Below are 142,420 nucleotides of genomic sequence, written 5' to 3'. Positions count from 1 at the left end.
ATCTTTTACCTTCTTTCAGCTGCCATCTTTAATCAGGGCAAGTGTCTCCTGTGACACATGGACATCTGGGGTGGGCCACCTCCCCTGGCTGTCACAGTCACTGAATGCTCTGAAAGTCAGTAGACCTTTTGCCCAGTGTGTCAGCACAGCTATCAACTAGCTGCTATCAACTTGCCATAGTTATGCAAAGTATCTTAAGCTATGTCATTCACTTCCTCCATCCCCCAACCGTGGGCCCTGGGGAATATTTTCAGGGGCCCCCACTTTGTACCCAGTTTCAATTTGGTATTTGTATATATTGTGGAATGATCACAACAATAAATCTAGTTAATATCTGTGACCTTACATACTTACAAAATATTTTTGCTTGTGATCAGAACTTTTAAGATCTATTCTCTTAGCAACTTATTTTTTTTAAGGTTTTTTGTTTGTTTTGTTTTTCTTAGAGAGAGGGGAAGGGAGGGAGAAAGAGAGAGAGAGAAACATTGATCAGTTGCCTCAGGGACCTGGCCCACAACCCAGGCATGTGCCCTGACTGGATATCATGCTGGCGGCCTTCTGGTTCACAGGCCGGTGCTCAATCCACTGTGCAACACCAGCCAGGACATGCAACTTTGAAATATGCCATGGGATATTATTAGACAGGTGGGGAACACGTGGCCATCCTGTACGTTACCACCCCATCACTTATTTGTTGTACAACTGAAGGGCATTCTTTTTTCTTTTTTTTTTAATCCTCACCCGAGGACATTTTTTCATCGCTTTTAGAGAGAGAGGAAAGGTGAGAGAGAAACAATGGTGTGAGAAACATTGATTGGTTGCCTCCCGCACACAGACCAGGATGGTTCGTGCCTGGACCAGGACTGAACCTGCAACCTAGGTATGTGCCCTGACCAGGAATCAACCTGCAACCTTTTGGTTACGGGATAATGCTCTAACCAACAGCCACACCTGCCAGGGCTGAAGGGCATTCTTGACACTTCCTTTCTTATTCTCATAAACAATCTCTAAGTCCTGTTATTTCTGCTTTCAAAATACATCTTATTTTTTTTTAAGTGAGGGGAAGTGAGGGAGAAAAGGAGAGAAACATCGATGTGTGACAGAGACATCGATTGGTTGCCTCCCAGGAGCAGGCAACCAATCGAAATTCATAAGGAAGAGCTGAGCAATTGGGATGCCAGCTGGGTCGGTGCACATCGTCTGAGGAAGGCAGCGAGAGTCCTTACCATTGGCCTGTTTTGTCCCCAGTGTGGCTAGGCCAACAGGAGGTGCTGTGGTTTACAGATATTGTGTTGTACGTTACTGGGAGCTCCTGGGAGTTTCCAGCACCTTCACAGACTTCCTGCCTCCATGTGTGGTGTCTCTGTGGCCCGGGTCTTTCATGAGCTGTCCACACTCATTTCCTGCTCACTCCATCCCCTGGCCTCGGTCTGGTCCTGTTTTAATGGCCCCGCCTCCAGCCCTGTGCATCCACTCCTGTGTCTGTCCCCTTTGCCCACATTCACCTTCTGTTTTCCCCTCCATTTTAGCAGAGTTTAACATACATTTTAAGTGTCACCTCCTCTGAGATACCTTCCCTGGAGAATCCAACCTATGTGATCTCTTTCTCTTTTAATTCCTTTCTTATTCATTCATTCATAGTAAAATCAAGAACTTCTCTTGTACCATATCTTGAATACTCTGTATTCCCTAAGAACAAAGCTATGTCTCATATAGCCACATTAAAGTGATCTAGTTAGGAAGTGTACAGTTAGTATAGTATATGCTCTTTTACTTGGCTCTTTTCATTTAATATGTTGTGGAAAATTCCCTATCACTTCCCTGCTGTCTTCCCTCTTCTTGTTTTGCAATTACGTAATGCTGCTGTGCCGTGCCCCATGCCTGCGACACATATATTCAGCCAACATCCTGTGTTTGAACATGTAAGCAGTTTCCAGTCTTTTGCAATTACAAATAATGAGGCAACAAATACCCTTTTGTGTGCATGTTCATTTTGGTCAGGGCAAATTCCAGAAAGTGGGATTGCTGCGTCAGAAGACAAATACATACATGGTTTTGTTAAATACCATCAAGTTCTGCCCTCTCTCCAAGAGTTGGGCCATATTGGCTTCCTGTCTGCAATGCATGAGCAGTCTCTCCAACAACATGTAAGCTTTTGAGGTTTTTGCCAAGATGATGAATGAGAAAAGTTATCTCGGTGAGTTTTAATGTACATTTCTGTTCCTATAAATAAAATGGAACATCTTGTCATATATTTAAGGGTCATTTTTTGGTTAATTATATTTTTATAGTTCTGCTGATTTTCCATAGCATTTACAAAATTTTTTTAAAGATTTTATTTATTTATTTTTTAGAGAGGGAAGGGAGGGAGAAAAAGAGAGAGAGAGAAACGTCAATGTGCAGTTGCTGGGGGCCGTGGCCTGCAACCCAGGCATGTGCCTTGACTGGGAATCGAACCTGCGACACTTTGGTTCACAGCCCGCGCTCAATCCACTGAGCTACGCCAGCCAGGGCACAAAATGTTTTGTACTCAAAATTTCAAAGCTTTTTATATATGAGGGATATTAGTACTTTTTGTGGTATTTGCTGCAGTTTTTTTCTTGTCACTTGTCTTTGATTTGCTTATGATGATTTTTTTAATTTACCATTCAAAAGTTTTTTTATTATGTCAGATTTATTGATCTTTTTTTATTTCATCTGGGTTTTTGGATCATAGAAAGTTTTCCTTATACCACAGTTAATAAAGAGTAATTCATCCATGCTTTCTTCCAGTACTTGTGTGTTTTCATTTATTACATTTAGATCACTATAAATTTGGAGTTTATTTATTCTTGATTATGGTGTGAGAAATAGATCTAGTTTTATCTTGTACTAAATGACTGTCCAGGTGGTCCAGCACCATTAATTTAAAAGTTCATATTTGCCCCATTGATTTGAGATAACACATTTTACATTGCACATGTATATATATAAAGTTGTGTGTATGTATAACTTATACACATATATTTATATATATTTATTTCTGTATGATTGTAGAAGATAGGGACAGAATCTGTATATTTCTAGACTTGAAGAAAGGTAGGACATAAATCATGCAAATATGTGAGGGAAAAGCATTGCAGATAGAGAAAACAGCATGTGCGAAGGCCCTGAGGCAGGGACAGACTAGATGTGTTTGAGGAGAGGGAGACACAAGGGTCACTGGAGCTGGGACTGGGAGAGGAAGTGTATCACCAGGTGAAGCGTGCCAGAGCCCGGTCACATAGGGCCTTGCAGGCTGTGATAAGGTTTTGGATTTCATTTTAGGAGTGATAGAAAATCATTTAGGCAGGAAAGTAATGGCATCTGATTTACATTTTGAAGAGATAAGTCAGACTTCTGTGTCTAGAATATACTGACCAAGGGAAGAGAAAAGCAGGAAGGTGAGTTTCCATGCTCTTAGCTCTACATGAAACTGATAACTGGACTTCTAATAAGGTCTTGCCATATAATGACTCTTTTGTGACACAGTTCTTATAGCTGGACATTGGCCCTTTCTCCTCCCATAACTATCCATAGATGCTGCTCATCCATTCAGTTTCCCAGTCTTTCTGCATCGAGCTTGCGGGCCTCCCATTGGGTAATGGAAGCGTTGGCCTGACTTTCCACTTTTGTTACTATGGACTGGCTGCTCTCCCTAAGATACTTCGAACGTTCACTGCCTGATGTTTGCGAGCATGGCCTGGTCCAAGGTTCCTTATCACTCTGTTCCCACTTACTGATACCTTCTGTAATCTCAGCTGTCTCTGTGATATCAGCAGTTTCTTCCGGCCATGACATCTTCCGCCACACACCAGTCTCTGCTCAGTGTCTTCACCCATTTGATGGCCTTGGTCTTTTCTCCCTCATCTTCCATGTTCCGGCCCTGCGGTGGACACATCCAGTCTACTTTAGCTCCATCTGTACACCTGTTGAACATGAACTGAATGCGACAGCCAGTGCTAGATACTCTGGTATCTAGACTCATGATTCCTGTCCCGAGTCCAGTGGGAGTTACAAACAAACAAAGAAATGTATTTAATGAGAGGAGTACTGAACATAATAAGGAAGTTGAAAAGGATTCCAAGAGGAGGTGGTATTTACCTAAAACCTGAAAGATGAAAATGCTATGATCAGGGAAGAAACATAGAGGCAAGACTGAGGTAGAGTTTAGAATAGACTCAATAGTATGAGGAAACCATCGAGTGTTCGAGGAACTTAGAAAAATCAGTCTGGAGGGTGGGAAGTCTGAGGGGTGGAATGATAAAATATTTCCACGACTTTTTACATTGTGGTCACCTTTTTTTCACTGGATAAATGAATACCCAAAATGCTCTTCATTTTTACCTTCTGTCACTTGGGTTTCATCTGTGGAACTGCCAGAGCCCTTGGCGTGGCTGAAACCATGGGGCACAGAGCAGGTATCTACCCTACCATCTTTCTCGTCAAGACCTACATCAACATTGTTCCCTGGGAAGGGGAAGCCTTTGTTCTCTCTCACTAGGAAAAACCTCACAAACCTCAAGGATGTTTATTTATTTTTTTGGTCCAACTCTCTGCCTGGACACACGGGACCTAAGTTAGGGTCCCTAGAGGCTGGGCCGGACACAGGTGGGGGTGGTTTCTGGCCAGCAGTATAGGAGCAACTTGCTCTAGTAGATCCAAGCATGGAACCGAAATCAAAAGCCAGAAAGACAGTGTAAGGACTCAACCTCAAAGAGCAAGGCAGAGGGGCAGAACCCACCAGTTCATCTAGGGATGAGGTGTTGGCATGGGGACAAGTGAGCACTAGAGTAGAACAAGGGATTTGGATGAGAGAGTGAGAGTAGACCCTGGGCATTCTCCACGAAATGCTGGAGCAGCCCCAGGGACATTTTTACAGGGCACATATGGTCTCAGCTGTGAGTGAGGAAGGAGCCTCTAAGGGCTAAGCTGGTCCTTGAGGTATCAGTCTTCTTGGTGTAAACATGTGAGAACAAAAATATTACAATGCTATCTGAGAAGTTCTATGGTCAAGTCGTGTGCCAAGTGGGAGCAAGCTTTAGGGTTTGAATGAAGACTTCCTAGGAGTGACATTTGAAAGACTGGGAGGTGTTAGATGATTGGACAGAAGGAAAACCTAAGAAGAGCAAACCACGTGGACCAGAATTGATATAAAAGAGCATCATGTTGTATTCAAGGGTTGGTGGCTAGAATGTAGAGCCATAACTTACGTGGAGTATGCAGAAAGTATGTTCCAACCTCTTAGATACAAACTGGTAAAGCAGTCAGCCTGGAACAGGCAGGGCTAGGACAGAGAGAATTCACCACACCTGTGGCTTCAGAAGATCATTTTGTGCCATGTGGGTTAGCACTGAAGTAGTAGTAGCTACGGAATCAGACCTGTGGGGCAGAACCCAGCAGTGGCGGTCTCAAGATGGTGATAACAATGTCTCGTGTAGGTTATTATCTAAGATGCATTAGCTCTCCAGCCATCAGTAAGATTTTTAGGGCTTTAGCATTTGCTCTGGGTTTACAGGATTCTGTAGACCCACCCAAGCAGGCTGACCTTCTGGACAAGGCTGGAGTCCTGGTGGTAGAAGTGAAGGAGAAATAGGAAATTCAAGCCTAATACACTAACACGAAGAAGACAAATATTGGGAGGTCATGGAGAAGGCTGACTCTTGGTGGGCCTGTAGGTGCAGAGGGTTAAACCAAGCTAGGGTGGCAAAACCAGCTCCAGACCCCAAGGGTCTAATCATCCCAAAAGGTGTAATGGGCTCACACAGGATCATCTCCAGACTTGAGCAGCACTGAGACTCGGAAGTGAAAATTCTTTAGAGCCTAAGGCTGAATAGGCTGTGCTTATATTAATCGCAGGGCTTGCCATGTTATCATGAGACACCTAGGCTTTGTTCTTTGGGTAATTTTTGAAAAATTTTGAGAAGCAACCAAACATGGGATTTATTTTTGGAACATGACTCTGGTGGTGACACGGAGGGTCTGGAAACTTGGAATCCCGTCGGGAGGCATTTTACCTTTCTATAAGCTACATATTAATGGTTTGGATGGAGTCAATGACAGTGGGCAGGGGCATGGATATAGGGAATACCGATTTACTCCTTTATGAATTGTTTGTTCTGAAAAAGATGTGATTTCAGACTTTTTGAAAAGGCATTTGCATTCCATGTGCTCTGTCACAATTGAGCTTCCTCTGCAAATGGAGAGATGGATTCTCTGTATGTGTACTCATCTTCCTCCTAAACCCTATTAAAATCCTTCTATTTGTTGGGTAATCCCCTTGACTATCATTAGGGTCTTCCCCCCCCCCTTTTGAATGTAAAACTTAGCTCTGTTGCCTCCTGTTAGGATATTGAGCGTCGAGCTCTCCATCATCTTTTCCTCAGCGTGAATAAAATCAGGTAATACATTTGGAATGAGAGATAAGGTGGATGGGACCAATAAAGACCCTGGTCCTGTAGGTGGAGCAAAGGAACTACTTATGCCCCAGTTAGGGAGACTAAGGTGACTAAGAATAAAGATGTTGGACTACTTCAAAGTCTTGGCCAGGTGATGCAATAAGGAAAGAAAAACCTTTCACCAAGAATGAAGTTGGAGCAGATTGGGTTTCACAAGATGATTCGGAAAGTTTGCCACAGGTGCACATGTGGAGAGTCCAACAGCAAGTGCAGATGGCTGCCCATTTCACATGCGTTGTGTTTATACTTGATAATTCACACAAGAGAGGGAAGTGAGCTAAGCCCAGGGTTCACGTCAAGCTGCCTCCCTTTACATTTAAAGGAAACCCATGCTGCTTTATGTAATTATCAAATTTGACTGAACTTGGCCTATTTCTTTCATTGGCATCCACCTCAAATGTTAGGTAGCTTCATCTAAACTAAGGCAAATGCTCCCTCCCTCCCTCCCTTCCTTCCAATATTATGGCTCCAACTTGTGTGCTAGTGAATGCAGGGCAGCATTGGTGAGTATGTCACACACATGCTGTGGGTATACCTCATTAAATTAAAGGGTGTTGGCTATTCTGTTTCCAACCTACATTGTAGGCAAGTTTTGCATTCCCTAGTTCCACCAAGAATTAGACATTTTAATATACTCTTCATTCACAAAATGAGACAAATATTCTATTTACTTTCAAAGGTGAAGTATTAGTCTAAAGTATATCTACAGGGAACCTCTGACTCAAACATTCCCAACAAAATCTATTTTGTTACCCATACAAAACCAGAAAATAAACATATCTCCAGGGGTGGGTGAATCATCCCAATGATACTAAAATAATTGCAAAGATTAATTAATTTTGAAGCAGCTGTGATGCTTTGAGGGACACCTAAGGACTTTTATGTTCCATTTCAGGATGCTCAACCAAAAGCAAAAAGCATTTTAAGGGTGTCTGGGGATGCAAAACGTTAATCCTTGTCATGACTTACCTAGTACAGGGTCCCGGCAACCCCCAAACTTTGGAACACCGCGTCTGCACTTGTACAGTTCCCTACAGGGCAAATCCTACTTTCATAGAAGAGCCTCTTCCTGCTGGGAACTGACATTTAATATGATTTCGAGAGATCAGATGCACCCAAGGAAGACTTTGGTTGGGAATTGGATTCTGCAGAGCACACCAGTGGCTGCGATGCCTCCCTTTCCCCAGCCGGGCTATGGTGGAGCCATTCATGGCAGTTCCCTGCATCTCCAGCTCCCTCATTCTGGCAGAACTATCCACTTCCCAGGTGGGCCAGTTAGAAGTGTGAGTCTGGGAGTCACTCCTGGAACTCAGCCTAAAGTCTGTTTCTTTGGCCTCTCGATGATTCTGTGAGCCACCCAAATCTGATAATAAAACCCTTTCTTCTTAAAGTAAGTAGAATGGATTCTGTTATACAACTAAGCATATTAGCGTATCTGATAATTGCTCTTGTAGGGTTGACAACACAGGCCACCGGTTTCAGCTGGGACCCAACCAAATTGCATAATAACAAGAACATAGGCATGAAGGAAAATGTTCATAAGAGAGAGGGTGTGTGTGTGGGGGAGAGAGAGAGAGAGAGAGAGAGAGAGAGAGAGAGAGAGGGGAAGAGGGAGATATCTAACTCTTTTGACTGCATGTATTTAATCTTGTATGACCGACAGTATGATTTGGGCATCTGAAGGATTATCTCTTCTATTTATCTCTTGTAAAATAAAGCCCCTAATGTGATTTAGACTACTTATCTTGAAAATATTTTACCCTAGACATATTCTGATAGCAGTCTAGTATCTTGATGGTGGTGTCTTATTTTGTAAAAGCATATAGTAAGCTCTGACATTGCTTCTCTGTCATCTTGAATAGTGCCCAAGATAATAAACATTTGTGTAGAGAATAAAACATTTTTCAGGCATAGAAAAAAAAACAACAACTGCCTACTTAAGTGCCTGTGAATCTGAAATTCTGGGACTAATGAAGGCCCAGGACCATGAGTTTTTAACAAAGTTTCAAATTCACCCTTAAATGTAGTAAGCACTAGGACCATTGTTTTAGAATACTGAGTAAATGTTAATTTTAGAGAACTCAAATAAATTTATTTTAAGCTTCTTAAAATTTGTCAACAAATGTACCACCTGGTTTTCCGTTCAGTAACGTTCACTCTGCAGGTTAAGCCCTGCACCTCAAAAAGACGCTCCTCTCCCAGAGATGAAATTCTAATCATCTTTCCAACTATCTGTTAAAATTCATGGCTAATAGTTTAAATATTCAAAACAAATAAAAAATTCAACTTTTACCCAGTCATCTTTTCCCAATCACATTTTGGAGCCTTTTTCAAGTCAGTATAACAGGAAAAATCAACTTGAGAAATCTGGAGAAATTTACAATCCTCTTCCATTTAATTGAACATTTATCGAATGCTTAGTGTATACTAGTCCTTCTGCGAGGCTCCAGACATGAGATGAAATAAAATAAATAAAATAAAATAAAGGAGGAGGCTGGCCTCCAGGAGGAGAGGTGGGCACCTAGACAGACAGATTTGACACAATGTGCCACCGGCTGTGACAAGGGTTGGCACATGTGGTGTTTAGGAGCATAAACCAGTGATTGTCATGTTTGGCCACACGCTGGAATCACTTGAAATGTTTTAAAAGAATACAGATGCCTGGCTCCTGCTTGGAGAATTTCTAACGTATTGCTCGGAGATGTGTGGCCTGGGATTTCTAAAAGCCCACTTGCTGATTCTGAAATGCAGCAACACTGAGAGTCCAGGTTCACAGTTGGCTCTTGGAGCAGGTGCTTCCTTGAGACAAGGCTTGAAGTAGATAAAGCAGATGTCACCATTGAGCAGGATTAATCAGTCAATCTACATCACAGCCTAACAAGCCACTTGTTCAATTTACGGTTTTCCAAATTAACAAAGCTAATTCAAATGCAGAATACAGACACAAGAAAGTTGTCCCCTCTAGTATTTTAGAGTGTACAAAGCCATTTCACATGTGTGATCTCCTTTGACTTTCTCAACAACTCTGTGGGGAGTGAAAGAAAATTGGAGGGGCTGTTTGCAAAACTGTGATGGTGAAGTCGAGGTGCGAGTGAAGGAGCTCTGCTACCTAGATTTCCCTGTGCAAGAGTGGGCTTTTTGCCAGCAGCTGTTCTTATTCTTGGGATAAGTCAAGAAAATTCAAGTTAAAAAACTTTGGACTTGGGTCAAAAAAAAAAAAGTGGAGACATCTGGAGAAAAGAATGATATAAGGCCTTATACTTGAATGGAGGTCAAACGCAAGGCAAGGGATTTGGTGGCCAAAAAGCAAGTGAAAGGGGCTGATGGGCCATGCTACCATGACTCCGCAGTAACAGTGAACACTAGGGAAAATCAGCAGGTCGTGCTGAAAACAACACATTCTGAGAAACGATGACAGATCCATTTATTTGCAACTTGGATTAAATTCATGAAAGTGAGTTTAATCCAAAAAAGGAAGCTGCTGAAAGAAATCGTGCTACAGGAAGAACCCGCAGAAAATGCAAACTCAGACTTATCAAAGAGTGTGCTCTTGGTTTAAAGATAAATACAAAATCTAAAATCCAGGTGGCAGTTCATGCCCTTTGCACAAGTACTGTAACCTTTTTGTTTATGGGTAAGAAATATCTTTTTTGTTAGGGTGTGGGTTAGCTTTGCTTGCTATAACTTATTTGAGTCATAAAATAATCAGGCTCCTTTAAAAAATATTAGGCCACAGAATCATGCTAAGTCATCTATCCAGGGAGAGCCTGAATTACCTAATTTGAAACAAATGGTGTAAGGGTGGTGCTGTTAATACACATTAGCTGCACACCCTTTTAGATTCATATGGAGATGAATGGAATATTAAATTTGAGACAAACCTATATGTCAAGAAAACAAAATAATTTAGGGTAGAACATAATTGAGAGAGGAAAATTGAAGCTACAATTTCCTTCCTTCTTTTTTTATCTTGACAATCATTCATCTCAGATGAATTGCTGCTCTGACATTTCTTCCCTGACCCTCACCTGCCCTCCCTCCACTCACCCATCTCTCCAGTCTCCGCCCCCTTAGCCCTTATGCTTAATACTCTTGGTGCTTAACTCTCTCAGTTGTGCTTGTGTTTACATTTCCTCAGTAGTTGAGCTTACTCTTTATAACTTATAACAAATATAATTTAATAATTAATTGTTCAATTAAAAGCTTAGACTTTGCTCCTTTTACAAGAAAGCTTAATATAATTCCTGGGGGCACAGAGATGTTTGTCTAGTTCACCATATAGCCCTATACCTGGTCTGATCCTGTACGTAATAGACACTTAAAACAAGTCTGGTGGATAGAAGAATGAAGGAAGGAACAAACAAACAAACAAGATGAGCTTTGGGGGGGATGTATTTCTCTCTAGTCCCAGCATTTAATGGTCTCCCTGGTCAGGAGCCAAGAAGCTAATGCTTTCAAAGACCAGGCAGGTGACATAAATGTGCGAAGCTGCCCCAGTCTGCAGGCCAGACTTCCCTCTGGGCCTGGTCTTGATGAAGGATGAAATCCTTTCGTAGGATTTTACTAAATATTGGTTGAAAAATTAAATGTCTTGGTAATTCCTATTTGTATTCTTTGCTCAAACTGTTCTTTCTCTATGCAATACTCTTTCTCCTTAACCTTCATTATTCCTCTTGATCACTTTTGGTGTATGCCTGTTCTACATATTATTGCTGAAATCTACCAGAAATGCTGCCATGCCTATCAAAGCTTTCTTCTTTCAAAGAAAGTAGCATGAAATAAGAGTTTAGAGCATGGGCTGGGAAGGGCATGGAAGGGCATGGCCAGCTGTCTACTTCCAGTATCCGTCAGCTATGGAGGATTTGGGGAAGTAACTCAATCTTTCTGCACTTCAGTTTACCCTTCTGAAATGGGGTAATGATAGTTTCTGTCTCATAGCATCATTATTAGAATTAGATGAGTATGTTTTTATAAAGCATATAGAACAGTGCCTGGCATGTATGGAGAGAAATATAGATATTTGTTAAATAAGTTTTTATAAAATAAAATGAACTAGCAGTGAGCTCATCTTCTGTTTTCTTTTATGCCTGACTCCTGTGACAGTGTTTCTTATGGACCCTTCAGTATGTGTTGGTCACCTTACTCCCAAAGTGCAATGGGACAAAAACAATTCAGTGGGGCAGGAGTAAAAAGAATGCAAACGGGCGTCAGGAAGAATAATTCTACTTGGCCTTTCTCTTTAGCATTTTTTTATTACCTGGTGGTATATGCAGGAATGGGCAAATACTGTACGTTTCTCCTTGTTCATATGGAGAAAGACAGGCAGGTTATGATCATTACAACAGGTTTTTTAAAAAATATTTTTATTGATTATGCTATTAGAGTTGTCCCATTTCCCCCCTTCACTCCCCTGCACCCTGAACACCCTCTCCCACCCACATTCCCCCCGTTTAGTTCATGTCCATGTGTCATAAGTTCTTTACCTTCTACATTTCCCATACTATTCTTGCCCTCCCCCTGTCTATTTTCTACCTACCATCTATGCTACTTATTCTCCGTACCTTTTCCCCCTCTCTCCTCCTCCCACTCCCCTGTTGCTAACCCTCTACGTGATCTCCATTTCTATGATTCTGTTCCTGTTCTAGTTGTTTACTTAGTTTCTTTTTGTGTTTGTTTTAGGTATGGCTGTTAATAATTGTGAGTTTGCTGTCATTTTACTATACATGTTTTTTTATCTTCTTTTTCTTAGATAAGTCCCTTTAACATTTCATAAAATAAGGGCTTGGTGATGATGAAGTCCTTTAACTTGACCTTATCTGAGAAGCATTTTGTCTGCCCTTCCATTCTAAATGAAAGCTTTGCTGGGTAGAGTAATCTGGGATGTAGGTCCTTGCCTTTCCTGACTTGGAATACTTCTTTCCAGCCCCTTCTTGCCTGTAATGTCTCTTTTGAGAAATCAGCTTGTTACAGAACAGCAAGGTGGGGCCTGGGATGATATACTGTTACTGAAAGGAAGCTCCCAGGTTCGTTATGTCCACCGCCAGAGGAAAGAGGTCTCTCAATGCCAGAGATTCATGAAAAGGAAAGGAAATGTTTATTTAATGCTATACAAATTTAAAGTAGTGACCTAATGTCTTCATCAAAATCCCAAAGTTCCTTAAAACACCCACAACCACACACAGTCCTTCCATCCCCCCTTTGCCCAGTCTGGGGTACTGTATCTCAGGAAAAGAAATAGCAGTCCGTGGCTCAGGCAGCCCCTGGTTCTTCCCAGTACCTCATCTCGGCTGGTAGGCCTCCCTCGGTTCCCGGCACCATCAGCGGTGTCTCTGGGAACTCTGCTAAAGTTGGGTGGTGGTTCCTCCTTCTAAAGCTGTGGGGGTCCCCACTCTGGCAAAGCTGTGTGGTCCTCTCTCCCAGGGCCACAGGAGTCCCCATTCAGCCAAAACCGCATGGTTCTCCATCCTCAATGGAGGGGGGTGGTTACCATTCTGCCAAAGCCGAGTGCCGGTTCTCTGCTAAAGCCGCATGGTGATTCTCTTACATGTCCACAGCTGCGTGGTCCTCTCACATGTCCAATGTCTGCTATGTCTGGGTTTAAATCCCCGTGCCAATCTTCCTCTGCAGCCCCATTTCCGACTCCTCCTACAATCAGTTACACCTGCCAGCACTCATATTCTTTCAGTTTTACTTGGCTGCCATCGTGAGTCTTGGCAGGCGTAGCCCCATGTCATGGAGCCAATCTTTTCCAAGCTTCCACACAGGCACTGTAACTTGAGGGACCTGCCCCCCCAGTTACATCTTGGTGGGGAAGTTACTTTCATTCCCCTGGCTCAGAGCATGGCCACAGCTATTCAACATATCTATGAAACCAGTTAAAGGTTATAGATATGTTAAATGACCACACCAGAGGTTAGCTGCAAAGCTGTTGCTATGCAAAACAGCTCTCAGTGGTCCTGCTCCATGTGTCCCTTCCCCCAACCCACACCTGTGGTTGGGGATGGGGGTGAGAACATCCTAATATTTCCTGGACACCTTGAGTTCTGGACCCCTATTTGGGTCTCCCCCTCTTGGCTGCATCTTGTTGCAAGCTGACAGTCTTATGGGAACTCCTTTGTAGGTTACTGTCTCCTTATCTCTTGTTGTTTCTAGGATTCTCTCCTTCATTTTAATCTTGGCTAATGTAATTATGATGTGCCTTGGCATGTTCCTCCTTGGATCCAACTTCTTTGGGACTCTCTGAGCTTCCTGGACTTCCTGGAAGTCTATTTCCTTTACCAGATTGGGGAAGTTCTCCTTTATTATTTGTTCAAATAACTTTTCCACTTGTTGCTCTTCCTCTTATCCTTCTGGTACCCCTATAATTTGGATGTTGGATCGTTTAAAGATATTCTGGAGGTTCCTAAGCCTCTCGTCATTTTGTTGAATTCTTATTTCTTCATTCTCCTTTGGTTGTATGTTTTTTTCTTCCTTCTGGTCCACTCCGTTGATGTGAGACCCAGCTTTCATTCTATCACTATTGGTTCCCTGTGCATTTTTCTTCATTTCACTTATTATAGCCTTCATTTTTTCATCTAATTTGTGGCCAAATTCAACCAATTCTATGAGCATCTTGATCACCAGGGCTTTGAACTGTGCATCTGATAGGTTGGCTATCTTTGAGTCACTTAAAAGTACTGGCGCTGGGGCTTTCATATGTTCTTCTGTTTGAGCCATCTTTTTTTTTTCCCTTTGGTCTGTTTGTGCCTGTTACGTATGAGGGGTGGAACCTTAGGTGTTCACCAGGGTGGGGCACCCCAGTTGCTGGGTTGTGACATTGTATGTGGGGGCGGGGTTCGGGAGGGAACAATGGCGCCTGCTCCACTCTTCCTCAGACCTCAGTCCCTTCCGCCACTTCCCCTGAGCAAACTGGGCCCCTTTGGTGCCAACTCCCATGTGGGTGGGCTTGCGCACCTGGTGGGACTTTCCAAGGACCTCTCCTGTGAGGCTGGAAGTCTCCCTCTGTGCCTCAACCCCCACAGATGTTTTCAATCAGTGTCCTGAGGCTCTATTTCCCAGTGCTGGGATCCTGGGTTGTGCGCAGCGCCCTGCTTCACAATCGCTGCCTGATTGGGTCTGCCAGTTGCCACCCCTCAGCCGGGGTCTTCCAACTGTTGCTTGTGCGCTCAGTGTCCGCCCACTGCGGTCTTGTGCACCCCAGATGCCTTACACACCCAGTCCCAATGTTGTCTGATCTTCGAACTGGGCTGCCCAACTCCTCCCCTCCTACCAGTCTGGATGAACATGTCTATTTTAATTTCTTGGTTGTCCAACTTCCATTCAGATCAGTTTTCTGTCAGTTTTGGTTATTATTCTGTTTCTAAATTGTTGTTGTCCCTATCCTGGTTGTGCGAGGAGGCACCATGTATCTACCTATGCCTCCCTCTTGGCTGGAAGTTACAACAGCATTTTTAACTCAAGAGAATGTCACAGTGCAACTGTAAGCCTTCTTTTGTCCACCCCTGAATTTATTTCATTGTTTTCTCTCAAACTCACCCCCTAGAATATGAGCTCCATGAAGACAAGCAGTTTGTTTTGTTCACTGTCATATCATCACTGCTCTATTGAGTGCTTGTCAAGTATTTCTTGAGTGAAAAAATGAATGAAAAAGGCAGCCATTGGCTGGCTGGTGTAGCTCAGTGGATTGAGCGCAGGCTGTGAACCAAAGGGTCACTGGTTCAATTCCCAGTCAGGGCACATGCCTGGGTTGCAGGCCAGGTCCCCAGTAGGGTCCACATAAGAGGCAACCACACATTGATGTTTCTCTCCCTCTGTTTCTCCCTCCCTTGCCCTCTCTCTAAAAATAAATAAATAAATAAATTTTTAAAAGGCAGCCATTGTATCCTGAGCTGAGTTTTCATGGATTCGGGGTAGCTTTGAGTTTGAGGTTATCTCCTTGGATTAATATATGGACTAGAGCTCCTCTTCTCTGTTCTTATAATGTAATTACTATTTTTAACAGCACCACTCAAGTATAATAAAAACCCAATAAACCAAAGAGGCTACAAGGGTATAATTTTATAGGGTTTGAGATTTGTGTACACCTATGAAATTATCACTGCACACAAGATAGCAAATAGAACATGTCCGTTTCCCCCAGATGTTCCTGACCCTCCTCCTAAATGAACTGAAAGGGTCGATGCAGATTGCCAAGTATGGTCAGGAATAGCTTAGGTCCTGAGTGCGCAGAGACTAGATGCTACAAATATTCAAGCATTCTTTAGTTTTAACTGGGAAAAAGTATTTTTCCCAGGCTTTTTACTGAACACGTACTGTGAGGTGAGTTTTTAAAGACTGAACTTCTCTTACCCACATAGCCCAACCCCTGAATTGACCAATTCACCACATAGGCCTTGGCAGCAGAAACAGGCGTCACATAGAAGGCCTGGTGACTTAACCTACTTCATCGTCTCCCCGGCCTAACAGAGGGGTCCTTTTAGCTCATGGGCCCCTTTTCCACCTGTAGGTTTATTGACAGTTTGTGTGTTCATGCTCATTAAGTAACTTCTAGCAACCTCGGCTAAATAAATTGGTAAAAGGCTGAATTCAGAGTCAGCATTGTTTCATAACACACACATGCAGAGCTCATAATATATGGGACAGTTGACTCACTTAAATCACCCAGTTAATTTTTTGTAGTCTTGTATAAATATAATAAAGTAGCTATAGAAATGAAAGATGTTTTCAAGTGGAATTTGACTCCACTGAACTCATAGAATCAGAGTGAACTTATGTTTCATTTTAGGTGCTTTTACAGAAAGTTGTTTTGAAGGCAAAAATATTTTTAAAAGATTGAAGTTGTTTCTGCCCCCATTTTTCTTAATTGCTTTCTTGAAAAGCCTACTGATTTTATAATCTATTAATTTGCAAAGGAAAAACTGTGCCCTTTTGTTGGTGTACAAAGTTTACTGTACCAGTAACGTACATATATGCACATAATTCAACCTCGTCTTAAATATATTTGGTTTCAAATCACATTATACTGGCATTTTAGTTATTTCTTGGCTTTTCCCACCCGCAGAATACTTCAGTACCTTAAGTGGTGCATTCAAACTGGAGTGCAATAGAGCTGTGAGAACATTTGACAAGGAGTTAACTTAGATAAGTACTCATTGTTGGTATTTGTGTCTCTTCCTGTCACCAGAGACATTGACCTTGCCGAACCAAGTCAGACCCTGTCAGGAGAGAGAAGTAACAGGGGTCCCACGAATGGCAGCCAGGTGGGCAAATCAAACTGAGCTCTTCTCTGTTAAGAGGGATTTGTTTTTTTGAGAGGAGTAAAATGAGAATATAGAGAGAGTTAATGGGGAGGTGTTAATTTCAGCTATCACATACCAGTTGAATTATTCTGGTAAAAATGCTAGTGTTTTCCACGTGACTTAAAGAGCCACGAGAACTAGATGCACAAAACATAAGTCTGTACAAAGAGAGGGAGAAGTTTCATAAGAATGACCTAGGGATATCCATTTTGGAATAAACACCAAGAACTCCTCATTCTGACAGTTTCTCTCATTGTTCCCTCAGAGGTTGCAGATACTGTTGGTTGGACTTGTCGTAGGATAAGTGTATCTCTCCTAATGTGTGCGCCTAAGTATGTAGACAGTGAAGCAGGAACAGGTAGGGAGTGGATGTGCGAAAGTGCTGCAAGAACCTTCCTTCCATTCTTCTCCCTTACAAAACGGTCTCTGCGGGGAGTGTGCCCGCCTAGACATTACTTCACTCAGGTTTAGACTCTGTTTACGCAAATAAACAGAATAACAGATTGATTGTTCTTTGTCAAGTGTCAGCAGCCAAATTAACCAATCTAACAGGAGGGATAGAAGCAAGCATTGTTGATAAAATTATATGAAAATTATATGTTGATAAAATTATATGTAAAAAAAGAGGCATACCATTGTCCACCTGGTGTGTGTCACGGTGCGACTGGTACCGACCCTCACGTGTGATGTGGTCTATTCAGAACTCAATTCTCTACAGCAGCAAAGGAGGAAACTGAGTCTCTGAGTTCTGCATTCTTTTCATCACGTGCCACTGATAACCCAGTGACCAGGTAATCAAAATGTGCCTCCTTCTCTCAGTTTAAAATTTTTTTCTCGCTCAAAAAACCTATTTTTAAAAATTACTGTTTAGTAATTGATGTTAAATAAAAGTTATGTGTTCTTAGCTGATCATGACATTGAAGGGAAAATTCTATTTTGTTCTCATTTGGCCTCCTCTTGCTGAGTTCTTGCGATAGGTGGTGAAAGCGACAGCTCAGTGGTTCAGAAGTGAGGCATGAAAACGGATACAGTCAGGACTGAGTAGGAAAATTTTACACATTTCTGCATGTTTTGCCGTCATGGGGAGTTAGGTGCTCTAGAAGACGTGTCTGAAAGTATGAAATCAGAGAGTAGAATGTTGTCCAAGCCATTTCTCTCACTTAACGCTCTAATCTAAATTACTGCTAAGCAAAAACAGAATTCTTTTTTGCATGGATGTTGTTCTGTGATCACTCTTTAACCATAACCACAGAAAAGCACTAGATATAATACTATATAATCTAATTAAGAAGATACATAGCCAAACACATAGAAAGGGAATCGCAATCTAACTGTGGGAAAATAAAAGAAGCACGAAAAGACCAAATTATTCCCCAAAGTGAAGAATACCAGAAAGCGATGCTACTGTTACCAATACCATTGACATTACTTGCTCTTAACAATTGGGCTTAATGATAAATCAATACTTAAAGATCAGATTTCTAATGAATCATAATGAACAATATTTGAAAAAGTGCAAATGGTCACTGAGAAAAACATCGTAAAATGAGAGAGAGAGTACAACACAGAATACAACAGAGCCCATGATGAGCTTTGTTTAGCTAATTATAAAATCGATGGCATTGTTTACAGAGGATAAATAAAACAGTTTGAATGATATTACAATATTTAACTTTGGCAATGGTAAGACCATCATAAAGATCTGGTGCGCATTATTCTTTCTCCTCCGTGTACCATATTTTTCACTTATTACCCGCTTGCTTACTGTTTATTTTATCATACACACCACCCTCCTTAGTAACAAAACTGCCTAAAGTGCAATTTGGACTTTTTTCTCATTGAACTGTGCTTCCTTACACACACACTTCATCCTGCATGAATGAAAACTGACAATGCCATAAATTACTCTTAGTTCTGCAAAGAACTAGAATCGAATGTTGTCTGTTACATGTATGGAATGCTGTACTGAAGAACATGAGATTTGGGGTCAGAAGCCTGGCATCCTAGCTCCACCACTTACTAGCTCTGTGTTTCTAAGAAAGAAAAAAGAAATCTGAGAACCATTGTTTCTGATCTGTAAAACAGGACACATACGTCACGGGATTGTAATGAAAATCTAGGCAGACAATACACATGAGAGTCACCTCTGAACTGTCAGGTTCTCTGACGTACTCTTGCTGTTACCCAGATGTCTGACAGACTTAGTGGGCTTTCACCTGCATGCTTACTGAGTGAAGACACAGCGTTTTATTTTCACCCACTCTAACAGCCGAAGGGGTGCGGGAGTCCTGTGACTGGGACTGCTCCCCTGACTTCATTCTGTGATTCCCAGGATGATTTAAGGGAAAAAGCCAGAAACAGATTAATACACTGCCTGGGAGACACACTACACACACAAAACAAAACCAGGCTTATGTGAGAGCAGGTGATGGAAAAGTTAGAAGACATTAGGCCGGAAAAGTCTGCGATCCCAGATGGTCCCCATCTAAGGAGCACTGTGCACAGGGTGATAAGTGACGTGGGGAGGCCTGTGGCCGGCATGTGCGAGGCATCTCTGCGAACCGAGGACACACAGCTGGCAGGTTCTAGGAGGAACGCTACACCCGCCTTCTCAATAACACTTGCAGCTCCGCTCCGTCTTTCATCGGGGCTTCTTGATAAGCTCTGCAGACATTCCACTGAGGCTTCTAGAGGAGATGCTAACCCCATTTTGGGGAGAGAAATCTTAGAATCTTGTGATAAAGTAAATGGTTGAGGGTCTCAAAGTGGATTGGAATAGCACAAAGACATTCTGGGAGCCCTCTTTAAGTGAATATGGTATGTGGTTTGTTTTTTTATTTTTATTAAAACCAATCCCTGTTTAAATTTGACTTAGAAATTAAACATTTAAAGCGCTTACTATGTGTGGGACAGTGTGCAAGGCGTGAGGATGATGTAGAAATGAGTACAGACTAGTTCTGCATAAAAGGAATGTGTACTTAAGGGATAGAAAGCCATCCATTCAGAAATTGCAAAAATTTAAGCATTGGTATAAGTAAACATTCAGTGAGGAGAGGAGTTAATTTTGGCAGAATAATTGTGGGAGGCCTCATGGGAGAAATGGCAATAGAATAGTTCACTGGATTTTCATAGAAGCACAAGGAATACAGACAGAAGGAATAGCTTAAGGGAATGCACATGTATGTGAAAGTTTATGACAAATTTATAAGTTAGCAAATCATTTGGATCAGCAAGTAGTCTGGAGCGACTAGATTAAAGAGCCTTTGCGTGTGGTTGCATGGGTGAGTGTGAAGACTAAGAGACCAGAGTGACTGTGGGAGGTTGGAAGATTAGCCTAGGGGACGGGTTATGAAGACCTTGGAACTAAAAAAGTACATTTGTTGCCTTGGCTGGTATGGCTCAGTGGATGGAGTGCTGGTGACCAAAGGGTCTCCAGTTTGATTTCCAGTCAGAGCACATGCCCGGGTTGCAGGCTGGGTCCCCAGTTGGGGGTGTGTGAGGGGCAACTACATACTGATGTTTCTCTCCCTCTCTTTCTACCTCCTTTCCCCTCTCTCTAAAAAATAAATAAAATATTTTTCAAAAAAAAGTACATTTGTTTTCTAGTCTATAGAAAATAGGGCAGGGATGGGGGTCAGGTGGTAAATGTGAACACTGTAATTCTGGTGAAAATGTGGTCAGAGGTTGAAGGATGGGGGGACAGACGGAGAGAGCAGTCAAATGACAGTCATAGTGAATCACCTGAATGATGAGGCCTGAAAGAAGGTGAAATTGAATATTTCATGCATAGGCTCTCCCGTACCTCTGATTAAATCCTGAGGGTCACAGAAGAAAGCTGACAATGATGCCAAGACCTTCGGCTGGTGGCTGATGGGTGAGGATGCGATTAAATAAGAAAGGACACAAACTTGGACAGGTGGGTACAAGATGAGAAGGAAGATAGTAACTTAGCTTTTGATGTTTGAAGCTGGATGTGCACCATTAAAAAGGAGGATGAAGTCAGTATGAAGGCAGAAACAGACCTTAGAAAAGACTCTGGTCTTCTCCTAAGGTTTGTAGGCCCTTGGGTAAGAGTGAAAGTGGAGGACCACATACCATCTGTTCAATATTTCAAAGTAATAAATCAAGCCTCAGACTGTTAAATAAAATACAGTCTAACTCCTATTGTGACAGTATTGCCCACCTCGAAGGCCAGGTTTGAATTAGAATTCTGTGCTAACATGTGCTGGCAGTAGCTTAGGAAGGGTCCCCCATGCCCATTTCCTCCCACCAGCCCTGTCCATGCAGGGCACGGCCCCAGGTGCGCTTCTGGGAGACCCCAGCGTGCAGACCCCAGCCCTGTGCACACCCCCACTGCCTGCAGGCCCATTTCTCACAAACAACCAGTCCTTGGCCACCTCTGGGACCTGAGGTCCATTGTGCACATCAGGAGTATGGTCCCAAAGTCAAGAAGAAGACACTTGGGCCCTGGAAGCAGACTCACCAAGATTCAGATAAGAAATTCTGAGGTCCCGGGTGCCCCGAGTGTGGTTTGGATGGAAAGGTGCAGGCTCCAGGGGAGTGCATGCTGTTGGGACTGCCAACTACTCACCCTGCATGGGGCAGAGCAGGTGTCTCAAGTCTGGAGTCCAGAAGAGGGTTCCTCTTCCCCTGGTCTAAAGGCGGCGATGAGGAGGGAGTGAACGACACAGTGTGAGTAAAATAACATGGAGCCTGAAGATAGAATGGGAGCGGAGACCAAGGTAGAATGTGCAGCGTACACTTCTAAGAAGTTTATCAGAAGAAAGGGGCAGCTGGAGGAAGAGCTTATGGTGGAAAAAGAATAAAGTTCTTAATTGTATTTAAAAATTAAAAATGCTTTTATTAGAGGGCAGCTGTTGTTGAAGTGTGCTGTTCCAATTGTATAAGGTCACCAAAACAAGTTCAAGGTCTGAAAACAGAGTGACACTTAGAACAAGGAGTGTAACTGATGTAGTCTAGATTGATAAACACAAATAAAGGGAAAAATATAAGCAAGGCCAGAAATATATAATTATTTTGTGAAAAACTCTATATTGACTACCATTTATGCCAACTTTCATGAATAAAGTTTGGATATAGCAGAGCGCTTCTGTGCAGGATAGAGGTTATGGCATTTCTGTCAATACCCTACTGTTGATCTTTCCGGTGTTGTTTTGCCTAATTTTATGTATGAATCGGGAGTGTCGGTGCTTCTGGGACGGGGACTTAGGGCAAGTGTATTCGCTGAACCTGGCGCCGGGCTAAGAGAAGGACAGAAGAGTGTAAAGTACACCTTTGCATGGGGCATCCACAGCCTCGCTCAGGGCGTTAGACAGACGAGAGTCAAATGTGTAGTAACAGAAGACGCCAGAGAATCATCCACAGGAAATTGTGTTCTAGCGACAAAGAAAACAGATCAGTGTAGCTGGGCCACGAGTCCAAAGATCCCAGAATTTTAGTTTAGTTTTCCCCCCTCTACTGTTTGAGAACTGGGAACAGATATTCTACTCACAACCTTAATTTCTTCCTTTATCTATGTTGGACTGTGGGGCTGCCCTCCCTCAAAGCTCTGGAATCGATCGCTCCTGCAATTTCTTTCTTGGAAAGGTAAAATAATTAAAATGATGAAATCGGTGCTGGAGGAAAGGGGAGGGCGGGCCCTGGGACTCCGCTGCCCACTCACACTTCCCATCCGTTTCTGATTCTTTCAAAAGGCTCCGAAGTGTCTCTGGGTTGCAGAGTTGGAAAATATTGGAACTAGATAATCTCCAAGATCCATTCCAAGTATAAAACCCAGTGACTCCACTGAGTCAGGTACAGCTTTGCAGATGAGGTCGGGCTGGAGTGGGCCCTTGAAGCTAGGCCGTATATTAGTGGGTAGGAAGAGGGAAGATATTTCAAACAGGAGGAGGAGCAGGATAAAAGGAACAGTGAGAGGGATAACACTGGTTTCCTTGGCAGAGGATGTGTGGAGTAATAAAGAGACCTTTCTAACTAAACTGCAGGGATTGTGAGGTAGAGCAGTAGGAAATGAAATTTAAGTACTTGCTTTCCAAAGAAGGGAAATGTTATTCCTAGAGACTTTGTCTAACTTAAAACTCAAATAATTCAAAACAAATTTTCCCAAAGAAAGAATGCATTTTTGGAACATATACATGGGTCACTATTTTAGTGTATATTTGTGTTGAAGTTACTTTTTACATTCTTTTCCCCGTATTTTTCTGAGAGCCCCTTCCCAAGTTCATGGTGGTGGTTGTTTGGTCTCCGTAGTGCTGTGTCCCATCTCATGCCTATTCCAGTTATTGATTTGGGGCTTGTTTTGAACACTAACGTTAAGCAGTGCCATTTAATGAATTTGGACAACATCGTGAACACATTAAAAAATGAGATTTGAAATGATAATCAGTGCTTGCTCAGATCTTAAAACCAAAAGTCACTTTCAGAAATCCTGCTGCAAGGGATCAAGAGAGCTTCTCACACTCCTGACAAAGGAGGGCTTGTGTTTCTCCTCACTGTGTCATGGGTGTGGCAATCCCATAAACAGTGGGCAATTAAGTCTGTTTTCAAATGATGCCATTCTGCAAAAATTAAAGAAAGTGGATTTCCCATCAGTTGAGAGTTGACACAAACATTTCATTAATGCCACCATTTCAAGCTCGTCATCATTTAGAATTTCAGACGTGTGTAAGTACTGGGAAGCTTCCCTGAAACACCAGGGGATGCTTGCTGTTTCTCTTGTAACTCCTGAGGGATCTCAGCGCTGTGCCCTCAAGAAATAGACTCAAGTCCACGCTGGCTGAAAGAAACTGTTCCGTGTGGGTCACGCTGGGAGGAGGCGAGATTAGTGGAAACCTATAACTCAGCAGCTCAGGACCTGGTTGCATGCTGAACATAGAGGAAACGCTTGGTCACTGCTTATTGGCTGCTGCGTTAGGCGGTGGGCAGTACTAAATGCACCTGTTCTACCCCTTGCCATCTCCTATAAAGCTACAAAGGAGCCATTAGACTCCCAGTGACTTGTGACCGAGCAGGAGTCGAAGAATATGTGTGTCTTGAACCGGGAGCAGAGCGAGGCTCGGTGCTCAGTTACGCTGGAGTGGCGTGGCGGGAATTACATGCAGAGGCCGGGCTGAGCGTAGCCAAGAAGAAAGGTGAAGCAGAGTGTGGTGCGAAGCACGCAGCTGGGAGCAAGGCGCGGACCGGAGCCCTAGCGGCAGAGCTCTGTGGAGCCCGTGCCAGAAGCCCAGGTGAAGATTGGAAAACTCCAGTCAATCACGGGGATGAGTCAGAACATCCAGATGTGGGTTGTCATCAGGGCCGTCCCCAGGGGTTATGTGGGGGGGCTCCCCTGAAATACTTGGAAAGTATTTCATTCGTGGAAAGCGCACCGAAGTAGAAACAAGCCGCAGAAGACCTCTGCATGTTCAGCCTCTGAGGACCCTTCACAGAGGCCGGGAGTAGTTCCGCTCTTCACCTGAGCAGGCCTGACGGCAGGTTCAGGGCTCCCACCTGCAGGCGCTTAGTGACAGAATTGTATATTAGAAATGATTGGATGGTTAATTTTTTAAAAGTTATTATAGATAACTTTTTTTTTAAAGATTTTATGTATTTATTTTTAGAGAGGTAAGGGAGGCAGGGAGGGGGAGAGAGAGAGAGAAAGAGAGAGAGAGAAACATCAATGTGCGGTTGCTGGGGGTTATGGCCTGCAACCCAGGAATGTATCCTGGCTGGGAATCGAACCTGGGACACTTTGGTTCCCAGCCCGCATTCAATCCACTGAGCTATGCCAGCCAGGGCTGGCTGGTTAATTTTTTAAAATAAATTTTATTTAGTTCCTAGACAACTAAATTGTGTCCTATCAAGTACTTAATGGCAGCAGAAATATAGGAAAGCAGCAATATATGAATGATAGAATACTTCAGCACAGGCCTAAACATAGAAGCTTAAAAATATATTTAGAGATCACACTGAGGGCAAAACAAAAGTGCCGTTAGAAATGAGGCCGCAGTTTTGTGTGTGTGTGTGTGTGTGTTGCTTTTTTTTTACAGGATCTCTGTGACAAATGTAATTTCTTCCTAAGGCCAAAAGCTATGACTTACAAGACCCTTATAGTGCATAACAGAATGCTTTGTTTGGCCTAAATATAATTTTGAATTCAGTAGAAATGGGAAACACCTGTGATCTTTTGGTTTGGCCACGAGGACTCTAGTAATCATAATTTATTGCCGGGTCAGACCTTAGGTTCCCAAGCCAAACTATCAAGCCAATAGTTCAATTGGGAATATGGAGTTAGGTTTTTAGACAGGGTTCAGAGACCCTTGAAGTGATCTTAAAGTGAAACAGATACAGAAAGCAGAAGATGACATTAAGGACGTTGACATTAAGGACGTTGACATTGGGGACTCTTCGGGCCAGCAGTGCATTAGAGCCCCGTTGATGTCCACAGGGACTTGGGCCTGTCACCTTCAGAAAGGGGGCGCTAGGGAGCACTTGGTATTCTTGATTTCCAGTAGTGGGTAAACCTCCCATTACTATTCATATTGTCTCGTGGGAACAAAAAGCTTAACTCCAGTTTTTCTCTCTTGAGAAAAATAAACAACAACTACCAAAAGTGAACAGATAAGTGATTTGTCTCATTTTTATAAATCCCCTGAACAACGATCAAGGAGAGCAAGGGGATGGTGATGGGGCATGTTTCCAGAAAAGTCACCATTGAATTAGGAAAAGGCAGTTGAGCACATTAGTATGTATTGTTCATACTAATTGCATACTAAAACACTAGTATGTTTTCTAGAACCTCCTTGCTGGCCAAGGCCAATCTGACTCTCCAGATATATGAGGCATTTCAAGACACAGCAGGACAGAAAGATATCACTTCAACAAAACACTATTTTGCATTGAATTAGGGTTGGGAGGAAGGGGTCATCACTAGCTTTGGTCTTGTAAGTTTAAGCATAGGATTGGCAGCTAGTACTTTTTCTTTAATATTAAAAAATTGAGATACAATTCACATAACATAAAATTTACCCTTTAAAAGTATATATTTCAGTGGTTTTTAGCATATTCACAAGGTTGTATACCCATCACCACTATTTAATTCCAGAACATTTTTAATTCCCCCCTACCCCCCCCAAAAAAAAAAAACTGTGTACCTGTTAGCAGTCATGCTTCATCATCTTCTTCCCTCAGTCCCTGGCAACTACTAACCTGCTTTCTGTCTCTGTGGATTTACCTGTTCTGGACATTTCATGTAAATTAGCATACAGTATGTGGTCTTCTGTGTATGATTTCTTTCACTTAACCATGTTTTCAAATCCATCCATGTTGTCGGTGTATTAACACCTCAGTTCTTTTTTAGGGACTTTATTCCTTTGTATGGGCATACCGTATTTTGTTTGTCCATTCATCAGCTGGTGGACATTTGGGTTGTTTCCACTTTTTGGCACTATAACAATGCTGCTGTGAAAATTTGCTTGCAAGTTTTTGTTGGGCATACGTTTTTACTGCTCCCGGGCGTATACCTAGGGGTGGAATTGCTGGGGCCTATGGACTTAACTTTTTAAGCTACTGCCAAATGGTTTCCCAAGCAGCTGTAACATTTATATTTCCACTAACGAGGTAGGAATGTTGAAATTTCTCCACATCCTTCTCAACATACGCTATTGTATATCTCTGATTATAGCCTTCCTTGAAGTGACATCACATTGTAGTTTTGATTTGCATTTCTTTTTGAATGACTAACGATGGTGAGTGTCTTTTGAAGTGCTTATTGCCATTTGTGTATCTTCTTTGGAGAAATGTCTATTCAAATCCTTTGGCCATTTTTGAGGTAAGTTAATTGTCTTTCTATTGTTGAGTTGTAAGATTTCTTTATATATTTGCATACAAGGCTCTTAGGAGACATGTGATTTGAAATGTGTTGCCCCATTCTGTGGGCACAGCTATATATTTTGATGAGTAATGAGGACAGGAGATCTTTGTGGTCTGTCAGAATCTTAGTAATCAGTTCTGAATGTGGATACGTTCATTCTTAGCCTTATTTGTCCACTTTGTATCAGATGGACATACCTCTTGTGCTTGTACCTCTGGCCACTGGAGATGAGATTTATGAAATCCTAATTATGTATATCCTATTATTAACCTTGTCCTGGTCACAAGTCTGAAGAAGCTTTGGGAGCCACCGAATTTAAATAAGAATGGTGGCATCAATCAGTAGAAGTGAAGTGTCACACAGAGGAGCCAAGGAGGAGGGAGGGCCTGGGAAAGGGAGGAAGAAGCACCTAGAAAAACAAACACATTTCCCTCATGATTTTATTTAGGATCGGTTTTGACAGTTCTTTGACAGTAAATGGGATGCACTATTCACCACTTTGTATGCAAGATACCACACTTACAATACGCGATAGTGTGATCATGCTAGACCTGTGTGTTTTTTAGAGAGAGAGAGCTACAAGGTGTAATAATTCACTTAGCTCGTTGGGAAAAGTGTTTCCTATATATTCAGAGAGAGCCATCTCTGCGTTGTTTTCTTGCTTCAGATCAACAAAAGGGGGTGTGTATATCCAAAGTACAGGAAACTGTTACATACAAAATCAAGCTTATGGAGAGCAGTTGTTGGGTTCCGTAAGACAACTGTGTCTAAAGTATCATCGTTGGATACAAAACAATGAAAATGGAAACACTGACACTGGTGGATTATCTCTAAAGGTTGTGTCACTGTAAAAGTGACTCTGACACTGTGCACTCCAGTTTCATCTGTGTCCCTCTTTGTCAAACAAATAATCCCCTCAGTCTACAGAATACGACAGTCTAACTGGTAGATAGCTTTGTGCAAATAATACAACTTCTGCTTGACTGAATACTATGATTTTTTGTAACCAAATAGTTCTTAAGAGATAGTTGTGTCCATAATAGGTACTCAGGAAAAATAAGGACTGTTGCTAGTAGGTAAAAACACTACCTTAAGGAACTCGTACTCTTGAAGGAAAGAAGCTGCCAATAATTAGAACTTCCTTACTTTTAAGGATAATAACAAGACTATAAAGAAAGAAATCGGGGTGAAAAATGAAGGGTTCACAGTCTTGGCTCAGCCCAAGAGGGATCAAGAAGGTTGCCCTGAACTCTGTTTGATAATGTCCCATAGAAACGTGTTGTACACTTATCCAAAATGAACTAATAATTAGCCAAATTTTTTTCAACAGTGAACTTGGTGAAGTTCATGGGGAAGGGAGGCTCTCATCCTGTGGCTGGGTCCAGTGGCCCAGCTCAGCATGGGAAAGTGTCTTCTTTCAGATTGTCGGCCGTCCAGCTTCAAAGCTGGGTTGCGGGGTTTTCCAGGACAAGAAGTCAGAAATCAAAATGATTGGAACAGAAGAACTAACACAATTAAGGAAAATTTGTGGAGCTAAAAAATGTTTACTGATGAAATTCAAAAGCCTCAACCCATTCTTGAGAAAATTAATAAAGGAAAAGAAGTTGTATGTTATTTGGGTAAGAATATAAGCGTGAAGATAGCATGAAGAAACCAAAAATCAGCCTGGCTTTTAAGTTTTCTGACAAATCTACAATTTTGGAGGAGGAAATTTTGTGATAGAAATATTTCACTCACAGCCAATTAGTAGTTCACATATGAAAACAATAGAAAAACATCATTAGACATGTAAAGGTTCAGAAAATATATTGTTCACGAACATTTTGACAGTTTTCCTGAAGCTATAGAGCTCATGTGAACTACGCTATGAGTGGAAGAAGATGCTGGAACCAGGGAGAGTAACATTATAAAAGGACTCAGATCAACCTACAAGACTGTTGCCAGCCATAATATACCCTCATCACAGGAGTTATAATAATAGTTTGTGTCTCAGCATCACACACCGACTGAGCTGACCACAAAAAAGAAACTGTAAGGAAGTTACAGTGTGGCAACGCCTTTCATTTTGTACCTGGAGAAAGATTAAACTGAAGCAATTTCCCTGATTGTTCCTTGACTTCTTATGGAAACAAACAGGTAACTGGACACATTTACCCCTGGTGTGACAGGAACCCCTCTCAGGCAGAATGTAACTACAGATTAATTGTTTCAGTGAAATACTATTACAACTAGTTTTTAAATGTACCATGGGACTGAGTGATCTCTGGGCTATGGGATTATGAGATTTGATCCTTCCCTCCTTCGGTTTACTTGTATTTTCTGACTTTCCCACACTGATCAGGAACTGCTTTTGCAATTAAAAATGATTTCAATTTAAAAATGTAGCTTAAATGGTCTAAAACCATAACCATATCATTTTGGAAGGAGGCACCAAGGGGAACTTACATGTGAGAGATTAAAGAGTGGGTGAGGCAAAGATGGTTCACAGATTTTGATGATTCTTCGAGAAATATGAAATAATACCAGAAATATTTAGTGGAAATAACAGGATGGGCATCACAAAGCCACACCTGGGAATAACTTACTTAAACACTAAAATGTGGAGTGCTTTCTACAGTTCTGGAGTATAATTTTACTCTTTTATCTTTCTTAAATGAAAATAACAGGAACAACTAGGGCCAGGTTGCAATTTTCTACCAAGAAGCTAAAGGCACTTTTTTTAAAACAGTGACATTTTAACAGTTATTTCCTGATAACTCATGCTCATCAAAAGAAAAACCCCAAGTATTTATATATTTTATCATTCTGAGAAATAATTTGGAACCTGTATGTCCACAAAATAATGCATAATGCATAGTGATTATCCATTTTCACAATTATTCCTATAAAAACTATGTGAATTATAGAAAATTTTGTAATATAAACCATCCACATTTTTACTGTCCTGGGAAAATTTCTACTAATGTATTAGTGATTATATTTTTGGTCATTTTCATCCTTATGTACATTTTTTAAATATTTGAATATAGTAAACATAGTGTTTCAGAAACTAATTTTCATTTAATATATGATCAAAACATTCTGCATCGGAAAAGCCTTAGAAAACAAAAATGGTGTTTTCTGCCCTGGCAGCTGTAGGTCAGTGGATTGAGTGCAGGCTGCGAACCAAAGAGCTGCCGGTTCGATTCCCAGTCAGGGCACATGCCTGGGTTGCAGGGCAAGTCCTCAGCAGGGGCCACATAAGAGGCAACCACACATTGATTTTTCTCTCCCTCTCTTTCTCCCTCCCTTCCCCTCTCTCTAAAAATAAATAATTTTTAAGTGATATTTTCTAATAATCTTTTATTAAATAATTTTTAGGCTGTTGTGTAGTATTTTATTTTAAAAGTTTACCATCATAAATAATACTGAGGGGGTATTATGTACCTACATGAAACTATGAGCATCTCTTTCATTATTTTCTTAGGATAAATTCTAGAATTAGAATGATAAAATGCTGAGTCAGGGTCACCTAAAAATGCTGAGTCATGGCTACCAAAATGCTGAGCCATGGTTTTTGAAAATGCTGAGCCATGGTTATCAAAATGCTGTTGTTGCGGCTAGAAAATGCTGAGACATCGTTTTTCAAAAACACTGAGCAGTGGTGCCATAAAATGTTGAGTCACGGTTACCGAAAATGCTGAGTCATCGCTTTTCTAAACATGCTATTATGGCACCATAAATTGCCGAGTCATGGTTACTGGAAAATGTCCATCATGGTTGGCTAAAATGCTGAGTCATGACCATCATTTGTAGCTGACCATGGCTCAGCAATTTTTGAGGCGTCATGGCTCAGCAATTTATGTCACCATGACTCAGCATTTTTGATAACCATGACTTAGCAATTTATGTTGCTATGACTCAGCATTTTTAGAAAGCCATGACTCAGTAATTCACGCCTCCAATCAGGGGCCTGCCCCGCAACCCAGGCATGTACCCCAACCAATAACCCCCTAGGTTTGCTGGGTGATAGCTAGCCAACTGAGCTACACCAGTCAGGGTTCAAATGACATCTTAAATCAGTTCACTTCTTTCAGCTCTATAGCCAGTCAGTGCCCTTTTCCAAGAACTTCTTGCCAGGATACCACAGTAGGCTCCTGATCTCCCCATTGCTATTTTTGCTTCTCTTCTATACAATCTGTGCACAGCTGCTAGAGGATGACCTTTGTTTGAATATAAATTAGAGGATGCCACTCCCCCACTTAAAACCTTCCCATGTCTTCCATTGTACCCACAATTAAGTTCAAACTCCTCATCACCCTCAAGTCCCTTCCTCTACGCCCTGTGATACAGCTCTGCCTCTTAGCCTCCCATCCACTCTTTCCATTTACACCACACTCGGCTTCCAGGCCTTCCAGAGTGTCCTCTGTTTTCCTGGAATCCCTTCCTCCCACCCACCTTTGTCCGGCTAATGTATAATTCCCCAGGTGCTGGCTTAGCTCTAACTTCCTCAGAGATGACTTACTTCTATTACCACCCCTTTTTTGAATAGCTTACCTAGGTTAGTTAATTATTGCTTTTTTTAAAAAATCACTATTTGCCACCTTAATGTTTATTTAGGTCTTTCTTCCCCACTAGACTTAATTCTGTGAAAGCAGAGACCTGTTTTGCTACCAAAGGTATGCTTTGGGTGGTGCCATGCCTGGCACATACCCAAGTACGTATTTATGGGGCAATGAGTGATCTGAAGCCTAGAGGTGCTAATGGTGAAAAGCTTGGAGCTGAATGGCCTCCAAAGAAGTGTTCTTGTGTGGAACAGAATAGAGGTGGTTGCTATGTGAGACCTTCAGTCCTTGCTCTGCAACTTACAAGTGACAGGGCCTTGGAGAAGTCATTCTCTTTGAACATTTTTCTTCAACTGGAAAATCAGGCTAAAGTGAAAAGGCTTGGATTGGCTCACAGGTTAGGTCAGAGGAACAAATTAACGTGAACTTGCTGAGACTGAGCCAAGGCTGGCTAACCCACTGCCGAGGAAGAGTTGGTGCTGATGCCCCCTTAAGGTCTGGCTCAGCGGGAAAGAGGCCGGGCCTCGCCAGTCTCCACAATACCAGCCCATGGACCTACCTCAGCACCAGTGATGGCTAGCCGAGTGCTGGGACTTGTGAGTGGTCAGGATGGAGGGCTGCTTATGGGCCTGGACTCTCACAGTGAGCTGGGCAAATAGACACAGCCTTGGATATGGCTGATGTCACCTGGAATTTTACCTAGGTGCCAGGTCTCTGTCCCTAGTAGTTGTATTGTCCTGGTCTATATAGTCCATGTCCTTTCCATTCCCTCTTTCTGTCCTCTCTTCTCTCACCTGAAAGGTTTTTCATTTTCAGTTTATTGATCTATGTCTCCCCTGTGGTGGGATTCCTAATGGGAAAAGGGGGGGGTGGTGAAGTAGCTACAGCCTAAGGGTGATTGGCAGAAGCCGTGGAGCTGGATGCCTGGGTTCCTTCCCTTTATTTTAGCGGGAGCCACAGTCTAGCATTCTTGACGGCTGGTGGGCTAGGGCTGGGGTGAAGAGGCAGCCCCCAGCTCCAGGCTGCAGAGTCGCTGGGCCCAGTCGAGGGGTGGAAAGTGCTGGGGCAGGGCTGGTTGGGAGTGAGTCATGCAGGGTTTTTTTATCCCCTGTCTCTCTTTTTCTCAGAGGCTGAGGGAAGGAAAAAAGCTGACTGCCCACCCCTCTCTTTGTTTGTCTTGTCTAATTTAACTTATGTTATTTATCAAGTAGACAGGTTATTTGGAAACCAGATGGACCCAGGCAAAAAATCATCTGGGTTTTCCAAATGTGAAAAATTAGGTTCTGGGGGCCTAGGAGGAAAGGCGTTGTGTGTGTGTGTGTGTGTGTGTGTGCACGCGTGTGCATGTTTGGGAGGGGGTGAGGAGTGTTGAGTGTACTTTATGCCTCTGTAGTCAGACCCAGAAATTGCTCCATGATATCCAAGCTTCCCCCCTCCTTCTTTTTCCTTCAAGTTCTTTATGATTAGAATCTAAATGAGAAAACGAAAAGCTTTATGTTGGTGGCTGGGAGTGCTGAAAGGTTTAATTGGCCAGAATAAGAGCATGTCAGGGCTATAACAGAACAGCAGCTGACAGCTTTCTCTGTCTCTCCCTCTCGCCTCCTACAGAACCGGTGGGTTAGCAAGGCAGAGAGAGGTTTCTGGAGCAGAAACCGCCACCTCTGTCCCCTCAGCGTTAGATCTCAAACGATTGCAGCAGTTATGGAAGTTAGACGTTAGGGGAAGAACTTACCATTTTATAATCTTCTGATGATCAGATGGCTGAAGAACACAGAGGATTAAGGGTTGTCTCCCCCTTAAATATCCAGGGGAGGGGCTAGCTGTGTGGTTACAGCCAGGAATGTTTCAAGCCTGCGGTTCTGTGAACTCTGGGCAGCAACGTTATTAGGAAGGAATTAAAGCAGGAAGCTATGGAGTACGGCTCTGGGCTGCAGTAAAGGAAATGTTCTGACTGAGAGCAGAGGCCCACCTCTCTGCACACGCACATGCACACACGGAACAGAGCCAAGGCCCTGTCTGGCCCGAGGAATCTGGCAGCAGCCATCGCACTTGTCCCATTGTAATTGTCATTTTTTTTCAAGTGCCATTGGACTGTGAAAGCCACTTAATAACTTGATCTCATCTGAATAATCTGAGTTAATACTAGCTCCACAGTGGTGAGGATTAAGTAAAAAAGAATTGTAAAGTGTCTGCCTCCAGGCCTAGCACATAGTGAACCTCATTGAGTGTTTGTTGAATAAATGACCATTTCCAAAGGTCGGTGTGTAACAGCTTGAATAACTGAGACTTATGGGCTGTCTCACTGGACCTGGTGCCTGAGCCACGATCTTGCCCTGCCCTTCATTTAACACATGCTAAATGAGTATCGGTGGTGTGTGGGGTAGACCCCGTGAGGACCCCCCCTCCCCCTTCAAGGAAGGCCTTGTTGGCCCAGCTACTGGCTGGGAGCCCTGTCTGCAGACCGCCTTCGGCAGTCAGCCCTTTGGGGACTGCCTCAGCTGCAGAGAACACCTTGCCCAAGGTCGTGCCCCTCTGCAGCACAGCCCACATCCAATGACAACACGGGTATAAACGCCTGGCCATCTCAGCTCATTTCGAGACAATCCCGATGGGCCATTCTAGCTTCAGAGCTCCCCTAGGAGTTGACTGAGGCTGTCATGGGCTTGTCCCCTCCCATCCACAGATGTTGATCCAAAGGGCACTTCTTACTAAACATCCTGCGTGCTAAGCTGTCTGAGTCTGCTTCCTGGGGAATCCAGCCTGCAAGTGTGCTAGTCCTGGTGGCCAAGGCTTTTGGGCAGGAAAGGACAGAGATCCCTTTGCAGTTTCCAGCATTTGTTTCCAGCACAGGAGGTGTGGGTGCTGTCTTTTTATGTCCACCAGGGGGCAGCAGTATCAAAGCAACCTGCCCTTTTGAGGTTCCCCAGAGTGGTCTGGGGCCTTTTCCTGTCCCTTCTCATTTCCCACCACCAGTATCAGTATTAGGCAGGCTGACCTCCCTTAGTGTTGTCCACCTTCCTAAGGGAAGAAGACTTTCCAAAATTGTCTAGGCCTTAGTTTTGTCAGCCTTGACCCCCGCCACCCGCAGCACTGAAGGCCAATCTGTCTTCCTATAGCAGCCCCTCCCTGCCGACCCCCCCCCCCCGCTGGGCAAACTCCTTACCCAGAATCTCCCAGCTCACCACACTTGCCACCCACAATAGATTTGTTTTCTGTGTGACAAGGTAATTATGAGCTTGGGGCCAGGAGGCCCAGGGGCCAGTCTGAGGATGGTCACTTCAATCTGGTTCTCCCTGTTCTACTAACATTATTGATTTTTAGTTTTATTTATTATGATTATTTTCTGTGTGATCTGGCCCTGGTGACATGAGGTATGGAGGCAAGAGGGCCAAACACATTTATTCTTGTCACAATTTAGCTTCTTGAAACCACCTACCCACCCGACGTTTTTCTTTCAATCTTCAGGTCTTAGTACCTTTGCTTACCTGTCTTCATTCTCTCCCCTAGTCCCAAAGTTCTCCCAAAGATTCTTCCGGAAGTGGGAGCCAGATGTGGCTAAGGGGTGGGGCCTGAGGTGAGGTATGAGGACAGCAGACTCGCTACGTTTTGTTAGTGGCCGTTGACCCACCTAGCAGGCCTTTACAGCATTCCAGTTACCTGCCAGTTATTTCCAGGCTAAGTTCCCCAACTCTCTGCTTCTTTCTCATTCCTTCTCCCAGGTAGTCCTGAGACAGGCCAAGCATTCCCTTTCTTTTTTTTCTTTCTCTCTTTTCTCCCATATCAGTTTCCCTGGCTGTGAAATGGATGAGAGAAAAACCTGATCAGGAAGCTTTCAGAAGGAGAGGGATTGACATGGGATGGACCCAATTCGAAGTTGGCCTGCCTGACCTCCAGGCTACCAAGGCCTCCCATAATGTACTCCGCTTCCTTATGGGGAAGAGGAAAGGCAGGCTTTAGGCAATAAATTACAAGTAGGAGGGCGCGCTCTTCACTGGGATATTTGCCATGGGAATCAGCTGAGGCCAAGGGCAATTTGTGGGGCCACGTTCCCCCAGCCTGTGTTCTCTGTGTGTGCCAGGAGAATGAATAAATCATTGTTCAGGGGCGGGATGCAGCTGCTGGGCTCCTCCCCTCGGCACATGCCCAGACTCCAGCTCCTCCATTGAGAGCTGCTGGAGCAAAGCGGTTTATACACCCAGCTCCCCAAATCCTATTGAGGCCTCCCCTTCTGCACGAGCCACCGGCTCCAAGCCCATTCAGGCAGGCCCTTTGTGCTGGAGGTTAAGTGGTTACGTGTGGGGGGCACCCAGAAAGGGCCTGTCAGACCCTGAAAGGCTGTGCTGATACCGAGCCCTCCTACTGATGAATGGGGTTGGTGGAGGAGAGGTGGGCGGCCAGAGGATGGGGTGGGGGAGAGGCCATGGGGATTATGGAGCCCACAGAGGCAGCTGCTAGGAAGGGGGTGGAACAGGCACCCCTTCTTTCATTTCCCCTTCAGATCCGATTTTCTGTCTAGCTCACTCACTTTGCTGTGGGCTCTGGGGTGCTCACACAGCCTTGGGACCTGGGCTCTGGCTTTCCTGGTCCAGTGGAAGGGAGGTTTGGGGAGCACCATTTACCACTTGGGTGCCTTGGGGAGAAAGAGTCCATTTCATTCTTCCAGGAGTTCCAAAACACCCCTCAGTGTCCCCTTTTTCCCTTCAGGAGTGGGAGGGAAAGGTTGGGGCAGGACTCCTTTCCTAGGATCAGGTGGTACAGTGGGTTTGCCACTGTGTCCCACTAAGCTTTAAAAACTTCCTGGGAGCCCCCTCAGAAGCCATTTGGGGTGGAGGACTTGGAGATCTCAAACTGGGTATATTGGAAATATTTGCCTGAAAATAAAAGATTCCAAGCCTCTAAAACAATGTTTTTTAACTTCAGATTTGATGTGTGCCCCACTCATTTTATAGCTGAGGAAACGGCCACACTGGTGGTGGAGGCTGGACGTGTCTCACCTAAGGTGATCACACAGCAATTTCTTGATAGACTAGAGTGGCACTTTACCGTTAAGAGGCAGAGGAGAACTGGATGGACAAAACAACCAGGTCTCCAGCTTTGTAGGCCTGTCTTTCCCAAGATGAGCTCATAATTCTGGGGAATGATTTTCCTTCTGATCTGCCTTCAGGGCTCTCTGGTCCATCAAAGGTCCTGCAGGGCTGTGCCTGGTCCTGGGAGCCCAACTAAGGCTGTTCACCGTGTAATGCTCTTTAACAATGTTCAAGGCATATTGTCTTTACTTAACCTAAAAAGGTTTAAATGATTTGAAGAATAAAGCAGGTAGCAATGTGGCTGGTACTGCAGAATTGGGAGCCTGTGCTTTGTTCTCATGTGGAACATTTAGGGGACCCCTGTTCTTTCCCTGCTACCCCCAGCTCCTGGGCATGGTAATCAGTACCTTTCACCTCTGGGTCCACTTTATCCTTAAGCTTCATCTCCTGCCTCTGTGCCCCCCCCCCCATACCAGTCACACTGGCCTTGCCTGCATTGTCTCGACACACACACCACACACAGTCTCCTCGGCCCTCTGCTTTCCCTTACTCATCCTTTGAAGCCGGGCTCAAATACCACCTCTGTACAGCCTTCCCCACCTTATTTTGTGTTCATTACTTTTCTTTCCGGCCCTGTTGCAGGGCCTGTCACATTGTCTAGTCCACTCTTTTTCTGTTTCCCTATTTACACAGGGAGCTTCCCAAGGCCACCACCAGTTCTGATTCCGCCCTGAATCCCCAGCACAGGACCTGGCACAGAGTAAGCACGCCATAGCTGTGTGCTGGATGTGAATGAATGGATGGGAAGGGGCAGGTCCTTGGTGTTGAAACACCTTGATGGTACCTACGACTTTCTTCCCAGGAATAGTGACATTGAAAAATTATCCGCCTATGGAGGAACTCATGCCTGTCCTATTTACTGGAGTAGAAGTCCCTTTCATCTTCCCTTGTCTCGTTGCCCGACACCCCAGGCCCCCAGGGCCCGGAGCTGGCTACTCACTGCCAGCCTCCCCTGGCTTTGGCATCTGCTTGCTTGACAGGGTATCTACTCACTGCCCACTGCTGGACCTTCATGATGGGCTGGCCTGCTGCAGAGCCTTGTTCAGGTGGATATTGACCATCTCTGGTGACTTCAGTGTCCCTGCCAATTAAATCCCTTCAATCTAGTAGCTACAGGTACCCCTTCACCCAGGGTGACTGATTCCCTGCTATCCTGACTGAGAATGCTTCTGGCAAAGGAATAAGAGACATCTATACATTTGCTTTTCTGTGGTCATATAAACACGGATGCCTCTGCTTTCCTGGGCTTTTTTGTTCTCCAGGTTCCCAGCTCCCTGAATATTATGGAGTGGGCGGGAATCATTATTTGAGTATTTACTGCATTAATTATACAGTGCTAAAGTATCCCAGACAACATTGCCCTTGACTAAGAAAAGAGGCTGGGGCTAGCCCTAGCCAGGTGGCTCAGTTGGTTGGAGCATCGTCCCGTACACCAAAGGTTGCAGGTTCGATTCCCAGTCAGAGCACATACCTAGGTTGTGGGTTTGATCCCTGGTCAGGTCAGGGCATGCGCAGAAGGTAACCAATCGATGTTTCTCTCTCTCACATCGATGTTTCTCTTTCTCCCTCAAATTAATAAACATATTCTTTAAAGTGAATAGACAATGAAAAAGAAAAGAGAGGCTGCAGCCTGGTGCCCTTGGAATTCACTGGACTGAACGGGTATCATGTTATTTATCTTATTTTTTTATCCTCACCCAAAAATACTTTTTTCATTGCTTTTGGAGAGTGGGAGAGAGAAATAGAGAGGAAGAGAAAAGTCAGCTGGTTGCCTTCTCATGCACACTCTGACATTCTAGGTTCTGCAGCTCAGGGGGTTTTGGCATCTAGGGAAAAATGTTTCCAACCAGGGAACACGAGGATGGTTCCACTACATTGATGCAGGCTGGACTGATAGTGGCCATCAAGGGGAAATGGAGTCGCTACTATTGAATGAGGACTGAGAGGTGCATGAGTGGGACCCAGGGGTGCTTTGTTAATCATGGTTCTTTTGATGGTCAGTGAAAGAAATTCCACTCAAGTTAGGCTTGGCAAAACGAGGGCCTTCTTGGAAGGTTTACAAAGGCCTCAGGAAACAGGGACTGGAACCTCACCAGGACCCTGTTTTCTGTCTCTGCTTCTGTGTGTCGGCATCATTTTCTCCTACTGCAAACCGCCTTCTACTCGCCAAGAAATGTGATTGCTATAGCCCTGGGCTTGTGGCTTCCCTGCTTTGTCTTCCTTTAATTTTGTTTCAGAAAGCCCCAGAGAAGAACTCTGACTGACTCACCTGGAGCGGGCTGTCTTATCCTTGGACTCAGCAGGCTCCCGTTTAATCCCCGCGGTGTGAGCTGGGGGAGACAGAGCTGAAGGAACGGTGGGGAGGAGCTGTTCTGGGCCCACCAAACAATCGGATGGCATTATGGCTGAATGGCATGGGAAGATCTGCATAACTCCAGGCCACCAAAGCTCAGAGCCTTTAGAAGTGAGGATTTGGGTCACCTCATAAGTAAGAAAACTCTGTGGTGTCGGCAACTTGCAGTAGATAAAGGGAAAGGGAAGAGTAATTTAGCCCTGGACCTGATGTACAACAGAATTGGGGCTGAGGTCTCCACCTGTATATTCCAAGCTGGGAGAGTATCCCAAGTTTGAATTACTTTTGCCTTCTCCCTTTATTTCCTTTTCCCTCTTAAAATAGGAGTTGTCATAATCATAAAATGGCATTTTTCCTCTTCCAGTTCCCTTATTTTTGTATGTAGGATTGGTTGGTGTGATTTAATTTGTATTTAGTCTCTAGGTTGCAGAATGGTAAATTGGAACTGAGTTGAAACTGAAAGAGGATGCCCCAGCATGGCCATCACAGACTTAAATTCTTCCTCATTAAACAAACAAACAACAATAACAAAAAGCAGCAGAAAGAAAGAAGGAGCCCCTACCCTTTGCAACAGCATGGATGGAACCAGGAGAGGATTATGCTAAGTGAAATAAGCCAGGTGGTGAAAGACAAATACCATGTGATCTCACATTTAACTGGAACCTAATGAACAAAACAAACAAGCAAGCAAAATAGAATCAGAGACATTGAAATTAAGAGCAAACAGACAGTAACCAGAGGAGAGATGGGTAGGGGCGGTTAATGGGGGGAAAGGGTGACAGGTGTCAGGAACAACTATAAAGGACACATGGACAAAACCAAGGGCGGGTGGAATCAGGGGAGGGAATTTATATATATATAAATTTTACAAATATTTACTTTAAAAAAAGCAAGCAGCCCTGGCTGGTGTGGGTCAGTGGATTGAGTGCTGGCCCGTGAACTGAAAGGTTGCTGGTTCGATTCCCAATTGGGGCCATGCCTGGGTTGTGGGCCAGGTTCCTGGTTGGAGGTGTGACATTTCTCTCTCAAATTGATTGTTTCCCTCCCTTCCTTTCTCCCTCCATTCCCCTCTCCCTGAAAATAAATCAATAAAATCTTTTTTTAAAAAAGCAAAAGGAAAGGATGAGGGAAAGGCAAGGTATTTTAAATGTATTATGATTCAAATGTATGATTCAAATGTATTATGATTATGAATCCTGCCTAGTGTGGCTCAGTGGATTGAGTGCCAGCCTGCAACCCGAAAGGTCTCCAGTTCAGTTCCCAGTCAGGGCACAGGCCTGGGTTGCGGGCCAGGTCCTCAGCTGGGGGCTTGTCAGAGGCAACCGATTCATGTATCTCTCACACATAGATGTTTCTCTCCCTCCCTTTCTCCCTCCTTTCCCCTCGCTCTAAAAAGAAGTACATAAGATATTTTTTTAAATGTATTAGGATTCAATGATGAATTCATGTTATTTTAGTTTTGAAAAGGGGGGGGTACATGAGAAAGGCGTAACCAGTTGAATAGCTTGCTCAGTAGAACGGGGGTATGGAAGAGACCTCGTGGAAACTCATGTGCCCTGAGGGTGAAATTTGTCCTAGTCTTTCTGGGTAACTTATTTTAAGAAGCTTTAATGTAATACCAGTCAGTGCTTCTTTGTTTTATCATTAAATTCGGCAATTTCTCTGTTTTCTTTGATAGGAGAACCCTAACCCTATGCTTCCCCCATGGAGGGAGCAAGGGGGTCAGGCTTCAGTAAGTAAAAACAGAAGAGTTCCCTGTGCTGGCACCATGAGGTGTTCTCTGCCCTGTGGGAAGCCACCTGGTCCTGGCAGTAGCTCCATGCCTGTCCCAGAGCAGATTTTCTTTCTTCTCTTAAAAGCCTAGCCTCCCTAAGTGACTTTAATAAATAAATGCAAAATGAATACATAATGTCGGCCTGACCTTCAAGTAGTTCAGTTGGTTAGAGCTCTGTCATCCCAATAAGCTAATGTCCTGGTTTTGATGTCTGGTCAGGGCACGTATAAGAAACAACCAATGAGCTCTGCCTGGCTCCCTGATGTGGTTCAGTGGATTGCCCGCTGGCCTGAGAACCAACGAGTCACTGGTTCGATTTCCAGTTAGGGCACATGCCTGGGTTGTAGGCCAGGTCCCCAGTAGGGGACACGTGACAGGCAACCACACATTGATGCTTCGCCCCTTCTCTCCCTTCCTTCCCACCCCCTCTAAAAATAAATAAGCTCTTCTACAAAGAAAAAGCATGTTTCTCTTAAAACAAACAAACAAACAAACAGTGATAGATGCTATGAAGAAAGTGTCCAGGGATAATATGAAGCGGGGAAGAGACTGTTAGGCAGAGGGAACAGTGTGTGCAAAAGCAGCGTGGCCGCCAGGAGCGCCAGGCTGGAGCGCCAAGGCAGCGGGAGAGCTAAGGGCAGGGTGCTCGGAGCCCTGAGGCTGCAGCCTCAAGGATACACAGCAGTGGGGAAGCCATGGAGGGTTTAGGCAGGAGAGTGGCGACATGATCAGATTTTCATTTTGAAAATGTCACCGGAGCTGCAAGGCCGCCGTCAAGGCTGCGGAAGGCCGGAAAGCGACTGCAGAAAGGCCGCCCGGCGCCGGGCCGGCGCGCCGCTCCGCAGAAAACCCGACTGGCCCACGTGGGCCAGGCCGCCACGCCCCGCGCGCAGACGCCGCCGGCTCCGCAGTCGGTGCCCCGGGCTGGGCGAGCAGCTCCGTGCGTCCCACACCCGGGCCCACGCGGAACCCCAGGCCAAGAGACCCCTCACCCAGCCCCGAGGGCCCAGATTCCGCCGTGGGGCCGGTGGAGCCAAAGCCGCGCCGGGGCGGGCGCCTCCAGGCGGTGAGTCGGACCCTAGCGGGAGGGTTTGCGCTCGGACGCAAGGGTTTTGGGGGCCGAGAGGGGAAAGCGCAGCCTCCGCACGGCTGCCTCCATTGGGGAGGTCAGGGAGGCCTGGTGTCTATCCTGTCTTCGGGGTAGCCTCCTTCTTCCCGCAAGGCTAGGCAGGAAGGGAGGCAGATGCCCCCCACCCCCGAGCCCCGGCAAATTGCGGATTCGTTTCGAGAGAAACCTGATCCTGGTGTGTCTGGGTTCCCATTTTACCGTCTCTGAGAACCCCGTGATTCGTACCACCACCCCTGCCGCATCCCGGCTTCCTTCACGGCCCCGCCCCAGTTTAGGAAAAAGGAAACATTTGCAGGGGGAAGGTCGCCAGGCACCTTGCGTACTGGGGAGTTTGTAGCTTGTAAAGGGACTGTGCAGACAACATCCCTGACCCAGCTCGGAGGCCTGCCCACTACTGCATGTGGGGAGGGCCCCTGGCGTCCCTCAGTCTTACCCGAATTTTCTAATTCTAGTACTAATGTAGTCATTTGAAACCTCTTGTCAGTTGAACCCCTAATTTTGGTAGAAGCCGGTTGTTGAGGAGGAAAGAATAGTATTGTATACCCTCCCTCCAGGGCATCAAGATGGAGCAGGTAGGGGCAGGACACAAGATAGTATAATAGTATGGAGGGAAGGGGGTACGGTCCAACAGACTTGTCAGGAGGCGGGTAGGGGCCTCCCTGGGCAGAGGAAGGAACTGAACCCAGCTCTTCCAGCCCTGGGCAGTCAGCGGTAGCCTCCTGCTCTTCCTGAGCGCGGGTGGCCCACTGCAGCCTCCTCCCTCTCCCCCACTCACTCACCGCCCAGCAGGTGTGGACTGACACCTGCCCGGTGACCAGCTCCATGCTGGCCCCTGGGAATGGGATAGGGGACATACAGAGAAGTTCCACATCTAGTTAGGGAGCCAGAGGTATAAGCTGCTGTTACAAGAGAGGGTTGTTTTTTAATTGAATAGACATGTACTGACCATCAATTATGTGCCAGGAACAAGAAACAAACATGAATTAGGCAGTGTGTGCCCAGGGCAGTGTGGGCCCAGAGAAAACAGCATTAACTGTGTTTGCTTGTGTGTATTGGGGCAAGGAGGAGAATATCAGGAAGGCTTTAGAGAGGTGGGGGATATTAAAGCTGTTTTCAAGTATAACAAAAGAATTTGATAGGTGGAGAAGGGAGCACCTCGGAGGAGAGGAGAGGAGGGCTGTTGTAGGCCCAGGGAACTGTGTGAGGAGGATAGTGGTGCATCTCTGAGATCTCAGTGGTTTGGTGTGGCGGCCGGCGGGGGAGTGGGGGCCGGGGCGGGGGGAAGCAGAGTGTCAAGAGGCAAGTCTGGAAGCGTGAGCAGGGGCCAGATGAAGCCCAGCCTTGTAGGCCACGTGGCAGTTTAGCAGCAGGTTAGGGAGCTGTGATGAATTAAATTTGAATTTGTAACTGGAGGCAGAGAGATGAATGAAAAGGCTGTGGCAGTCAGTAATCCAGGTAAGAAATGTCCTGTATATTCATACACACACAGAGGTTTTTAAGAGGGAGAATTGTCAGAATTCGGTGGCCAATGAGATGGGGGAAGGAAGCAGAGTGGGTGGTCCAGGGGCTCTCAGGTTTCTGACTGGAGTGACTGAATGGAGAGTGGGGCCATTTCGCTGAGGCCAGCGCGGAGGGAGAGCTGATTTGGACTTGAGGAGCCTGTGGTCGGCCACAGGGTTAGATGGCTGTTGGGTCTGGCTGCAGGCAGATCTGAGAGTCACCAACACATGATGTTCCTTGAAGCTACAGCAGAGGATGATGAGGTCATCTAGGCACAAGTGCATGGAATGAGAAGACAGCTTGCCTCAAGGGGCTGAGGGGAAACCTGCGTGGGAGACTGAGGAGGGAGGAGGAAAACCATGAAGGGAGGTGTTACCAGAATGCAGGGAAAGGGGCTGAGCAGGAGCAGCCAGGCTGGTGCTTGCCGCCTTGTGCCTGCAGCTAGGTTGCCTCGACTCTGTCCCGGCACCCCACCCTGTCCCACTCTGACTCATCCTTCTGCTTCCCCATTACAGACCAGATGTTCGCCATCCAACCGAGGGTGGCTGAGGGGGGCCAGTTCCTGGGGGGCCAGCCTCCTGGAGTATGTCAGCCTGAGTTCCAAGCCGACAGCAACTCCAACTTCATGGCAAGAGCCAAGGATGCCAATGAGAACTGGCGTGGGATGCCAGACCAAGTAGAGCCCATCCCGATGAGGAGCTCCGCCCAGTTGCCCTCTGACAACCAGGCTTTCCAGGCCCCTGGACTCCCAGAAGGAGAGGTCCGCAGCCCGCCAGAGGGGGCAGAGATCCCCAGAGCTGAGCCTGAGAAAATGGGTAGTGCTGGCATAGTCTGCTCCCCTCTAGAGGACAATGGCTATGCCAGCAGCTCCCTAAGCATTGACAGCCCCAGCAGCAGCCCTGAGCCTGCTTGTGGGACCCCTCAAGGCCCTGGCCCTGTAGATTCCCTTCTGCCCTCAGTGGCCCAGGCTGTGCAAAAGCTGCAGGCTCAAGAGCGCTACAAAGAGCAGGAGAAGGAGAAGCACCATGTGCACTTGGTGATGTACCGCCGCCTGGCCCTGCTCCAGTGGATCCGAGGCCTGCAGCACCAGTTAGTTGACCAGCAGGCCCGCCTGCAGGAGAGCTTTGACACCATCCTAGATAATCGAAAGGAGCTCATCCGCTGCTTCCAACAGAGGGCAGCACCATGCACGCCCCAGGACCAGCGCTAAGAGTGTGCCTCCACTGGGGTGCAAGGGTCTGTATGTATATATTTGCAGGCATGTGTGTGGTTGAACACAAGTACATGATTATTAACTGGTATGAGTGCAGGTAAGCATAAATGAGCATGCATATGCTAACGTGCCAGGCATGTGTGAATTAGCACCTGTGCATCAGTTTACATGTGCTGTGTACACACACAGTCTAACTTATATGCAGGCTCATATCAGGCATGTCCATCTGTGTGTATCTATGTGTGTTACATACATACCTCTTGCATATGACATGCATGCAAGAGGGAGTGAATTTGTACATGTGTGCATGAACAGGGCCCCATAAGTGGTGTGTGCATATGTGCATGAGTGAGGGGCTATAGTTGGCCCTTGAACAACACAGATTGAAACTGCACAGGTCCACTTATATGTGGGGTTTTTTTTTTCGATAAATATATACAGTTCTGCAGATGTATTTTCTAAGATTTTCTTAATAACATTTTCTTTAGCTTTATTGTAAGAATACAGTATATAATACATATAACATACAAAATAAATGTTAGTCAACTGTTCATGTTATCAAAAAGCCTTCTAGTCAGCTGCAGGCTATTAGCAGTTAAGTTTTTGGAGAGTCAAAAGTTATACCTAAAGCTTTGACTATTTCAGGGGTTGTCACCACTAACCCCTGCATTGTTCAAGTGTCAACTGCACCTGCAAAAGATGTGTGTGCGCCTCTGAGTGAGTTTGAATGTGCAGGCTTATGGCAGGTGTGTGAGAGTGAGCTCTTATGTGTGGGGGCCTATAGGCAGGGGTGCGTGTGTGCAGCTGCAGGCATGGGGAATGTATGTTAGGAACATGTGTATTTGCAGGCACGTGTGTGCGAATATATATTCCATTCCCCCTGTGGGACCTCCATCCACACCCTGTGTTACCCATGGCCTGCTGTAGCCTTTTGTCCACAGGGTCTCACTGCTTGCTGGAAAGAGGGATGCCTGCTGTCATTTACCCGAGGAAATCAGTGTCAGGGAGGGGAGCTGAGGGTGGTGATGGACACTTGAACTCTGCCCCCAGGCACATGGGAGATGGGGAAGGGAGATGAGGATGGCAGGACCTTGTGAAGAACAGGAGTTTGGGAATTCTGCAACACCAGTTCCTCACAAACCACTGATCATCTCCTCTTCTCCGCAAAGGAGCTCTTGCAGACCACGTCGATGTAAGCTTCTGATGAAAAGGAATGTGTGCTTCTAAGTTTGCTGTTGGGTAAAATCTCACTTCCCTCTCTTTGCTTCTACTTGCTATGCCTCTCTGCCTTAGCAGCCCTGGATGTTGACTTTGGTTCATTTCCCTGGAATCAGACTGCCTGCACCAGGAGGAGCCACAGCCCTGCTTTCAAGGGTGGGCAGGGGGCAGTGTCATCCTGCCTCTGTAAACTTAGGATGCTGAGTCACACCCCCTCCCATCCCCATCACTGAATGGCCCTTTAAATGTTGACAGGCTGTAGCAGAAGCTCAGTGAACTAGAGAACTGGCGAGTTCTGGGGACAGCCAAGGACTAAGGTGGCCCAGCTCTCTGTTTGGCTTCTGGGAGCCTTTAGGTTGCAAGATCCTGATGGGTTGAACAAAACCCTGATGGATTCCTGGGTGACCTCCAGGAACGCCCTGGAGGCCACTGACACTGCCTCTGGCCCTCAGTCTTCTGACCTGCAAAATGCAGAGGCTCTTTCTGATTGTCCCTAAAGAGTTCTGTCCCTAATGATGGATGGGTGAGGGCAGTGGGGAGGGAGGCTGAAGCAGTGACCCTGGGGACTTTGTGTCTAGCTCTTGCATATTGAGCATGAACCAAGTTGAATAAACTGGGGCCCAGAAATGCTTGAGTTTGTGTTTCTATCACACAGGCCATATGGTGGCCTCTTGGCCGGACGGTCTTAGCCCCTTTTTTGAGCAGGGCTCTGAGCTGAGGTGGGGGTGTGGGGAACCCCTGGGGAGGAGGAATCCAGCCTGCTGTGGTTGACCATCTCACAGTAGGGTAGAGAGGTCTCTTCTCAGGGGCCTCCCAGGTTGATGAGGGAGGCTTGGCCTCTGCGAGAGTGTCCTTGTCTTGAGGCACTTTGGGGCCTGCAAAGGGGGGCATCGATTGTGAGGGACCCTCCCCCTACACACATGCAAACACATTCTCAACCTTGCTCCAGAACCACCGCTTCCCAGAAAGGCAGCCTGACAGCAAAAGACTGGGCGTCCTTAAATGGTTCTGACTCAGGTGTCATAATACTGTTCGTGAGGGGTCTCCAGCCCCCTGGCCTGGTCTGTGGCCTTTTAGAAACAGTAGGGGGGACATGGGAGGGGGGGGTGCCTGCACGGCAGGAGTTCAGCGGTGGGCAAGTGAATGAAGCTTCATCCTGCTGCTCTCCATCTTTCGCATTACTGCCTGAGGTCTATGCTCCACCCCCTTCCATGGAAAAAGAAAAAACTGTCTTCCACTAAACTGGTCCCTGGTGCCAACAAGGCCGGGGACCACTGCAGTACATGACTTCAGATATTTGTTGATGCCAATCAAATTAGCTCTTCTATTTTATATTAGTTTGCATGACAATTTACTGGTGTCTCAAAAATTCATTACTTTTACAAAGAAAGTATATTAGTTGGCTATTTCTGCATAAAAAATTACCCTAAAACTTAGTGACTTAAAACAACATACATTTGTCATCTCACCATTTCTGTAGGTCAGGAATCTCTCTCCAGGCTCGGTCAAGGCTGCTGAGTCAGTCCAGGGTCCAGGGTCTCACCTGTTGGGAGCATTCAGTTCTTCAAAGGCTGTTTGTTGGCTGGAGATCACAGTTTCTTGCCACGTGGGCCCTTCCGACATGGCAGCTCAGTTCATCAAAGCATGCGAGCCGAGAAAGTGCTAGAGCACTAACACAACTTCTGCAACCTAAGCATAGAGATGTCCTCCCCACCATGTTGTGATAGATACTCTGTTGGTTAGAAGTAAGTTACTCAAGCCCTGGCTGGTATAGCTCAGTGGATTGAGCGTGGGCTGCAAACCAAAGCATCGCAGGTTCGATTCCTAATCAGGGCACATGCCTGGGTTGCAGACCACAGCCCCCAGCAACCACACATTGATGTTTCTTTCTCTCACTCTCTCTCTTTCTCCCTCCCTTCCCTCCCTACAATAAATAAATAAAAATAAAATTAAAAAAGCAACTAAACATGCTAATTATGATAACATTAAAAAAAAAAGAAGTAAGTTACTCAAAGGGAGGATATTACCCAGGGGTCTATGTACCAGGAGGCAGGGGCATCAGGGGCATCTTAGAGGCTGCCTACCACAGAAGGCACATTTTGATTAATTATATCAATCGAGTATTCTATTGATTATTTTTAAATTACACAAATAAAAATAATATTCTACTTACAAAAATTGAAGCATTTTAGTTATTTAGTTTAGGGAAGGGAAGGGAGAAAGAGTGAGAGAGAAGCATTCATTTGTTGTCACACATTCATTGGTTGATTCTTGTATGTGCCCCGACCAGGGACTGAACCCACAACCTTGGCATATAGGGACACCATTCTAACCAACCAAGCTATCCAGCCAGGGCAACATTGAGACATTTTAGAAAAATCTAATGTCTTAAAAAAAAAAAGGAAAAATCTAATGTCCTCTTTTACAGTGCCCCCCAACAAGGTATATATATTGCAAACCTCACAAAGCATCCCTCACTGAAATAGTGACCCAAGATATTCATAATTCTTGTCATCTTTACATTTGACATTTAGACAGAAACAGTATTGAACCAGTTCTGACAAATTCCACTTATTAAGAGATGTTGTTCTAACAAAGGGCTGTAGCTAGATTTGAATAACTTTGACCATGGAAATTTCTAACAAGGAGATAACATCAAGCCCTCAGACCACCAGAGCGGGGATTTTCAGAGGGGTCCCCTTTCCAGAATGTGCAGGCTCTCCTGAGCACCACCAGCTGTTAACGGCACAGACGGTGAAGCCAGACCCCTGCATTTGGATGCTAGCACCATCGCTCTCTGGCTCTGTGACCTTGGGCAAGTTAATTAACTTCTCTGTACCTCAACTTCCTCATCTTCACATGGAGACAATAGTAGTAACTACTTCACAGCATTGTCTCAAGGATTAAATGAATATATAATATGCAAAATACTTATAGCTATACCGGGTACATAGTAAACTACATTAATGAGAGTTATGAATATTATTATAAATAGTGCTTTTGTAATAATGCACACTTTTTCATAGAAAAAGATCAAATGTGGTCTTAAGAAATGTGAATCTAAAATGAAACACTTCTTTTTAAAAAAGCTTTTTAAAGGTAAAGTTGACTAATATTCCTTTCCGTAGAAGAGACTTCTGAGCTGAGAAAAAGATGAAAGCCAGACCAACCATCCCACGTGGTGAATGGTTTGCAGATAGGACCCCTGCCAGTCATCCAGGGTCTAGGGACAGGCCCAGCCACTGGTGTGATAGTGGGTGAGGGGAAGTGGGTGAGGGAAGGAGCCGAGCAAGAGCAGGGAGTCAGAGCCACAGCTAGGCCAGCCATTTGGGACAGGGAAACTGAGGGAGGACCCCAGTGGATGAACCAATCCAGCCAAGAATTGCCATTTCCCATCAGGTACACTGGCCATCGGGCTTGACTGTAGAAAGGGCCGAGGCTACTGCTGTGTGAGGCAGACCTGTTCCAGGACTGTCTAGACTGCCTCTACCTGTGGTAACTCTATGGTTTGAATGAGAACATAGACCTGGAGATGCATTGTATGCATTAAAACAGATTGGGCCCCTCCACTCAAGGCCCTGTAGAGCCTGCCCTTGAGTGGGTCTGGTCTGCAGTGGTAGATGAAACTTCTATCTAAAAGATTATTACACAGGTCGCTCCGAGCCTAGGAGAGGGGGAGCTGGTCCTAGCCCTCTGTGCAGATCTCTGCCTGAGACTTGGTAACTTGGGAAGTTGTTTTAAGGTTATTGGGTGGGGATCTTTCAGTCCCTGGGACAGCAAGGGGAGTAGGGAAGGTTCCTGTGCTAAACAGGGGATTAGTTAGGACAAGGGTTAGCTACCCTCCCTTCCCACCAGAATGAAATCCCATGACCAGGAGTAGGGAAGTCTGACTCAGGTGTCTGGGGCTACCTGAGGTGTCTTGCTTGGTAGAAGGAATGAGATTAGGTATGAGAATCAGACACCCACAGGGGCAGGGCACACAGCAGGGCCTCAACGTGCAGGGCTGGGCCCTCCTGGGAGAGAAAGGGCTGGGTCCTTGGAAAACTTTCTCTCCAGAGACCCCACATAGGTTGGTTCCATCAAGCATGGTCAGAAGGGATGGCTCAAAGTCTGGGATGCAGGGTGTGAACTGGGAACTGAGGAAGAAAGGAGAGAGTTAGGGGGATACAGAGGCTTCAGAGTGTGGGCAGCGGGCTCCCCAGGCTGGGGCCTGGACCATCAGGGTTCTGTGTAGATTGAATGCCCCCTGGTGGCAGCCTGTGGCCTGTCTACCAGCCTGTTTCCTACAGGCCTCACCCAAAACCCAGTCTTGGTGTCTTCTAATCACAGCCTGAACAGGTGATAGGCAGAGGAGGCAACGAGATCACCTGATCAAGGAAGGCTTCCTGGAGGAATAGGAGCCTAGAGAATGAGTTGAAGTTGAGGCAATAGAGGATAATGATTTCTTGTGCAGACTGGACCCAAATGTCATGGGGGCAGTTGGTACTTCTCCCATAGGATTATGTGAGAGTTTGCTCATATAGAGAGGCTTAGCCCTCAGCCTGGCACATAGAAAGTAGTCCATAAATGTTATTATCCTACTAGGAGAGGAGGGGGAGGCCATCAGAGGTAGGAGATGCCCTTGGGCAGTTGCGCTGTATGTTAAAAGTCGTTGCTAAAGGGCCTTGAGTCCCAGGCCCATGAGTTTAATGGAAGCTGGTGGTGAGAAGAGGAGCATGAGTCGGAGGTGCTCTCGGGTCTGAGCCAGGGTCAAAGCCTCACTCATGTGCATGCCCACACCCACCAGACACCCACAGACAGGGGCGCCGGACACCACACCTATGCCTGTGTGCACGTGCACACACAAGCTCTCACGCGCACAGGTACATACTCCTCTCCCTCACCCCTTTGGGAAATACGACCTAGCCTGGGGAGGTTTTCACATCCCAGCAGCCCCTTGAGATTCTCCCAGCCCCAGCACGGGACAGCCAGAAAAGTATCTGCTTCTCTTCTCCACGCCTGAGGGCTCCTGGTCCCGGCTCCGCTCCTCTCCTCAAACCCCTCGTCTGGAAACCCGACCGTTCTCTCATCGCTCCATTCTGAGGGCGGTGGCGGCGGTCAGGGACGGGGGAGGGGCTAGGACCCCCAAAGGCCTGCATCCCCCACCCACCAGGGATGGAAGAGGTCTCGGGCTGCGGGGCCGGAGCAGTCGAGGGGCTCCGGGCGGGAGGCCGTGACCCTGACCTCATACGGGAGCGCAAGGTGGAGCTGCGACGCTCCACGCCGGCTAAGGAGAGGGCTCGAGGCCGGCGCTCAGCTGGTGTCCAGCGGTCTCCGGGCGGGGCTCGGCCCCCGGAGAGGCGCAGACAAAGGGCCGGCCTCCTCGGAGCCTTGCGGACCCGGGCTCCTCACACAGCGGGGGGCCAGGCGGGGCCGAGCCCGCCCCACGCGCCGACGCGCCCCGGACTGCTGATCCGCACGATTGGCAGCGACGTTTCCTGCGCCTAATCCCAACAAGCATGAAAACGGCCCGGGGCGTCCCGCCAGCAGGCCCTTTGTCCTGGCCTCTCGCGGGACAGCTGCAGCCGGGATCCCTCCCCCCTTTTGTGTTTTCACCCCCGAGCCCCTTGCCGCCCTCCCCACCTCAGCTGCTGGGAAGGCCGGCAGCCTTCCAGGGCTTTCGCCTCGGGGCCCTTGGGCACACAAAGGGGGGCAGCGCCCCTAATCTGGGGGCGGAGGGCAGGGGGAAGATTAACACTAGGGTTTGCAGGGAGGGGTGGAGCCACAGAGGGAAGAACAAGAGAGGGCTGCGGGGTGCGCCCTCCGCTGCGAGGGTAGGGGTGTGCAGGGGTGCGCAGGTGATGTGGGCCTGCAAGTGAGAACGTAGATGTGGGACGGGAACTGTGGGTGCGCACGCCTGAGTGGGAGCGAGTTAGCGCGCCCGAGGGGACTCCGTGGTTCCCCATCTTCTTGGACTCCTCTCAGCAGCCCCCGACTTCCAGTGCCCAGACAGCTCTCCCTAGACCTCGATGCTCCTCAGGGACCTCTGGGACCTCTTCTCTCCACCCTCCTCCTGGGATCGCCTCCTCTCTGTGCCTTCAGTAACCTCTCCCCGCCCCCATACTCGGGAGTCCCAAACCTCTGTCCCCAGCAGGGTCTCTGCCTCCGGCCCCCACTGCATGTCCACCCAGATGACCCACAGCAACTCAAACTTCCAGGTCGGACACTGAGCTCATCTCTCCACCCACAAACAAGGTCATTTCACTCAGTCATGTGGCGTGAGTTGCAGCCCTCCCAGTCACAACACATGGCACTCAGTCACTGAGTCCATCCCTTCCAACTCCCAAGAACTTCTTCAGCCCGTGCCTTCCTCTCTCTTTCAACTTCTCCCACCTTGGTGCAGGCCACCACCACCTCTCACCTGGACAACTCACCCAGGAAGGGCTCCTGGTCTGGCCCCCACTCCTCCAACTTAACAGCGGCCTTTCCAAGACTTTCCAGAGGCTCAATGTGCTGAGCTTGGCCTGCAAGGCCTTCTCAGGCTGGTTCCTGCATACCCCCCCAGCCTGATCTTTCCCCAGGGTCTAGTGCTCCACAAAGTTCTGTCTAGTTCACAAAGACCTTCCTCAAGGCCTCTCATAGAGATTGTTTCCTTTCTGGAAAGGAAATCACTGTCTGGCCTTGTTCCTCACAGAACCATCCTTCAGAACCCCAAGGTCCAGGGAGCTACAGGGCAGTGGATGATTCAGGGAAGCTGGACCCGCCAAAGATGGAGGGCACTGGCCCAGCCCTGACCCCAACATTCCAGCCACATGCAGGGGGTCGGGGGTCCTCCCACACTGATGAGGTCCTGCCCTTCCTTGGGCTCCTTCAGGCCATTGTGGCTACAGAGACCACTCCACTTTCCTCTGTCCTCAGGGATGCCAGGCACCCTTGTCTCTGTCCCAAATCCCTCAGGATGGGCCACCTCCCCAGAGGTCCCAGAACCACACAGTCTGCAAGTATGTCTGTGTCGCTCTCTTCCTGTCACCATCATCACCAGACACCTCCTCCCACCAGGCACTGCCAGGAACCTGTCACCAAGGTGCTCTTTACATCCTCATCTTGGTCACAGACAGGACTATTTGTTTTTGCATCCAGCAAGTGTTTATTATTGTCCACCACGTGCCAGGCCCTCTGCTAGACACTGAGGGCCCAGGTGAGTCAAACACAGCTCCAGCCTTAGGGACTTCACAGTCTGTCCAGGAAGGTGGACCCAGACATGGGAAGTGAGAGCGTGCCAAGGGCTAATGGCAGTCTGTACACGGCTACGGAAGCACTTTCCAAAGCATGTTTCAATAGGCGGGAAGTACAAGATTTCCGTGATCAGAGAGGCTTGGGAAGCATGGGTTTTCAGGATGTTAACTGGCCCTGGGGACTGCAGGACTCGTCTGGGCTTTTCCTGTGCTGCCTGTGTCGGGAATTCCTGAGAGGAGGCAGGGCGTGAAGAGGGCTTCTCACACTCGTCTGAGCGCGTAACCCTTTTCTGAGTGTTCCAGGGTTGCATTTGGGAAATGCATTGCTGTGGGAACCTAGAGAATGGGGAGACTATTTCTGTGTTTGGGGAGGGACAGGAATGGTGTCGACCTGGAGAGTGAGTAAAAATAGGTGAATAAAAGCACATCTCTACCATGGCCGAGTAGCTCAGTTGGTTAGAATACCATCCTGGAACAACAAATTAATGTTTCCCTTCCCTTCCCTTCCCTTCCCTTCCCTTCCCTTCCCTCCCCTCCCCTCCCCTCCCCTCCCCTCCCCTCCCCTCCCCTCCCTTCCCTTCTCTCTCTCTCTCTCTCTCTCTCTCTCTCTCTCTTCTTCTCTCTCTCCTTCCCCTCCCCAAGATCAATAAAAAGAGCATTCTAGGAAAAGTGAAGGGCACTTGCCCCGGGGAGGCTGGAACCAGTTCCAAAGCAGGGTGCTGTCCCAGAGACAGTCTCTCTTGACAGCAACTGCACTGCGGAGAGGGGCTTTATCTATACAACCATTGTTAATACTCTCCCTCAGGAGCATGGCCTGAGACATCACGTCACTTCCTGGGATTCGGGCAGTATACTAAGGTCAGTGAAACATCTCACTTGCCTGTGAACCAGACAAACCTCTGTCTTCAGGTTCACCCCGCACCCGCTAGGAGCCAGTCTTCTGAAGAGAGGGCTTCCGTACCAGGGCTTCATCGTGGGAACCAACAAGTCTCCCTCAAAAGACCTCTCTTGCTTTATGTCAGCTGAATTTTGTTCTGCAGGAGCTATCAACCTGCAGATGTGTACACGTGTGTGTGTGTGTGTGTGTGTGTGTGCGTGCACACACAAACGCATGCGTGCAGACTCCTGTGAAGAAGTCCAAAGCTTCTCTTCTCTGGTGGGTTTCAACACCACGCTCACTCCCATTTGTATTCCTATCCGCTTAGCCATCCTCTTCCTATCCTGAATATCACCTTCCCCAACTCACGTCTCTGTCTCCGTTGTGGCCCTTACCATCTCCCTAACACTGCCAGAGGAGAAGGAGAAAGAGGAGGGCAGAGGCAGAGGGGGACTGGGAGGAGAAGAGCTCGCCCACAGAGTGCTGACTGTGCGCCAGGCAGGCCCTGTTCCTGGTGCTCAACATGTGTCCCCTCGGGGAAGGGCAGGAGCTACCGATTCTGCCTCCTGTGCCTGGAGCACCCGAAGTCTGCATACAGTCCCCTAGGCCTCACCAACTGCCTGCCCTGCCCTGCCCTTGGAATTCATTCCTACTCCCAGGCTCACCCAGACAGAAGCAGCCCCTCCCGAGTGATTGCCCGCCCCCCCCCCCCCCCCCCCGCACTGCCCCATCTTGTCTCAGGTACAATCACCACCCTGCTCTCTGTAATGAAATTTGTTTCATATGAGATAGTTAGAAATTCCCCTAATTCTAATGAGATCTGGTTTGAGTGTGCACAAGTGTGCTTGCCTCTTCATAATACGGTTACATAACGTTTTCCAAATCACTTCCAGTTCTGTTATTTGGCTATAGAACAGGGGCGATCAACCCCATTTTCAGTGGAGAGACTATAGTCGCAGTCAAGCAGCGTTGACTGTGGAAGCTGATTGTGTGACTAGGAGCCCCTCACCCAGTGAGGCAGGGATGGTTAGGGTCTCCATGGCCCTATAAACCTCACCCAGAGAAGAATAATTTTAGAAGTCCCTTAATACATTGCTTTGCTTCCCATTATAATATCAAAGTGTGTGCTCACACTTTCCCTCTATTTTCCATTGCTTTCTCTGATCACACTGGGAAGTAGGCCCAGGTATGCCTTTTTATGGGGGAGGAAGTGGGGCTCAGAGAGGTTAAATGACCGGTGCTTGTGATGGAGCAAGAACCCTGCTCACAGACTAACCACATACTAAACCGCAGGTCTCACCTGAGTCCTATTGAACTCCATGGCTGCAGTGTGGCTGTGGGACTTAAAGATTGGCACATACCTACAGGGAGGGTTGCTGGCTCAATGGGAGTGCCTTTGGCATTTGGGTAATTCTTTGAGTGGGGCTGTTCTAGGCAATGCAGGACCCCAGTGTAGCATCCCTCTCCCCTAGACATGAACTACTCATAGCCCTGCCTACCCAATTATGGAGACAACCAAAAGAGTTCTCTCATATTTTTTAAAAAGCCCCCTATAGGGGTGGCATCTTCTCACCTTCACTTCTCCCCACTGCCACTTAGAACCATAGGACCAGGGTCTCAGCTTTGGACACTGGTCTCCTTTCTATTATCCCAGCTTCAGGACTTCTCTCTCTTGGGTTCCCTCAGCAAGAAAGTGTCAGGAGTTATTGAGCCTTGAACCCCAACCTATCTCTGAAGCCTGAAGAGGCTGTTCCTTTAAGGAGGCTGGTTCCTAGGACTGGGGGAGGGTGATGGGGAGGAGGAAGGTAGGATAGGGTGGTGGAAGGAAAGCAAGGAAAGGACCCCATATCTGCCCCTTGCAAGTCTCACCTAGTCGCCATACTCTGCATTACCACCCGCCTAACGTGGCGGCGTGCTTTTAAACAAAACATGCAAAGATTTCCCTCTCAAATTATCTCCCCAGGCGAGCTAGCTGGACCCGAGCTCCTTAATGCAAATAGGGCCTCCCACCTCTCTCCCCCAGCCCTTAGGCTATGGACCGCTAATGCGATTTCTTTCTTTTTGGGAATTTCTCTGTTTCCATTGAAACCACTTTTTACGGGGGCAGAGGTGGGTGCGTTTTCCAAGTGTCATCCAAAGGGACGGGCTTAGGAAGGAAACAGCTCAGGTAGAAGTTTGAAAAAAGTCATTTTGTTGTGGAGCCCGCCCCTTTCTGAGCCTCGTTTTCCTCCCTTGAGTTCTCAGTTAGTGCTTCCCTGGGCTGCTGAGTGGCTGCGTGCAGGGCAAGGCTTGGAGACCAGCCCTGGGTGGCACAGGTTTTCAGTTTACACCGGCCGTGCTTGGCGGATACAGAGATGGAGAAAACGGATATGGCTTCTGCCCTCCTGAGGCTCACAGTCTAGCAGGAAAACAAAACAAAACAAAACAGAAAATTTTAAAAGTTTAAAGCAATTAAAGGACACCTTAATCAGCAAGTAAAATAGATGTCATCATAGTGGGACAAACGGGCTCATCTACTTCCTGATGGGAAGCCCTGAGGACACCCCGCCCCGCCACAGGGGCCGCAGGAACCAGGAACCAGCAGGAAACCGCCAGGTAACCCTGAATTCAGGGTCAGGCCAAGAAGCAGCGGCAGGAGCCCTTTAGAAATACCAATGTCGTGAAAGAAGAACGAACCCTTCCAGACTAAAGGAGCTAAAGGGTCAAGACAAGATGCAATGCCTGATTCTGAATCAGATGCTGGATTGACAAATAATTTCTGTAAAGGACAGCATTGGGACATTTGGCAAAATGTGACTACGGATTGTTTTATAGGTATTTTATTGCATCTCTCTTAAATTTCCTGAATATGATCAGCATATTATGGTTACATAGAAAAACCTCCTTGTTTGGGGGAAACTTAGGTGGAAATGCTTAGGGCTAAAAGATCATAATGTTTGCAGTGTAGCCTCTGAGGGCTCAGAGAACAAATGTAGCAAATAACAACCCGTGAATTAGGTGAGAAATTTAGGGTTGTTGACTGAATTCTTTTTGCAACTTTTCTATGGGGTTAAAAAAAAAGTTGGAAAAAGAAAAACACTGGTTGGCTTTGTAAAGCATGATAATGCTATTGTAACTATGATTTGTAAATTTTTTAAATGTTGTATTTCAGAAGAGCAATTACAAGAAATGTAATGAGTGTGGGAGAGAAGTACAGGTCCAGCAGGGAAACACAATCCCGCTGAACGGTTTGGGGCAGGCTTCCGAGGAGGAGAGAGGAGTGTTTCAGCAGAGACTTAGAAAGGGGCCAGAGTGGGGTAAGTAGGGGAAGGTAGGAATGTGCTCTCCAGGCCCATAGTCCTACAGGTACAAGAGTGAGATAGCATGGTGAGGTTCACGGTACCTGAATGCAAAGTGGTGAGAGGCCTGGTGGAGAATGGAAAGAGATGGAGCTAGAGAAGACTTCATGCCACAGATGGGCCTGGGGAATTTGTCCTGAGGGCAACAGAGAGCTTTAAGCAGCGAAGTGACAGAATCAGATTTGCATTTGAGAAAGATCATTCAGGTGCTTTGGAGGATAATGGGAAGGTGCAAGGCTGAGGACAGTTAGATACTTTAGTCCTGTGAGTTGAATTTGAATTGCTCCCCTCTCCGGAGGCTTCCCGACTGCCCACTCTCCCTCCCAACTTAGGGGTGGAGCTTGAGTGCCTGATTTCAAACATGTGACCCACCCACCTCACCCCCAGCCCCCTTTTCCTCCATCATCAGAGGGAAGCAAAACGGCTGGCGGTTAGGTTTCAGACTCTGGAGCCAGGCTGCCTGCATTTAGTTTTCAATTCTGCTCCTTAGGAGCTGATGCCCTTGAGCAAGTTTCTTTTTTTGTTTTACAGTTTACATTATTCTTTTCAATATTATTTTGTATTAGTTTCAGGTATACAGCATAGTGGTTAGACAATTGTATACTTTACCAAGTGTTCCCCCTGACACCATGCATAGTTATTAGAATATTAATTTTTTAATTATTTATTTACTTTTAGAGAGAGGGGAAGGGAGGGAGAGAAAGAGAGAAACATCAATGTGTGGTTGCCTCTCGTGTATCCCCCACCTGGGACCTGGCCTGCAACCCAGGCATGTGCACTGACTAGGAATCAAACTGGTAACTCCTTGGTTCACAGGCTGGTGCTCAATGCACTGAGCCACACCAGCCAGGGCTAGAATAGTAGCTTTTAAATATTTACTTATTTAATTTTTAGGGAGAGGGGAAGAGAGGGAGAAAGAGAGGGAGAGAAAAACATCAATCCATTGCCCCTTGCTCATGCCCCAACAGGGGACCAAACCTGTAACCCAGGCATTTGCCCGAAGTAAGGTTGAAGCGATGACCTTTTGGTTCATGAGCTGACAACCAACTGAGGCCTGCTAGCAGCATATCATTGATTATATTCCCTATGCTGTACTTTACATCCCCATGACTATTCTGTAAGTACCCATTTGTACTTTTCAATGTCTTCGCCTCTTTCCCCCAGTCCTCTAATCCCCCACCCCTTTAGCAACCACCAGTTTGACAATTTTTTTACTTCAGCTTTCTATAAAATAGGGATAATCATCATCATCATCATAATTACATCACAGGGAAGTTGTGAGGATTAAATACCCACAACCGATAAGCACCACGTGGTTAGAAGAAAGCCTGGCCCATTAGGGCTTAATAAGTCTACTCCGTACCAAGTACTATTCTGGAAGGGCAGAGGTGGATGGGGGGAGGAGAGGACAAGTTCTTCCTCCTCAAAGATGCCAGCCTCACTGGACAGGTGGAGCACAGAGTCAATAAGAGCAATATCGAAGCACTGTATTATTGCCTCATTTACAGTATCAAATACAGCTGGAAACAACCGAGTGTCCATCAACAGGGGAGTGGCTAAGGAAATTGTTACATCCAGGGACGTTTAGAAAGAGATTTGGGAAATTCCCATTTTATCATATTAGGTGAAAAGACCAGAAGCAAAATTGCAAACCTTGTACAACTTCAATCATATTTTTTTAAAAGAATAAAGAGAAAAAAATTCAAAGGAAATGCACTGAAATATTTATAGTGGTTACCTCTAGATGGTGCTATTTGGGTGTGGTTTAAATATTTTTTTAAAAATCTGTTCACAAAATATCTCATGATGAGCATGAATTACTTTTTATTGGGCATATTTCAACCTTACTTCATTTGCTTTTGGTTACGAATGACTGATGGGTGGACATCACTGGCCCTCAGGAACACACAAATCAAACCGCAGTGAGATGCCGCGCCACACCTGCAAGGACGGCTGTAACCAAACAACACACAGTAAGTGTTGGTGAGGATGTGGGGGAGCTGGAATCCTCATGACCTGCTGGTGGGAATGTAAAATAATGCAGCTGCTTGGGCAAACAATCTGGCAGTTTCTCAAAAGGTTAAACATAAAGTTAGCATAAACGTAAAGTTAACAACAGCAATTTCAGTTCTAGTACATATATACCCAAGCGAACTGAAAACATACACTCACACAAAGGCTTGGGCATGAGGGTTCATAGCAGCCAAAAGTGGAAACAACCCAAATGTCTATCAAAGGATAAATGGATAAACAAAATGTGGTGCAATCATATAATGAAATATTACTTAAAATAAAGAGAAATTAAGTACTGATGCATTTTAATTTATTATAATTATATTACATATCAGGGCATACTATAAAAATAGCAAGGAGACCAACTACAGTAGCCAAAAGATGGAAGCAAGCCAAGAGCCCATCAGTGATGAATGGATAAGCAAAATGTGGCATATATTCAGACTTAAAGCAGAAGGAAATTCTGACACCTGCTACAACATGGAGGAATCTGGAGGACATTGTGCCCAGTGCAATAAGCCAGTCACAAAAGGACAAATATTGTGTGATTTCACTTATACGAGGTACCTAGAACAGTCGAATTCAGAAAGATGGAAAGTAGAATGGTGTTTGCCAGGGGCTGGGGGAAGGGAGGAATGAGGAATTATTGTTTAATGGGTACAGAGCTCCAGTTTTGCAAGGTGAAAAGAGAGTTGGAGATGATTATGCAACAACATGAATGTACTTAATGCCATGGAAACGCACAATTAAAACTCATAAATTTTATGTTACTTGTAGTTTACCACACACACACACACACACACAGAGCAAACAGGAAAAGTGATTGCCACAAGCCCTGCATTTGTCACTGACTTGCCTGCACCAAAGAGATCCAAATGACTTCATGTAATCCACACTCAACAGCATCGTTAGCAAGTAGCCCATAAGTGACACCGGCCATCAGAGCTTTAGGAGCTAAACTAACTTCTTAGGTGATGTGGTATTTTACAAGTTGTAATTAAAAAATGAATTACTTGTGGTTGGTGACTACTAAAATCATTAGCTTATACCCACTGCAAAAAAAAATTGTTTGCAAGTAACAAGCACAGATAGCTTGAATCAGGTGTTGCAAAATAACTCCAGTTCTGATTTTGGAATGATTCACCCTCTTTGAATTGATAAATTTGTGCCCTTGGGAAAAAGAGAACATGAAGTCACGTCAGTGGGTTTGACAGCCGTGGTGACTGGATAGAGAGACAAAGATGGTTATATTATCGTGACAGTTTTTGTGAGTGGTGCCCTAGAGATGCACTGTCTATAACCTGCACAACCACACTGAGCTCCCTGAGTGGCAAGCAGTGAGTTAGAGGGACATGCAAATGCCTCCCAGGAGCCTCAGAAATACATGGGAGAGAGGATGGACTTCTGTGGTCACCCAGGACTACTGTTATTAGAATAGAGCCTCAAAGACACATTAGAGTCTCCAGTTTCTGTGTGGGCAGATGTGTGTTTACTGGACCCAAAGGCCACCCCATCTTAAGCAGGGGAGCACAGAGGGAAGGGCTTTCTTCCTAGTGCCTGGAGCTGAGTGTGATGCCAAAATGGCATTAGTATAACTGCCACATTGTGAATTATTGTGGGCTGTAAGAGCTGAAATTGGGTCCTGAGGTGCTGGCCTTAGGGACAACCCAGCCCCTCGTGGCTCAGAGGTTCAGCTCCCCCCTGCCCCCATTGTCCCAATCCTAGAGTCAGGGAAGAGGACCCAGCACAGGAGTTAAGGGCTGGGGGCTTAGTGAGTGTCCTGTGACCCTAGTGTGTTGGAGTGGGGGCAGGGGGCACTGAGGAACCCTCCCAGACCGCAGTTAGGCCACTTCTGAGGGGTTGAGCTGGGGCTCTGAAGTTCTGGGGTTCTGGCCAAGTGCCTGCTCCAAAGCTGGGCACCAGTTCAGCCTCCCAGCCTGTTCTTGGTCTCCAATTCTATCCTACCCCACCCCTAGCTCACCAAAGACATGGCCCGCTGGATCTCAGCCCAGGCAGGTGCATAGACAGTGGCAACGCCCAAGGGAGAAAGTGATCCCATTCTTTCCCCAGGACCCTCTTTGCCCCTGTTTACCACCCCTTCCTCAGGGGTTCCTTTGTGGAAATGGAGTGGGAGCCAGAACAGCATAACCCTCAGCTCTTAATTAAAGGTGTGTGTGTGGCCCTGGCCAGTGTGGCCCAGTTGGTTGGAGCATGTCCAAAAGATGAAACGTTGCAGCTTTGATTCCCGATGAGGGCACATGCCTGGTTGCAGGTTCAGTTCCCAGGTCAGGGCAAATACAAGAGGCTACTGATAGGTGTTACTCGCCCTCTCTTTCCCCCTCCCTTCCTCTCTAAAATCCGTGAGCACGTTCTCTGGTGAAGATAAAATTAATAATAATAATAATAATAATAATATAAAGGGGTGTGTGTGTGGAGAGAGAAAGAGAGAGAGAGAGGGAGAAAGTGTGCTGAAAAATGAACATGTCTCTTTTCCAATTTTCCCACAGCTCCAACTCCCGCCCAGCTCCTCTGTGCAGGTGGACCTGGGGCTTGTCATTAAGTCTCCATCGTGGACACCTCTGCAGCTTTCATGCCTGGGGCACCTCTGCATCTCCCTCTGCTGCCCCTCCCCCTCTCAGCTTCAGCTGCATTCTGCCACCCAGCATCCCTGAAGCTACTGCCTCCCACCCCAGTGCCAGCCCTCAGAACCAGCTCTTCTCAAAACAACCCCCAGCCCCTCTCCAAGCAGAAGACTGGGGGAGGAGACAGAGAAAAGAAAAAGAGGAGTAAAGAGAACATGCTAAGTATAGCAAGATCATGTTTAGGGAGGGGAGAGTCTGCCAGGCTGCTATTTTATGCTCATCTCTTTACTTAGCCGGTCTGCCCATGGCCTGTCTCTCTCCCTCACTTCTCTCTCTGCATTTTCCTTTGACCTATTATTTATCATTCTTTCATTCATGTATTCTTTATTTGTTGAGCAAGTCCCAGTCAAATAGAACTATTGTACAAAATAATTTACATATAAGAAAAAAATTTCAAGCTCCACTTTTGGAAACTTTTACCCAATACCCCTTGCCCAGGGATGGTTCGTACCTACCCCCCAAAAAACTTCACTTCACCCAGGCGCACTTGTGGCAGCTGTACCTTCTCACTAGCACCCAAATCCCCTCACCCTGGGCTTCCTACAACACTAATCCGACTGACACCTACTTCAGGCTGGATTGTGGGAGGGATTCCCATGGCCTTTCTTGCCCAGAGGTCACTCAGTGATGCTCCCTCTGCTTTGCCCACACCACCGCATATGCTTGGGCCTCCCCCACTCCCCTTCCCCGAGACCCTATCTGTACTGCTTCCCCTTATCCCCTCAACCAAGGCCGAACTCCTGACTCCACCTAGACATGGATGTGAAACCCCTCAATTTGCCTCCTGACTCTAACTCAAATGGTGTTGGGATCTGAGTCTTGGGACTGGCCTTTTAAACTTGGTGCCAGGATGCAAGTTGAGAATACAGGCTGGAACTGTGCTCCCTGCAAAAAGCTGGAGTCAGGAAAGGGCTGTTCTGATGTTCATTTGGATTTACAAAACTCTCTACCTGCCCATTGTCTGGGGGATGTACATCAGAGGTGGAAATGGACCATTTGGTCCAGGATGAGAGAGATATTAATGTCGGTCCTGAGAAATCTGAACCTCTTGCCTAAGCAATTGGTGATTCGAGGGCTACAAGCCTAAATCACCTCCTTGATTTGGAAACCCCAACCTCAAAGTAGCCTGAACCCAAGATAAAAATTGACCCAGAGTCAATGAACCACGTTGGTCAGAAACAATCCACAATCTACTGCATAAACCAGGATATTTCTAGAATCCTATGGAAGAAAATTTCCCAGAAGATATGTTCACAAGTAAAAAATAGAAGACAAGTAAGGAGATCAAATATCATAAGGTATAGTCTGCAAAGCATAGATAATGATTGAATACGATTTTACCTGTTCAGAGAGAGAGAGAAAATAAAATACATGAGACATAAATAAGACCTTGGAAAAATTAACAGATGAATTTGAAACACATTCTAAAAATAAGTTTTAGTCTTGTTTTTTTTAATGATTTTTTAAAGATTTTATTTATTTTTAGAGAGGGAAGGGAGGGAGATAGAGAGAGAGAGAGAGAGAAACATCAATGTGTGGTTGCTGGGGGTTCTGGCCTGCAACCCAGGAATGTACCCTGGCTGGGAATCGAACCTGGGACACTTTGGATCCCAGCCTGCGCTCAATCCACTGAGCTACGCCAGCCAGGGATATAAGTTTTAGTCTTTAAAAAGAATTCAATGAATGAGTTAAACATTGACTAGACATAACTGAAGAGAGAATTATTGAATTCTAATATATTGATCAGTGGAAAGAACCCAGGATATAGCACAAGATAAAGATGCAGGGGAAAAAGTGAAGAGATTCAGGTAATAGGGTGGTATGCTTCAAAATGTACCTAAAAGGAATTCCAGAAGGAGAGAAGGAGAGAAAGAAAGTTTAAGAGAGATAATAGCTTATAATTCTCTGGAGCTGGTAAATGGCATGAATTCTCAGATTGAAAACAAACATGGTGTCCCATGCTGAATAAGTCAATGGAGAGAAACACTTAGTACATCACAGTAAAACTGCAAAACATTAAGGAAAAATAGAAAATCTTAAAAGCTGCCAACAAGAGAAGATAAATTACATGAAAAGGAATAGTAGCCAGACCAACAGTAGACTTCTCAACAGCAGCAATAGCTACTGGAGGGCAATGGAATAATATCATCAAAGTGTGAGAGAAAATAACTACCTGCTTAGAGTTCTATATCTGGCTAAACTAGCACAGGAAGATGAGGACAACATAAAGTTATTTCAGTCACATAAAAACAAAGGCAGATCTTGTTAAAAGAATTATTAAAGGATGGATTTCAGCAACAAAGACATTAAATCCAGAAATAAGTTGTGGAATGCAAAAATCAGCAATGTTAAAAATGTTTTCAAATATCAAAAAAAAATTCTATCTCCTCTGCAGGTTTCTCCTTCTCTAGTCATCCCCTACATACTGTTTTTCCCTTGAATTTTGTCCTCTTTCTTTTCTGACTCTACCTGGGCAATCATATCTATATAAATGCTTTCTACTCCCATTTATAAACTGATGCCTCGAAAGATTTTATCTCTGTTCTTGATTTTGGGTTCATATGTGCAACTTCCTGAGGACCTCCCTATTTGAATGGCCCGAAGACAACACATCGTGCCCAAACTAAATTCACCACCTTCTTTCAAACCACTCTGCTTCTAGTTCCCTTTCACAATAAATGGCACCAGTACCTACCTACGGAGGGACCCAAGCTACACTTCTGATCATCATGTTCAACCCAGTTTCCTTGAAACCCATCAGCTACTGACTTCTAAACTGTTTCTCAAATCCACCTCTCCTTCCCCAAGTCCTTGCTTTGATTCAGGCCACCATCATCCTGGGCTGTGCTGGTGATGAGGGGTCACCTTGCAAGTATCGAAACCCTTCACTGATCCTCTGGATGAAGAGGTGAGAAATTTAGGGCTTATCCCCCAGGGAGAAAAAAAGTGCCTGATTTACATCCAGGTACAGAAAGTTATTTTCTTAGTTTTGGCAAATGTACCATGGCAATATGAAATGTTAACAATGGGGCAATTGAGTGAAGAGTATACAGGAACTCTCTGTACTATCTTTGTAATTTTTCTGTAAATTTAAAGTTATTCCAAAATAAAAAGTTTATTAAAAACGGAAGAGCAAGTTAGAGCTGAGCCTAGGGTTGGAACCCCAGAAGAACACAGTATCTGAACAGAGAAAGGAAAACTTCTCTTCTTCTTGGACAAGCTGCTTTGCTGCTGTGAACTTCAGTTTGTTCATCTGTGTAACGGGGGATTATCCTTTGGCAGTGAAACTGCTGGGAATATGGTGTGATCATGAAATGAACAAAGGGACAGGAAACGGGTCAGGGTCCCAGCAGTGAGATTCAGGACCAGCAGGGAAGCAATCCCAAACCCTGGGCAGAGGCAATGGTGGGGTTGGGTCCAGCTCATTCCATACAGTGCTGAGGCTGGCTAATTCAAGTCTCCTGCACTGGGAGATAAGGCAGGGTCTGCCTGATGGAGCAGGGACAGGCAGAGACTAACACTTCCTCAGAGATGATGTCCCAAAGCCCTGGGCCCTGGTTGGCTTATCTCTGGCTCCTCCTGTCCTCATGGACCTCCTGGGAGAGATGGAAGTTCAGAGGAGGTTGAGGAGGCTAGAGCCCAGTAAGAGTAGTAGCCCAGGTTCTGGCCCCAGAGGACAGGTCCTCTCTCTCCCATCCACAGAGCTAGGCAGGCAGATAGAAGCTCATGGTGCAAGGGACAAAGTGGCAAATTTGGGCTGGGGCAATGAGAAGAGCTAGGCTCTGGCAGGTAGAGGCTGAGCATTCTTGCTTGCCTTGGCCCTCCTTTGCATTAATTACTCACGAGATGGTTTGTGTGCTGCTCTCCCCTTGTGCTATTTTAATTAACAGAGATCTCCTCCGAGCAAACCAGCTGCTGTGTAAATTGTCAAACTATCAGCACACAGAGGATGGTGCCATGGGGACATGAAGTGTGGGAACTATACCAATGGGCTCCCACTCCTTGGGTCCTTTGAACCTCCACTAACCCCACCCCAGTAGTAATAATGGGCAGAAGAATGTCAACATCAGGAACTTGTCTTTGGGTTCAGATAGACTTAGGTTTCAACTTTAATTGGCTGTGAGAATTAGGGCAGATCACTTAACCTTTCTGAACCCTATTTTCCTCATCTGAAAAACGGGAATAATAATGATTATCTTGTCACAAGGATTATGGTAGATAATATGTATTATACATTTCACCTTGAGCCTCTAGTGCCCAATAAATATGGCTTGCTAAGTCTATTTTTCTCATCAATATAGAATTTCTCACAGGCCCTTTATAAGTTCATAATGACCAGAGAGAAAATTTTAACTAAAACATACATGGGAGAAATCCCATAGTTCTTATTATTGACTTTCTATTTTTCTATGTACTATCACTCTGTGTTCAGAGAAGGCTTGTTTTCCCAGTAACATTGCCTCCTCTCAGATCATTAGAACTTTGTAATTCCCTTCTTCCAGTTTTCTCCCTTCCCTAGCAGGTCCATGAGTGGACTGAGCATTCTCCTTGAGGCTCTTTTAAAAAAAGAAAGATTTTATTTACTTATTTTTAGAGAGAGGGGAAGGTAGGGAGAGAGGGAGAGAAACATCAATGCGTGGCTGCCCCTCACACACCCTCCACCAGGGACCTGGCCCGAAACACAGACATGTGCCCTGACTCGGATCCCCTGACCCATTGTTTTGCAGGCTGGCACTCAATTCACTGAGCCATGCCAGCCAGGGATCCTTGAGACTCTTAAATTTTACACACAACTACCCTCACTGAATAACTGGACAAATAAATAGATGGATGGGGGTAGGGGTCTTTAAGGAGGAGCCATTGGCCAACCTGAGTCCTGAAGGATGAGTTATTTAGGTGACAGATGAACTGAGGGAAAGGGAGGGTTTTGTGGGCAGAGAAAATACTATGTTCAAATGCCCAAAGGCCAGAGATAGCGTACCGTATCTGAGGAGCTGAGAAGGATTTAGCGGAACAGAAAAGGCATATAGAAGGCAAGGGGGTAGCTGTGGGAGATGAGGCTTCAGAGAAAGGTGGGGTCTGAACACAGAAGATCTTGTTAAGTCCTCTTTCAGAATTTGGATTTTATCCTATTGGCAAGGAGAAGCCAATGAGGAAGTTTGTCCTACAGACAGACATAGTCAGATTTGTATTTTAAAAGGATCACTTAGACGTTGTATAGGGAGTAAACTAGAAAAGGCAGGAGTGCATCCCAGCACCTAGTTAGGATGGTGGTGTTTGAGTTTAGGTTAAGCCTGAGAGTGTCATGGGAAGATGAGAAGTGGAGCTCTTTTCCTTTAGAAGATCTTCAGGAGGTAGAAGCTATTAGGGAGTTAATATTGATTAGACATGGGTAGTCAAAGAATATGGCAGAGAAGGAGGAGGCCAATAAAAGGTTGCCAGAGAGGTAAGAGGGAGACAAGAGTCAGAACTTGCCATGAAAGAAGACAACCAAGGGAGAGAGTTCCAAGGAGGGAATGGTCCACAGCAGTCAATGCTGCTAAGAGGTCCCAATAACAGAGACCGGGAGGTGGACATTGGGTTTAGCTCCAAAGAGATGGCTGGGGCAGCTGGGGTGGAGTGCAGAAAACAGCGGTGATTTGGGAAATGAAGTGTTGGTAAGAAGAGGAGAGAGAATGAGTGAAGACAACTCTTTTAAGAAAATGGTCAGTGAGGGAAAGGGGAGAGACATAGTGGCAGATAGAAGGAAATGTAGAGAGTGATCATTTATTTTAAGATGGAAGAGATTTGAGTGTATTTACATATGAAGGAAGGGTATAGGTGAGAGTAAGTGATTGAAGATATAGGAGATAGGCATCAGTTGATGGAGAAAGGTTCTAGAAGAGGTGGGAGTGGGGGGATACAGAACATCAGTAAACAATTAGCTGTGGCTGCTTCTGAGATGGGAGGAGGTGTGGCTGAGGACAAATGGAAGTAGGTTTCTATGGGGGTGGGGGTGCAGGGAGGGTCTGTTTCTGATGATCCCTAATCCTTTTATGTTTTCTGGAAAGAAGTGAGATTAAGTGCTGAGAGTGAAGCCCGGAGGTGGTGGAGATGTGGGCTTGGCAAGAGGTATCGACACTGCCGTTTGGAGAAGGGCCAGCAGGGAACTGATCAGGACTTTGTAAAAGGCCTGTGTGCAAGGCTGAGGCCCTGATGAAAGAACAAACATGTGCCGCTCCTTGGATACAGTTCCACGATGGTGTGTATGTTTTCCTTAAGCACATGCACGTTGTTGCATAATCATCACCATCAACCAGCTCCAGAACTCTTTCATCTTGCAAAAACCCCTCTGTATCCATTAAACACCAATTCCACACTCCCTGCTCCTTCCAGCCCCTGACAACCACCATTCTACTTTCTTTCTCTGTGGATCTGATGACTCTAGGTGTCTCATACAAGAAGAATCATACAATCTTTTGTGACTGGTGTATTTCACTTAGCACAGTGTCCTCAAGGTTCATTTGCGTGGTAACATGCATCAGAATTTCTTCCCTTTGAATGGCTGAGTAACATCCCATTGTACATATATACTACATGCATTTTACATTTTATATTCTTCCTTAATCTGCAAAATCCTATACCATGGAGACTATTGTCCTCATTTTCCAAGTGAGGAAATTGAGATGTAGAAGGGAATTGGCCTCCCCTACAGGAAGGACAGCCCTAGAACCCAGGTCCCACCTGTTTCTCTCCTCATCTCTTACTGTATGACAAGGCTGTCAGGTACAGGTCTCATGCTCACCCATGACCGAGGTTCTCAGACAGCCCATGGTGGGAGTTCTGCCCCATGTCCCTTCCACATGCAGGTCACCAAAGCTAGACTTTGTTGTGTAGACGCAGACTGAGACAGGGACTAAAACCCTACGTAGACCTCCATGGACAGACAGGGAGATTCCTTGGCTGTAGGTAAGGAAGGGGCTTGTTAGTTGGAGTCATTGGCTCTGGCAGAAGGTAGTAAGACCTGGCTCCTCCCTTAGGGATGGGATGCTCAAATAGAGGTGGGATTTCTGGCATGGAATAGCAGAAGAAAGAGTGTTTAGTACCATTGGAGTGGGAGGTTCCCTAGGCATTTGCCAGACAGGCTAGCAGCATGCTCAGCTGCATTCCTCTGAGGCAAACTGTTCCAGATGGAACTTCAAAGGTGGGTGGGAGGAGGAGGAGGGAAACACATTAGGGCAGAGTTCCATAGCCAAACCTGGCATAGCTAAGTGCCGGCATGTATGAGGGTGGACTCAGGTATGAACTACATGTCGGAAAGTGCAATGCCTTGTGCAGGGTCATGCCCAAGTCTACAGAAGGGGAGGGGAGTCCCACACCATCTCAGCCACAGGGCAAGGACTCTGTGTCTACTCCCACCCCCATCCTGGGCCCTGTGGAAGGAAGGCATCAAGAGGACAGATCACATCACGTTAGAACCTGGCCTGGCCTGGCTTGTGGCATCTTTCGGCATGGCTCACCCTGGTGTAGGTTGACACAGAAGCCCTCTGGATGTTGCCTGGTGCCTCATTAATGGCACTGTCAAGCTCATTAAGTTGATCTTTCTCCTCTTCTTAGTCTCCAGCTCTGAGCTGTCGCTTCGGTCACTTCCAGCCTGGGGCTGGGTTAACCCTCAGTGGATGGTTCCAGCATGGAGGATTCTGTGGAGGTTGGGTTGCAATCAGTCCCATGACACAGATTCAGAAAGACTGACCAGCACTCTTGGAGGGGGTAGATTAGTTTGCTAGGGCTACTGTTACAAAGTACCACAAACTCCAACAACAGAATATTCTCTCACAGTTCTGGAGGTTAGAAGTCCAAGATCAAGGTGTCAGCAGTCTTGGCTCCTTCTGAGAGCTGTGAGGGAGAATCTGTTCCAGGCCCTTCCCCAGCTCCTGGTGGGTTGCTGGCAATCTGGCGTTCCTTGGCTTGTGGAAGCATCTCCCCCATCTCTGCCTTCATCTTCATGTGCTGTTCTCTGATGTGTGTGGCTGTGTCCAAATTTCCCCTTTTCACAAGGAGTTCATCTTATCGGATTAGGACCTACCCTAAGGACCTCACTCTAACCTGATTACCTCTGTAAGGACCCTGCCTCAAGAAAAACCACATAGAGGCTAAGACTCCGACCTATTTTTTTCTGGAGAACAGAATTCAACCCACAATAGGGGACAATTTTTTGCCTTTCACTACCCCCACTTCCAAATACCATGTGTCTTTGGGAAATCCCTAAGCCTTTCATCCAGAATGGCATGAACTAAGCTCAGAAATGACTTCCTAATAGGACATGGTGATAGACATGTCCAGGGCTGGGGGGAGAGAAGACAGAGGAAGAGGAGGAAATAGAGAAGCAGGGGGCATTGTGGGAAAAAATCACATCCTCATTTATTTTCAGGACAATGCTAATAAGAAAGGAAATCTCTCTAAGGATTGGGGTTGAATCTCTCAGCTGGACCCAAGCCAAAGCCTTGGCCAAGGGATATGATTTAAATTAAAGAACCTTTCTTCTCACAAAGTGTTGACTGAAAGAAGTCACACATAAAAGAGACCCTGCCATATAATTCCATTTACATGAAAGCAAAGACTAGACAAAAGATATCTATGGTGACAGAGGTCAGAAGTGGTCATCTTTGGGAGGAACTGGTTGGAAGGGGACACAGGGAGTCTCTAGGGTACCTTGTTCCAGGTGGGTGACACCACTGAGCTTTATATTTCAGATGATCTCACGTTACTATACATTATGCTATAGACGAATAAGTAAATTAACCCATTCCTTACTTTTCTGCTCTCCAGTGATCACCCCAGGCCACTCTGTCAGCTGTTCCCATAGTCTTTGTGTTTGCAGATGCTCACAAATGTGAAATGATGCAAACATCCAGCATTGTGTCCAGCACACAATAGATACTCACAAAATGCCAGTTCACACCACGCTCCCATGCACTTCATGATCTGAGGATAGGGCAGGGGCGGTGTCTGGAGATCTGGCCTCCCTCCTCGCCTCCCATTCATGGAGTGTGGCTCTAGGCCCTGGAGTGGAAGGCATTTGAGCCTTGGCGGTAGACTAGTGCAAAATTATGTCCCCTACCCCCAGGAACAGAACACAGTCCAGCAGAAACCCCAAATCATAATTAAAAGATGCCCTGCAACTCTCTCAGCAGCATAAATTTTGAAGATGAAAGTAAATGATTAAAATAATTAAGCACTTCAAGCTGACATGCTGGAGCAGAATCTTGCCAGTGGACGTTTGTCAGTAATTAGCTAATTAATCCTGGCGCAGATTATAAGCCATAACAAACCAGTCAGGCTGAACGGTGCCGGCTGCTCAGAATTAGATTTTTTAAAGAGAGGGGAAGGGTTTGGGGGGGGGGGGGCGGGGTGTGGTGAGGATTGGATGGATAAGTGGGAAGGAGGAAAAATAAGAAAAAGACACAGCATTTGTGGCCACCTGTCCTTGCCTGAGCTGATAGTGTGGGCCAAGCCTCAAGGGGCCTTCTTGGAGAGTTCTGAGCCTGCATCCAGGCCAGACGGAGCCCTTGCTGGGACTTCTAGCAGAATGGATGCTGGGAAGGGCAGGGAGTGCTCTGGGCCCAAACCAGAAGGAACAGTGGGAAGAAGTGCAGGTAGGGGTTGATGTCCACCTCAGGTGGGTACACACTCATCGTTTTAGTCAGCAAGGGACTTTAACAGGGACAAGGGGTCCATTTCTGTGAGGGAAAAAAATGACAAGATCCAAGCGGGAATCAGAGCCCAGCCAAGCAATCTGGGATCAGGATAAGCTGTAGGCTAAAAATATAATGTGCGCCACAAATGTAATTAAATAAAATAAAAAGAAACAGATGGAATTAATTTTAATAATGTACTTTATTTAACCCAATATAGCCCAAGGCTATCTCTTCAGCATATATTAATAACAAATCTTTTTTCAGGCGATATTTTACTTTTGGGGGGGGGCATTATATCTTTAAATTCTGTCATGTGTTTTACACTTGCAGCTCACCTCAGTTCAGACTAGTCATATTTCAAGTGCTCAGTCAGCTGCACGTGGCTGGGGCTCCGGTACTGGATGACAGCTGTAGACGTAAAATGAAGCCAGGAAGTGGGATCCCAAGCCCTGGGACGGTCTGCAGCAGGATGGAGGCAAACCAGAGGGACATGACCTCCTCATTGTCTGTCTTTCTCTCCTTGGCACTTCCCCCTAGCTGCTCCTGTTGGCTATTTCCAGCCACATCAGCCTCAGGGTCAAGGGTCTCCAGGATGAAGGGTCTGGAAAGTACAGAGGAGAGTACAGAGGGGCTGGATTTCGGCCCTGGTGCACACACGCGGAACAGGGCAATGCTGCTGCTGCACACAGAGCGGCGCCCTGCTGTCCTGGGGCGCCCGTGTGTCTATGCACTGAGTGTTCCGGAGGCGCTCCAGCACAGGAGCCCTGGCCTTCAGAGAGCTCCCTGCAGCTGCAGCCATTGGTTGAAGCTCAGATTCCTTCACAATAATCACACAAGTGATGGCACATTTCTCTGTAGCAGAATGTTCTGTAAAGACCGTCAAATGGAATCTGTCTCTTGGGTAATAATCAAGATCTTTATTCCTCAGTTTTTTTTTTATTGTGGTAAAATACACATGACATGAAATGACCATTTTAACCATTTTAAAGCCACATGTACAGTTCAGTGGTACTAAGTACACTCACATTGTTGTGCAACCATCACTGCCATCCCCTTCGGAACTTTTTCATCTTGCCAAACTGAAAAACTCCGTACTCATCAGCTAATGACTCTCCATTTCCCCCACCGCTGGCCACCACCATTTTACTTTCTGTCTCCAGGGATCTGACTGATCTGGCTATTTTACATATACAAAATCATACAGACTTTGTCTTTTTGTGACTGGCTTATTTCATTTGGCATAATGTTCTTAATTCATTCATGTTGTAACATGTCAGAATTTCCTTCCTTTTTCAGGTTGAATAATGTCCCATTGTATGTGTGTACCACATTCTGCTTATCCATTCATTGTCCGTGGACACCTGAATTGTTTTCACGGTTTAGTTGTTGTGATAGCTAATCAGTACCTTTTTGAGGCAGTGACCTACGGCTTCCTGTCAGAGACCAGTCCATTTTCCACCACCGTCTTGGCTGAGGCTCTGTGTAGATGTGAACTGAATCTCTTAGAACCCAGATCAAAGCCCTGGTAAGAGTGAGGGAGTAAAAGGACACAGCCTCTGGACCAGGGGCACAGACCCATGGGTGCAGCCACGTCACTGCCCCCACCGCCTGGAAAGGAGGTCTGGAGAGAGGACAGGAGGCAAAATTCTGACACAGTCAGAATGGAGGGCAACAGAGGCCACTTTAACTCCTAAACTTACCGCCAAAGAAACACAACACTCTTTCTCCTGTTCCCCAAACCTCACCTTTATTTAGGCAAATATGTGTTGCCTGCCTGTAGGAAGAAGGAGGAACGGTCTCTTGTTGTACACTGAAAGATTCACATTGACTGTGCGTCTTAGCCAAGCTCTGTGCCTGCAATAGAATAAAGTAGCATTGCTTACGGCCAAGGGATATATGCACAGAGAATCCTGTGGTGGCTCAGAGCTCAGGAACATCCCAAGGAGCTCAGTTGGTCAGGGAGGGCTTCAAGGAGGAAGTAAGCTTGAGCTGTACCTTGGAGATGGGTAGAAATCAGAGAGCAGAGAGGAGGAAGGAGGGCACTTTGATAAGGTAATGTAACATAGACCCTCTCATTCACACAGTTCTTTAGAGCTTCCCAAATAAGTTCACGTGTATAATCTCATTTCACCCTCATTGGGCTGTAGGGCCCCAGAGATGCCGTCTTATTTGAGAGGCAGTATAGCATAGTAATTAAGAGTGAAGTCTTGGATTTCTGGTTCAATGTGGCAGATGGAATGCATGAATTTATATCTTCTCTCTCAACAAACCTCACTAAAATAAAAGTAAAAGAATATAAAAGAGGCAATAGTGGACCACAGATGTCAGCACATTTTTAGAACACGTCAAGTGAATGAAGGAGTTGGCAGAGCTGGGATAGCTGCCTACCAAGTGCTACAGCAAAGGATGCCAAAGAGCAGCCAGCCAAATGGAGACCCAGGGCCAGGGAAAGAACAGATATTGGAGGCAGCAGTTACTGCAGAACGTGGGAGCAAAGCATGGGGCAAAGAGCAAGGTTAAAACTCTGCATGAGAAGCAGGTCCCTTCCCTATCACACACAGACAGCTGGTTATATCTTCATTACCTTGGCAGGGACTGGAGGTTTCATTCCATTGAGAAAGTGAACCAGAAGGTCTCCAGCCAGGAATATGGGGCCCAGTGGAAATCAGGGTAGAATGTCATAATGAAAGGAGGGGCATTGAGAGAAAGTCTGATCAGGAGATTATGGGACCTGTGAGACATGGTTTGTAGAGTGAATACCCACCGCCTGAGGAGGAGACTGGGTTCTTCACTGGTGCAACTGAGCAGAGAAAATATTTTTAGATATTGGGAGAGCTATCAGATAAACTGGAGAGGACAGATTCACAGAAATAATAGAATAAGATTAAGTTCCCAAAGGTGTGATGAATATAATAAATGGAAATAGGCAGGTCCCAAATCCCATTAACATAAAGTTTTAGATAATCAAAGGTACAGATAAAAAATCTTTTTCCATGTAGCAAGGACAGGATACACACAAAGGGTAACCAAGAATCAGGAATAGCAAAGGACTCTCTACAGCTATACTAAAGCAATACCTTCAAAATTCTAAAATATAAAAATTTTTCTGAGATTTCAAAAATATTACTTCTCATATATTCTCTCTCAGGAACTTACTAGAGGATGTGTGCCATCAAAAGGAAGAATTAGCCCTGGCTGGTGTGGCTCAGTGGGTTGAGCACTGGTCTACGAACCAAAGGGTTGCTGGTTCGATTCTCAGCCAGTGTAAATACCTGGGTTGCGGGCCAGGTCCCCAGTCGGGAGCATGCAAGAGGCAACCACACATTGATATTTCTCCCTCCCTTCCCCTGTCTCTATAAATAAATAAATAAATAAAAAAAATATTTTTTTTAAACTTCAAACTTTTTAAAAAGATTTTATTTATTTATTTTTAGAGAGGGAAGGGAGGGATATATATATATATATATATATATATAGAGAGAGAGAGAGAGAGAGAGAGAGAGAGAGAGAGAGAGAGAAAGAGAGACATCAATGTGGGGTTGCTGGGGGTCATGGCCTGCAACCCAGGCATGTACCCTGACTGGGAATCGAACCTGTGACACTTTGGTTCACAGCCCACACTCAATCCACTGAGCTACACCAGCCAGGAATAAATAAAATCTTTTTAAAAGGAAATTAAATACAATATTAGTTTCAGCAGTGACCATGTGTGCAAAATCAATAACAGTAAAAGATAAATATCAATTTAATAAAAAATTGTGATACAATTACAACAGAAGGATGCAGGGGGGAGAGGTCTGGGCATGGAGTGCCATAGAATATTAAATTATCACCTTTCATAATAGATTAAGAACTAGCATAAAGGCATATTATTCAGAGGTAAATACCAGCAGACACAGCTAAAATGATAAGCAGTTGCCATGGGAAGTGAGACTTGGGGATGGGGTATAGACTATTGTCTTTTTTGACAAAATTTATAGCACTAGTTGACTTTTTAAGACCAGGTATGTGTATTAATATAGAAAAGAAACAGAAATGGGATATTATTCAGCCTTTCAAAAAGAAGAAAATTCAGACAATGCTGCAATATGGATGAACCTTGAAGACATTATCCCGAGTGAAATAAGCCAGGAATAAAACAAACAAATTCCACTTGTATAATTCCACTTGTACGAGGTGCTGGAGTAGTCGGATTAGAGAGACAGAAAGGAAAACAGTGGCTGCCAGGGGCTGGGGGAAGGGGAGAATGGGGTGTTATTGTTTAATGGGGACTGAATTTTAGTTTTGCAGGATGAAAAGAGCTCTAGGGATGGATGGTAGTGATGGTTACTAACAATGTGAATGAACTTAATACTACTAAACTGCATACTAAAAATAAATAGTTTAAAATTGATTAATATGGTAAATTTTATGTTATATGCATGTCACCAAAATTTAAATTTTTAAAATTAAAAAAGAATGCAGCCTGTAATTAGATTTCCAGAAGATTAAATGTGGGGTTAGAATGTAGACATTAAATGTAAACTCCAAGAGGGCAGGGAGTTTTTCTGTCTGCTCACCATCATATCCCCGAAGCCTAGTATAGTAGTGAGTCAACAAACATAGTAAGCACTCAATAAATGCTATCTGCTATTATTCTTTGTATACATCTTCTGGGTGCATTCCTTCATGCTGGGACATCAGCATTGCTTGTCACTGTGCATATGCACATGTGCACACACATGCACACAAGTACGCAGGTAAACCTCAGGGCATACTCCTGCAAGTGCTTGCTGAATGTATTAAAAATTATTTTGAAAGTTAAGCATTACCACTCCATTTTTCCGATAAAGAAAGTGAGGCCATTTGGATGCAAGTCTGATCTTTTTCCCTCAGCAGCTAACAGCTGAAGTGTTGTAGAAGCACAGAGCTGAGAACTCACCTCGACTTAATAGGAATAACAAATGGACCTGCTTGCCTGGAAAAGATTTGTGCAGAGGAGGAGTGGGTGATGACTTAGAAATGTGCATGCTTGTCAGATGGTGGGAGAGCACCTTCAATGTAAGGTGAAGGGAACTGGAAATTATTCAAAAGCAATGTAGAGCACTGAGAGTCTTCATATGAAACAGGAAGCTTCATGTGGCAGAGAACGCAGAGTATACTGGAGTGGGAGGCTGTGGCATTCTCCTAGGAGGCTGCCACAATGAAATGATCATTTTCTAAACTGGCGTAATGGAGGCAGTGGCAGTAATACTAAAAAATCAATGAAGTTTATAAACCTCTAGTCAGACGGATCAGAAAAAAATAGAGAGAGAAGATACACATTACCAATATCAATATCAGGAACCAGAGAGGAATTATAACTACAGATTCTGCAAAAATTAAAAGAATACTAAGGGAATACCATGAACAACTTTACACCAATAAATTTGATAACTTGGATAAAAATACAATTTCCTCGAGTTGCTCAGGAGAGATAGGTAACTTGAATGGCCCTACATTTGATAAAGAAATCACATCTTGCTTTTAGGTAAAGGGGATGCACCTACAAATTCCCATTGCTAATTTCACCAAGTCTTGGCATTCAGTACCACCAAAGGCCCCATCTCACTCATCTGGTTCATCCAAAGAGTAGGTTAGGCTAGTTTAAAGTAGGCTCTCATGTCTTCTAGTCAGAAGAATCTTGACTAATCCAGGGTCTTAAAGAAAACTAAGACAGACAGTGGTGTCTGTCCATGGTGCTGACTCGGAGCCCCCACTCACTGCTTCAGCATGGAGTCAGGGCCACCGAACGCAGCCTCAACCCGCGCACCGGGTACCCTGTGGACTCTGTCCATGGTCCTGACAACAATCCTCTACCACTAAAGCCCTACTAGGGTCGCTGTCAGTTTATAACTTTTAGTCACACTGTCCAGATTGGGGAACTCAAGAAGGCTCTCTCATTTGGCTGTAACATCAGATGGTCTCACAGTGTCCAACTTAAGAGAAAAAACTAACTGAGGAATCCTGCCATGACTATGAAGACTATGTATAATATGGGTAATGGAAGAGATCGCAGCTGGACAGGCACAAGAATGCCCAGGGCATCCCAGATACCATGTGACAAGCTTAGGAAAGAAACTCTAAGTCCAGATGAACCTTGTGGATTTGATGAATCTGAACCTGTCTTGTTCCCTTGCTGAAAATGGACATTTCACTCTCCCAAAGGCAATCCAATACTGGAGCTGAGCTTCCTTGGAAGCAGAACTTCTCCATGTCAGCAAGAGCCTCAGTGGCTCTTGCTGTCACTTGCACTTCACACTCAAAGAATAAAAGATAAATAGAAGTGGGATCAACCTAGGAAGGCTCCCCAGAGTTTGGGTTCCTCTTGAGGAGAGTGGAGAGTCAATTTCCAACTAACATTTTTAGTTTTTACTGTGTGCCAGGGACTGCAAAAATACTTTTACACATGCTTCCTTATTTAATCCAAACAATCCAGTGAGAACACTATTTTTAATTCCGTGTGTATTAATCAGGTTTCTCCAGAGAACAGAACCAATAGGATATATATAGAGACATACATAAGAGGAGACTTTTTATAGTATTTGGCTCATGTGGTTTTGGAGGCTGAGAAGTACCACAACATGCCATCTGCAAACTAGAGAACCAGGAAACTGGTGGTGTAATTCAGCCTGAGTCTGAAGACCTGAGAACAAGAAGCTCTGAAGTCCTAGAGAAGGAGAAAAATGAATGTCCCAGCTCAAGAAGAGAGAGGGGGAACTCACCCTTCCTCTGCCTTTTGTTCTATTTGAACCCATCAACAGATTGAGTGATGCCCACCCACACTGGTGAAGGTGGATCATTTTTACTCAGTCTAATGATTCATGTGCTAATCTCTTCCTGAAACACCCCTACAGACACACGCAGATATGTTTTACCAGATATCTGGGTATCCCTTAGCCCTGTCAAGTTGACACGTAAAATTAACCATCACACATACATGTAAGGAAACTGGAGCCCAGAGGAGCAAATGATTTGCCAAATGCCACATAGGCAAAATGGGGCAGAGCTCTTTTTTTTTTTTCATTGCATGCTATAAACTCCAAGCTAAACCCTGTATCTACTTAGTCACACTGGACTCTGCAAGCAGGCAGTGCCTCTTGGCGAGGCCATATTTCCTCTACCACCTGCACCTAGCATGGTTGAATGAAGGTACCCACTATACCCTCCTCTCTTGGTCAGGAGCAGCTAGAGGAGTTTTGAGGTCCATTAGGCCTGGAAGTTGGAGGAGGTTTGGAGACTTCAGCTGGTAGGGAGAGGGAGAAAACCTCTGTGGAGGAAGGAAGCTGGTGGGGATGGGGGTGGGAGAGGACTGGCTCCCTGCTGCTCCCACAATGATTCTCACCTACCAATCGATGGCTGGGGACTCGTGGCAAGTGCTAATCAGCTCCATTGGCACGCGCAGGCTGGGGCTACAGTCTATTTTCACATGAAATGGCAGATCGATTCCTCATTCTCTATAGTCCCAAGCCACCCTCCTCTTTGAAAGGCTGAGAAGCTGGTTAACTCTGCACCTCCAGCCACCTGCAAGCTCTGGCCTTCTCTATATTCTCCCAGATACAATCTTGCTTCCCAAACCATTGCCAGGCAGAGCAGTACAGTGGAAGTCTGGGCTGGGCTCCAGTCTCAGATCAGCATATAGCTTTGTGAACTTGGACAAGACACGTCATCTCTTCTAACCTCTATTTTATCATTTGTGTAATGGGGATAAAAATTGCAGCTGTTCAGGGTCTCTGCGAGGATTCCAATTATACCTAGGAAATGTAAAGCTCGGAAATGCTGCCGAATATAGTTAACATAAAGCAGAGACCACTGCTCCTAGAAGAATGGGTTCTTTTTCCAAATCTGGACCTCCCCTTTTACCTCAAACCCTATCCTTGAGGTCTGACAATTCTGGGAGGGAAGTTCTGTTGACATAGGCCTAGGAGAGATTTTCTCCTCTCTCTTGTTATAGTAAGTAGCCAAAACAATTGGAGTCCTTGGTCTTCTGACATGATCAGACTTTTTGATGAAGGCCTCTGGGTTCTGAAAACTGAGCTTAGAAGCAGCAGGAGTCAGGCAGGCAGGAGCTGGGCTCTGCCAAGCTAGGTGCAGTGCCTGGGGAAAGGGTGTTTCTAGGGCCCTGGGTAAATTTCTGGGCTTATTTCCTACTTTGAAAAATGAAATTTTGCCCATGTTGACAGATACTTGTACTCATCAGTTTTGTTTAATTTCGGGAAAGGGGACCATGTTCTAGAGATGCCCTTCCTATGCTTCCAAAGGATACCCTCTTCCAAAAGGAGGAGTCCCCGTATCCTTCAGTCCTCCCCCTGGTCACAGATGATTAGGCAGAGGTAGGGAACATTTGTCTTAAGCTGGCCCAGTCAGACATTTTCTAACTTCGTGTGCATCGGGGCAGCGATGACAGTGTATGAATAGTGCACGTGGGAACAGAGGAAGCCAGTGTGGTGAGAGGAAAGTGGAGCAGTCACGCAGAAAAACGTAGAGGGGAAAAATGGGGCCCTAAGAGGCAGCAGTGGGGGAAGCTGCTGCCTGATGATTTTCCAGTTCCCGAACATACTGACTGCAGTTGCTGAGTGGGGTTCAGTGAGATTCTCCTGTGTTCTTCCAATATAACGATCCTTTATCAAAGTGGCTTGGGTGCATTTCTGGTCCTTGCTGCCAAATAACCATCTACCTAGAACAGACCTCAAGTGCAGAACTGCTACTTTAACATTTTTAAAAAACAAAACACCTAGTGGTAATATTGACATGCTAAGTGGGACAATTACCAAACACTGAATTAGAAGCTGTTTGGTGATGGGACAGACCTTTCAAAGTGTTTCTGAATTAGCATCTACATACGGCCCATACCCTTGAGGTAGAATAACACTCATTCATTCATTCAAAAAACACTCAGTAAATATCAAGTAATACTATGTCCCAGGTACCATATTCTGTACAAGGATCCAAAGGAGCAATACAAACAAAGTCTCTGCTATATGAGGTTTGCGTTCTGTTGGGCTAGCTTCTTCTCATGTATAAAGTGGACATAATAGTAGTATTAAATAATTAAAACACATTCGATTTAAACACATTAATCAAACAATTTAAACACATAAATAAGACCTGATATATCTTAGGAGATGTTATACACTCTCTTTATCTATTAATTAATGTTTAATTACTACATCATTCTTACGAGGCAGACTATTATTATCTCTGTTTTACAGATTAGAAAATTGAAGCACAATGAAATTAAGTAACCTGCTCAAGGTTACACAGTTGTTAAGGGTAGAGCTGGAACTTGAACCCAGTCTGCCTGGTGCCAAGAATAGCTTCCTAAGTCAGGTATTAATCTGTATCAGTTACTCGGTCTCATTGGGGTCCATTTCCCCAGGTGAGGAGGGCCACATCTTAACAGTCACTAAGAATAAAAATCCTTGCCCTGGCTGAGGGGCTCGGTTGGTTGGAGCATCGTCCAGCACACCAAAAAGTTGCAGATACAATTCCTGGTCAGGACACATACCTAGGTTGTGGGTTCAATCCCTGGGAGGGGTGCGTATAGAAGGCAACTGATGGATGTTTTTCACATCAATGTTTCCCTCTCTCTTTCTCTCTCTCTCTCCCTCTCTCTCTCTCTCTCTTTCTCTCTCTTTCTTCTTCTTCTTTTTCTCCTCTTCCTCCTCCTTCTTTTTTTTTCTCTTGGAAATCAATGAACATGTCTTTGGATGGGGGATTAAAAAAAGAATAAAAAGCTTCAGCAGCTACCTCTGGAGCTAGAGCAGTGCACAGAACTTGGACCCAAGGTACTGGAAAAGAACCCTGACCACTGCCTGGCCCACCTTGGGCTCCGCACAGCCATCTGAACACCATAGGCCTGCCACCCTGCTGAACTCTCCAGGGATATTCCTGGCAGGTCACTCACATGGATAGCTGCTTGGCAAATGCCTCAAACAGGGGGCCACCCAGCCCAGGGCCTGAATCTCCTGACTATTCTCTTGGCTCTTTCTTTTCCAGAGCATTCATAGTCAGCTACTCTGGTACAAGAGTTTTCTCACATCTGTGCACTCCTATCAGCTCCTCTCCTGATTGCATCATTTCCCACTGGATGATGCTAACAGCCCCCTCTCTCCCTTTAATTCTCCCACCTCACAATGGCTGCAACAGCTTTGCTAAAACACATTCCTGACTATGTCATGCTCTTGCTTGAAAAGCCATAGCTCCCTTTAAAATGTTACCATTAGGGGAGATTGTATGAAGGATATCTCAGGACTCTTAGCATTACTTTGCAATTTTTCTGTAAATCTAAAATTATTTCAAAATCAAAAGTTTCTTGTAAAAAAGTAATGGGTCACCAGCTCCTTACCCTGATACCCAAGATGCCCTGGCAAACCCCTGCTCCCTACTGCCTTCCCTCCATTCCTCGAGGATGCCATGGTATTGGAAACCTCGATACCACCCCATTGTATGGAGTGCTCTTCTTCACAGTTTTCCATCTTGTCAGCCTGATGAGTTCTCAGCCAGTTGTTTTATTTATCAAACATTTAGGTGGTACTATGTGTTATTGTGTATATAGTGCTAGTGCTATATTCTAAGCATTTTACAAATAATAATGCTTATGATTTTTATAACAACCCCATAAGGGAAGAACGATTAACCCATTTTATAGATGGGGGAACTGAGGCATCAAGAAGTTAAGTAACATGACCAAAACCACACAGAGTTGATATTCAAACCCAGGCAGGCACTCTGGAACCAGACTCCATGCTTTTAGCCAGTATACACTGCTGCCTTTTCAGGTTTTGGAATTCAGCTCAAATGTGTCACCTCCTCTGGAAGCTTCCTTGATGTCTTTCCCACATAGTTACTCTTTTTCTCAGTCTCAGATCCCATAGCTTTTTGTTCATTCATTCATTCATTATTCATGAAAACATATTAATTGAGCATTCACTATAGCCCATCGTTTTATAAGCATTGGGAATCTATCCATCTACAACAGTCTGTAAAATCTTATTTTAGAACTGTTTGCTGCTGCTCTCTCTCTGCCTGTGGACTACTCCTTGAAGGTGTTCAACTTTGTAACTCCTTCAGAATCTTGCACAGAACCTGGCATGCACTTTTTCCTCAGTAATTGTGTTTTGCAGAATTAAATAAACAGTTATCAAGAATGGTGATTACAGTAATGATAATGTAACCATGCAGATGAATCTGCTGTGCAACTGAGACAGTGTGGGCCAGGGGCCAGATACATCATCACAGTTGAGCCCCAGGCCAGGAGACTCCTGGAGAGATGACAAGTACCTTCTGTATGTAGACCAAGCCGTCGTTGTCACTGTGATTATTTCTGCTATTAGTGTTGGTGTTATGCTACAGTGTGGCAGGTGCCAGCAGAAAGCTGGCCCGCCACACTTCCTCATGGCAGGAAAAGCATCAGGGAAGCAAATGCTTTTAGAGGATGAGCAGCAAGGAGGGCCAGGCTGAGGATGGGCTTTCAGCCTGGAGTCTCAGCAGTCCAACATCAGTTCTGGTGGTTCAGTGAGGACACACTGGCGTTTCACTTCTGTCTGTAGGTGGATCAGAGAGTGGGGATATAGCACAGGAATGCTATGGAGCAGCAATCACCAGATCAAAGGGCCCTAGTCAAGAGGACTCATCAGCTTTTTTTTTTAAACCAAACCCTGAATGGGTAATGGGGTAATTAAGGGCGGGTTTCAGGTGGAAGTTGGATTTGGGGTGAGAACGGGAGGAGGACTGATCAGGCAGGGCTTAACATGGTCCTGAAATCCTTCTGGTCCCAGTCATTGGAAGGAGGTGCACCAGGTTTCTTGGTTCTGTGTGATCTTGAGAACCAGAAGTCAGATGGCACGAATGATATTTCTGATGTTTGTGTAGAACCCTCCTAAGTCCACCATGACTTTTCCTAAAGGACCCCAGAATCACCATCTTAAATCATCACAGGGTTCTTGGACCATGGAACTCTCTAAAAGTCATGAGGTCCATCAGCACGGTTCACCCATTTGTACTTGAATCTCACCCACCCCTTGGCTTATTTCCTTCCCTGCCTCTCCATTTGAGGTTTGATGGGCTGGCTGCCTTCCCTCTTCTACATTTTGGTTTGGTACCCAGTGTTCTGACTGGCCTAATGCCCCTCTGGTTCAACCTCTCCTGTACTGAACTTCCTTCTGGTACAGCCCTGGTACATCTACCTTCCACAGTGGTGTGTGGCTCTGATGGACAGTTCTAACTGGCCATTGATTGGCCCTTTGCACAACTATTAGTAATAATAACTATTAACTATTAATAATAATAATCTTGGAGGGAGACTAGCTTTAGACTCATCCATGGGAAAACTCTAGAAGACAAACTATCCCATTTTAAGTTAAGGGAATTGACCTTTTACCCTTTGTCAACCAGTTATTGGCTGGGGCTTGGAATAGGTACATAGCCTCCCAGGCAAGGATGCCTCCCATGTGGTTGAGAGAAATTCTTTGATGAAAGAAACAGTTATGAGTTACTGACCAATATTTATAGCAGCTGTTATAGGTATGTAAAAGGGATATGGGCAAGGCATCAACTGTATGCAATACATTAACATTCTTGAATATTTAGGGGTGAGCTTCTGATCTCCAGTTTAACACTGTCTCAACCATACTGTCTAAGCTCATGGGGTCTTGTGAGTGTGGGCTGTGCTGATGCTTCCATATCAACCTTGAGCTTGGGAGTCTTGGTGAAGCTGGTTGCCTCCCATATTATAGCTATGTTCCTTAGATATACTACAATCATTCTTCTTTAAGATCCTTTCAAACTCCCCAGGGCTCATGAGGGATTAGGATATGGTTCCTTATACTCACAAAACCAACCAAGAGAAATACAAAGGAAATCTCTCTTCTAAAAGTCCCTTTTGTAGATAAGGAAGTTGGGGCTTCATGAATTTTACACCAAGGTTGGAAAAGGTAGAGCTGGAGCCAGCGTTAAGTGTTGATTTGCAGGATTCTTCCTACATCAGGGGTCAGCAAACTATTGCCCATGGGCAAAATCCAGCTCTCCCTTTCTCCTTCACCAGCTGTTGTTCTATGAGAATGTAGCAGTGGTCACTCATTTATGTATTGGACACGATTGCTTTTTCACTACAATGGCATCATTGAGTAGTTGTCACAGATGCTGCATGGCCTGAAAAGCCAAAAATATGGCCCTTTACAGAAAAAGTTGGCTGTATCATGCTGTTACTGGACCCTCCACAGATATATTTTTTAAATTGTGAAACTAAATTATTTTAAGACTTTAAGTGGAAAAGGAATTCTCGTTGACTCCTAGTGAGATAATACAGGTTGGGTCTTGAAAACCCATTTTCTTCTTTATTAACAAGAAGTTAAGATAATCTCTGGTGTGACTTGGCTAGAGGGGATTTAAAAAAAAAACCTAAAGAAGAAGAGAGAACCAGCTTAAAAGATTGATTGTCAGATCCTTTTAAAAAAAGATTGTGGATCTTCCAATTCAGAATTCTGCAGCTTTTGTGAATGAATGAATGAATGAATATTGATATGTATGAAGGGAAAAAGGTCTGGAAGGATCGAGACATCTTGTGGGTAGTTCCCTTTGGTGGAAGGAGAGATATTTAACTCTTCACTTCTGTGTTATTCACGTGGGTGTGTGTATAGTATAAATATATACTATTTGCAATTAAAAAACATACACACAATGGCAGAGAAAGAGGAGGCGGGGGAGGGAGAGAGAGGGGAGGGAGAGGGAGAGGCAGGCTTGAGGGACTTCTTTCCCAGTGGTGTTTAAGAAAAGGATTTCTAAGATGATGGATGCATCTGTGTTCATAGTGGGATGGTTGACTTAATGACCTCCTTGCCCCTGGCATCCATCCTGTGATAGATGGGCTGTCCCACACTCCTCAGGGTCTATGTTCCTTCATGGGCAGAGAGCTGGAAGAAACATTCAGAATAGAGTAAGGACTGCAGATTTCTGCAGGAGCAAATGAATTGCACAGTTGCATTTGAGATATAATTGCAACTGTGTTGGAAGCCAGTAGGGCTAATACTGAATTGTGGATGTCAGAAACTAATCATGGAATATTTCAGCTTTTTCCAGAATGGCTTCCAGATATAAAGACATGGCTGTGCGTGTTCTTATTTAAAAAAAAATTAGTAATTCATGAGCATTGTAAAACATTCACATGATACAGATGTGTATAAGATTAAAAAAATGAAAGCCCTCCCTTTTAATCACTCTTACCAGAGGTAACAACTGCATATAATTTGAGGTTGGAACATCTGTAAATATATCTTTCCCATTAATAATCATATATACATGGGGTTTTTAAAATGGCATCGTGCTACACAAAGGAATGCATTTCCATTTTCACTTAATACATCTGGACTACGTGGACTATATATAGGTAGGCTTAGATTTATTTTACTCTTTTAATAGCTGCATAATATTCCACTGCATGAATGTGCAGTTTATATAACAATTTCTTCAGCTCAGGCTGGTGTGGCTTAATGGATTGAGTGCTGGCCTGTGAACCAAAGGTCGTTTGATTCCCAGTCAGGGCACATACCTAGGTTGTGGGCCAGGTCCCCAGTAGGGGGCGCCAGAGAGACAACCACACACTGATGTTTCTTTATCTCTTCCCTTCTGTCTAAAAATAAATAAATAAAATCATTTAAAAAACACAATTTATTCACTTATGGACATTTCATTTCATCCCTACCCCCCTGTTTTGCTGTTGCTGTACTGCAATGAGTATCTCTGCATATAAGTATTTGGGTGTTTCTGCATACATTTGTTTAGGCCACATATAAAAAGTTATGTACATTTATATTTTAACAGATATCCAATTGTCCTCTATAAAAAGTCTTTATAATCTTACCAATAATTTGTAATTCCTCAGTGTTTCTTATTTCTCATATTCTTATTTACCATTGAGGTTGCAGATCTTTTCATGTTTCTTGGCTACTTGTGTTGCTTCTTTTGTGAATTGCGATGTAAAAATTGTGTTATCTTTCCTCCATTGATTTGTAAGAATACCTTCTAAGTTACAGTTATGAACTATTTTATATATTGAAACACCTTCTCAATTTATACCTACGTTTGAACATTATAATACTTTCCTCCTATCTTTTCCTGGTTTTGGGTTCCCTGTCATGCTTAGAAACACATAATCTTTCCAAAGATTATCAAATTATACTTTCTCCTCCACCGTTTTTATGATTTGACTCAATCGTATTTTATTTTTATGAAACAATTTAACAGGTCTCCCATCAAGTTTCTTTTTCTCCAATCCCTAGGGAAGAGGTTTGGGGAGATACTTCAACGAGCAACAGCCACTAGGATCACACGCCTTTTTGGCATTCACGCGTGCTCAGCATTTTAAATATAGCACGTGATTTCATCTTCAAGAGAGTTTTAAGCGCTAGATTCATAGATAAACTGAGCATTGCCCTGGCTGGTGTGGCTCAGTGGATTGGGTGCCAGCCTGCGAGCCAAGGGGTCGCGGGTTTGATTCCAAGCCGGGCAGCATGCCTGGGCTGAAAGCTAAGTAGGTCCCCGATGAAGGGTATGCGAGAGACAACCTCACATTGATGTTTCTCTCCCTCTCCTTCTCCCTCCCTTCCCCTCTCTAAAAGTAAATAAATAAAATGTTTAAAAAAAAAAGAAAGAAAGAAAGGAAGGAACTGGGCATCACATAACAAGCCAAGCCTTTCAGAGGTGGCATTGCGACGACCCCAACGATTTGCCAGGAAGCGAGCGCCGAGTTTAACAGCCCAACCCCACGCCCACTTTCCAACGTCTCGCGACAGTTTACGTCATCCGGGAGCGCCGTGGCCGGGACAGTCGCGCGGACTGCGTAGAGCTGAACTGCGGTCGGTAGTGCTGTCTCACTGGTGGGGTAGTGAAGCCGTGGAGTTCCGCGCCCTGTCGAGCCTGCAGCAGCCGGCCTCCCGCCAGCATGGAGTACCTCATCGGCATCCAGGGCCCCGACTTTGTCCTTGTCGCCTCCGACAGGGTGGCTGCTACCAGTATTGTCCAGATGAAGGACGGTGAGGAAGCTGGGGTGGCCCTTCCCGGCCTGGGTGTAGGGACAGCCGGTAGAAACTTCGTGGGGACATGGGTGAATACCTGGGAGGTCCGGAAGGTGAAACCAAGCCTGCCCTGATCTGCACTTGCTTACTTTTTAGAATTAGGAGACTGGCAGACAAGCCTGGGGCCTTAACCTTCGGTCCTCCCAGGCCTCCTGGGTCAGTGCTCTGCCCTGGCCTTGGCTAAACGCGTTCTAGGCGAGAGTTGCCGAAGGGATTTCAGTTTTTAAGTGGTTAGGCACTTGCCAAGCGCCATGCTCCCTAGACCCAGAATCTCTGATGAATTTCCTGATGTCGCTCGCTACTAAGGAGGTTAGTTTGCTGGCAGCATAAGGTGGGATCCTGGGGAGAGTGAGACTGTGGAACTAGAGTTGGCATTCCCCTTCCGCTGCCTGTGTCCTCTTCCTTTGTCTCAGCTCTGATCCCCTATTTCCAGTTCTCCAGGGCATTGGCTGTCGCATTTTTCTTACATTTAGGCATTGGAGGAGTTTAGAAGCTAGAGCCTTGTCACTTAATTTGCTTTGTGACTTTGTATAAGTTATTTCACAGTGCCCCGATTTCCTCGTGTTACATCTGGGTGCATTTGAAATCTTGCTTCCTGGCAGTTGCGGTCAGTCTGGCTCAAATAAACTCGTAAAAATTGTCTAAAAACTGTTAAATCCCAAGCTTGTTGGGAGGATTAGTAAAAAAGTTTTGTGCAAATGCTTACCACAGTTAGAAATACTTATGTAATAATACCAAGCACTTATGTATTGTGTGTGATTTTAACCAACTTACATTAATCCATTTAAACTTTTAAAAAAATTGTTTAGTTACAGTTGTCCCAATCGCCCCCCGGCCCTGTTGCTCTGAGATAAGCGCTATTATATCATCACCTTACAAATGTTAGTTTTGAGGCACAGAGGTTGAAAAACTTGCCTACAGCTATAGGTGGCACAACCCAGTTGAACCTATGCAGTTTGACCCCGTATCTTTTGCCCATAACTACTGTATATACTGGCCCCCTGCAGTCCTGCCTGACCATAGGCATGTTACTGTTGAAAAGTATTATGCCTTGGTTCAGGTGATTTAACATTCACTTGACAAATAGATTTTGGCCACCTATGTGCCCTTTACAGTGCTAGGTACTGAAGGGATACAAAGAGGAATGTGGCCCACATCTTAAAAGAAGTTATGGTTTAGCTCTGGCTGGTGTGACTCAGTGGATTGGTGCTAGACTGCGAACAAAAACGTTCTGGTTCGATTCCCTGTCAGGGCACATGTCTGGGTTGTGGGCCAGATCAGGTCAGGTCCCCAGTAGGGGGTTCGAGAGAGGTGATCACACATTGATGTTTCTCTCTCTCTCTTTCTCCCTCTCTCCCACTCTGTAAAAATAAATAAATAAAATCTTAAAAAAATAAGTTACAGTTTAACAAAAAACTCAGATATGTGTACAGATAATTGTAGCACAAGACAAGTATGCTCCATAAGAAAAGTAGAGTCAAACTTCTGAGGTAGTGCAGAGGTAGGAGAGATTGTTTTTAGGTAATCCAGAGGAAGAAGAGATTCTCGCTGGTTATCGAGGTTAGGGAGAACTTTGAGGAGAACAGATAATAGTTTCTCCTGGGCTTAAAGAAAGAAAAATTATTAAATCTGGGATTTCCTGTAGTATGTGAACAAAGGGAAAGAGGTGTCCACCACTGCTTTTGTAAGTGACAGGCATCTGATTGTCAGGCTGTCATCACTTGGGGATATGGAGAGAACTCTGAGGGACTTGGCTTGGTTTTTATTCCCTCTGAAAAAGGAGAGACCTAAAAGTGGTGGTTTGTTAAGCATCTATGTTATGCATTGTTCCTCAAGTCAAATTACTCTATGAAATTGCATAATTAGTTTGAAGTTCTGTTTGTAAACCATGCTTTTCCAAAGGAGTAAATTTGTTTTGAGAGTAGATCTGTTCATCATTTTGACTGCTAAGACTTTTGGTATGTAAGTGATTTAGCATGCAATAGTGCCTAAGTAGAGCACAGTAACTAAGTCAGCACCTTTAGAGGCCAGACTACATCGGTTCAGCTGGTTTCTGCCACTCGTGGTCTTAGGCAAGTTTTTGAACTTCGTGTACGTTAAATCACTTTGGAAGGTAGAATGTGCTTGAACTCTGCTTATGTGCACAGCACTCCTAGGTGTTACAGGGGATGCGCTGTATTAGATAGGATCCACAGAGTGGGCTAAGACATTAAGAAAACAAGGAATTAAATACTGCGAGATCATTTAGTTTGATGAAAGCAGTGTCACTAGTAAGTATTGGGTTAGTTTTTAAATTGATGATTTTGGGAATAAGTCCTAAGGGTATTCAGAGAAAAGAAAGATCACTGTGGTGTGGAAGACAAATGAATTTGAGTTAGTTCTTGAAAATGTTTGGAAATAATTGCAGTCAACTCAGTGCCTAATTTTCCCTATAGTCTTTCCTGGTATAAAATTTTTTTGTGGTGGCAGCTTTGGTATTGCATGAGGACTTTTTTAAAAAAATTTTTAAATCAATAAACATATCCTTGGGTGAGGATTTTTTTTTTTTTTTAAGAGAGAGGGAAGGGAGGGAGAAAGAGAAAGAGAGAGAAACATCAATGTGCGGTTGCTGGGGGTCATGGCCTGCAACCCAGGTATGTACCCTGACTGGGAATTGAACCTGCGACACTTTGGTTCGCAGCCCATGCTCAATCCACTGAGCTACACCAGCCAGGGTTTAGGACTTTTTTTATAGTTCATGTCGTGAAGGAACTTGGGTAGGCAAGAATGCTGAAAATGAGTGACCTTTTGGGATTCTTTTTCTCCAGGTATAAAATTAGTGATATTTCCAGTCATTTTGGGGGGTTTGTCATTTTGTAAGATATTTTGATACTTTACAGAAGATAATCTCCAGAGATTGCTCGCTTAGTAAAGTGGCCCAATTCTTAAGTTTGGTTAGATGCCACATTTTACACCTGTCTCTTGGCCTATACAGAATTGTTCAGAGTATTTAAACCTACATAGAATGTCTTTTTTTTTTCTCTCTGAATTCCTATAGCATGTATAACCTGAACTACATTGTGTAACACTGAATCTAATAATATTGTACATGTACAGTTTTCCTACCTATGAGTTAGGTAGCAGTAAGGGATAGTATTACCATTTTATATACTTGGAAACTGGGGCTTAGAGAGGGCAAATCATTTGCCCAAACTCTGAGTGCCGAGCCCAGGTTAGAACTAAGGATGATTGGGTTCTGGTCCGGTTGCCTTTCCACAGAATTGTACATTGATGTTCATTTTGTTGTCCATTTTTTTCATGTAAGTGGATCTTGTAGGTTCTCTAAGGGTCAGAAATTCCCTAGAGCTACATAGGCTGTTTCTTGCACAACTCAGGGAGCTGCTAGCATCTGTCACTTTTGTTTTTATTTCCCCCTTCACTACTCACTGAACATACAGTAGATGTTTAAAAAACACGTTTGGCCGTGTATTAAGTTCACTTCAAAGTTGAACAGTTTGAGTATTTTAGATTTCTTCTAAATATAACATAAATTCCTTGTAAACAAGCAGCCCCCCCCCCCAAAATAAGAACAGCTTTTTTCCTCGTTTTGAAAATAATGCAAACTTACTAATATTTTCTTAAAATAATGATGCGTGTTAAGAATAGACATTTTAGGACATACTGATAAGCAAAACGAAAGAAATAAAAATTGCCCATACTTTTGCTACTGGCAAGAACTTAGGTGCCAGTGGCATCTAATACACTTCTGGTCTTTTTTCTTTGCATAGATATTATAACTATAGGTGACATTTTTTTTCTTTTTTAAACAAGTTTGCAAACACTCGTTAAATCTCCTGTAGCCTGTAACAAATGAAGATGTGTTTGTGTGTTTGTGTTTCAAGTCAGTTTGACACTATCTACAAGCACTGCGTGCATGTGTGTGTCTGCCTGTGTGTGTTCAAAGGCTAAGCCATATTACTGGTATCCACAACTCAAATACTTGTAAAGTATTTTGACTGTAGCATTTTGTTCTTTAAATCCTATTAAGGGATTTTGACATTTCAGGTTTCAAACAGGAAACATGTCTCCCAGGGAAGATTATTCAGCACTATTTCAAAAATGAAAAGTGAAAGTGAGAGTAAGATAGGGGGATTTAAGCTTTTTCCGAAGCTGCAGGCTGACTGTGGCGTTTTCTTCCTGGGGCACTAATTACTATCTGAATATTTATTTATCTATCTAATCTGAGTCGGTCTGGTTCAGCTAGATAAGATTAGAGTGTTGGGATTTTGAGGTATTTTTAAATAGCTTAGTGTTACAATATTCATTAGAACTTTTGCTTTGGCAATCATTTTAATTTTCTCTTTGCTTTAGAAATGGAGCTGGTTTACTTTTTAAGGTGACTTATATTTTCAGCTTATTTTTTTCTTGAGATGGCTCCTTAATTTCAATTGTAGCACCAGTCCTTTTCATTTATGATTCTCTGTATAAATGTGTATAAATATAATGACTAACATTTGTATTTGTAGAGACATTACAGGACTTTTTAATCATGAGCCTAAAGATAATGGCCTTTGGCTTGGTTCCTTTTGGTTTGTTTTTAATTGTATTTTCAGTTGTCAGCTTTCATGTATGATCTCCATCTGAAACCAACATTAATAAAATATGCTGATAGTTGTAAAATGTAGAGGGAAAGAGTAATTAATACTGTTGCCCATTAAAGTCTTCTAAAAACAGTGATTAGTTAAGTTATTCAGTATAGTAATTGATAAATGTTTCTGGTTGCCTGTATATTAGTAAATTTCTGAAAAGGTAATTTCTGATGTGTTTTTCTCTGAGCAGATCATGACAAGATGTTTAAGATGAGTGAAAAAATCTTACTCCTGTGTGTCGGAGAGGCTGGAGACACTGTCCAGTTTGCAGAATATATTCAGAAAAATGTGCAACTTTATAAGATGCGAAATGGTGGGTAATACTCAGAATGTAGCTTTGGTTGGTTTGTTTTTAACTTTGTACTGAAAAAGAATCTCTCTACTGGCAGTTCTGTACATGAGCACACCAAACTGGTGTGCACACCAAAATTTTATTTGATTCTTCCTATTCTTGAAACCTTACCTAGATCCCTCTTCTGATCATAAAGATTTTCTATAACAATTCAGAAAAGAGGACCATTGTAGCACTGATACTTGAGAGAGAAAACTAATACCATATTGGAGATGGGCATGGTAATATCAGACTTTTCAAGTAAGATATTTCAGAGGATGTGATTTGAGCTAAAGTATATCTGAATCTCAGAGTTAAAACTAAGTTAAACTTGGTTTACTATTGTGTGTGTGGCAAGTCACTTACCCTCTCTGGGCCTTTTATTTTCCTTACCTCTACAATGGAATTATAAGAGTAATGAATAATGTGTATGAAAATGCTTTGTAAACTTGAAGCTCTGTGATTGTAGATTTTCTATGTCATAAAAGGGCTTTGCCTTGCCTCTCCAGTAGGTTCTTGTCTAGGAAGACAATTAGGTTAAAATTGCCCTTTAAATTCCTTAAATTACCTGCCAAGTGTAGTTTTGCTTACATAACCTTACATAGTGATTCTTACGCATATTAAAGTTTAAGAACTAAGCTAAAGTAAGGGAAAGAGAAAAATCTACATGCAGATGGTCAGGCATCAGACTTTCCTGCCTTTAAGATAACTGTCAAATCCTTAATTGTGTTCAGGACGTTAGGTGGAGAATTGGAAAGTATTCCTGCTTGTCTAGAGCTGCTTCCGTTACGATTTAATATGTGCTAATAGGCTTGTGAGAATGAAATTCATTGATACATGTGAGATCACCTAGTAGAGACCCTGAAACATAACTGTTCAATAAATATTTGTTAGAATTTTAATCTAAATCTTACCTGATGTGACACTAGTGTTTAAAATGTAGGGAATAACTTCACCACCTGCTGTCTTTCCACACTGGCATTTTCTGTGTGGATCTGCTGGGTTCTCAGTCATTCTTGTCTCTGTTGGTGCTAGTGCTATTTTACCAGGGGTGAAGTTCCAGAGTGAGTGCCCTGGTACATGTGCGCCTGATGCCGTTCCTCTGAGCTGTACTTTTATTGGCATCACAGCTTTTTTCAAAGGTTTTCTGCTAGAGGTACTCTTTTTAAAAATGTTGTAGATAGTGATAGCAACATTTCCCCCCCTGTGGCTTATACTTTTGAAAACCATAGTATAGCTCTTAATAAAATTACTTTTTATAAAAAAGAAAATCTTATAAAGTGTAACTCTGAGCTTCTTTAAACTCTCAGCTTCTCTTTCCCCAATATGTTTTAAAAATAAACCAGAACAGTTGGCACCTCAAGACCTCTTTTCTTGTTTTTTTTTTTCAACACCTGTGTATTTGTATTTCTTTCCCTCTATGGAGGAAACCACAGTCTGTTGATGAATAAATAGCTTAGGCAAGGCTGTTAATTTGATGTCACCATAGAATAGTTAAATCTCACCTTGGTTTTGTTTTGTGGCCAGGAGTTACTGTCAGTGCTACCAGCTGCCTCACCACCGTTAGATGGGGAACGGGACGAGAAGAAAGACTGCACTCGCTGTTCTGCGTACTTTATATACACTCGAGTGTACAAAGGGTGGTAGGCTGTAAGAATAGGAGTAGTGGAATGATCTGGGGTTCTGTTGTTCCTTCTGCTTTACTTTGTGACTGTTTATCTCTTGTGCCAGGTTATGAACTGTCTCCCACAGCGGCAGCAAATTTCACGCGCCGAAACCTGGCTGACTGTCTTCGGAGTCGGGTAAGCTACATAGCAGGCAGCCTTGGATAGGAGCAGAAAAATCTCCTGTGCTTCTTTTATATTCCATTATACATGAGTAGTAGTATTGTTGTTTTTTTGGCCTACCCGAGCCCTTCTCATTACTACTCGGTCATTACTTAGTTTCTTTGAATTTGTTTCCTCTTTCTGCGTGGTTGCTAATTACAGCCCAGAAAACAAATGTAGCCCAGAGAATTTGGATGGGCCACACCAACCTGAAGGCCCATGATAGCCTTTAAAAATTACTTTCAGAGTGTTTTCATAGCAGACCATGTTTCTCAATTCCTGTGGTTGAAGATCCCCATGCTAGTGGAGGTGAAATCTTGAAAATAATAATGGAAATTTCATCTTGAGATTATATGTGTCTTTTTATGACTGTTCTTTATTTTATTTTTTTAAGATTTTATTTATTTTTGGAGAGAGTGGAAAGGAAGGAGAAAGAGACAAGGGAAAGAAACATCAGTGTGTGGTTGCCTCTTGTAAGCCCCCTCCTGGGGACCTGGCCTGCAACCCAGGCATGTGCCCTGACTGGGAATTGAACCCTTTGGTTCGCAGGCTAATGCTCAATCCACTGAGCCACACCAGCCAGGGCTCTACGACTGTTCTTGCCCAAACAGGCAGAATTGTTCCTCCTCACTTATTATGGCCTTGTGGCTGTCTTAGAGCTGTCTTTGTTCCATCAACAGCATGTTAAAAGATGCAACATTAAATAAGGGACTGAATGTGTTAAAGATTGCAGGATGTGCCAAGAAAGTTCGTGTGATAGCTAAGGGTGTGTATTCCCTTCCCATAGGGACTGAGTAAATGGAGCTTTACCATGTGATCTTACTCCCCCTCCCCCATGCCTGTTTACTCATCTATGAAATCAAGATAACTTCTAACCCCACAGGAGTGCTAGGAAAATGAATGCTTGTAAATCATAATATTTAACATTCATATGACTTTTGCCCAAAGCATTTTGCTTAATAATTTAATCTACTCCCTATTCCACTGAGATATATAGTGGTTAATTCTCTATCACTGATATAGAATGATAGGCACCAAGTGGCAAAGGGACTAGCTCCAGGTCACATAGCGCGTCAGGCAAGGCTGCACTGATGGTGCCATAATTACGTGACTGTTCTGCCTTACATCAGCTCCTTGGTTTTTCAGTAGTGTTTCTAGAACATTGATGCTGGTTGTATTTTTTTATTGTGGTTTTAGCTTCATCTACACTTGCTTAAGCTGAGTTATGACAGAAATCTAAACATGTACAGGTGTTAGGTTTTTTATAAGTTAACTTATTACAGATCTGTAAAGCATTTTATTCTCTAGTACCTAATAATACTGGACTGAGATCTTCTCCATAAATAGAATCTTTTTCTCAGTGCTAGCTTTGACCAAGGGGCTTGTGTAATAGCAAGGATCATGAAGTTTAAAGAGAAGACAGAGGCATGATGGATTGGGAAGAGGAGACAATTTTACATACTTTGTTTTATCTGGGTAAAGGTCAGTGGCCTTTTCTTGTTCACTCCTTCAAGAGAGAGGAAAAGGGGTCAGGTATAAGTTTCTGTGGAATTCAGTAAAGATTATGCTGTAGCTTCCTGTGTAAAATATTCCTGACTTGTCAGGCAGAACTGGAATAAGAATTCCAGCTTGGGGCACAATAGATACTTTTTCATAAATGCTGCACATTAAATGAATTAAGCTTCTTTTAGAATTAAGACAAGAGTGTTGACATGCTTCATGCAAATGTGGTGAATCCAGTTAATCTCCTGGCAGAATTGTTTGATGTCTTAACAAATGAATATCCCGTGTCGACAGCGATGTGGGACTCTAGTGAATACTGACTGTCTCTGCCTTGTGTTTCCGTGTCCATCCTGCTCCCCCACTCTTTTATCAGAGTACGTTACTAGTTCTAAAATATGAATTTACATTTTAGTCGTTTTGTTCTGAGGAGAAAGATGATGAAAATTCTTTAGTCTTCCTGATAAGAGCAAAGTCACTAGATGTGGTACATTTATGCAGTCACACCAGCTGGGACATGAGATTTATTTTGGGTTAGCATGCATAATTTTGCTTCTGTAACTCCAGTTGTTTGCTTTCTAGTTAGCAGTGTGTGTGTGGATTGTGTTTGGTGGCAGTATTTGGAAGGATATTTATTTATTGCAAGTACATAATCTTATGTAAACTGCTTCTTTAAGATGAAGGCAAGTCAGCATGGTAGTTTGTACAGTTTTCTGGAATTAGATTGCCTGGGTTTAAATCTTTCCTCATTCACTTGCTAGTTGTGTGTCTCTGGACCAATTCTCAGCTTAATTTCCCTGCTTCCAAAATAATAGCACCTGCTTCATAGAATTATTATAAAGATTAAGTGAGGTAATCATGCAAAGCTGTTAGTATAGTGTATAGCATATACAACTAATTAATAAGTCACTTGTTTTTATGCTGCTATTGCTGTTTGGGAGAAGAAGCAATTTAATAGCTACAAGTTAGTTCCCTATGGGAGATTCTTTGTTGTGCTATTTTAGTTGAACGGATCTACTAATAAAGAGGGTGATATAAAAATGACTGATATTAATATGGAAAATATAAATAAACCAACATTGATCATCTGTTATGTTGTAGGCCTTGTTCTAGATTGACACAGTCCAGTATGGTAGCCACTAGTCATATGAGGTTATTTAAATTTGAAATGATTAAATAAAATTTAAAATTCAGTTCCTTGGCAAGGATCTCCTAGACTTTGAATGAGAGGTAAAATTTTGTTTCTATAAAAATTTGCTTCCTCAGTTATGTTAGCCACTTTTCAAGTGCTCAATAGCCATGTGTGGCTAATGGCTACCATACTGGACATTAAAGGTATACGACATTTTTATCATCATTCTCTTAGTGCTATTCTAGATAGTTATATATGTGACCTTATTTAATGGTTATTATGACACTGTAAAATGAATGTTATTCCCATTTTTCTTACAAGGATACTATGGCTGGTTAATAGAGAGGTTAAGTGTTTCTCTTATGTGTCCAAGTATACCAAAGACACATATATAGCCTGTGAAAGGCTGAGTTAAGAGCCTAACTTCAAATACTATACTCTTTTATATTTTCTTTTATATTATGTTACTTACTAGACTAATATACAAGTAAGTTTGCATTTATTTGGGGAAGCATGAAGTGTTTAGTTCTGTTAAAATGCCAAACTCTCCATATAGTATTACATAGATAAGGTATAAATATGTACCCATTGTAGGTGTTTAAGAAATTTGCCAAATAAATGTCATCCATTTAGTCCACATATACCACTGAAAATGTTATTGTGCATTAATACACTGGAAGGGAATTTTATTAATGTGTCCTAATGAATGCACGTTACTTCTCCATGTAATAATTAAAGATATGAGATCAGCAGGAAAAGATAAAAAAGACAGATGGGTGGTGGAAATCAAGAGCCATTAGTTTAGTTTTTATGCCAGTGCATGTGCACATTTAAGTTGGTCTGCTCCTGGTTAGACTCCAAAGAGCAGGAAAAGGGGCTTATTAGGCTTTTGACTCCCAATTTTGAATATCTGAGCACAGATTTTAAAGGCAAATATACCAGAGTTCCAGTCTCTTCTCTGATATGCTCTGTTTGTATGATCTTGAATAATTATGTTTGCTGAGCATCACTTTTTTGATCTGTTAAAAAGGAAGAAGTGATCAAATGTGGCAAATTATGAGAACTGATTATTAACCATTGGTTTAATAAAGTGTATTTGGAATGAGTGAATGATAACCTCCTTGGAAAATAGTAGGTATTTAATAAGTGACTCCTCATTTAGAAACTTCTATTTGGATTTTAACAGGATTATTTTGAGAATTTTGTGGTGACTTACAGGTGTCGTTTACATGAGGCTTATTTAAATTGTCCTTATGATTTGATTAATGGGCTAGAAGAGGGAGAGTGATAAGCACCGGGGCTGTTTCTTGCTTGACGTGAATTATGTGGCACGCTTGGTGTAGCCCATCTGAATGCCCTCAGATTTTCTGTTACTATCTGCCAAGATTTTTGTTTCTCATGTGCAGAGACAGAAATGGACCAATGAAATCTGATATCCTTGGGGAATGTCAAGTTTGTGGCAAGGCTCAGAGCAGCGATTTTCAACCTTTTTCATCTCATGGCACACATAAACTAATTACTAAAATTCTGTGGCACACCAAAAAATATATTTTTTGCCAGTCTGACAAGAAAATAGGTATAATTTTGATTCATACTGGACAGCTGTTGTTGTGTTGACTGTTGTCATTTTCATATTTGACAACTAAGGGCAAAGAACGTATAGCATGTTTTAATAGTCCTAGATAGTCAGGTATTGCATGTCGGAAACATTCTGGCGGCACACCCGTGTGCATCTTGCGGGGCGGGCACGCTGGTTGAAAATCGCAGGTGAGAGCAGAATGCTGGCCTCCGTGGTGTGTGATCTCCAGGGCTTCACTGGCCCGAATATTTTCATAGTGCTTTTTCCGAAGTGCTTGGTGAGTCTTTCACAATTAGTCTTTTCATAGGGTTATACTTGTAAATGCCTAGCAAATAAGCAATAGAAATAATAAGTTGGGAAAATATATCCAACCTGGTATAGTAGTTTTCAAACTTTATACCGTGAAGCTGCCTCAGGAAACTCATCAAGGAGGCCAGTGCGGCAAAACTTTAGCTCCGCTTCATATAGATCAGCTCAACTTTTATCTGTTTTATATATTGGGATTCTGTTTATGATTTTATTTGAAAAAGTGGCTTTGCCATCCCCTTCCCACCAAAGGTTGAGAACTAGTGGCACAGCTCAAAGGGCCCTGCTGTAGGTTAGCACTTGCTCTCCTGCCAGCTAGTGGAGAACTGTGTGAGAAAGAAAGAATTTGATTGGATAATTTTTAAAAATTTTTCTGCCCCTTCCCCCAAACAGTATGATTTAAAGATCTGCTGTCAAGACTATAATCAGACCTGAATTTATTTTTTTAGTGAAAAGGAAAGACTATGTAGGGAAGAATTTTAAGTATGTCATTTCCAGAAGTGACCATGACTTGTCCAGAACTCTGGCCTGAATTTGAGTGTTTGGTTTAGTTAATAGCCATGTGTAGTATGCTCCTGCCCTAGAAGAATGCTGTTGCTTTGAACCTTCTGTTCTGACCACTAATTATTGTCCTCTTGCCTTTGGTGTCTGGCACAAAGACATTATCTGTTTATATCGGTATTAGTGAGATCATGTGACTTTATGAACAGATGGCCCAGGTGAAACCTTGACTTTGCTGGTCTTGTCCCCTAAGCATGGCCAGCCGTTTGCTACATGTGATTAAGTATCACTAACAAGGGTAATTTCACATGCTGTTTGGCAAACGTGGTTAGCAGGATGTGACATGACACAGCACTGCCTTCTTCCTCCATGTGCCATCTCCCTTGAGGCCTTATCTCCCCTGCTCGCCCCTGTCTCACCCGTGCCCAGGCTTGCCTTCCAGCTCACCTGCTCCAGATGGGCGGCACAGTGGGAGGACACTGGCAAAGGCAGATGTGTTTATTTTCCGGAGACGAAAATGTTGTGCTGTCGCAGATGGCAGTGCCTTGGAGCAAATGGCAGCCCTTGACACTGCTGCCACACAGCCTGGGCATCTTGACAGACAGAGCTGGCTTACTTTTGGTGATGGGGAAATTGAAAAAGGAAAATCAAGATGTTCGTCGTAAACTCATGGAATTTAGTATAAGTAGCAGTTTGTTTAGTCCTGGAGAGCAGTTTTCTTTCCCACCAGACCACAGTTAGCTTGCTAGTCAGCTGACTGGATTTTCACAGTGGGCCAAAAGTTACATGTCTGATAATTTTTGTCTCCTGGCCTTAATAGGACATAAAGTAAAAACCGAAAACATGTGGCTGCATTTAGATGTTTATTCAGTGGTATTGCAAAACACACGTGCATCCCAGGGTCACATCTTACAGGAGTCTCTCAGGGGTGGGGGTGGGTCATGTCTGCCCCATTGGAGATACTGTTTTATTTTTAGGGATCATTTTGATTATCCAAAGGCCCAGGAACAGGTGTGCCTTGAAATTGAGGTGCCTTAATTAAAATGACTATATTTTGTGCTTATAGTGTTGTTTTGCCTTTTTTTTTTTTATACCAAGAAGAATAAGAATTCTGACAGCTGCCCTTTTGAACAGTTTGCTTATACTGTCATTAGGGCTTGACTAAGTCCACTAGGAAGACAAAGACTTAGATGTTGAATCATTATACTTACTAGTCTCCTAAGAAAAAAATGGCTTAAGAAGATTCTTCTCTGAAAGTTACTGGCTTTATTAGGAAACCTTTTATTTCCTTCTTTTTAAAAAATATGTGCTGTTTTTCCCAGCCCTAGTGCTGATAGAGTTAGGAGTTTGCAGGTGTAAAGTTCTCCCTCCTCCCCTTCCCCATCTCTCTCCAGGGGGTTGTATGTGAGAAGGTGTTGCTTTCGCACTCAGAGAGCATATATGTGCTACCCTGTTGGATGCCTGCTGTGAGCAGAGAGAACCCCTGTTCTGGTTGAATGGAATGAGGCTATTGGGTGTCTGGGATTGTGCAACCCATAATGCCAAGTTTTCACTTCAAGCATCTTTCTTACCCGTAATGGAGGTGGAGCAATATAGGTAATTGGTCTAAATTTGAAACTTATGACTTGAAAATTATGTGGTTTCCTATCAAGGTTTGGTTTAAGCCAGGAACAGCAGAGTACTGTGTCTGCTTAGTAAATACATGCCTATATTTTCAAAATGTTTATCATTAGAAGTGCCAGTTTACCCCAACTTTTAAGATTGCTTTATATCAGTGCCCTGGCCTGTGTGGGCATGCCCTCACACACACTCACTGATACAAAGACACATATATCCTGGCATCTTGGTGCCTCTTTATCTGCCCTGGAGCCCAGGATCATGCAGGAATATGAATCTAGGGGCTGATCCTAAAAACTGAGATTTTCATAATTCTCTCCCCCCCAAAAAACAGTTATGTAAAATAGAGGACAGTGGGAAGTCATTGGATGGGGAAGGAGTTGACTGTTTTGTTTCTTGACATGGGAAGTGGTTACGGGCATATTCACTTTGTTCATTAAGTTGTACATGTGTATTTTATGCATTTTTATATGTGTGTGTGGTTATTTCACAAAAAGTTTAAGAAAATAAAAAGGAAGGGTAAAATGGTATGAAAGCTCAACATATTTTTTGAATAAGTTAAAAATGGAAAAATAAGTTCATGGAATAATCTTGGCTGTAAAAAAGAAGAAAATCATACCTTTTGTGACGGCATCAATGAACCTGGAAATTATTTTGCTAAGTGAAATAAGCCAGTCAGAGAAAGACAAATGCCATATGATTTCACTCATATGTGGAATCTAATCAACAAAATCATTTATGGTAACCAACAAAATAGAAACAGAGCATAGATACATAGACTGACAGCTGTCAGAGGAGAGGGGGCTGGGTGAAAGAAGGTAAAGGGATTACGCAAAAAATATACATGTATGACACATACGACACAGGCAGCATGAGAGCCAGAGGGAAAGGGGTTGGGAGGAGATGGAAGTCGGGAAAAGGGGGATAAATGGGGACGGAAAGAGGCTTAGTACATGATACAGTGTGCAGATGATATTTTGTTGAGTTGTACACTTGACACCAGTATGGTTTTATTAACCAATGTCACCCCCATGTATTCAATAAATAAAAAAAAATAAATTTAAGAAAAGAAAGTTAACACTTAAAATAAGTTCATATTTACCATTACTTCTGCGTGTAGACAATAGAGCAAATAGAATTAACTAGACTGAAAAGGAAAATGAAAGGGAAACGAAATAATAGTAATTTCTGATTCTTTTTAGTCTGAAATAACCCCCCAGAATTTCATATTTCCCTTTCTGATGCCTCCTAACATATGCCATTTCCTGTAATAACAGAAGTTTCATAGGCACTGATATTCATTCAGCAGATCTACAGCCTGCAGTTTCCTTAGGGCTGAGAAAGCAGAGGTGCAAAGCTCAGTGTGTGGCTTCACATGGGAAAACAGAGAAGTAAAACAGTCAGGCACACTGCAGAGTGATCAGTGCTGCAGTAGCCATGCAGATGGAGAGGTGTTGTGTGAACAGAGCCTACCCTGAGCCTTGAAGGACCAGCGGTCATGATGGCAAAGGAAACAAAAGGGAAAACTGGAAGTGCAAACCAAGGGGAGAGTGTGTTAGGTTAGACACAGTGGTTTTCCAATGATGTTCAGAGCAGAAACAAATAGATCTCTGAGCCTCCTACTCCTAATTTTTTATCTGTTTTAACTGGTGGGGTGCTGGGTACAAATTGGGTCTCTACTGATTGAATAAGAAGTATAAATAAATACCTTTATATAGTTTTTACTACATATCTAAAATCCACAGTCTAAAGTAGTTTAATTAAAGCTGAGGTTTTTAGGGGAATGGTAAGAGATTGAAACTAGAAAGGTAGTCCACTTGATGAAAACTTGAAGGAAAAAGCTTTATGCTGATAGCAGTGGGACCCTCTGGAAGCTTGCTAGTTAAGAGGGGTTAACATGATCAGGTGGAATTTGGTCAGACCATTGGTTGCTCTTTGGTAGAGCATTTAGAGAAAGAAGCAGGGAGACTAATGAGGAACTTCCATGTCTGTTGAACAGGTAGGAGTGACTTGTGTTGAATTGGGCTGCTAATGGGAAGCACTGTGTTCTAATAGAAGGGCTGCTAAATAGTGTGCTTCCCAGGATTTCCTTAGTACTCTCTATGTAGTTGCTATGGACATCCAAATATATACAATCATGTGTAGTCGTGTTAGTTTTTTTCAGCACACTTATTTATTAACTCAGGGAGACGCATCAGCTCTGATGTTCAACATTAATAGGTGCTCACAGCATGTTTGGGAAGTGTAAGTTACTGTATGCCTTGCGCACAAAGCACGGCTTTTGCTCTTGAGTTGTTGAGAACTGACCGAAAGGTATATGGAGTCTTACGTTTTTCCTGGAAACCGCCAGCTCATTTAAAAAGAGAATTCAAGTAGCCTTGTTGCAGACATGGTGTTGTTGGTTTTACCATTGCACAATCAGCAATTTTATTTTGATGTCATTTGGAGAAAGCAGTATTTTTGATTAGCAAGTAAAATTAATGTAGAAAACAAATACTGTGTTAACTAGTTGGTATAATAAGGCATCTGTGCCATGTTGCATTTCAACTCATTAAATTTCTAAAGTTCTAATTACGGTAAGATTACAACTTTAATAGGAGAACCGTTCAAACTTGGGGTCAGTCATGGCTTTAGAGTAGTAAAATTTACAGATACTTTGGAATTATTGAAGGGTAACTCTAAGGTCTAGTTTACTAAAAGTTGAAATATACACAATTATTTTTTTTATTTACTTATTTATTAATTTTTGCTCCTAAAATTCGGATTCAGGTGGTATTTATTGGGCACCCACTACTCACTAGGCCATCTTCCGGGCACTTGAATGCAGGGAGTGCTTCTCATTGCTCACAGCCTCAGGCGTGCAGTGCCGCCCCTTGCATTTGTGCGGGCGCTGGAGGCTCCCAGGCCAAGTGACCACCTCAGGGAACACAAACAGAAAGCGCTAGAGGCACATTGGACCTCAGGTCTTCATTAGTTTTTTCACAAAAACACATGCCTATCTTAGGACTTAACAGCATTTAAAATTATAATTTATTCAAAGAATAATTTAAAGGGTGTTTTAACTTTAAAGTTTGAAATGTTGGTTGTAAATGCAGGAACATTCCTGAGCTTAAGTTCAAAAACCTCAACCATTTTAAGAATTTTCACCAGAGTGTTAAATGAAGATATTTGAACATAAGCTAATCATTATGAAAGGCAAATTTTTATATTACGATTTCTGCATGCACCAGCATCAGACGGGTGCACTAAATACACTTGTGGAGAATGACCTAAGGCAGAGAAAAGGGAAACCTTGGTTAGTCAGTCTCACTTTCAGAGTTGTGTTCCTTTTATTTTGTGTTGGGCTTCTGAGAATTAAAAGGTTTGCTTCATTTGAGGCACATTTGCTTTCTCTTTTTCTCAGTGTAGTGTGAGAATTATAATGGGCCAGCTTGGCTTTCAGTGCTACAGAAGACAAAGGTACCTGAAGCGTGGGAGAGAGAAGGGAGGCCATCGGTTTAATTTGACTTCCTTGTTGTGAAGCTCAGTGTGGTATTCCGATTTCGATCAGTTTAAACTCATACTTTTTTTCAGTCACAGGATTAGTAGGAAACTGTTTTCACCTTCCAACTCCATAGCTCCTTTTTTCCCCCTCTGAGTGGCAGTGGTGGGTGACAGTTCTGGTCCCAGGTTGTGATTATGGAGGCGAAAAAGTCCAGTTTCTCCTCAGCTCCCCACGACTGCTCTCTAAGACTTACAAGTTCACAGTCTTGGAGATTAGCCTCCCGGTTCCTCTGTCTTCTTCATCTTGTTCACCTGCTCTCTCTCCAGACCTGCCTCTCACCGCCTTTCCCCTCACATCCTCCCCTTCGTAACGAACCACCTGCACTTCCCGTTACCGGCTGTGGTTCTCTTGCATTTCTGCCTTTGCCCATTCCACCACCACACTGCTCCTTCGGCTTTGAATGTCCTTCCACATCTCCCAGTGGCCAACTCTTAATTGCCAATTAAGACTCAGTTCAGCGTTCTTCACGGAAACTTTCTTTGTACTTTCCCACATGCATACATCACCTCAATTTCTTTGCACTCTCATTGGCAGCCTAGGAATACCTCTGCCATAGGGTGCTGTTGCAGTTGTAAACATGCACTGCCTTCCACGTATAAACGTAGGAGTGTGTGTTTGTGTACATAAAGCCTTCTAATTAGCTGGTTCTTCATTCTCATAATTTCAGCTGTACACTCTTTTCTTTTTCCAGCTGCCTCTGGACAGCTCAATGTAAGCTCATTGGGTCCAAATTGAGTTTTTTACATTTGCTGTACCACCTTTCCCCTTACTGAGATTCCTTTTAACAACCCTTTCTCTCTCATCCTCTGGTCTAGTGATTATTAATTCCTGTCAGTTCTGCCTCCTAAATATCTTCCCCTTTATCTCTACTGCTTCTGCAATGCTCTAAGACATGAAAAAACCTTGGGTTGGCAGGAGAGTGGGGTTAATTTTGACTGGCTCCTCCATGGATTATATACTGAAGTTTCTATTCTATTCTATTCTATTCTATTCTATTCTATTCTATTCTATTCTATTCTATTCTACTCTACCCTACTCTATTCTACTCTATTCTACTCTACTCTACTCTAATTTATTCCCCAACCGAGGACACATTTACTGATTTTAGAGAAGGGGGGGAAGGAAGGGAGAAGGAGAAAAACATTGATCTGTTGCCTCTCGCACGCACCCTGACAAGGACTGAACCTGCAACCCAGACATGTGCCCTGACCAGGAATCAAACCCATAACCTTTCAGTTTATAGGACGATGCCCCAATCAATTGAGCCACCCTGGCCAGGGCTGAAGTTCTTATCCTTTAGGAAGCTAAGGACAGTATTTGTCCTAGTTCTTGTCATTCCACTTTCTCTCTGCTTGCTGCTGAAACCACCTATTTCACTAGGTATATCCCAGTCCCATATTCACCACTTCCCAGACACTCCATGTCCCGCTGTTTATTTGCCTTCACATACGTTCTTTCCTCCATCTGGAATCCTTTGTACCCCTGTCTGCCTTGTGAGCTCCTTCCAGATTCAGGCTTCCATCTCTATCACCTGGCATGATGCTTCTTACAGAGTGAATGCCAAATAATATTTATTGAATCTATAATATATTCACATTCCAAATGCGAAGTGAACTTGACTGGGGCATCTATCCATTTCGTAATTATCCTGTGTTGTCTCAGGGAACTCTCACAGGACATGGTTCAGGCCTTTTATAAACTGTGTACATTTTAGTTAAGGCATAGTCATCATTGACATTAGAAAAGGATTGATGGGTTTCCTTAAAAAAGACTGTGTCAAAGAGGATTAACGATAGACATATAGACAATAGAGATAAGAGGAAGTCAGGATACAAATAATTCTGCATTGCTTAGCATTAGAGATAGGTAGGTCTTCCCAGCCCCATCTGCATCCATAGAACTGTAATCTTTTTCAGCTGGAAAAGGTACTTACTAGATCATGAGGACAGTTAGAAGTTGCTGAAATCTTCGTGATTTTTTTTTTTTTTGTAAAAGTAAACATTGCAAGTGATACCACCAAACCCACCTAAAGCAAATAGCTAGTAAATCCTGTTGGTTATTGGAAACAAGCTCTTGATTCAGAGTTCTGAGCACCAGTGTAAGAAGAGAGTAATTTCATTCGTTAGTGATTTCATTTGTTAATGAAATTGAAAATTTGGGTATTGGCAGAGCCGTTAAGATGTTGGTATCTATTTATCATATGTGTTTATTAGTACCTTCTGTATGTCTTACATCGTTTTAGGCCCTTCAGAGGAGTCATAGTGGTCTGGTGTTAAACCTGCTCTTTTAAAACATTATTGGTCATGTGAGGTATACATGAACGAGAGAACAATAGATGCTGATATGCAAAATAGTACATTTTGAAATATTTGAGTGTGAAACTGACATTTACATATTGAATCATATTTTCACACTAATTTCCATTTTGTGGAGGCAGCATGATTTCCTAGAAAAGCACACAAGACTTGGACTCAAGAAGCCTGAATTCTGGTCCCAACTCTAACACTAATTAGCTGTGTTGTTTAGGGCAAGTCACTGTCTCCTCTTTGAGCTGAGTCCCCACATTTTTGAAGATGTTGGATAAACTAATTGAGCAAAGATCCCTTCTAACTCTATAAGCATTTTTGTGAAGTACTCTCAGTGGCAAAGGTAGAATTTTATTTAGGCAGCTTTAACAATTGGTTACTCTAAAAGAAATAGCAGACACTTCCCAGTTTTTGTTTAAGGTATTTAGAAGCCTATATTAAAACATTCTCATCACTAGACAAACCTCTTTGTCCCATTGATGGTCCGTATTGCCTTCCAAATTACCCTCCAGGAATGGAAGTATGCTTCACATACCGCTTAATGTTCCAAGGTGCAGCACATTGCAAAAGACTGCACCGTTCTCCAAGGCACCTCTCATAGCCATGTCTTCCTATTCAATTAGAGGTGGCAAAGGCTGGCCAGGCTCCAAAGCAAGACTGTCAATTCCTCTCTTTTTCTGTGTCCACGCTCGGCAGGATGCTTCCTCACGCCCACCTCTCTCCCCCTTGCCGTGACTTTGGCTTCCGCCAGATGTCACACTGCTGCTTGTCACCGCCCAGACTCTCATCACTGATTTTGTTGTTTCAGTGTATTTATCACAACTGTTTTCTTTAGCTGTAAAATTTATGGAATTTCACACTCTTAATTACCACAGTATTTCCTTTTCACGAGAGAGGAAATATATAAGGAGTTGTATGCACAAGAGATGGAGGGAGGGAAACATTCCACCTAACTTAAGGAAAGTTTGCATGTTTGTTGCATGTACACCTTCCATTCCTGAATATACAAGGGAAGTGATCAGCTCTGCAGAACTCAGAGGTACATGGGAGATCTATTTCAATCCCAGGGAGAAGTACATAAATGATGTACTTGCCCTGGCCAGGTGGCCCAGTTGGTTAAACATCATCCTGTACACCAAAAGGTTGTTGGTCTGATTCCCAGTAGGGGGACATGCCTAGCTTGCAGGTTCCATCCCCAGTCAGGGTGCATCCTGGGCTACGGGGAGGGTGACTGATTGATGTTTCTTATATCAGTGTTTATTTCTCTCTCCCTCTCTCTCTCTCTCTCTCTCATATCAATGAACATACCTTGGGTGAAGATTTAAAAAAAAGATGTGCTTATTGGGTAATTTCCTCAGCTGAAATTGTATCCCTTTTAGCAGTCAAAAAAGGTGAATAATTTTATTGGCTCTCTGTGGAACATCTTCATAATATGTTTATTGATTTGAGAGAGAAATATATCAGTGTGAGAGAGAAGCATTGATTCTGTATTATTAGTATGTTATCAGGCATTACATCAGACCCTTTATGTTTATTTGTTTAAACCTTGCCACCAGCCTATAATGATGTACACTGTTTGTTTTTTACTGTTACCGAATCAATATCATTAGCAGTTATGTTTAGATTTTCTGTTTTCTTACGATTTAGTCTTGAAACATTTTATGTTTCTAGGAATTCATCCATTTCCTCCAGGTTGTCCAAGTTGTTGGCATGTAATTTTTTAATTTAATTTTTCTTTTTCTTTTTTAAATATTTTATTGATTATGCTATTACAGTTGTCTTATTTCCCCCCTTCACTCCCCTCCACCCTGTACAGCCTCTCCCACCCACTTCTCCCTTTTAGTTCATGTCCATGTGTCATACTTATAAGTTATTTAGCTTCTACATTTCTCATACTATTCTTACCCTCCCTCCCTCTATTTTCTACCTACCATCTATGCTACTTATTCTCTGTACCTTTTCCCCCTGTCTCCTCCTCCCACTCTCCTGTTGCTAACCCTCCATGTGATCTCCATTTCTGTGGTTCTGTTCCTGTTCTAGTTGTTTGCTTAGTTTCTTTTGGTTTTGCTTTAGGTGTGGTTGTTAATCATTGTGAGTTTGCTGTCCTTTTATTATACATGTTTTTATCTTCTTTTTCTTAGATAAGTCCCTTTAACATTTCCTGTAATAAGGGCTTGGTGATGATGAACTCCTTTAACTTGACCTTATCTGAGAAGCACTTTATCTGCCCTTCCATTCTAAATGAAAGCTTTGCTGGATAGAGTAATCTGGGACATAGGTCCTTGTTTTTCATGACTTGGAATACTTCTTTCCAGCCCCTTCTTGCCTGTAAAGTCTCTTTTGAGAAATCAGCTGACAGTCTGATGGGAACTCCTTTGTAGGTTACTGTCCCCTTATCTCTTGCTGCTTCTAGGATTCTGTCCTTCATTTTTACCTTGGCTAATGTAATTATGATGTGCCTTGGTGTGTTTCTTCTTGGGTCCAACTTGTTTGGGACTCTCTGAGCTTCCTGGACTTCCTGGAAGTCTATTTCCTTTGCCAGAATGGGGAAGTTCTCCTTTATTATTTGTTCAAATACGTTTTTAATCTGTTGCTCTTCCTGTTCCCCTTCTGGTACCCCTATAATTCAGATGTTGCAATGTTTCAAGATGTCCTGGAGGTTCCTAAGCTTCTCCTCATTTTTTTGACTTCATATTTCTCCATTCTTTCCTCTTTGGTTGTTTCTTTCTTCCTTCTGGTCCACTCTATTGTTTTGAGTCCCAATTTCCTTCCCATCACTATTGGTTCCCTGTGCATTTCCCTTCATTTCTTTTATGGTAACCTGCATTTGTTCATCTACTTTACGACCAAAATCAACCAATTCTGTGAGCTTCTTGATCACCAGTGTTTTGCACTTTGCATCTGATAGGTTAGCTATCTCTTGGTCACTCAAAAGGATGAGTTCTGGGACACTGATTTGTTCTTCTGTTTGAGCCATCTCTCTCTCTCTCTTTTTTTTTTCCCTTTGGTCTGGTCACTCCTGTTATGGTAAGGGGTGGAGCCTTAGGTGTACACCAGGGCTGGGCACCCCAGTCACTAGATTATGACGTTGTATGTGAGGGCGGGGTCAAGAGGGAACAATGGCAGCTCTGTTCTCCGTGGGACCTCAGTCCCTTCCCTGGGATCCTGGGTTGTGCACTCTGTCCTGCTCCACAATCGCCACCTCACTGGGTCTGCCAGCTGACGCTTGCATACTCAGGGTCCACCCGCTGTGATCTTGTGTGCCCCGGATGCCTTATGCACTCCCGGTTGCCTTATGTGCCCAATTCTCCCTGCTCTCCGCACCACGACCTGAGCCACAACCCGCGCCCGGCTGCTCGTCTCTGCCCTTCCTACCGGTCTGGATGAATGGGTTTATTTCAACTTCTTGGCTGTCTGACTTCCATTCGGATAAATTTTCTGTCAGTTCTGGGTGTTATTCTGCCTCTAAATTGTTGTTCCAATCTTGGTTGTGCGTGGAGGTACGGTGCGTCCACCTATGCCTCCATCTTGGCCGGAAGTCTAATTTTTCAGTTATAGTTAACATTCAATATTACAATATTTTGTGTTAGTTTCAGGTGTACCATATAGTGGTTAGACAATCATATACTCAACAAAATGTTCCTCCCCACTCTCTGATATTTCCAGTACCAACCTGGCCCCATACATATTTATTACAATATTATTGACTATATTTCCTATGCCGTACTTTACATCCGCATGACTGTTTTGTACCTACCAGTTTGTACTTCTTAATCCCTTCACCTTTTTTACATATCCTCCCCACTTCTCCTTCTGGCAACCATGTGATGTACCCTGTTTTTATCCTATTGTATGGATGAGGAAATCTCAAAATGACTTAAAGCTTGCCACTTCAAAAATAAGTTTATGTCATCTTTTTTTTTTTAAGGAAGGAAAAGGTACCACATTTGTCTAGGTTTTTTTATTTCCCACTTGTAAAAAAAAGGCAAAATTTTTGTGGTACCTTATTTTAGAAGCTAAAATTCATTTTAAATTCCCAGGATGGTTCATTTAAATTTTTTCTTAGTGTATTAGCTAGATAGAGCTTTAAGCTTGTTGGTGTTTGCACTGCAAACTGCTGCATTGGACAGAGCGTGTCTCAGCTGAATATCTGGATTCATTTACTGGTCATTTGGATGTTTGGTTAGTTCACAATTACATACAGTATTCAGCCCTGGCCTTTGCTGTGGAAGATGCTTAAACATATAACATACATAGAAGATGGAGTTTCTCCCCATGGGGACCTCATAACTTTATCACCTAGATTTGCTGTCTAAACAATTAGAATAGTGGAGACAGGCAAAACTAAATTATATCATCACAGTATAAGGATTACCTTGTAAAAGGGGGTTCTAGCAATTCATTCATGATTGATTAGTGTTCCCATTTCCTCTGAATCATTGGCTAGTTCTCACATAAATACTGATCATGGGGAAGGAGGAGTCTAGTGAAAAATTAGAAAGGGAGGCTTAGCACTCAGGATGGACATACCTGTAACAACAACCTGTAAGGACAGAAACACCATGAAGGTACTTAGTGAATGGTAATTTACTCTCCAAATCTGGATGTAGGATGTTTTTGGTTTTGCTTTTTAAGACTTCCAGAAAATCTTGTCTCTGTCTCCATGCCTGTGTCAATCTCAAGATAGGTGAGAGTGGTTGACTAAAAAGCAGATATGCCCTAAGTGTTAATGCTTGTGAATGTTTTTGACAATAAACACCTTAGGGCCGCTGAAAAAAATCTGCGAAGGAAAGAGGAGGAAACTGTTGTTTACTGCATTTTAGTATGTGTCAGGCAGTGTGCTAGGCACTTTTTAAAAATATATATTTTTTATTGATTATGCTGTTACAGTTGTCCCAATTTTTCCCCCTCTGCCCCCTTCTGCCCAGTACCCTCATTCCCTCCAGCAGTCCCCCCCTTATACAAAGTTCATGTTCATGGGTCCTGCATATAAATTCTTTGGCTACACATTTCCTATACTATTCTTAACCTCCCCCTGTCAGTTTTGTACCTACCAATTCATGTTTCTTAATCCCTGCACCTTTTCTCCCATTCTCCCCCTTCCTTCCTCCCTCCCAACCGATAACCCTCCAAGTGCTCTCCACAGGTATGATTCTGTTCCTGTTCTGGTTGTTGGCTATGTTTGTTTTTTTTAGATTCCGTTGTTGGTAGTTGTGACTTTGTTGCCATTTTAATGTTCATAGTTTTGATCATCATCTTCTTTTTTAAAAATATTTTACTTATTTTTGGAGAGAGAAGAAGGGAAGGAGAAAGAGAGGAAGAGAAACACAATCTGTTGCCTCTCACACTCCCCCAACTGGGGACCTGGCCCATAACCCAGGCATGTGCCCTGACTGGGAATTGAACCAGTGACCCTGTAGTTTGCAGGCCAGCACTCAGTCCACTGAGCCAAACCAGCCAGGGCTCATCTTTTTCTTAAATAAGAAAACTGTACTTGAACAATGATTAAAATAAAAAATAAAAATTAAAAATAAAAAAAAATAATAAAAGAAAAAAAATAAATACCTTTAACATTTCATGTAATAAACGCTAGGTGATGATGAACTTTAGTTTTACGTTCTCTGGGAAGCACTTCATCTGCCCTTCAATTCTAAATGATAGCTTTGCTGGATAGAGTAATCTAGGTTGTAGGTGATTGCCTTTCATCACTTTGAATATTTCTTGCCAGTCCCTTCTAGCCTGCAAAGTTTCTTTTGAAAAATCAGCTGATAGTCTTATGAGAGCTCCTTTGTGGGTAGCTGTCTGCCTTTCTCTTGCTGTTTTTAAGATTCTCTCTTTATCTTTAATCTTTGGCATTTTAATTATGATGTGTCTTGGTGTGGTCCTCTTTGGGTCCAACTTGTTGGGACTCTCTGTGCTTCCTGGACTTGTATGTCTGTTTCTTTTACCAAATTAGGGAAGTTTTCTTTCATTACTTTTTCCAAGTAAGTTTTCAATTTCTTGCTCTTTCTCTTCTCCTTCTGGCACCCCTATGATTTGGGTGTTGGTATGTTTGGAGATGTTCCAGGGGCTTCCTATTCTATCCTCATTTTTTAGAATTCTTTTTTCTTCTTGCTGTTCTGATGGAATGCTTTTGTCTTCCTTATGTTTCAGATCATTGATTTAATGCTCAGGTTCATCTCCTCTACTTTTGGTTCTCTGTAGATTTTTCTTTATTTCACTTAATGGAACTTTTACTTCTGCCTGGGTCTTTGTTATGCTGTTGCTATACTCGGTGAGTTCTTTGAGCATCCTGATCACCAGTGTTTTGAACTCTGCATCTGATAGGTTGGTTATCTCCATTTCATTTAATTCTTTTCCTGGAGTTTTGTTCTGTTCTTTCAGTTGGGCCATATTTCTTTGTCTACTCAACTTGGCAGCCTCCCTGTGTATTAGGTAGGGCTGCTTTGACTTCCTGTCTTAGTAGCGTGGCTTATTATAGAAGAGCGGACCTGTCTCGGGTGAATGTACCTTTTCTATATCTTCAATTGTTGGACTTCCATACAGCTCGATTTTCTGGCAGTTGTGGGTGATACTTGTTTTGCAGTCCAGTTGTAATTTCTTCTGTAGCTTAGTGAGGAGGCGAAATGTCTTTATCTATGCCTCCATCTTCTCAATGGACATTTATATTGCCTCTACTTTTTTTTCATTATAAAAGTAGAGGCCTTAATGAATAGTATTGTATTTATTTTTTGGGGCATGTGTGTGAAGATTGTGGGTCAGAGGTCTCCAGAACAGAACATATATAATCCAGGAAGTATATCATTTTGGTCTGTTCCTTTTTTGCATTATTTGCCTGTCTTTGTCCTCCTTCCACCATCCTCTCAGACCCTCTGGTGTCTCCTCCAGGTAGGTTACTGTTCCTGCCTGAAGGAGAGATTTCTGTCCAATATAAGAGAGGTGAAGCATAGAATGACTATGACAGGGTCTAGGCACTTTTTGTAAACATCTCTCCACGTCCCCTTATGAAGACGTATGAGGGATTTATCTCGTATTTCAAGTGCCAGGAGTAGATGGGCTTCTCCTGAGTATGTGGACACTGTGAACTTCATAGATGGGTGTGTTTCCCTAGTAGTAACTTTAGCATTTTTTTCAGCCTTTACTGTTTTAGACACTGTGCTCCTCATAAGCATTATCTCTTTGAATCTTCACTGCAGCCCTTTTGTAGTAGGTAGTTTTCCATGTTTTCAGTGAAAATACTGGAAATGAGAGGTTAAGTGATTAACTTTTCTAAAGCCACACATCTGGCAATAGAGTCAAATTTCAAGCTCAGGTCTAACTCTGCAGTGTAGCCCAGCTGTTTCTTCTGAGATATTTACTTATGCTCTTGTTTAATTCTGAACACCTGACCCGTAGCTGAATTTTTTCTTTACTTAGGAGCCCGTGTCTAAAGGGAGGTAGAAAGAGAAGAACCCAGGAGTCTAGCAGAAAGCAACAACATATGTGCCTTCACAGAGGGGCTGGCAATTGATTTAAACTTGAACCAGTTCTCAGAAGTAGGGCCTGTCACTTTCTGACATTTGTTTAGTGGATTTCTTAATCTTTCCTCTTGTGATATTAGGCATTAGCCACATATCTACATTAAAACATATGTAATGCATTCTGGTATGATGATTATTCACTCAACAAATGTTGAGCATATACATCATTGAACAAGCCAGATACAATCTCAACTTCATGGAGCTTATGATTGGTATAAGTATTTGAATAGGTTGGTTGGATCTTGCACATTCTAAGTTTTTCCCTAAACACACCACAAGCAGTTACGTGTGTGTGTGTGTGTGTGTGTGTGTGTGCTGTAAGACTAGCACAAAATTGAATGGCTTGGAATTTGTCTCATTCCAATAAAACAGTAATGAATCGTGAACGTGAAGGAATGTAACAGTCAGGAACCCCATAAGTATGGTTTAGTCGCTTTGAACACCATGATTCCCAGAGGAGTGACAATATACAACAGTACACAAACTTTATTTGAAATTTTAAAAAACCAGTGTGAACCAGAGAGCTTTGATGGAGCATTGTCAGAAGAATTTCAGAAACTGCAAGTTGTTACACAGATGTATTGATTTAATTAGTCTAGATAACACCATTTATTTATGCTTAAGCATCTCACACATGCAAAAGTTGGTAATTCGAAGTCACACGATCATTTGTGAGTTGTCTTGTATGCCGCGTGCTGTAGCTTCTGACTGCCGACTTTGACAAGTGTGTGTGTTGTCAGATGCTTGAGCATAAATAAATGATATCATATAGAGCAATTAAGCAATACAGTTAGCTTTTGGAATTCTGTTGACATAGTGTCGTGTATAGTCTTTTGGTGGTGACTTTTAAAATCACATTAATTGTTTTAAATACAGTTTAATCTTACGGTATGGGCAAGATCTTCGTTGGAGACCAAACAAATCTGGGTCTGCTGGTTAGGTGAACATCCGGGTGGATCCTTAATACACCATTGCAACTTGATAACATTGTTTTGGTTACCCATACAGTGGGTGTTTTGGTCAATGAAGGAAGAAGAGTAGAGTCATTTTCTTAGCAAAAAGATGAATTATTTTGTGATAAGTAAGAAGGAAGAGCCTGTAGTATTGAATCTCTTGAGAAGGGAAACTTGTTAGAATCCCCATTTTCTCCCCTGCTTCTTTTGCACCCCTTTTGTTATTATAATTTTAATTGTAAGAACACTGAGGTATTTTATGTTTGCCTCATTTTACAGTACTGTTTTCACACTTTAAAAAATGCTATCTAAAGGAGACTGGAGTGTAGCTAATATACTAGGAATTTCTTCCTAGTATATCTTTTCTTCCAGAGTTTGGAATGCCTCACCTCTATTAGTTTTTCTCACCACACTCCCTAGAAGATAGAAAGGGGAAGGATTAATTAACCCAGTTTTACACATAAGGAAACAGAAGCTCATAGGGGTTAAGTGTCTTGCCTAAGGTCTTATGTACTAAGAACATAGTCACAGAATGCAGCAGAGAGTTCCAGAGCCTGGCAGAGTGTAGCACACTACCTACTGGGAAATGTAATAGGCAGGTAATTATTTTCTCAGAAGACTTGACTACTGCTGGTCAATTCCTACTCCTTGGAGAATGTCAGCCATCTAATCCCCACGGCAGAAACTTGCTTGCAGGTTAGACCTACTGGGTAATCGTGGGTAGATGTTACTTAGCACAGCTGGCTTTGAATTTCAAATAACTATATATTATATTTTCATGTGTTCTTCTAATATAAGTTTCTTCAGGCTGCCAAGTGCCCACATTAACCAGTGTTCAAAGAATGTAAGATGCCGCTTTTATGACCATTAGTTGTTATTCCCTTATGCTTTATAATAGGGGGCATAAAGGTATTTTAGGGATGGGCACAAAACCTTGGGCAAGGGCTCCTTACCACCTGCTCACTGAGGCAGATACAGTTTACAGAGCAAAAGCAAGCCATATAACATGTGAGTCTTGCTGCTGATTCCTGGGGACATAGACAGACTGAATTTAACATGGAAAATGGTCCACCTGGTGTAGAAAAAAAGAATTCATTTGGACATGAAGAACAAGACAGACTTAGGGTTCTCTGTAGGAACTTGCATTCTTGAACTTGCAGGTAAAACAAAGAAAGGACACCCATAAATCCAAGTTATAACTACTTTTTATTTGTCTTACTGGTAAAAATTACTTCTTGGTTATCTTACAGGAACCTCGTTATATTAGAAAAACGTTAGCATTTCACCTAAATCCACAGTTCTTCTATGTTTTTTCTTTTTAATGTTATGGACTTCCATTACTCTTGTCTGCATTACAAGTTTAGTGATTTGACTTACATATTTGAGAATTATTTCTTTAATAATGAGAAATACAGCTAACCACCTAAGATTTTGGTTCAAGTGCTCAACCTGCACCTGTTTATTTAGAATGATGAGGTTGGTGCCTCTGCTTTCTTTAGTCTGTGTCTTGACACTCAAAATTGTATTTGTTGGCCCTGGCTGGCGTAGCTCAGTAGATTGAGCGCGGGCTGCGAACCAAAGCATCGCAGGTTCGATTCCCAGTCAGGGCATATGCCTGGGCTGCAGGCTGGGTCCCCAGTGGGGGCCACATGAGAGGCAACCACACATTGATGTTTCTCTCTCTCTCTTTCTTTCCCTCTCTAAAAATAAGTAAATAAAATCTTAAATTTTTAAAAAAATTGTATTTGTTGATTTCAGCAATTAGGAGAGACGCAAAAACACCCATGGTTTGCCTTTAAAATGCTTTGTGATAGGTTCTGGTCCGTAGGCTTTAAGAAGAAAGCAGCTTGCCCTGGCTGGCGTAGCTCAGTGGATTGACCGTGGGCTGTGAACCAAAGCATCGCAGGTTTGATTCCCAGTCAGGGCATATGCCTGGGTTGCAGGCCACGGCCCCCAGCAACCGCACATTGATGTTTCTCTCTCTCTCTCTCTCTTTCTCCCTCCCTTCCCTCTCTAAAAATAAATAAATAAAATCTTTAAAAAAAAGGAAGAAGAAAGCAGCTTTTTCATACACCTTAAAGTTCCTTAGGATGCTCCCAGTGTTCTCCTATTCAAAGAAAACAAGCTGACTTCCCTAAACTCTTACATAATCTACGTCCTTTAAGTTTCTCTAAATTCTAACTTTCATTATGATTTCCTTAGTTGCTATTATTTTATTCACCGAGAAGTAGAACGTTGCCATTGGCCATGGGAAGCGATGGGGGTGGTACTGTTGTGACGATCCCTTTGCCGTGACTTTCTGTTGCAGACCCCGTATCATGTCAACCTCCTCCTGGCTGGCTACGATGAGCACGAGGGGCCAGCGCTTTACTACATGGACTACCTGGCAGCCTTGGCCAAGGCCCCTTTTGCAGCCCATGGCTATGGTGCCTTCCTGACTCTTAGTATCCTGGACCGGTACTATAAACCAAGTAAGTTCCAGCAACATAGGTAGGGAAAAGCAGCAGAGCTCCATCCTCAGCTGCCTTCTGGTTTTGTGCACTACTCCTTGGAGTTGGGTGGCCGAGGCTTGAATAGAGGAGGGATCGTAAGAAGCACATTCAGGTACCCTCTGGAAGCTGCTTTCTCCTGTAGGTCAGTGGGGCTGTTGAAAAGCTGATAAAAGTCCCTCTTTGACCAGACAAAATGAGATACTGCATGTGTCCCGAGCTGGGTTTTGACTTATTTTAAAAGGGGGTTGGAATAGTGAATAAAACTAATTCTTCAGCTACAAAAGTTCATTTTTTAAATTCATTTTGCCCTGCATAGATGCTTATTAGTATCAAAGCTGTAGAGAAAGAGCAAATAAACCAAGTGGTTTGTGCTTGTTTTGAGCTTGTGAGAATGAACAGTTCCCCAGCATGACAACTGAAGATTTCTTTGCTTAAATGTCAGAGCTTTTGAAGGCCACTAGTCTGGGCCCTTCCCTTGGTTTTTATCACCTAATGGCCACCCCCTCCTGCAAGATAAAGCTGGCTCTCTATTTGTCAATGAACTGTCAGCTTGGCAAAGCCTTTGACACAGGGATGCTTTTGTGCTAAGTTCTATCTTCTGACCCCGATTCCAACTTTGACATTAGCCACTGTGCGCAATAGGCACTTGGGGGTCTTGGCTTTAACAGGCTATAGATGCAGCACAGATAACTACCTCTCTTCTTACATTCTTTTCTTCCCTGTCAGTATAGCAAAAATCTGGCTTATTCATTCCTTTTTTGGTGCTGCCCTCTCACTCACCCCCAGCCTTGCCAGAGCTCCAGGCCACATCCTGAAAAGAATTAGCCTGGCCTCCTAGTGACTGTTTCTGGATTTGGCATCTGTCAGTAATACAGCTGATTGGCCCACCAGAGTAACCACCAGCCACCCCTGAAGCCTAACTGCGTAATGTGTCATCCTGGTTTGACATGCCCATGGACAGTTCCTTTGGCTCCGATTTTATGAGTCTCGGCCCCATCCTATGAATCCTCTTTCCATTGTTAAACTGAGACCCAGCTGGGAAAGGGAGGCTAAAACTCTGGCCCTGTCTTCCCTTTCCCTGATTTGCAGCTGGCTAGGGCAGATGGAACTGGTTTAAGCCCTGGTCTGAAGGGGGGGTTTGGGGGTAAGGTGGGGGGATGGGCTATAAAAAAAAGAGGCAGGCCGCTGGACCTCTGTAGAGGCAGGCCCCTGCCAAGGGGGGCAGAATTCCGTCATGCTTACCCTTCTCTGTAGCAAATCAATTTGCAATGGCTTGTGGCTGCCAGAGCATGGGGTCTGGGGCACCCTCAACTGCATATGGAAAAAGTTTGTTGCTAGCTAGAAGGCTAGGGGTATTGGGGGGGTGCTTTTCCGTTTGTGTGACATGCTGACCTGAAGGAGTCTGAAACTCAATCGAAAGTTGCGGCGGAGAGTTGGATTTAACGGCAGCCCCGTGAGCGCTTGGCCCCTGTGTTCTCTTGCAGCGATCTCACGAGAGATGGCCGTGGAGCTTCTCAAGAAGTGTCTGGAGGAGGTGAGTAGCTCCCCGGGGATTCCAAAAGCACTGAAAAGAATGTTTTGTCTCTTTGCCAATATTGTTCTTGTTCCTCAGTTACATTTTTTCTGACCCTTGCCAATAAGTACCCATTAACTAGATGTGAAGTTGCTGCCAGAGATAGTTTGGTGGGTAATAAGCTTAGTTTTTCCTCTTATGGGTCACCTCCTCATTGATGTCAGTTTTACAGTTTAATTACTTTTCTTTTTGGTTCATCCAGACCAGTGGTTCTCAAATTTTAGCATGTATAAGAATCATCCGAGGAACTGGTTTTTAAAAATCAAACTGTTTTGCCCTGGCCACGCCCCCTTCTGATTCACTCGTCCTGGTGTCAGAGCCTGAGAACAGTTTAACTAGCAGCCCCAGATTTTGCTGCAGGCGGTGACTGGGCCGTGCTTTAAGAAGTGCTCCCTGTACTTTATACCTGCTTTGTTCTTGTGCCACCCCAGTTGTCGTACTGTCTGCTCCCTTCAACAGTGCATGGGTCCTGAGTCCTGGAGAGAAAGGCTCCCCTGAGAATGCAGGAGACCATAGACAGCAACTAGGAAGCCTTGGGCAGAAGGGGAGAGTAGCCTTTAGGTTGTGAGGCCAGGAACTCGGACCTACCACCCAGTCTAGTACTGCTCCGAAGAGTCAGAGCCTTTGGGGGATGAATGGAGGGTGAGGAAGAGAAGAAAGCAGTACCTTAGGCTTTTCATTCTTTTTCTGTCCCTGTGGCCTAAGGATTAACTTGTAGTCTAGTGAGCGAGTGGGGGGATAAGAATGGTGGGGGAGGGTGTGGATCTCTTAACAAAAGCCTATCCTTTTTGGTCCACAGTGCCTCCTTCTCCCTCTTGTTTGTAAATCCCCTTTCCAGCACAAAATAAACTCATGTACTTTTCTTAACCATTCAGCTGAAAGGCCACATTAGTCTGGCAGCCCCAAGTGTTGCAAGGTGCTGCCAGGAAGAGGCCACTGGAATATTCAGTGCTTTGAGACTTTAGTGCTTTGAGTGCTTTATTCCTTATAGATCCAAAAGATGATCGTGTTAGAAACCCACATTTCCTTGTTGTCACCTTTTCTTGATCTTGAATCTTGTTTCTGGATAATAGGAGTCATCAGCCAGAGAGGCCTCTGAAAGTGAATCGGCCGCTGCTGCCCAGTGCTCAGCAGTAAAGGGGATGGGAAACACTGAGGGAGGGAGAGCTCCGGCCTGGGGAGGTGGACGTTTCTGGGATATGCTCCTGCGGAAGCAGGCAGAGAGCTTTGTGCCTTCTTCTCTCTGGAGACTGTTAGTGAGGTGTCCGGGAAGGGTAGCCACAGGAACACAGATGTCCTCCAGCTGTGTCCCTCAGCAATCTCCGGCCAGGTTGGCTAGTGGGGCTGTCTGCCGCTATGCACGTCCTAGACCATGCAAGGACCATGCAGATCCTTAGGGACAGCCCGAAGCAGGGTCTTATGAGAGAGCAGAGACGTTACTGTGATGACAGGCCAGCTTGGGTTGGAGGAGACAGAAGCAGAGTGTGTGCCAAGAGTTCTGCTGACATCCTCCCACCACCGCTGCAGCTACACACAAGCACTCACACACACCAGGTCCTGATAATATGGGTGGGTGACTGGAGAAAACTCTGGTCCAAAGCTTATTCCTAGGGCAATCACTCCTTTGCTTGCTTATCCCCTTGAGACATTCAAAAAGAGAAGTCTGGGTTTCCCAGGCTGATTGGTAGGTGGAAGACTGGGGAGTAGAGATTCAGATGGTCTCAGTGTTCCATCAGCCCCCCTGACCAGAGACGCTCTGGCAGCTGCATCCCCCAGCTTTGCTCACTGCCCTCCAGTCAGCGTTCACCTGCAGTCTGGGCTTTCTTCAGGGTCCTAGCGCCAACGGCTCCCAGCGGAATGTAAGCTCCACCGAAGCAGGGGTTTTCCTCTGCTGGTGTGCCCAGTGTCTCAGTCAGAGCCTGGCCCCCAGAGAGAGCTCAGTGAGTATTTGCTGACTGATTGCCTCCCTGTCTCTCTGCAGCTCCAGAAACGCTTCATCCTGAATCTGCCAACCTTCAGTGTTCGAATCATCGACAAACATGGCATCCATGACCTGGACAACATTTCCTTCCCTAAGCAGGGCTCCTAACGTCCTGCCTCTCCCACTCGCCAGGGAACTGTTTTTGATGGGGCTCCTTTATTTTTTTCTACTCTTTTAACATGCACTCTTGATAGATGGTTAATTCAGAATAAAGCTGAATGTGGATAAGCTCAGCTCTCTGGTTTGAGTTTCCTTTTACCTGGCGTCACCTCAGGAAGGAAGTGGAGGGAGGATTATCTGCTTGGACTTTCTGGCCAAGACTGTCCTTCCTCCCGTCCCTTTCCCTCCCTTAGAGCTCTACCCGACAGCCCCACGTTCTGCTTCACTGCCTTGCTTCCTTCCCATCTAGCTCATTCATATGTCACGCTTGCTAATGTCTCATTCCCTCTAAAGCAGTGATTCTTTTCCCCCAAGCTAAAAAAATTTAGTTAATTAATGTGAATAGGTATTACATGCACTTAGTAAAAAATGCACGCATTACAAAGACACATAGTAAAAAATGTTTCTCCTTGCCCTGTAATTTGATCACCTGCTTCTTCCCCTCCCAGAGGAAACTTCAGCTACTCATTTCTTATCGGTCCTTTAAGAGATGTGCTGTTCCAGCTCTGACCGGCGTGGCTCAGCTAGTTCGGTGTTGTGCTGCAAAGTGAGGGGTTGCCTGTTCAATTTGGTTGGGATGCGTGCGAGAGGTATACTCCATTGATGTTTCTTTTGCTCATCGATGTTCCTCTCCCTGTCTTTCTCCCTCCCTTCCCCTCTCTGTAAAAGTAAATTTAAAAATTTTGTTGAAAAGAGATAGATGCCATTCCTATGTAAAATGTGCACACATACATCCCCTTTTAAAAATAAGTTTGCATTCAGTCATGATAGAGAATCACTGGAATGAAGTGTTTTTAAAGCAGTGATCCTCAAACTTTAGCAAGCATCTCACTCTCATTGAATGGCTTATTGAAACACAGCTTGCTGGATCCTACCTCTGTAGGTGCTGCATGTTTGAGGTACAGCCTGAGGTTTTGTATTTCTAACATTTCTGATTGTAAAATGAACTCCATCCAATTCTGGGCTGCTCTTAATAAAGAGCTCACATAAAGACAGCTTTTTGGTTTGTCTGAAGTGAAATAGCATCTCTCTAAGATACTACCTTCAGATCAGAACATGCATATTAATGGTGGTAACATCAGATTTAAATGTTATACACTTTAATACACCAAGGATAAATGCTTTATATTCTAAGAAGAAAGTTAGTTATTGGATACATGAGGGAAAAGAGTTGATTCGTATGACCATAGCTGGTTCACCCTCCACTACTGCTGTGAAGGTTTGGGCTTTGACTAGATCCCTGAGTCTCTTTCTAAGGCATCTATTTTTAAAGCTCCACAGGTGATTCAGGTAACGTGCCCCAGTTGAGTACCATTACTGAAGCACAGGCAGTCCCACGTCATGATTTTCTCATCTGTGAAGTAGTCAAAATTGTGCCTTTTCCATGGGGGTGGTTATGCGGACTCCGTGAGGCAATATAAAGCATATAGAACAGGGCCTGGCATGTGGTAAGTGCTCAGTAAGTATATGATCATTGGTAAACTTGTTATTCTGTATCCAGGCCTCACCAGGAATGAAATGGTTCTCTACATTCGAATGTAAGGGTCCCCATGGCAATCTAGGCGAGCCCACCAGCCCACCCTGACTACCAGTGTCTTTTCTCCAACCCAGATCTCTTTCTGAGCTCCAGATCAACTTATCCTAAGTATCTTACCCTCTAGCTGTAGGGACCTCATACTCAGCGGGTCTAAAGCTGAGCATTTCACCTGCCCCCCTCCAGGCTTCCCCTACAGCATTCCATCTTAGAGAATCAGAGCCACTTGGCTCCCACGAACCCAAGCCAGAAACCTAGGCATCATTTACTTTTAATAAACTTGTTTTGGAGTAAATTTGGTTTTACAGAAAAGTTGAAGAAAAGATTAAACAGAGTTTCCTCATACCCTTCACTCAGTTTCTCCTTGTGTTAACACTTTACGTAGCCACAGTACATTTGTCAAAACAGAAACCAACATTGATCGGTACATCAGTGTTAAACTCCAGCTTTTATTCAGACTTCACTAACTTGCCCACGAATACCCTTTTTCTGTTGCTCTAGGATGCGGTCCAGGGCACCGCGCTGCATTTCGCTAGGCATTTTCGATTCTGCCTTTACTCCTGCCTTCACATAGTCACCACGTTCTGGCAGTTTAACTTCCTACATCCCTTTTTTTTTTTTTAAAGATTTTATTTATTTATTTTTAGAGAGGGAAGGGGGAGAGAGAGAGAGAGAGAGAGAGAGACATCAATGTGCGGTCGCTGGGGTTTATGGCCTGCAACCCAGGAATGTGCCCTGGCTGGGAATCGAACCTGGGACACTTTAGTTCCCAGCCTGTGCTCAATCCACTGAGCTACACCAGCCAGGGCTCCTACATCCCTTTTAATAAAAAAATCTTTGTTCCCATTGTCCTGATTAATCTCCCGTCATTTCTTGGACTATTTTAATAGCCTCCTAATTTCTCTGCCTTTAGCATCTTTCTTTTCTGGTTCTTTCTCTGTACTCAAACAAGTTCGGTCGCCCTTCAAACTCTCCTCACTTAAAACTTCCTGATGTTTCCCTTGCTGATAAAATAAAGCCCAGTTCTTTGGTTTGGCGTGCTGAGCGTTTCATAGTCCTCTCCCAACCAACCCCCTCATTTTCCCCTCTTCTCTACCTTATGAAACTCTTGATCCAGATGAATTTCTATGGCCTCAGCAAGCATGACTTCACACCTGTATACCTGCTGGAAGAAGGGTAAGCATTGTTTCGTGGAACTTCCTTCTAGAAGTGCATATATGTGTGATTGCGTCACGATGCAGTGCTCTGATATTTTGTAATCTGTTTTCTTCTACCAGATTTTATTTGTTTAATGCCAGCTATGACCTAAGTCGATTACCTGGAGTTTGAAAAACACTGGGAGCGCACCGATTCTCTAACACTCCTGGCCAAACAGAATAGTCTTTCCGTTGGTTCCCATCTGCTTTCAGGTTATTAAATACACAGAAAGCAATTTATTCCTCCCAGCCTGGGGGTGAGAGGGAACTTCTAAGTGAGGTGGAAGAGGGTGCGGAAATAGCTTCGGCTCAGTTGCCAGCTGAGCAACAGTGGCTGAGTCTGCTCTGCCCGGCTGATGCCGAAGCCTGGTTAATGCCTAAGGCCCAGAGTCCTTTCTCGGTCTGTCTCCTTGTCTGGGCCCTTGGAAGAGCAGCTGTGCCCCAAAGGAGAAGGGTGGACATACAGCAACCTTGTCTAGGTGTCTGCTGCTCGTTTATGTCCTGTATGTGATGGGAGGATAAGGGCCTGCCTCCCGGCCTCACCTTCAGGAGGTCTGAGGGAGGTGTGGGTTTCAGTGGCTGCCCTTACCTTACTCCTCCTGAAGCACTATGATCCTTTAAAAGAAAACAGGAAAGTCTTTTCTTTAAGTGAGTATAAACTCCAAAAATCACAATCCTTACCCAGTCTAAATACTCCCCATTTAATTCACAGATACTTGCTTTGCGAAAAAAGGAAGCCATGTAAAACCATCTGTATACATTTTTTTAAAGATCGTTTATTTATTTATTTATTTATTTATTTTTAAAGAGAGAATCTTTTTTTTTTTTATTTTACTTATTTATTTATTTTTAGAAAGGGAAGGGAGGGAGAGAGAGAGAGAAACACCAATGTGCGGTTGCTGGGGGCTGTGGCCTGCACCCCAGGCATGTGCCCTGACTGGGAATCGAACCTGCGATGCCTTGGTTCTCAGCCCGCGCTCAATCCACTGAGCTACGCCAGCTGGGGCCTATTTATTTTTTATTTTTAGAGAGAGGGGAAGGGAGGAAGAAAGATGGAGAGAAACATCAATATGTAGTTGCCTCTCACACGCCCCCTACTGGGGACCTGGCCTGAAACCCAGGCACGTGCCTTGACTGGGAGTTGAACTGGTGACCCTTTGGTTCCCGAAGGCCAGTGCTCACGCTCACTCCACTGAGCCACACCAGCTAGGGCTGTATACACTTTCTTTAATCATCATCTACATTTCCTTAGGACTAAACCTAGTTAGAGGATAAAACTATTTTGCTATGGGGATTTCAAAACAAAACAAAACAAAACAACAACAAAAAAAACTCTTACTGGAAAGAACCAAATGCTGAGACTTCATTAGAAGTTTGTTATGCCACTCAGGGTCTCCACACGGTATTGTTGTTTCTGCACGACCTTGACCTTATACTGGCGGAGCAGAGCCTTGGGGCCTGACAGGCTGGGAAGACCCACTTCCCCTCACTGGGCTCTGGCCTGTGAGCCTCTGCAGGGGACCTTGGGATTCAATGGAACTGAAAGGATGGTGGCAGATCAGAGGGATCTGTGTGAGCCCCACTTACGCTGTGACTTTGGGCAAGTTGCTCTGAGCTATCATATCTTCTCTAAAATAGAACTTGGTGAGGACTACATGGTTAGCAGGGAATGTTGTCCACACTGAAAAGCTCATAATAAGCTAGTTTCTTTGACTTTCTGATGGATAGAGTGTAGGGAAAGATTCAGATATGGCTCCCCAGTTTCTGGCTTGAGTAACTGGGTCAATGGGGGTGCTTTTTACTGAGAGGGCGAGTGTGGAGAAGGTCACGATTTGAGTACTTGAGCCAAGGACTCCACTTCGGACCTAGGTCTGAGGCGCCTGTTAGACAACCCAGAGGAGACGGGCAGACAGCTGTGCACCCAAACCTGGAGTGCAGGGAGAAGGCCCCAGGGAAGGCCAACACCAGAGGCCAAGTAGAGAAGGAGCCAAATTTGGAACCTGAGAGATCAGGGAACCAGGGGAAGTTGGAAGCCATGGAGGAGTAGTAAGTGATCAGCTAGGTCAAAGGCTGCCCTGACTGGTGTGGCTCATTTGGTTGGGTGTTGTCCCGCAAAGTGAAAGGTCACTGGTTCAATTCCCAGTCAGGGCATATGCCTGGGTTGCAGGTTTGGTTTCGGCTCATATGAGAGGCAACTGATCATTTTTTTCTCTCTCCCTTCCCTTCTCTCTAAAAAAAAAAAAAAAATAGGTCAAATGCTGCTAAGTCCAGAAAAAGGGCCTTTGGATTTGACATTGTGGTTATCAAAGACTTTGCTGAGTAGATTTTCATAGACTGGTGGGGGTAGAAGCCAGACTGAAGTAGGTTGAAGGGTGAATTGGGGGTGAGGAAGTGCCGTTTGGGGCATAACAATTTTTCAGAAACTTTATGGCCAGGGAAATATATGGGGAAAGGATTTATGTTTTGTAAGGCAAGAGGCCCTAGAATGTGTGCTTTGCGGAATGGGTTGGTAAATTATTCAGTAAGAGAGGGAGAGGCTGATGGTGCAGACGATGCCTGAAGACTGAAATCCTGAAGAAGGCCAGAGAGCTGGGTCAGTCTTTGCCTAAAACACATACACACACAGCCACCGGCATTCACACCGACACACACAGACCCACCACCTATGACCGGCACATTCACAAGTCTCAGTAATTAATACACACATAGACCCAGGAGTCACTTCACCCACGCAGAACTAAAGCCACACTGACAAGCCAGATAGACCCACCGTCTGTGCCGCATCTCACACGGGTGCCCACAGCCCCCTCCTGTGACTCCCCCTTAGAGGACCCTTCCACTTCGACCCCTCTTCCTAAGTCCTCGGGCCTCTTGGGAGGCGAATTCCGGCCTGGACTGAAGAAGGACGGGGAAGGCTTCCCCCGCAATGAAAAGGTTTTATTGTATTAAGAGAATGAGAAAGCATTCTGAGAGCTGGGGAGGTACATTGACCGGTAGGGTCAAGAGAGAAACAACAGCAAATATGAAACCCCGGTGCCAACTTTGGGGGCCCCTGGCATATCTCTCCTCCCCGCTGCCCTCTGCCCTCCCCCAGTAGCTCTTTGTGAGCCAAAATACCCTCTGCTCCCGGACCCAGCCGGGACTCTTGGTGTGAGCACAAAACGGTGAAACTGGAGTCCGCCTCGAGTTGGGGTGAATCAGTGGCACTGGACATTTTTAAACGTTCAGATTTAATCACAACACACACACACACAGATAGAGCAGACAGGGACAGAACTGTGAAGTGCAGCAGTTCTGCCGTTTGTGCTTTGTCTTCTTGGCTCCTGGAGGGCCCCTCCTGTCCGCTTCTCTCTAAGACGGGAGGGGTCCAAAGAGCCCACGGGGGTTTCCCTGCCAGCACCCCTTTTTGGGGGGTAGCAATTCTGGAATGAAGGGTGATAAGTCCTCAGTAGCACCTCTGGTTCGTCAGCAGTTTCCCTCCTGCCTTCAGTAAAACACGGCAAAGCCTTGGACCCTAGGAGCGCCCACCACTGCCCAAAGCACCCTAATGGGCGGGGCTCAGCCAAGAGAACCAGGCTCTCCCCGTGCTGAGTTCAAGCACTTCTCAGCAATCCAGGGTCAGAAAATTGCAGACAACTGGGTGCTTATCAACGAACTGCCACAGAGAGGCCACCCCCGCCTTTTTTCACCCCAGGCCCCTGACTCGGGGTTTCTGGGTGAATGTTCTCTTTCTGGCCTGACTCCAACCCCACCTTGTAATCCTTCCAGGCCCACCCGGGGAGCTAAGACCTCGTTTCAGGGAGCCCCCAAGGGATGGGGCCGGGGAAGCGGTTATTTCCGATGCTTGGCATCCTTCTCTGAAGCCTTGGTGTCGCCACGCCCACTGGCCGCACTGCTTAGAAACATCTTGTCCAGCCCCTTGAGCGCCTCCAGCAGGTAGTTCTGGAAGGCGGTGAGGGCGGCACAGATGGCCGGCCCCCCGAAGCCGTGGGTGATGAGGCTGAAGTGTGTCAGGCAGCTCTGCACTCCGGGCTCCAGGATGAGTGCCGGGCGGCTGTTGCCCAGTGGCGAGCGGTCCTGAGCCATCAAGTCCGCAAATTCCTTGCAGATCTGCCTGGTGAGGGAAAAGAGGGTCAGAGGTTAGAGGTCAAAGGTCTGAGCCCAGAGAAGGACCCACCACGGGCTGGGTGCTGAACCTGCCAATAGTCTGTAAATGATGATCATGCTGATTTTACAGAAAAGGAAACGAAGGTTCCGAGACATTGACTGGCTTCTCCCACTTAACACGCTAGAACACAGCACATGCCAGTGCCCTGGGGGCTCTCTTCTTGTGGGCACGCCGCCTGTACTCAAAGTCGAGCTCTGCCACCCCATCCAGGACACTTTCCTTGACCCCCTTCCCCATTCTCAACCCCCACCCCCAATGCCAGTCTTTGTCTTTAGAATTATTAGGGAGTGATCCAGAATCTGCCTCGAATAACTGAAATAATGGCTTGAACATGAACTGAGGCCCAAATGCTGTGCCAAGTTCATTGTCCCACTTATCCCCACAACAGACCTGCACTGGTGTCTTCATCCCCCTCGCGTGATGCGGAAACTGGTTTCAGGGAGGTTACAGGACCTGCCCAAGTGGCTAAGCTGGGATTTGAATCCCGCTCTAGTTTGCGGCCATTTTTTCTTTGTTTGTGGATCTTGTGTGTGCCTCGGGCAGGAGAATCACTTAGGTCTCACCTTAGAATCACCGTGGAACACAGTCAGCACCTTAGACATGAGTGGGACCCAGGAAGTGTGGGATGAGTGAGCCGGTTAATGGGTGAGGCAAGCCTGGCCCTAGGTAGGTTTCTCCAGCTCCCATACAAACAGCCTCAAAGGTCCCCTGAGCCACAAAAGTCCCTCGAGTCTGTGATTCCACTTCTGCCCAGGGCACTGGAGGAAGGATCCCAGAGGGGAGGGCGGAGATGTGACGTGGAAGGCTGCACTAGATGGGTGTTCTAAGCAGCAGAGCAAGCCCGAGGACGGGAGGGAAGAGCAAGGAGGTCAGTTGGACTGGGTGGGGCTTGTGTGGGCTCGATTGTGGGTCCCTCAGAGGAGTCTGGCCTTTACCCGAGGGACTGGAGCTTTGCAAAAAAAAAATTTTATTCCTTTCTTCTCTCTTTCTGTCTTGCTCTGACTCTTCTTGCAATGGGATTCTTTCTAAAACCTAAAATCTTAATGGAATTCCAGTTCATTTAACAGACCCTGAAGCATTGGCCCAGAACCTAGTTTGAAAACCAAGGCAGACCACGGAAGGTTCTCGGGCAGGGGAGCAGCGCCTGCGCAGGGAGCCTGAGGGAACGGTAGGGTGCTAGAGGGAGGGGGGCCAGAGCTGAGGTGGCGGCCTGTGGACAGTGGTGAGGGAGGCACCAACAGGAGGTGCAGAGGGGCTAAGCGTGAAGTAGGGATGAGGCATGATCAGCCTGGGGCCTGTGTGGGTGCTGGTGCCTCATGAGGTCTCTGGGACAGAAGGCTGATGGGTGAGGCTCAAGCAGAGGGAGCAGACTACGGAACCTCAGCCCCACGATGGGACAAGGGCTGGGGGTGGCATGGGGCAGTGTTTGGGGGTGTGGCACAGACTATGTAAGCCTGTCTGTGACACCATTTTTGCTGCTTTGTTCAACCTGCATTTGTTCGTATTTGTCCGTGTGCGTGCTCTGTAGCATGCACAGCCTTGAATCCAGGTGTGCCGTGGGTGGTGCCACTTGTGTCCATGCTTGGTGTCTGTGTGTTCACCTCCATGTGCCTGCGCATGGCACCCACGGCAGCCTACGTGTGGTGTCGGGAAGCGCCCACACTGCACCCTCACTCACTTGGCGGCCAGCAGCATGCTCTTGCGGCTGTGCAGTTCACCAGGGTCGGCGTGCTGTCGGCACAGGTACTCAGCAGCTGCCTTGGCTGGGAACTCGGTCTCGCAGATGTAGCCAAAGTCTCGGGCCAGATGTATGGCCTCTCCTGCAGGGAGGAGAGGCAGACAGGTGAGCTGTTACTACAACCAGGTATATGTTGGAGCCTAGAGCCTTACCATGAACCTCTGACCCTCTGGCCAGGACCTATTCTGCCCCATCTTGCTTCTATACATACCTTCTTCTGATTTCCCGCTCCAGCCTCAATCCCATTGCCCTGCCTTGGGGCCACCAGGGATGGGTTCTGGGTTCAGGATGGGAGCCTGAGCTCGAGATGACTGAGCCCAGAGTCACCAACCTCCAGGGAAGGGACTCTAACCCCCTCATCCCCTTCCCTCATTCAAACATGGGCCACTACACCCACTGCACACACACACGCCACACATGTTCTCTGCTGCATGTGTGTGCATGCACATACACACACACACCACACACAGAACTTAAGCATAACAGAGAGAACGAACACGTGACTAAATGCACCCTCCTGCATTAGAGGCAGTCACACATAGTCACATTGGACGACACAGGGCTCCTGGTGTCCATGCTGACGCCCACCCTCGGGCCCCACTCACCCTCTACCAGCGAAGTCAGCAGGGTCACATTGGCGGCCTTGCGACGGCCAGCTGGCAAGTTGAGCCCAATCTTCTCCAGCCGTTCCCGCAGGCACCGGCCTCCGTTCTTGGACTTGGCCCTTCACATGCACAGGGAGAGACAGACACACACTATGAAGACGAGAGAGAAGCGTATAGGCTGAGTGACCTTGAGTGATCCTGCTGCCTCCACCAGCCCCTGCTGAGGCTAAGCTCTGGCCCTGGGGACAGTCTGGGGTCTCTTCCAGCCTGGTCTCAACCTCTTTCTAACCTCATTGGCTTTGTAGCCAAGACGGGGGGCAGGGGGCCCAGCATCCAGCTCCAGGAGCCCCTCGTTGCTCCCTAACCCTCTCAATAGCAGGACCCAAGGTGGGGCAGGACAGGCCTTTTTCCCCGCCTCAGCCTGCCAGCCAGGCCACACACAGCTACCCAGGGACACACAGACTTCATGCAGAGAGACACCGGGGCAAGCAGACACACACAGGTATGTATAGATACACACACAGGTGACCACACACTGAAGGCCAAGAGTACACACACCCCCTGACAGAGACAGACACACACAGAGACGTGGAGACCCAGATACCCAGGCACATGCGGGGACACAGACAAATGTTCACACCCATCAGGACCCCAGGGACGTATGTGCAGATGCGCGCAGACTCACACAAGCCCCTCGGGGATGCTCAGAGAGACCAGGAATAAGGAGACGCCCCCACACCTGCACAAACACGGCCTCACACAGAGGTACAGACACCTAAACATACGTATGTCTAGCCCCAAACACCCAGGTAACCACACTCACACAGGGTAGGACACACGCTAGCCAACCCATCTCATTAAAAGTAACACAAGAAACACCCATGAAAACATGCCCCTCTGGCCATCCCCTACCCCACACGCACACGCACTCATGCACACACACGTGCACACACTGCCCTCAGACACACCAAGACTCTTAGTCCTGAGCACTGATACCCTATCCAGGCACAAAGAGGGACAGACACACAAGTAGAAGGTAACTACGGACCCCAAAACACACACACCAGAGAGGCCCATGCTCCACAGGACCACTGGGTCCTGGGGGTCCCTTTCCTAGAAGAGGGGGTGAAGACAGCACTCTCTCTTCCCCAGACCCAGCCTTGCCCAGTCTGCCCAATGTGGGAGAGCCCGCTAACCCTTGTCTGTGCCCAGGGTTCTTCCTCCACACCCCACCCCAAAGCTGCAGACGTGTGGTTGCTGCTGGGGGCCTGGGCCTGCCCTCAGAGCAGCACAACCCCCCAGGGAAACTGAGGCATAGGTGATGGCCCTGTGGCTTGGGGTGAGGTGGGCCCCTCTCTGATCCCCTGAGGATGTATGATGAGGACATATGAAAGAAGCACGAATTTTGGCCAAGGCACAGTGCAGGGCGTGGTGGGCTGGCCTTCCTACCTGCGAAGGACACCACCCAGCAGTGAGGCGTTGAGGCACTCGGGAGGCGACAGTCGCCGCTGGACCTCCCCCACTGTCACCTTGTACTTGGATGTCGAGCTGAGCAGTGAGAGCCGGCCTGGCACGGAGCAGAAGACCTCACTGGGGTTCGTGATGCCGCCAACCAGGCTGTCTTTGGCCAGTGAGAGGGCGGAGAGGCTGCTGGCTTTGGAGGGCATGGGGACTGTGGAGCGGAAGCAAGAGCAAGGGAGAGAGAGACAACACTCAGCCAGGAACCACAGGACACTAGCCAGCTGTGGAGTGGGCGCTTTGATGGAGCACCAGCTGTGTGCTGGGCGCCACGCTGCATGCTGTGCACACACGCAGGCACATCTAAGTGTCCCAGCGTCTTTCAGAGGAAGGTTCTACGAAGGAAGAAACGAAGGCACGTTGAGGTAATGTGACTCGCCCAAGTTCACTCAACTAGTGGGTGGTGCAAACTGAATCCAGAGCTGCCTGGTTCTTGAACCTGTGTTCCCTTCACTAAGCCAGGCCGGATCCCTGGTAAAACTTCAGTAGCTCCAGCAGACTCTTGGAGTTTGGGCAGATGCGACCAGAGAGGGAGTTGGAAATGAGGAAGTGGAGTCTGAGCTAGAGGCAGGATTCCTGGGTCACTGTGAAGGGCCCAGCCAGACCTGCACAACTGCAAGGGGTCCCCAGTTTCCCCCACCCACTTGTGATCCCCATGTCTTCACCACCCCCCAAAGTAGCAAGGGGACAGGGATGTTACAGCCCCTTAAGCTTCTAGCCCTGGCCTCTTCCTGCCAAATCACACTGGGATGCTTAAGGAGACCAGGAATAAAGAAACACACCCAATTGCCTCCTCCCCGAAAATGCTAATTATCTGCTAATATCTGCTAATAAAGGGCAGGAAAGGGAATCTGAGAAGTTCATTTTCTAAAATACACTTCAATACCCATGGCTGTAAAAGAAAGTTCTCCCTGCAGTCTGACTGCTATCTTCCTGCTTAGCTTCAGGGGGAAGGGAGGATAATTGAGAATACTTTCCCTGGGCCAATCTTCTTTCAAAGAAGTGAGAGCCTAAGTAGAGAAGGCAGGTCTTTTGTGTGCGTTGGGTGGGGGATCAAGTGTGAGCTCTAGGGCCAGCAGTTACTAGGCACTTCCTGTGCTATGTGCTCTGAATCCTCCCAACAACCCCAAAGTGGGCTATATTTATTATTCCCATTTTCCAGATGAGAAAACTGAAGCCCAGAGAGGTGTGTTTCTGTATTTCTAAACATTGACAACTGATTCAAACACTTAAAAATCTAGCACAGGCCAAACAGAACCCATGTGAAGCGTCACCTGGGGTGTGGGGACACCGGCGTAACAGCTTTGAGCCCCACGCAACTGCTCACTGTCTCCGGGCCCTTCTCTGCTTTAACGAGCAGGGCTCCTCCCTCCCAAGCTCTGGTTCAGGTACTATCCCGGTGCAAAGCTTCCTGGGGCCTCCACCTCTGTTCCCTCTCACCTGTGATCCTTCTCCTTACCCAGTGATCCTTCCTGTCAGATTCCAGCTCCACCTTCCCACCAACTAGGAGTGCCTGAGGGCGGAGTCTTGGCACAAGTGGCCATCAGTGAATGTGGAGTAAATGAGAGAAGCAGGGGCCTTTGAAACTCGCAATGGGAAAAAGAATGACGATGGCCCACAGCTGGGATTTGGAAGAGGGGCGCTGAGGGAGCCCCATTCCTTTGTTAGCATCTAATAGTAAAACTGCCCTTCCTCCTTGGGTCCCCATTCAGGCACCAGGGAGGGGACAAAAGGTCATGGATGGAGGGTGGGTGGGTGAAGCTGAGAACTGGGAGGCCAGAGAGAACTAGCGGCACACACATACCCTACCCCAGGCCCATTCCCTGTTCCCAGCCCAGGACCAAAACTAGGGTGTGGCAAGCGAGGCACTTGGAAAATTTAAGGAGGCACCAAAACTCTCAGTAATCAAGATAAGTAGTATTCTAATGCAATGATTAAAGTAATAAAAATTAATGAAAGAGTTTATGATGACAAAATGTTACAATTTTGATTAGACAGGGCTCTGACCCACTGTGGTTCAGCCCTGCCTCACCCACCTCCCCCTCAGCCCAGCCCTGTCCCAGAGCGGAGAGCAAGGATGCTCTGACTGGACAGCCGCGGACACCAGACGTGCAATGGGAGCCCTGCCCACCTCTCACCCCCGTGTTTCCCGGGCCTGTACATGGGCCCCCTCTTCACCCGTGTCCTTCTGACCTGAGGGACTTTTTACAGTGATGGGACTATTCTATATCTTAATTCTTTCAATGATTACATGACTTCATATGTTTACATTTATTGAAATTCATAGAAATGCACATCTAAAAAGGGTAAACTGTACTGTATGTTAATTCTACCTCAAGTTTGACTTTCAAAGGTAAAATGACAAATTGATAAGTTAAAAATAAGCCCTGGCTGGTGTGGCTCAGTGGGTTGAATGTCAGCCTGAGAACGGAGAGATTGCTGGTTCTATTCCCAGCCAGGGCACATGCCTGGATTGCATGCAACCAGAAGCAACCAATTAATGCTTTTCTCCCTTTCTTTCCCCTCCTTTCTAAAAAATAAAATCTTTTTAAAACTCAAAAACTTTAAATAAGACTGTCCTTTCTCCCATGTCCCCAGCCAGAGGGAGCGGTCAGAGGAACAGAACATTTTTCTGCCCTTCAGCTGCCTCTTTCATCCAATTTCTGCTAAAACCTGGGGTCCTCTGAGGCCAGACCCTGTAAGAGGGGAGACAGGCCAAGGTTGCATGAGGCCATTCGTTTGTGTGCAAATAAGGACACGGTGAGCACCAGTGTCTCAAAAATGGCTGTCCGCAAAATTATATTCCCTGTCATATGAAGAACGACGAGAGTGAGATTGTGCATGTGCAAGCTTTCTCATTCAACAAATACTGAAGCCCAGCTCTACACACAGACAGTCTCGACCCTCTTGAATGTGGCGTGTGTGTGGGTATCTGCAAGCTTTTGCTCCTGTTGATATACTTGAACACAGTGGGTCTTGGATTTATGGAAACATAGATGCCGTGGGGTGTAGGTGCATGACAGATGGACACGTGTGTGTGTGTAAAATAATGAATGAGAGACTTTCCCTACTTGTCCTTCCCTCTCTCCTCAGAGCCTCTTTCTTCAAAAACGGCAAGAGGGAGGGAACCAACCGAAGGCGAGGGAAGCAGGCAGCCTGGGAGAGGGACAGGTGTAGAGGTGGGAGCTACGCTCTCACAGATTGCAAAGCGGGGACAGCAGCGTTTGTCTCCCACACCAGTGACTCCTGAGGCTGAAGCGTTCTACTCATGGTGTTCTCGGTCACGCACGCAGAAGCCCTTCCCACTCCTACAGACTCCTACAGACACAAGAGCTCCTGGTTGTTCATCCTGTCAGACGAGACTCTCACACACATCCACACACTCTCGTCACAGGTGGTAGAACATGGTCTGATCACTGAATCTGGGGAGCATGCAACAGACCACCCTGGAAAGCTGGTGAAAATGGATATTCCCTCTAGCAGAAACATAGCAGGAAAACCTCTGTGACCTTAGTTCGGGCAAAGAGTTCTAGATACAACATCAAAAGCATGATCCATAAAAGAAATAATGATGCATTGGACTCATCAAATTATAAATTCTTGTAGCTCGAAAGATACTATCAAGAAAATTAAAGGACAGACCAAAAACTTGAAGGAGATATCAGCAAATCGTATATCTGATCAAGGATGTGCATCTAGAATATGTAAAGCACTCATATAAAAAGATAAATAAACCAATTAGGAAAAGGTGAGAATATGTGAAAAGACGTTTCACTGGAAATGATACAGGAATGGCCCATAAGCACATGGAACAGTGCCCAGCGTCTTCAGGCATCCTGGAAATGCACACTGAAACTGCACTGAATCCTACTAGGACGGCTGTAATAAAAATGACAGACAATAACATCAAGTGCAGGTGAGGATGTGGAGAAGCTAGAGCCCTTACACGTTGCTAGTGGGAACGTAAAGTAGAACAGCCACTTTACAAAACAGCTTGGCATTTTATTAAAAAATCAAACACAAACTTACCATAAAATCCAGCATTTCCACTCCTAGGAATTTACCTAAGAGCAATGAAAACATATGTCCACACAGAGACACGTATGGGAATGATTACAGCAGCATTATTCATAACAGCCAAAAAGGGGAAACACCAAGTGTTCATCAACTAATGAATGAATAAACAAAATGTGTTACATCCATACAATCGAGTAGTGACTCAGCAATTTAAAAAAAGAACTACTTTTATATACATGTTACAACACAATGATCCTCAAAACATTATGCTAAGTAAAAGAAGCTAGATGCAAAAGTCCAAATATTTCTATATTCCATTTACATAACATATCTAAAACATGCAGATTTATAGACAGAAAGCTGATCAGTGGTCGTCTAACGCTTGGGGTGAGAATGGGGATTAACTACACATGGGAATGAAGGAATTTTGGGTGGTGATGGAAGTATCTACAACTGAATGTGGTTACGATTATACAACTATAAATTTACTAAAAATCATCAAATTGCATAGTCTTACAATGGGTGAATTTTAGGCATGTAAATTTTACTTCAATAAATTGGTAAAAAATGCCAAGTTCCAGGGTGCTCCAGGGCTTCTCATTCAGTAGGTGTGGGGTGGTGCCCTGGGAATCTGCATTTCTTAAAAAGTACCCCCAACAGATTCTGATGCAACAGTTCCTTAGGCCACACTTAGAGAACCACCATCCAAAGCCTGAGGCAGAGGGACAGCAGGAGAAAGGCAGACAGGAGGGGTAGTGACCCTCCTCTCAGCCCACCTGAGTTTCCTTGTCTCCTCCGGTAGGACCTGCTGGTTAAGTTTCCTCCTCACCAACTGCCAGAGGGCTCAGCTCCTACCCTGCGCTCCCCTGCTCCACACTGCCCTCAGCCTCCCTCCGAACTTTCTGCATGGTCACTGACTGGTTTGTCTGTCTCCCCACGGGGCAGACAGTGTCCTGTCTGGGAGGCAAGTGAGGTGTGGATGAGCAAGTGCAGGGTCAGATGCCATCTTTATGTAAACTGTTGATATTTTGTTGATCATGGATTTTTTGCATTCTTCTTATTTTAAAATGTTGCATTAAAATATATTACATATCTAAATCTTGCCTCAGAGGTATGTACCTCACCCTAGGCCTGGCCCTGCCTGGAGATTCACTTAGAAGCCCAGACCCTCCCCATCTCCCATACCCTTCCCCAGAGCCAAGGGGAGCAGAGGAGAGGGTGACTGGTTACATCAGCCTTCGTCTGCCCCAGAGACCCCCGAGACTGGACAAAGGAGCCCAGCAGAGGGGGTTATACAACTAGACAACCCATTCTCCTCCGAGGGAAGGAGGAGTATCTCAGTTCTCACCACCAAACCGCTCCCCTCCAGCTGTGACTGTATAAACTGAACCCCATGGGGATTGTTAACCTTTTTAACCTGTCTGGCTTTTCCACAGACAGGGCATTTGCACATGCTGCGCCTAGTGCGAGTGAAAGCAGCCAGGCCCTTTCTACACCCCCTCTCCCAATGCACTCAGACCTCAACATCCTTCCATCATTCACTCAACAAACACCAATGGGTGCCTGGAGAGCTCCATCCTAATGCCTCCTCCAGGAAGCCTCCCATCCTCAGACACTCACTACTCCCCTTCTGCGCTCCCACCGTGCCCTGTCCAGACCCTCTCACTGCCTCTCTCAGCTGGAAAATAATCCTGTCTAGGTCTGTCTTCCTTGCCAGTCGTCCCGTCTGCTTTCTGTGCCCCTAGGACAGGTCGCAACACTGGAGGGGACAGATGTGGGCAGAGGGGACAATGGAGGCCTTCCGGTTTCCCCTCCCATTGGCCTGGGCCCCATCTGCCATCCTCTAACCCACACCGCGGCTGCAAGAGGCTGCCAACATGAAGTGTGGTGTGGCCCGGCCAAGGCAGGGGTCGGGGGGGGGGCGTGGGGGGGCGGTGCACGGCGCGCTTCGCCTCCGCTGCCCACCTCCCCTCCCCTCCAGGATGAATGTCTGGAGTAGCGAAGATTTCATAACCAAGGGTTATGGGCCGGGAGAATTTCCAGGCTCTCCTCCCTGGAGGCACCCCACGGTAAGAAGACCGTCGCGCTTCTAGGATGGGCTGCCTCCCTTTCACACCCGGGACTCCCATCAGCCTTCTGCACAGTGGCTCCTCCGCCAGGGCCGGGAGGGGCTGGAGGAGCCGCAGGCTTCAGCCAGCCGAGAATGACTCTCCATAAGCCCAGGGCTTAGGCCGGAATGAGGCCCCCCCCCCCCCCCCCCCCACAGCTGCCGGCAAGTGCGGGAGGACTTCAGGACTGCACTGGGGATCCGGGTGCCGTTGGAAAGGCCCGAGGGCTAAGAACAGCGCTACTTCACGGCTCCCAAGGAGCTGGCGGCTGACTGGAGTCCCGCAGTGACAGCGGAGAACCCCTGCAAAAACTGCCGCTTGTGAGCTGGGCTCCCGCCGGTCCACCTGTTTAGTCAAGGCGACTCCGCTCCTTGCCCACCACGCACACCCCGAGGTCAGGAGCTCCGGGAACCAGCAGGACCTCCGCATCTACAAAGCCTGAACGCACCGACACTGCCTCTCTCTCCTTCACCATGGCCTGCTGGGGAGCCAGGCACTTCCTTTCCGCAGGGAGCCCCCATTCTCAGACGTCCAGGGTGGGCCACCCAGGGGGCAGTACCCAGCTGGGGTCGCCAGCGCCCCACCTTGCTGCTGCCTTACTCAGCTACCGACCTACTGACCCTACGGTCCAGCAGGTGTGCACAAGTAGCCCTGCAACATCCTGCACCGCACCTGCAACCACAGCTGCCTCTCCCCAACACCACCCCGCCCACGGACAGCACAGCAGCACTCCTGGCAGTCCTCGCCACACTGGCTGTGGTCTTGGGACTGCCTTGGACCCGGGATTTAGGGACGCTGACGTCCCTTGAGAGAAACCAGCTCCGGGGCAATTCCAGTCCTTCCTCACAGCCAGTCCTCCTGTCCTCGCCCTGGTCTGGGGGCTGGGGTTTACATACACAGAGCACCAACTGTTCTTTCTACTCTTCTCCAGGGCAGAGGTCCCCAGGCCCCTTCCCATAATACAAGGGGCTGGCCTCCTCCAAGAGTCAGCGAGCCTAGGCCCCTCAGCTCCTCCCACAGAGTCAGGACCAGGGGGCTGTGACCATGATCATATCTCCTGGGGGCCTGAGCTCCTCCTTCTGATGGGTTCAAAAAAGTCCACTAAGGCAAAGCAGCTCCTACCCCAAAGCGCTGGGTCCCAAGTTCACACCTCCATCCCAACCTCAGGCAGCCAGTTACCCAGGTCCTCTCAAACCCCAGCTCCAGGTGACACGGCCCCAAATACCTGGAGCCCTCCTCCCCCAAGTTCCAGGAGGCCTGTCCCCTCAGCTTCCCATACACACTTTAGGAGGTCCGGCTAACTTTCAGCCCCTGGTAACACAGCCCCCGTCCTGGAATCCCAGCTCCCACCCCCACCTCCACCCCCAGTTTCTGCTGGGAAAGGAGGTGGAAGGCAAACAGAGCTGGGACTTGAATTCACTTTTGAAAAACGACTCAAGTCGAATCGCACCGGAGCAGCCAGTGCCTGTCTCAGGCACCTCGGACTTGTCTGCGACTTCGGAGTCCTGCCCTGCATCTGCCCCAGATCTATTGAGCCAGTCCAAGACCTGGACCCCTCAGAATCTGTCTCCGTCATTCTCTGTCTCTGTCTCACCTTTTCCTGGCACGGCCAGAATTCTGTAGTCAAGCCAGAAAATCCACTCGAGGGTAAGTCTCAAACCTCTGGCTTTTACTAGTCCAGAGACACAAACACCCCCCGGAAAATACGCAGGAAGCGACCCGCACATGCTTAGAGACCCTCAGTACCAAAGATCAAGTTTTGGGGCACAACAGAAACACTGAACCACACACAGAGGCCTCCCACCCAAACACGGAGAAAGGTACACCAATACAATAGAAACTCATCACACACAGCGACAGAAACACATGCACCAAAAATACCAGAAAGACACCTAGGAAAGGAGGACACAGACACGTACAGGACCTGGACTCACATCGGTACCCAGGAGCAGACAGGCCCTCACCTCCTGCACACACGATATTCACTACCGAGCGTGCCTAATCCCAAATGCCGAAAGAGGCTCCCGCTTGGAGAGAAAATTTCTCAGGAGAATGCAAGATCCCCACCCCCAGCCCCAGTCACCTGCCAAGGCCCTGCTGGGAAGTAAGGAGCAGAAAGTACTTGCCAAGCTAGCGACTGGTAGGCGCTGTAATGTGGAAATCATTTAACTAAAGTCCTGGGAATAGCACCCCCATTCTCACCTCTTAGGAAACAGGGAAGTGGTTTGACTCGTTCTGCAAATTAACGCCAGATCCACGGGAGCGCCCTCCCTTTGGTGGCGAGGGGCCAGGACCTTATGCAGCTTGACTGGCCCTGGGAGCCAGCTGAGCGCTGATGGACTGGGCTCACCCCAGGCCGCAGGCTGTGGGGCCAATTTACCAACCTGCACCACTGCCCAAGGCCTGGCCAGGTCCCCCATCCTCCCCTGTCTCTTTACTGGGCCAGGAAGAGTGAGTGCTCCGCGGCCACAGAGCCCGGTGACGCACAGGAGGCACGCTGGTGGGGGAAGAAAATGGGCATGTGCGCCCAGGGCGGGCACCAGCTCTCCCGGTTCTGTCCTGGCAGATGCGCTCCAGTCCTTACCTTTCTTGATCACAGACTGCTCCAGGAGGCTCATTCCCGACTCATCCATGGCCTGCAAATAGGAGATGCGGTGGTAAGGGCGCTTATGGACCTAGTGTCTTGTTGCTTCCCAGGCCCCTGCTGTCCCTGGCTCCTGTCCTGCCTGCTCCTCCCAACGCGCAACTCGGTTCGTCGCCTGAGGCAGCCACGGGTGGGACCAGTATTCTCCAAGGCTCGGCACCATCTGTGCAGCCGATCTGGGCCACAGGTACCTTACCGTGCCGCAAGGGAATTTTGAACCTTAGGCAACTCCTCTGCCTCTCTTGGCTCCAGGCACAGGCTTCCCCAGCAGACAGGGATGGGCATAGGTGCCCTGCGCGGCCCAGGCAAGAGAGAGAGAAGTGGCTGAGACACTTCTCCATTTACTCCGCGGAGGGTTGCCGCCATCCGGGCACTGAGCACAGACTCAGTGCCAGGCCGCCTTAACGGCCAGGCAGCCTCTAACCCGGGCCACGGGACGCATCATCGGAATCATGAGGAAGAAGTGGCAGGCTGGGAGAAAAGTCAGGTTCCTGCATTTGCCATTCTGCCTCCAGCCAGAGTCCTAAATCATTGCGGTGGGTCCTGGCCCATCCCGGACCGTTCGGGCCTCACCTGCAGGTCCTCCAGGCCAGGCGGAGCCGCCAGCCCGGGGAGGCCAAGGGGCGCGTCCGCCAAGCTGTGCGCGCCGTCGGCCAGGCTGTGCAGGAGCCGTGGCACCGCGGCGGCGTAGTCCCGGCGAGGGTCTAGGCCCAGGGCGCGGGCTGGCGGCGCCAGCAAGCCCGGCGGCTCTTCGTGGGCGCGGGCGGCGGCGCGCGGCGCGGCCCAGGCAGCCTGTGGAGGCTGCGGCTGTGCCAGGGGCGCCAGGCCGCCGTACGGGTCGCTGGCCAGGTGGGGAAAGGCGGTGGTGGCGTCGGGCGCCTGGCCGTAGGGCAGTGGCGGCTGCGGGTAGGGTGGAGGGAAGTAGGGCGGCTGGAAATCGCTGGCGGCGGCGGCGGCCGGCGTGTGGCAGAGCTGCTGCGCCGGCCCGTAAGCCGCCGGGGGCAGAGACGACAGGCGGGCTCCTGCAGCCGCCGCGCCCAGCCCGTCGGGGCGCTCCTGGGGGAGGAGAAGGGCGCGTTAGGCGACCCACCGGCAGCTGAAAGGAGTCCAGCACTAGAGGACCCTCCTCCAGGTCAGTTCGCAAGGACCCAGCTGCCGTCCCACCCGCTTCCCGGGGCCAGAGGTTTATGTCTGAGTGACCGGCGGGCACAGGAGCCTCGGGCTGGGGACCAGGGTCTCCGCGCTCACCACGCGTGGCTGGCGGAGTCCCTGCGGCCCTCTCCCTCCGAGATTTCGTTAGACGAGGAGATTTGGAAGGGCCAGCGCTCAGGCTTACTGCTGTCCCCGCGCTCCCGGGCCCGAGACTACTCACCATGGGGGAGTAGGTGTGCACCAGCATGGGGCGGGTAGCGTGGGGCGCGAGGCGTGGCGGCGGCGGAGCCCTGGCCCGACGGCTAGCGCTGCAGGCGGAGGTGCGGGGCCCTGCCCAGCCCGCGGGGGTCGCTTGACGGCGGGGGTTGTAACCCAGCGCGGAACCCAGCGGGCGTCGGGTCCTCAAGTGTGGGCGCCCCGGGGAGAGTCCATGGGGGCGGGAAGTGGGCCGGACGGGCTCTGATCGCACTTGGAAAA

The 142,420-nt window shown here is 45.4% G+C and overlaps 3 protein-coding genes across 3 annotated transcripts; 2 read left to right on the top strand and 1 right to left on the bottom strand.

Moving 5' to 3' along the window:
- Positions 1-41,286: 41,286 nt before the first annotated feature.
- Positions 41,287-45,515, top strand: C5H1orf216 (chromosome 5 C1orf216 homolog). Its single transcript, XM_028512926.2, has 2 exons — positions 41,287-41,469; positions 43,548-45,515. Exon 2 carries the CDS (start codon positions 43,553-43,555, stop codon positions 44,240-44,242), a length of 690 nt encoding a protein of 229 aa, XP_028368727.1. The 5' UTR covers positions 41,287-41,469; positions 43,548-43,552; the 3' UTR covers positions 44,243-45,515.
- A 41,547-nt stretch (positions 45,516-87,062) lies between these two features.
- Positions 87,063-121,335, top strand: PSMB2 (proteasome 20S subunit beta 2). Its single transcript, XM_028513463.2, has 6 exons — positions 87,063-87,273; positions 92,134-92,256; positions 94,006-94,076; positions 117,367-117,529; positions 119,035-119,084; positions 121,105-121,335. The coding sequence occupies exons 1-6, from the start codon at positions 87,183-87,185 to the stop codon at positions 121,210-121,212; spliced, it is 606 nt and encodes a 201-aa protein (XP_028369264.1). The 5' UTR covers positions 87,063-87,182; the 3' UTR covers positions 121,213-121,335.
- Positions 121,336-127,119: 5,784 nt separating this feature from the next.
- Positions 127,120-142,190, bottom strand: TFAP2E (transcription factor AP-2 epsilon). Its single transcript, XM_028513712.2, has 7 exons — positions 142,164-142,190; positions 141,365-141,847; positions 140,732-140,783; positions 131,954-132,176; positions 130,505-130,623; positions 129,840-129,981; positions 127,120-128,107 (listed from the first exon to the last, which is right to left on the bottom strand). The coding sequence occupies exons 1-7, from the start codon at positions 142,188-142,190 to the stop codon at positions 127,825-127,827; spliced, it is 1,329 nt and encodes a 442-aa protein (XP_028369513.1). The 3' UTR covers positions 127,120-127,824.
- Positions 142,191-142,420: the final 230 nt, after the last annotated feature.

The sequence above is a fragment of the Phyllostomus discolor genome, chromosome 5, assembly GCF_004126475.2.
Source record: "Phyllostomus discolor isolate MPI-MPIP mPhyDis1 chromosome 5, mPhyDis1.pri.v3, whole genome shotgun sequence".
NCBI lineage: Eukaryota > Metazoa > Chordata > Mammalia > Chiroptera > Phyllostomidae > Phyllostomus > Phyllostomus discolor.
The sequence above is the reverse complement of the archived record's forward strand: the minus strand, read 5'-3'. Positions and strand labels throughout refer to the sequence as shown.

Excerpts from the sequence above, each read along its gene's own strand:
- C5H1orf216 (XM_028512926.2), top strand. The coding sequence starts at position 43,553 with ATGTTCGCCATCCAACCGAGGGTGGCTGAGGGGGGCCAGTTCCTGGGG.
- PSMB2 (XM_028513463.2), top strand. The coding sequence starts at position 87,183 with ATGGAGTACCTCATCGGCATCCAGGGCCCCGACTTTGTCCTTGTCGCC. Across the intron at positions 92,257-94,005 it reads ACTTTATAAGATGCGAAATG|GTTATGAACTGTCTCCCACA; the intron begins GTGGGTAATACT and ends CTCTTGTGCCAG. Across the intron at positions 119,085-121,104 it reads TCAAGAAGTGTCTGGAGGAG|CTCCAGAAACGCTTCATCCT; the intron begins GTGAGTAGCTCC and ends GTCTCTCTGCAG.
- TFAP2E (XM_028513712.2), bottom strand. The coding sequence starts at position 142,190 with ATGCTGGTGCACACCTACTCCCCCATG. Across the intron at positions 140,784-141,364 it reads CTGGCCTGGAGGACCTGCAG|GCCATGGATGAGTCGGGAAT; the intron begins GTGAGGCCCGAA and ends TCCTATTTGCAG. Across the intron at positions 132,177-140,731 it reads GCAGTCTGTGATCAAGAAAG|TCCCCATGCCCTCCAAAGCC; the intron begins GTAAGGACTGGA and ends TCCGCTCCACAG.